Source organism: Anastrepha obliqua, chromosome 4 (genome assembly GCF_027943255.1).
Source record: "Anastrepha obliqua isolate idAnaObli1 chromosome 4, idAnaObli1_1.0, whole genome shotgun sequence".
Taxonomy (NCBI): domain Eukaryota; kingdom Metazoa; phylum Arthropoda; class Insecta; order Diptera; family Tephritidae; genus Anastrepha; species Anastrepha obliqua.
Window position 1 is genome coordinate 56,400,414 of NC_072895.1, and position 144,179 is coordinate 56,544,592.

Here is a 144,179-nt window from a genome sequence, read left to right on the forward strand (position 1 = left end):
ACTTGGGATGTGTTTAAGAAAATTTAGCTTGTGTTACTGATACACGATAAAAATCAACACAGCCGGTGCTCATATCGATGGATACATATTATACGGTGAATACAAATACTTCAGTAGTAACACACTCACACTTAGTCACATTTGGCTCTTGCACAAGGAGCTCTTGCGTGTAATTCAGATATATCTGTAAAATGGTGCTCGAATGCTCCTGCGTGGCTAACAAATTGTGAAAAGTTTTGTGTTTTTAAACTCACTCAAGAGCTAAATGTAAGTGTGTTACTATCAATTTTATTTAACAAAAACTTACTTTAAATAAAGTGCAATAAAATTACTCACTTTCGCACATGTTTGTTCACCATATTCGTAAATAAACCGTTGCCATGGTATGAGCATTGGATGTTTTAATTTTTATCGTATATCAGTAACCCAACTTAAATTTTCTTTAACATATCCCAAGTGACGTAACATACAAAGTTCCCCTCAACAATTTTTTTCCACCATAGCTATCATGCAAATCTTGAAATCTATCGTCTTTGGTTTATATAGATTAATTTTATCATGTTTACAAGCATAGTTTCATTTCACTTTGAACATTAAAGAATTTTTATCAACTTTTTTGAGAAAATAATGAAAAGCCTTTAAAAATATTGTATGTAACATAGTTACATACATGTCGGACTCGAGAAAGTGCTCGTGGCGTCCTCTGCCGGTAATGAAATGAATACAATCTGTCTGGAATATCCAGCATTCCAGTCGCTGTTTCCAAATACTCCGTTGGCCAAGACATTAGTTTTGACATTAATTTTTTTACAGTAAAGGTGACAAGTGGTAAGTTTGTAAAGGAATTTTTCTTTGAGTTAAATAATAAAGATGATCATAAAAATTTGTGGGTATTTCACAGCGTTAATAGTAGAAGTTTAGGCAAAGTCTATTTTAAATTAAATATTTGTTATTTGCTTGTGAAATATCACATATCTGAGATTTGAAATATATCACTTCTAATAGTTATTAATTAACATTTTATTCTTATTATCTTCCAGTTCGATTCCTGATACTTTTTCAAGTGATTGAATTTCTATAAAACAAAGACAAAATGTTTGTAGTAAGTCGTAGCGCTGCGCGTCTTTATCCCAGTGGAATGCAGTAAGTATCCTACAATCATGCATAATATGAGGTACAAAAGCCGGCATATTTCAGATTTTTGTGCATTGTAAAACGCGGCGCAATAAACCACTTTTACTTTTTTTCCTATTTGGTTCAGATTGAGATAAGCAAAACGCCTTAAAAGCGCAGACTTAATTGGTTTGACAAAAAAAGAATTAAATATTCGACGAAATTCTTAATTTTTCGTTAGCGATTATGTAATATCTACATTTGCATTTTCGGCCATAATCGATGCCCGTTTTATCATGGAATTTTTGTTGTTTGGTTGCTCACCTGTTTATTATTTAACTGAATGTGCTTGGTTATTTAAATTTGTTTTTGTTTTTAACTTCAGATTAGTAAAGATGAGCAACAGTCAACTTGGTGATCTAGGTAGTGGCGCTGGTAAGGGTGGCGGCGGCGGGGGTTCGATCCGCGAAGCTGGCGGTGCCTTTGGAAAAATGGAGGCAGCTCGTGAAGAAGAGTATTTCTACAAAAAGGTACATCAATGTATAAATATATATGTACATGTATATGTAGGGTGACTAATACGTGGAGAACAAGGGGCTCGTCGTTTTTATTTGATCACAGCTGACTGTGACGAAATCTATTTGTTCCCAACTTATTTTTATACATTCTAGTGTGCTATAAATCACATTACGTACAACATTTCGGAAACTTTCTGGGAATGCTTTCTTTTCTTTGTATCATATACCCAAATAGAATGAATCAATAGTTTAATTTTTTTTATAGGAATCTTAAAATATTTGTGAACTTCTAAAAGTGTGCTAATTTATATATATTTTTTTTTTTCAGCAAAAGGAACAGCTCGATCGTTTGAAGAACGATCAAATCCACCAAGCCGAATTCCATGCTCAACAAATCAAAGAGCACGAAGAAGCCATCCAACGTCATAAGGCATTCCTTGAAAATATTAAAAAGTAAAGCCAACAATTAGAAGATATATAAGCGTGGGACTCACAGTCTAACACCGTAGCTAAAACAAATGCTTTCAAGGCGCCTTCAAAAAATTATGTTCTAAACATAAAAAATCCTATAATGTTTTTCATTTTTACATATTACTTGATAATGTTTGTTTATTTCGTTACATTTATATAACGCAGTGTGGAAGTTTCGACTCCGTGTGCAAATAAAATGCAATAAAAATGATGATTACGTAAAATGGAGATCTGTAAAATAAAATTTCGTCTTGCTTATTTGATTTGCAGACATGTACTGTAATTTACTTCCAGATGTATTTCATGGCAATTGCTAGAAAATGTTCATTTAACTCAACTCGATGAAAAAACAACCAACTATTTTTTCTATTTGTGTATTTTTTTTTTTTTTTAATTTTATGCAACTACAAATTTAAAAGATTTTATGTTATTATTAAGCGTACATCGTTTTCGGTTTGCCTGTTCTTATTGGTGCATCGTAAATAATTGGTCGTTCTCTCCTCGGTGGTGGTGCATTGATGCTTGGGCGTACTGGGCGTGCGTCGCGTGAAGCTGTAGCGCCGTTAAAAACGGCTGCAATTATCAGCAAAATTCCAAATAACGCGAAAACTTTCATTTTGCTTAAGTATTTATTTCTTTTTCCTTAGATTTTATAATAAGCTTGTCTTCTACTTTGAGGGCGAACTTGTCTATTGTGTTTAATTGCGATTTTCACAGGCTTTTATACTACGCCGAGCATCTCTATGATGGCTGCATTTGTGGTGGGAATCACCAATGGGCCATAAAATATATTTGTTCATTGGCAAAAAAAAAAAAAATTACTTTAGAACTGATAAGGCAAAATCGCGTCAGTCTTGGAAATCACCAGCTTAAAGTGAAAGGGAAGTAAATTCAAATAATTATGAGATGTTTCTTTATTTATTCTTTTTTTAAAGTAACTTTGGTGCTTTACACACAAATTTACACATACATTTTAATATTTTAAAATTTATTCAATATCTCTGGGAACTCTTTTGATCACTTCAAATGTTTTCAAGTTTTCTTTATCAAGCTAAAAACAAATAATACAAAAATTCATTGTAAACCTTAAACAATTTTTTATTTATAACCCATTTCTGGTATTACTATTAATTTCGGCAATATTTGAGAACGCACAAAATCTCAATGAACTATGCTTTATGTACATTGTGGTCGAATTCTGAAAGCAAGGAACAGAATGGTCATATTGAAAACCATCCAGTAAGTCCCATAATTCGTATTAACATCTCTGAATTCATTGCGGGTATATATGTATATGCATTGAACTTTCAGACGTCTATCAAATTTTTGGGATAAAGGCAAAGCCGAGGAAAACGTCTTCTACTTGAAGCAGGTACAAAAAAAGCAACGATGCAAAACTCTTCATATACTGATGTAAATGTATATAATTCAGTATCTATTTATATATTTTGGTTTTTTATTACAGGAAAAAGAAAAGCTTAAAGCGTTGCGTAAAAAAATGGAGGAAATGGAAGCATCACTCGACACAAGTATCAAAGCAATTGAAAAAGTAGTTAACATCACAAATGGTTATAAGAAAGATATCGAATCGCAGAAGAAGAAAGATACTAAAAGTGATTAAGTTATACTCTGCTTCGATTTTAATCAAGGCGAATCTATTAATGAGTGCGTAGTGAAGAGCTCGCTTACAGTGAAAAAAAAAACCGTAATCAATCCTAAAAATGCAAATTCCTTGTGTTTTGTGTAAAAAAAATTGTATAGCATTTTGATAATAAATTAGATAATTTAAAGGAAAATTGTATTTCAAATATATTACGTCAACGTCAAATATTAGAACGTCAACTATATAAAATATATGTATGAGTTTTGGTGTACTGAAAACAACGAGCAATCATAATTTTTAAATAGTATTGTGAGAAATTAAAATCATCCATAGGTGAGCTTCTGCCGAAAAAATTTATTATATCTATTAAGTAAATTAGACAAACGCAATTTGACTTCAAAATTGAGATGTTAGTAACTCTTAAATATATGAAAAGTTATTACTAATAGGCGATTCTTTGGCCGCTAAAAAGTAAAAAAAAAGTGCGTGTAGCGTAGTACACATAACAGAAGTGAAACTTTCAAGGCAGATAAAGAAAGAGGGAAAGACCCGAGAGAGAATGAGAGGGAGAGAGAAAGAATATATATCTAAATAAACTCACAACATATGCAGAGAATACAAATAGACAAAATTTACAAAAAACGGAGAAGGGTCGACCGGTGTAGATAAACGCCGGACACAAGCCGTGGCAACAACGCGCACAACTCCGAGCGTTTATCACCCGCACAATCGCAGTGATATCAGGACCGCAGCGACGGCACAAATTAGCGCAACGCAATACGAATAAATCCGACGCCGGAATGGATAGCACTTTATAGTACGCACAAGCACTAGCCAAGAAACGGAAATAAGTGCCAAAAAGTAGGCACCAAAAAAACGCCAATAAAAATTGGCACCAAAAAACGCCCCAAACAGTAGGCACCAAGGAAATATAACGCCAAAAAGTAGGCAACAAAAATATATTTCCTAGAAGTTTGCACCAACAAACAAGCGCCAAAACGTAGGCAGCGTTATTTCTCACTAGAAATTAGTAAACACAAGAAAAAACTCAGGAAAAATAGCCTAAAATATATATATGGTATAGCTCTCTCTCCTTTTCCTCTACGTTATATCTTTTTTCTCTCTCGCGGAACGAAAATGCCCAAAACGTTGCATGGCCTTGAAATTTTGAATGGGGGGTTCTCGCGCGTCCATCGACGCCTAAGAAGTTTCACTTCAAAAATTGCGTTTTTGGAATATGCATTTATATAGGTTTTTAACTTCAAATTAAAGTTTTTATATTTCAAATTAAATTTTTTTAAATTCAAATTAAAGATTTTTAATTCCAAATTGAAGTTTATTAATGTAATATTGAATATTTACAATAAAAAATGAATACTAACAAGAATACGAATCAAAAACAGTTAAATAAAGCAATTTGGATAAAGCATTTAATGCAACGGTTGTTCTGCTACAGCCAGCTATAGTTTCCTAGACATGTCAACGTAATAATTGTTGCAATCAGTCGAACTAACAGTGGGCATTGATTCTTCAATAATCTGCACCAAATTTTGATTATTTTGTGGATCGGCCAGCAAATTTCGTGCAGACAATTTTATTTTTGAAAATATCTTTTCTATAGGATTTAACATGGGGGAATATGGTGATAGAAAAAGTAGCGTATGATTAGACTCACTAATCTTTTCGCGTACTTCCCGAATTTTATAGATTCTGACATTGTCCAGAACCAACCATGCTTCTACGATGCTACTTTCAGCAAGTTTATTAACACGTTCACGCCGGCGCGTACCACCGGTGGCTCGCACAAGTCTGCTTCATGGGGCGGCGCGTACCACCAATGGTACTTTATTAAACGGTACCTACGAGATGAAATGCCATAAACGACTACCCTTATGAAAAAATTTCGTTTTATGACCTGCAATCGCTTCCGATAGAGCGAAAAGACTTAAACATTGCCGTCTGTGGGCGAAGACCATGAATAACAGCGCCGGCGGGAACGTGTTAAATAATCCATCAAGAAATGTAATAAAAATATTTGAATTTACTGTTTAGTTAGAAATTACTTGAGAATGTATAATAAAATTTAAATTCATGGCTAAAATTAATGAAACATGTCTTCCTCTTATTGTTGGAACTATTACATGGGCTGAAGTATTTATCCTCGATCGAGCTTTATACGAGGTGTGTTCAAAATGTATCGCGAATTTTGTGTATTTTCAAAAAATATTTTTTTATTCATTAATATCTATTTATATTATCCATATTATATTTATATCCATCGATGTGTGAGCAGGGGCGTTATCGTGTTGCAAGAGCCAATTTTTGTTCTTCCACAAATCCGGGCGTTTCTGGCGGATTGCTTCGCGCAAATTGCGCACAACTTGCAGCTAATATTCCTTATTGACCGCTTTACCCTGTGGCAAGAACTCATGATGCACAACGCCCCTGCAATCGAAGAAAACGGTAAGCAAAACTTTAACATTCGACCGAACTTGGCGCGCTTTTTTCGGTCTTATAACTCCTGGTGACGCTCAAGCATGCATGTCCATCATGTGTGTGCGTGTCGGGTGCATGACGCTAATATCTAAAATTTTCGATTTTCCTCATGCAAAAGCCGACAACAAGAATGTGTGACACGAAGCAAGTACGTGTGTCAACCGACACGCACACATATATGTAAGCTGTTGGACATGCATGCTTGAGCGTCTCCAGGAGCTATTAGTTCGTGCGGCAGATTCCATTGAGATGATTGAGCTTTGATTTTCACGTCATAGCCATAAACCCACGATTCGTCACCAGTTATGACCCTCTGGAGCAAATTTGGGTCGTCGCGGACAGAGTTCAACATCTCATTAGAAATGTTCATGCGATGCTGCTTTTGGTCGAAATTGAGCCCAAATCATTGAAAAAAATCGAATGGCACGAGCCAATCTATATGTCTAGGTCCGCAGCAATTTCTCTAACGGTGCTTCGACGATTGGCCAATATCATTTTCTTCACTTCATCAATTTTTTCGTCTGTTGTTGAAGTGCTCGGACGGTCGGCACGCTTTTCATCGTTCACATCTTCTCGGCCTTCTGAGAACATTTTGTACCACCCGTTGCTTTGGTTAAAAGTAGCTTCTCCGTATGACACAGTCAACGTTCGGAATGCATCCGCGCACTTAATTTCGTTTTTCACACAAAATTTGATACAGGTTCTTTTATCCATCTTTTTGAATAGGTAAAAATCGAAGACGAGCCGAAACACGTGCAAGTAAAGCAGCTGTCAACAATTACTGAACATTCAAAATGGCCGAACTCGTCGGTCGAAACTCGAATATACGTAATCTGCGAAATTTCAAAATTCGCGATACTTTTTGAGCACACCTCGTATCTGCGAAGATGATAGTTGAAACCGGATTCATCAATAAAAATTATTTTCTCATGACCTGTTCGAATGCCCCCGAGCGTTCTCAGTTTATCCTTGGGGAGGCTTACGAGTTTTTAAAACTCTTTTGGTTGTAGCCTCCCATTCGTTCCGACGTTCTCTGGATAAACTTTTGAGTTCTGATTTTTAACAAAGTTTTGAGCCGTATTTCCAGTTTCAATCAAATTAATTTCTATACATTAATATTCAGTTTTGGCGCTTCACAGCTATTGTACTATGTCTATTTGGCGCTGCATTTTTCATATGAAAAAAAAAATCCACTTCACTGGCGATATTTGTTGTTGTTGTAGCAGCATAAACATTCCCCATACATATATGGGCGATATATGTGTTTTAGACCGATGTACAGTGTTCGGTCTTCATAAAACGGTGGACAAAAAATAGAAAATATATATGTATTAGTAAGCAAATGAAAGTTTGGCCGAACGTTCTTAGATTATGAACAGACTGCTTTAGCTGTTAATCTCAACTAATGTGGATAAAGAGCACATTTATCGTATACCAGCAGGTCATGTTACCACTTTTTAAATAAATAAAAATAGTTTAGGTTGAAGAAGTGAATGTGAGACATCCCATAGAGACCTAGATGAAATAGGGATAATAATATATTATATTTGTACTATGAGTTCTATGTCCAAACTTGATCAAAAAATATGTACCTTTCATATTTTCACGCATACTGTGCGGCGCCCAAGGTTGATTTCACTTTCATTATAAACGCATAATTTACACTACTGACGCTTAGTTACGCTTTGAAAAAAAAGAATATAAAGTGGGGCCCCTCCATCCCATATATCTTCATACTAAAACTGAAAACCGAAAACTTATAGTTTTTAGTAAAAGGGTTAGTGTTGTCAGACACCTCAAAACAGAACGAAGGCCATATGGAGGTAGAATTTTACAGAGGCGCTAAAGAGCTGCTTGTAAGTTTGTAGAATTTTCGCGTAGGCCTCCTTTCCATGTAGCAAACAGACCACCTGCTAAGAACAGACCACTCAGTATTGAAGTGGTTACTCCAGCTCAAACATCCAGAAGGAAAAATCGCATGGTAGATCGAAATGCTGCAAAATTTCGGCTTCAATATCGAGCATCGTAAAGCGGAACAACATAGAAGTGCTGATGCACTGTCTTGGCGACTTTGTTCTACACATTGTATCCATTACTTAGGAACAGTAGAGGGATCCGAAGAAATAGTCGACATTGATGCAACACGTTGATGAGTGGCAGCTCGATGCAATAAGAAGTAAATTGAATGATGCTGAGCTGAAAAAAATCTTGGAAGTGAAAGAGGTTGAAGGAAGACCATCAAAAAACTGAAACGCAATGAGTCAAGCGGAGGTCTTCTAGGTACCACTAAAATGTTGGAGTAGTTAAAAAGCAGTTTTACTGCGTAAATTGCAGAGAGTCAGTTGACGACTTCATTCAAAATTGCACAAAGTGTTTGGCAGCGAAAGGTCCAAAGAAGAAAAGTCGTGGAAAACTACTGCAATATAACGCCGGCTCACCATTTGAGCGAGTGAACTCGGATGTGGCAGATCCATTTCTAACTAGTGATTCCGGCAACAAGTGTAGACTCTTCCAAACGAAAAAGACAAAACCATTGGTGAAATTTTTGTGCAGAACTGGGTGACTAAGATGTATTCAAGTGTCTTCAGTATTGGGAAAGGAGAGTTATCGGGCGATAGTACTCCCTTTGGTTGGCGAAATTTCCAGGTTTCAATAGTTAGGCTACTCTCACTGCTTTCCACTTGTCAGAAATTATGCGAGCGTTTGTGAGATATCCTCCTTCAAATAGACCCAGGTTTTTCATCATCAACAGGTTAATTCTGTCGGGCCAATGACTTTTGAAGCTTTCGTTTTGTTAATGATTACCTGCACCTCATCTCTGGAGAAAGCAAGTGGCGCACTGTTGTTTGATAGTTTGTGCAACAGTCTGGTGGCACGATGCTTGGACCTATCGACCGGCGGATGTAATGAGTAATGTTGCTCGGGTGAACTCTGACAAATCGAAAGGCTTATATTTGTGGTGTTGGATGGTTGGACCAAAGCATTGCTTGAGGGGGGCTAGGGGTGCCGGGTAGCGGGAGCACCATGGGACCAAAAATCGTGGGGACCACTACCTTTGCGTCTCTAGGCCTGAGCAGATCTTAAGGTTGCACCACCCATGGTACGGGTTGTATCAAACCGATGTGGAGTTTGGGTTTAGCCGACTTTGGCAAACACAGCGGAAGTAGACTTCGAGTATAGTATTGGCTCAATTCCAACCCTAAGGAGAAGTATTGGCAGCAGTCTTGCTGGATGGAGCTGCTCCAGCAACGATAAACGAAGGGCGAGGATCAGCGCGCTAGACAGAGCTAGCTTGAAGTAGCCCCTGATCGGGGAAAACCCGAGTTATTCCGGTACGTAGAAATGGCTGCCATGGGTCATTCTCTTAGATCCCCTTATCATCTGCTTTGGGCAAAAAGTCATTGGTTTATTCCGGCGAGGGTCAGAACTGTGTAATAGCCGTAGTGATGTGAAGGAGAAAGATGCATACGTATATTCCTCGATGTACAAAATGCAAAGGAGGCGCTATTCTCGTACCGCTATTGCGTCTTCAGTGAATTTGACAGAATAGCTGTGTGTGCGACGTCAAACTTCATGCATATAGAGAAACTTTTGCCGCCACAATTTTGCGAATTCTCTTTTGGTGTTGTCCATATGTTGCTTACAATTGTTTTAGTTTGTGGTCTACAGTCAATAACGACATTGAGACACAAACACGAAACGATTGTTCGAGCCCCTCTTCTATAAGTTACGAGTTGCTTCAACAAAGTTGCTCTCTATGAACGTGATATTACGCAATTACACCAGTGAGACGGAACACCTCTTTCCCACTAAAGTCTGTTCAGCGTTACCGGAACGATCCGGATTTATATACTGTCACTCCAGCAGCTTTCCCTGTACATGCATGGGGAACAACAACAAAAACGTTATGATGGACGCAATATTTTATTCTATCTTTCTTGCACATTATTCAATATATCCGCGTAAATTTTATATACTACAAATATCCGCTCATCGGGAACCACTTAAGTTAAATAGAAACAAAATTTTCTGGGCATATAGTGGACATTTGTGGTTTAAGGTTGAATTCCTTATAAAATAATCTAAAGAAGCAGTTGGATACTGAAATTTGTTGTGGATTTTAATTTCAAAATAATAAAATTTGATTTTATTTGTGATATATGTATACTTGTATATATTATATATATATATAAGTAGTATAGTTGCATAACAAGCTTTTATTCAAAAGTATTTAAACTTACATCTGTATTAATCTTACAATACAATGCCATCAATTATGTAGTTCTATTGAATGCAATTACCAAATACTCTCAGCTTTTACTGTAGTTTTCTCTTATAAATGTACAGTACTTATTAAAAGTATATATAATATTATTGTAACAAGTTCTGATTTAATTATATGTATGTAGGTATACATTTATTTACAGTCTACTGTACTCTATGAAATGATATTGTTTTAACAAATATTATTTTTAAGTATCTCAATTAAATTTGTTTAGGTGAATTTTTCGAATCCCTTTAAACTAGAGCTGGCCATTGCATAGGCACACGTACCTATTTATTCTCTTCTGATTTCACACGTACACGACAAAAGCAGCGCTGCTTTCACAAATACATTAGCGTAATCTATGAAGTAGTGTTGCCGGCGCTTATTATCTTGCTGTGATCGCTCTCAATGACCGTGTTCATACAAGGAAACTTTTGTTGCTTCCACTTTACGAATTCTCTTATTTAGTGTTGTCTCTAACTTTCCTACAAGGCAACTCCGTTGCTGTAATTGTGTTGAAAAGAATGAGAACATTGAAAAGAACGAGAACACAAAGCATGTAAACGAAGCATGAGCAACTCGGTGCGTCTCTCCTTTCTTCGTATTCCCCTCTTCCAAAAGTTACTAGTTGAAGCAACAAACGTTGTCATGTCCGAACCCGGTCAATCGATACACAAATTTTAAGCAACAAAGCCGTAACAGCAGTCTAACGGTCGCACAATAACAAGATCCCTTAGAAATTACTAGATATGAACATGAACTTAGTATTGAAGTATTATTTAATAATTCGAAAATGTATACATTTCATTTCCATTATTTAGTTTTATTACCAATATTACGTTAATAAAATACGTACATACATAAATAAAAAAGATATATGTAACTACCTTAAAAATGAATTCTTTAATATTATTCCAAGCTTTTATATTTACACACTTAAAAATCAATTTTCATTGAATTCAAAATTAGAATATTTATACATTTAATTTAACAAATTTTACATTTTAATTTAATTCTACACAAAATTTTAATTAGAAATCTAACCAAGAAGTTTAAGTGAAATAACCTGTGTATATTAAAAGGTTAGTTGTTCAATGTAATCTCTGCCTTTCACATTATTTACATAATAAAAAAATTTCCTTCCTACAATTAGCAACTCAAATGCGTTAATAACAGACGCGTGAGCGAATCGCTCTCTTCATTCTCTCATCGTTTATCAAAATTTACATATGTGGTTGTGTGAGTCATGGCCAGCACTGTTCTAAACGATTAATGATCTATCGAAAGAAATTTGTATTTGTTTCTATGGCAAAACGAATTTCATTAACATATATTTATAAATAATTAATATTACATATTTTGACGCAAATGAAAACATAAATTAACAAAATACAATTTTTCAATAAAAAAAAGAAAATATTTTCATAGAATATACAATAAAATAAGTAAATGTTTTTTCTATGGTTTTTTTAATTTATGTATATTTCAAATAAGGATGACAAAACTAATAACCGAAGCAAGTGCGAAACAAGAAGCATGCGCTTAATATTGTAGACAAATTATTAGTATGAGAGAATTTGCGCTGCGACCTGAAAGATCTATGGTGCATTTGGTTATTGGGTTTTATTTCCTCCTCTGCTAACATACATATGTTTAATAATAGAATAATACAAAATAAAAGTTTTGTAGCAGCATAATCATAATTCATTATTCTACTTAAATATTAAAAAAAATATATAATATATATTTTTTTGTACTTAGCTCTGCCATAAGTTCTGTTACAAGTTAAGTCCGTTATAGATATGAAATTATAATATTTTTTAATAAAGCTAATTTAATTTTCATTCGAAAGGGTAAACATTTACTTTTACAGAAGCCTTCCAACGATTCTTCTTCTTCTTAATTGTCGCGATAACCGCTTACGCGATTTAGGTCGAGTTTAACAAAGCGCTCCATTCGTTTCTTTCTCGCGCTAACCGGCGCCAGGTGGACACACCAAGTGAAGCCAAGTTCTTCTCCACCTGATTTTTCCAACGCAGAGCAGGTCTTTGTTGTTGTTGTTGTAACAGTAATACAAGCCCTGTCAGTGGAGTGTATATTACCGGTCGTCTTCGCCTAACTCATCTGAAGGTAGGCCCAGGAAACATGCTGTTCCGATGGGTTAGGTCCAGAGGGAGAGGAGTGTTAGATGAGTGGGTTTTGAGGGGCATATGAAAAGGTGGTTAGTGTCGTGCGAAGTTCCTTCACATGCAGGACATATGTTTAGTATGTCGGGGTCAATTCTGGATAAGTAGGAATTTAACCTGCTACAATATCCAGAACGTAATTGTGCCAGTGTTATGCGGGGCACACGCTGCAGGGGATGGTTGGACTCCGATCACGGTATTCGGTGGTCGGAAGCTTAAGAAGGTGGTGACGGTTTCCCGATGAATGTCGATTATTGTCTGTCTGGTCCAGTAGATGTCTGTTAGTTTTGTCCTGTATCTCGTCGGCGTAATTGAGAAGGTGTCTCCTGACGTACCTAGGAGGTGGCTCTGGCTCAAGCAGGTGTTTGCAAGGGGGAAATCTGCAGTAGCACCCAAGTGCAAACTGTTTGCTGAGTAGATAACTGTGACTCGTTGTGAAGGTGTTGAAGAGGGTGTTTGGCGAGTTTGGAGCTTTATCCACTGCGTGACACTAGTTCCAGGCGACCAGACAGGCGCAACATAGTTTAAAACCGGCCGGCCAATTGCCTTAAACGTCGCTAGCAACAGTTCTTTGTCTTTGCACCGAGTGCTGCCGGCAAGCGATTTGAGAACCTTGTTGCGATTTTGGACTTTAGTAGCACTTGCTCTTGTGTGCACAGAGAAGGCGAGCAACTGTCAAGGAGGCCTTCTTCTTACTCTGATACCACCAGCTGGTACCGCATCGAATACTTTCAGAGCCGGAGCGGTTGTATCCATTCGAACGACATGGCCTAGCCAACAAAGCCGCTGGATCTTTATTAGCTGCGCTATGCCTATGTCGACGTAAAGTTCATAGCCTGCGATATTCGCCGTCGCCAATGTCCAAAAATCTTCCTCAGCATTTTTCTCTCAAACACTCCAAGGGACGTTTCATCGGACATTGTCATCGTCCACGCTTTTGCGCCATACGTTAGGACGGGCATGATGAGAGCCTTGAAGAGTTAGTTAGTTAATTTTGTTCGTCCATAGAGGACTTTACTACTCAATTGCCTACTTATTCCAAAGTAGCACTTGTTGGCAAGAGAGATTCTTCATTGTTATAGACCTTTAGTTATTGATCGATTAGGCCTTTCAGTTACTGCAGCACGCACGGTTTCCATGGATATTGATGTCGCTGCTCGAACCAAAGATTCTTTGAGACTCTCCAAATTTCTGCGAGGCCTTCGACATGCCATATTCTCCAAATCTGCCCACAAACTGTAGTTCAACGGATTCAGATCTGGACTTCTTCTGTGGCTATGAACCCAGAAATATTGTGCTTAAGCCACTGCTGGGTGGTTTTTCCTTATGGGCTGGAGTGGAATCTTGCTGGAAGAACCAACGCTTTCCATTCAAGAGAGAACTGCTCAACTATTCACTACGCCTCATCATTTCGTCATTTGTGAAAAAATATTTTCATGGAAAAACGATCGATCGTGCGGTAAACCAATATTTTCGAAATATTAAGTTTTTTTCAGCAATTCGTAAATCTCACTTGTGGTTTTATCACACTTTTGCAATGCAATCACTACAATGCGATTTTCCTTAGCTCCTCACTCCATTGTTAACAAGTGAAATTTGGCACGAAACTGAGTATAATTTATGAGTAGGCAATGCATACGAACAAAAGCAGAAATAATGGAATTTTTTTCTGTTTGTCACAGAATTTATGGCAAGACTAAGTGTTTTAATATTTTTTTAAAAGTGTGCCATTAAGTCAGCATTAATTAATAAAACTTAGAACTAAAAAGAAAAAATACTACAATACTCAATTCAATACTTTGCGCCTTTTTAGTGCTTATTTGTTTTAAATATTTGCTTATTATAAAATTAAGTATTTAATCCACGTTTTTGCATTATATAGCATATTTTATAATTTCTGCTTATTTTTTGAGATTTTTTATTTTGTGTTTTGTAACAATTGTATAAAACAGTTTTATATTTCACTATCTGCGTTTAATTTTTTTTACATTTTTTTACTTTTTAATTTTTTTGATTGTTTTTTTTTTGTTTCTTAATTTTTTTTTTTACTTTTTTAATTTGTATTACTTCTAATTGATTTTATTGTATAGTTTAACCTTATCATTGATTTCTCTAAACTACTAATTTTATAGACTACTCAAATGTTATAAGTACAAAAATATCTTTATTTATTTATTTGTTTTATGTGTTGCATTTTTCTTTTTCCTCTTAATTTCTGCGATATGCAGCTGCTTCATAACACTCTGCTGCTTTCTGTACAGTTATCTTGAACGGAGCAAAAGTTAAGTGTTATTTTTATTCTACGCCGCTTTCTTATAAGAAAACATTTATTATTTTTATTTTCTTTCAATGTTTAAATTGTGTTTTGTATTTGGCACGTTTGTGTATTCGTAAGAATCTGTTTTTTTTTTACAACAGCCCTTAAAAGTGGGCTTAATTTTGGAACTTCTTCGTGCTTTTGTTATAATTTACAATCAACGGCTTTTAGGCGCGTTAAATGGCCAAACTTATTGAGGCGCAGCTATTTACCTTCTCTAAAGCCTACTCATTTACTACTACATTATCTGTGGTTCTTAAATTAAATGATCATTAAACTAATCAATGCTTAGTCGGAAAAATGGAGATTAATTCATTAGGCGCCCAAAAATATGCAACATCTACAGCATGTTTTCTAAGCATTCCAAGTGTATTTCATTTATTTCTTTTAGTCCAATAATCATTTATCTGACCTTTTTTTATAGTTTTAGAGTTCTTTATCGACTTTTTATAAGTTGTTTTTGTTTTTTTTTTTTGCTTTATTGTTTTGTGACCACTGAGCTAGGGCTATTACGTTGACTATTCTTTAAAGATTTCTTACCAGATTTTTTTATAAAACTTCTCTGTGTTCTACTCTTTTATAAATACTGTTGTGGCAAAAATTATTTCAAAAATTAAGTAAAAATTTTTTTTCAATTATTTTTCTATATTTCTTTTCTTCCTTTAAAATTTGTGACATCAAACACAATAACAATTAAAAAATATACTATTTCTAATAACAATAAAGTAGGTTTTGTGTTCAACTGACGCTAACAGGAATGTTGTTTCTATACAAAAAGAGCGCACTAAACTAATATAATTTTTTAAATGATTGGTAAAACAAAAATTAAAATGTAGTTAGGCAACCAAAATACGAGCAGCTTCAAGTACGCGCGAACACATCTTACAACGCGGCGCCGCTGCCTTTTTTTCGCTTACTCGCCGGCCCACCTTCGTAAAGCACGCCTGTCCTTTTTTGCAAGCAATTCCCATAAATACTTCTGCCGAATATTCTTTTACTTTTATTTTTTTGCTTTAATTTTTCAGCTATTTCGCCTACACCGCTCACCAAACTTAGCTTGTCAATCGCTTGCTAGCCAATTCCTGCAACTTCTGCAATGCCAATGTCTTATTGATCTCGACAAGATCACGATTATATTTGGCCGCCTGCAGTTGCACCTCGAGTATTTTCATACGCAGCAAATGCTCTTTGCTCTGCATCTCCATGAAAGATCGCATTTCGGGCGTACTGCTGGTCGAAACTCCCCCAACGCTCATGCCAACGCCACTGCCAGCGAGTTGTGCGGTTGCTGGATTGCTTACTGATACTGCAGCGGCAGCGGCGGCAGCGCCGTTCATCGACAAATCATGCAGCACCTCTTCGCCATTGGCGCTGCCGCTCGAACTGCGCGGACGCTTTGTCAGTGGTTGCTCACTGCTTGATTGTGACATTTGTTGTTGCTGTTGATTGTGTTGTTGTTGCGCGGCGGCGGCAGCAAAATTATTTTGTAAGGCAGCAGCAGCAGCAGCGGCTGCGGGGGGGAATTGTGCGGCACGTAACGCATTTAACGCTTCCAGTGTGGCGGAGATATTGCTCATGTTGAAAGCGGGCTGAAAGGCGCCCATGTCACCGGCCGCTGCGCCGCCACTAGCGCCATTTTGGGTAAGAAAGCTGGAGGTGGCGAGATCGCTAGTCGTCGCCAAATTGCCGGCTGGGCTGTGTAGGCTGGCGCGTTCAAGGTCGTGTGCGCTCAGGCGGCTGACATTCGGCGAGGAGGAGAGCCGACGTTCACCAATCGCCAGCGATTCATTGTGGTTGATGGTGTCGTTGAAGGTCTCATTAGTCTCCTCTTTGATGTCGACATCACAGAGTTCCTGTGGTGGAGTGCGACTGCTGTAAAAGGAGCGTAAAACGAAATATTTTATATGTATAAAGTAGAACTGTGAAAATTGTTAGGGGTCTTCACACCAAGAGCTCATTGCTTCGTCATTTGGCAGTTTTACGTATAATTTGATTTTATAAATCCAACGAAAGAGCATTACCGAATTAACAGAAATAAGACAAAAAGGAATGTTCATAGCAAAAGACATTTGCCTAATTGTCGAAAAACTAACCGTGAATGTAACGAAATTGGCGTGAGTACCCCTATTGTTTGAAATTTTTGAAATTGCATTTCTACTAACTCATCCATGTCGTGATCATCTTCGCCATTCTGTTCATCCTCGCGATACTCGTAATCCTCCTCCAGCGCTAATGGTATCTTTGAGTAGTCGATTCCATCCAAAGCTTCTGATTTGCATGCTTTCTTCGCCTCCTGCATGAATTCCCACACTTCGAAGGTGAACGGCGATGGCTTCTTGCGATCGGCAACCTCTGCACCAAATCTGGCCAATCGATTGTTGTAATCCAAAATTTCATTACGCGTGCAAGCTAGAAACCAAAAAAGTTGTAAATGAAATAACCCATTTAAATAAATAAGTAAAGTAAACGATAATGCGATTTCTTTTAAAGCTTCAGGCAAATTAAACTATGCGAAAAATCCAAAAGCGAGATATACATATTTTAAAAATAAATTTTCTAAATCCACTATGCTTTTAACAACCATGTAATTTATATTTCTTAATTTCAGTGGATTTATTTGTTCACTTTTTAATTTTTAAATGGCAATTAATTTGTATACTACACTCATCTACCTTTCATGCGCCGCCATTGCTCCTTTAAGCGGTTACAGGTACGATCTGTTCCAAACTGACTTGAGAATTTTTGGTGAATTATCTTCCAAGCTTTATTCTTTACCGCTGTCAGGCCCGCATCGAGCCGTTTGTTTTCAATAATACGCATATCTTTGCGGCACAAATCGAGCAAGAACTTCTTCTCCTGATGATTCCAATTCTGTGTGCGTTCACGCTTTTTGTACATGTTCATTGCTGGACTGTTCATGTATTGCTGTATTTCTATAAAATAGTTGTGGAAGTGGGAATTAAATATGAGGTAAATAATGTAATAAAATTAAATAATGTTTTCGCGGCTACATCACTTATTACATAACGAGGAATTCACATATAGGGCGCGAATTATGGCTTAAAGACTTAAACCTTCTTAGTGCTACTGGTATTGGTTTCAACTATCAGTACAAAACATAGTTGAACCTTTATGACTAAAACTGGCTAATTTTGAAAAGTTTCTTCAAAGTTTCTTGGGCATCCAATTTCATTGGTTAAATACATTTTATGCCTTTTAGATATTATAGTCCGATTGAGAGTTGCAGGTGAATAAAATTAGGAGACTATGTGGACACGAAGGCTGTGTAGGTCACACTACATACTACTGTCATTGCTCTCGATATGCGCATCATGACTTTCGACTCGCCATGAAATGTTCTTCATTTGTGAACAAATTTTTAAGTACACTTTGATGGCTAACAAAAGCTTACTTTAAGCTGTTACGAAAAAAAGCAGTTTGTGGTAATTTCAATTTTTTTTTTCGAAATTAAATGGAATTTATTTTATAATGCATGCATCAGCTTCTATGCAAAATATGGTCCGATGAAAGCATGCCTGCCGATTGGAATTTAAGTGTGCTCTGCCCAATCCATAAAAAGGGCGATCCTGCAATCTGTGCCAATTACCGCGGGATTAGTTTTCTAAATATCGCCTATAAGGTTCTAGCGAGCGTATTGTGTGAAAGGCTGAAGCTCACCGTCAACCAACTGATTGGACCTTATCAGTGTCGCTTTAGACCTGGAAAGTCTACTATCGACCAAAAATACCCATGAATATCGAAAATACCCATGAGAGGAGAATCGACACACACCATCTCTTCGTCGATTTCAAAGCTGCATTCGACAGTACCGAAAGGAGATACTTGTATGCCGCGATGTCTAAATTTGGTATCCCCACAAAACTAATACGGCTATGCAAGATGACGTTGCTCAACACCAGCAGCGCCGTCAGAATTGGGGAAGACCTCTCCGAGCCGTTTGATACCAAACGAGGTTTCAGACAGGGTGACTCGCTGTCGTGTGACTTCTTTAACCTGATGTAGGAGAGCATCGTAAGAGCCGCAGAACTTAATCGCTTAGGCAAAATTTTTTATAAGAGCGTACAATTGTTGTACTCTTAAGGCAAACGTTAAAAAATCATCAATAAATCTGCTGGTTTTTCCGTAGTGGTCATAAATTAATTCTTACCTCCTTTCATGTCGACACCTTCCAGCAAATTGTGATTATTCGTTTGCCAATTGACTGCGATTTTCATAAAAGCCTCCAAATCGGTGGCTGAATATTGTTTATTAACCTGTAAAGAAAGAAGACAAAATGTTAGTGCCTTGCTTGTATTTGAGTTCGGTAGAAGATTCAGTAGATTAGTCATTTTGAGGGAAGTCAATTTGGGCTTGTTTATTGAAATCGTAAAATTCTTTAATAGATCTTTATGAATAAATTTACACACTGGCTCCATTTTCTTTTGTTTGAATATCCAGTGGAATCGTTATTAAAAATATAATTAAAGCGTGCGGACGTGTTTTTCGCTCTTGATTTTTCTTGTTTTGTTAACAGCCAACAGTTCATACTTTTATAGTGATTAATACTTGTGAGATAGCGATTCCACATTAGTTTCATAACAATATACTATATACATATTTTACCACAAAGCCCTATGTATGTGGGCAAAAAGTTGAGCGATCGCATCCTAAAGTGCAGTGTACTAGGTGCAATGATTTCTTTTCATTTGGAATGCGATAACGGGTTGGTGTCGAAATTCTGTATGTATAAAATTCTAAAAACAAAATTCTGCTTTTTAAAATTCTGCTTTTAAAATTCTGCTTTTTTAAAATTCTGCTTTTTTAAAATTCTGCTTTCTAAAATTCTGCTTTCAAAATTCTGTATTACAAAATTCTGTATTAAAATATAATGTTAGAGGGGGAATGTAATTATTTAATTTATCGAGCCATAACCGCCGAAAAAATGTATCCCACAAACTCGAAATTTTACAGGGGAAGGTTTTTTTTAAATTAAATCAGTTTGAATAAAGCCATTATTTTAAAATTTATAATGTAAATATTTTTGTGTGTAATACATTTAATTTTAATAATTTTAAATAGATATTTGCGTCATAAGGGTTGTTTTTGTGGGATACATTTTTTTTGCTTTCCTTCTGGCAACCTATTATTAAAAAAGTGTGTGGGTTACACAAACATTTATTTTAAGGAAGTGACTTCCCGTTTTTTTTTTATTTAATTTTTTTACTTAGTCCTTAAAATTAAATTACATTTGATTTAAAAAAAATATAAATGTATACATTTCTTAGTATATTCGATAAAACAAAAATAAAGTAATGTAATTCATATATTTAAAGTAATGTTATTCATATTAAAATCTTGTAAACTTGAATAACGATAGATAAAAATATATAAAGAACGCTAAATACTATCTTCCTGGTCGGTTTCAGGTAGCAAATCTTTAACAGATCCATCCCATTTTAAATTTAAATACTCGTGTTGGAATTTTACGGGTAAAGTTTTTCTATCGCAAAGAGTTTTCAAATCCTTATATTTAGCAGAAGAAATGTTTAATATATCATCATATAATTGAGTAGGTCCCTCACAAACTATTTCGGAGTTTCGTCTGGATCGTGGAATTGAATCTAGATCATAATTTATGGTTTCAGATTCATCAAAGTAGCCATATTTAAGAGTAATTTTTTTTTCTTAACTTTTTGCAGCCTTTTAGGTATTCTCTTTTGCTTTCTGTAGCCCCTTTTCCCAACACACGTTTCCTCCTCGACTTCTTTTAAACTTTCCAAACCATTTAAATCAACGAAAGATTCATCTGAATCGCTATACGGTACCAGGGGAGAGCTGTAAAAATATCCAATAATTGAAAACAAAAACATATTTTGCAAAAAAAACAAATTCATACCTTCGACATATTGCTAAAGCTTTATCTTTATTTAAAGTCTCAAAAAATTGTGTTTTTTTTTTATTTTTTTCCCTTGTGTTTCATTTTTTTTAAAAGAGAATTTAATTGTATCCCACACAAGCGTTCAAAGAAAATGTAAACAAGTCACCATATGCATTTACATTAAAATTGTTTTTGTTATAAAATCATAACGGTTTAATCTACAACCATGAAATTTTGGCAGATGATGCAAATGATGTTGAACTATCGATTTCGATAACAAAACAAAAATCGATTATGGTGTGGGATACATTATTTTGGCGGTAATGGCTCGTTATTATTATTATTATTTTTTATTATTATTCGAGATATTAAATAAAAAATAATAATAATAATAATAATAATATTTTCTTCAGTTTCGATAGAATCCACAGTATTTTTGCGTATAACTTCTTTTCGCGTTGGCGGCCTTCGGCCGCGCTTCAAAAAAATAACCCTCATCAGTCCAACTCCGGCTACGCAATCCACCGTATTTTTGCGTAGAACTCTTCTAAAAAAACGAATAGCTGCGAAGAATTATTAAGAAAAGAAATGAATTAAGTCACACTACATATTTAAAAAGAATTCCACAAAATATTGTAATTGGCTAAACTAAAATATTGTTATCGCTTAAACATATACATATGTATATATATTTATGTAATAAATGTTTATTTTGTTACTTCTTGTATGACGAAAATCACAAAACTTGAATAAAGCAGAATTTTTCGCATTAAACATGCAGAATTTTGAAAAAGCAGAATTTTAGAAAGCAGAATTTTAAAAAGCAGAATTTTAAAAAAGCAGAATTTTAAAAAGCAGCATTTTTTTGCAATTTACAGAATTTTTTCAGCCAGAATTTTGTAATACAGAATAATGACACGCTCCCTCCTTCAATTGTATTACATTAGAGTGTGAACCAGGATTTTACTTATATATGTATATATATATAAGAGCCCTTATACATACCAACATATGTATGTGCATATGTGCATAAATATTTTGAAGTCGCATTCACTTATTTATGCGAAGCCTGTCAGACCATAAAATCTGATTAATTATTTGGGGACATTTTCGAATCAATGAACTCGATTTTTAAACAAAGTAAATATAAAAATATACAGAGATGATGAGTTTTTTGAAAAGAATAAGTGAATATGGTAAAGACCAGTATATAAAAAAAAATGTGTGGCGTTAGGATTTTTGCCGCTTCATTCAGCTGCAAGATTTGTTATCTGAATAAAGTTGCGAAAGGCATGACGCCTAAAATGTGTGATATCCTAGTTCTAGCATTAATGCAAACAAATAGATATTCATCTGAATCATATATTATACACATACATACATATGTCCATGTGTACACTTCTTCTATCTTAAAAAATCAGTTATGTACATATATAACTTTGTTGATTTTATATTATAGATATATACATATGTACGTACTATACACACTTGATAGCCAATTAAATACCACCAATCGTACAACAGCAACCGCACAAAAATCTCATTAATAAAACAGCAACCAGACCAGTTCGTTAGAATCATTCTAAGTGCTTTTAAAAGAGACTCGACGCTGATTGGTTAGTTTGTTTAGTCGATTGAATTTATTTACGCGTATTTATTATTAGTAACTACACACAAACATACATACACATATACAAATACTTGAATCTGTTTAAAAGTATGACCAGAAAGCAGCCATTTTGTTTATAACAACGAATAGAAACGTATTTAATACGTACACACATAAATAAATGCTGATTGACCATTTTTAACAGCTTCCATTAAAAGGAGGCTTTCAGACAAATTTTCATAACAGCTCGATGTATGCAGTACTAAAACAGCAAAAAATAGAAAAAAATCATAGTGAAAGCACATCAGAATAACCACTTCGCAATCGCTGATGTACATACGTGATATATGTATGTTTGTACCTAATTGTGTGTGGACTTAAAAAATAGAACACTTGAAAGTAATAAAATAATTCAAAACAAATAATGCATGTCATTATAAACCATACACAAGTACATAAACACATGCATTTATAATAAATATTGTACATACATATGTATGTATGCATGTGTGGGTACGTCAATTTTTTGGGGTACAATGGCACTCAATTATTTGAAAAAACAAAACACATAAATTCTCGCATTCAATAATTTTGATTCTTTTCATCTTTTATCCATTAAGCGGCGAATAAGGCCGATGGACTTAGCTGGCTGCGCTGGTTGGCTGACTGACAGGCGCGCCGCCGCAGCCACCAGACGCATGAGGCAAGCTTAAGTAAGCAGTTGAATGACTTTTGATGTTAATAGTTTTTTTTGTTGCTTGCGCTTCAAGTTAGTGGGTGTAAGTGGGTTGCAGCACTTTGTAAAGGCAGAAAATTAAATTATTCTTAACTTCCGAAAAGTATGCTAAGATAAGTTGAGATATTATAATTTCGTTTCAACTCCTAAAAGTATGATACAAATTTGAATATTTCTTCATTTGAAATATTGAGAAAAAAATGTCAGCCTTAAGGCGAAAGCGAAAATTTTAAGGGATTTCCAAAGGAAGGATCTAAGAAGAATGCTTGATCAAATACGAATCGAACACGGAATGCCATGATTAGTTTTGAGTTGAAGTAGAGCTGAATAGCATCCTGCTAGCAACTGCTGGAAGAGGAAGCATGGAAAACGGTAGAGTTCCAAATACCAACGATTGAGGCAAATTGCATATCAAACGATCAAAAAGACGGGACAAACATTTTGAGAGAGTTGAAGATTGAAATATAATCGACCTATGGTTATAATAATTTAAATATTTGTGCTACAAATATATTATATTAAGAGGATCACTACTTATGTTGTGAGCGTTGGAAAGCCTAAAAAAATATTGAATGATCCATTAGTTCTGAAAAAGTTGTATTCTAGTTTGAAAGCGCATAAAAAATTATTTATAACTTTGCCACATAAGAATGCTAGGCCGGAACATTCGTGCAGGAGATGATGGACCACGCTCTCGCTATCGTCTAGCTGATAGCTGCCGCAGATTTATTGTTATTATAAAAGGGTATCCCTATTCTTGTAACTTGCCTAGCTTATAGTCAATGTTTCGTGATAGTAGTTGCTAAAATTCGAAATATGTATGTCTTTGGTATGTTTGACAGCCCCAAGCCAATTTATAATTTTGCATATTTGCTTGTCTGACCACCTCATTCTCGGTATACCAAGAAGATGCAATCGAATTATATAGCAATTGGATTAGATTAAAAATTAAAATATTCCTCATAAAAGCCACTAGATAAGTAGTTTACGGTAAGCAATAGTTAAGCCAAAGTATTTTAGTTTTAATTTCCACAGATTTGTGTCCAATGGGCGGGAGATGAAACATGCGAAAGATTAAAATTGTTTTAAAAATTAAAACCTTTAAAAAGTTAGCCGCTTATGGCGCTTCTAATTCGCCTTTACATATAAAAAGATAGATATAGATATAGATTAGATATAAAAAGATGTGAGTGTTGGAAAAAATTTAGGAAATTAGAACTTTTACTCAAAAACGCCTATCGATCTCTCACATTGTACAATCCTATAAGTAACATAACTTCTGCCGAAGGCCATATTAGCCAGCGCTTGTATTTAGTTGATTAATTATTTATAATTAGTTCTCATGTAAGTAATAATAATAAAAATGAAAAAAAAAACATATTTTCTCTATCTCTTTCTGCTTCTATTTATATTATCCAATTTTAGCGGGAGATAGGACGTCAACGCTGGCTATCCTACGACCTTAGAATGACAGAATTGTATGATATTTCGAATGGCAATGGAATGAAAGACTTCGGCAAAACTGTATATGCCCCAAAAAGGAGGGTTCCAAATTAGCTGATCTCAGCTGTCGAAAATTTTGATAATCAACTTATACTTTCATACATACATATATTCCTTGTGATCTCCCACAATCAAATGTTCAAATGAGAAAAATGTTTAATCCCAACACCTCCATCGCGCACACACTCCAAATTTTCTTACACCACATCCGTAACGATTTTATATACTTTTTGTATTATTCATGTAATTTGATTTGATAGGCTTTTTGGCTAATATTTTTTTTTCACTACTTTAGGTGATTAATAATTTTACTAATGTTTTGGTTTTGTTTTTGTGGCTTTGCGCTGGAAGACATATTTAATATGGCGTTGATGACTGCTTTATTTAAGGCAGCTGCTGCTCTCGCGATTTATCCACCAAATACTACATAGGCGCATACAGTGCTCTTGGATCTCCCTAATGCCTGCTTACCTCTTTCGTGCTCCTCTTATTCGCCATCTTTTTTAATGATTTAAAATTCTCTTAGTGCTTCAGTCATTATGGTTAGCCAGCCAAGCATTCCAGCACAACCGCTCATTCGATTGGGTGATTTGTGTACTGACAGTTAAGCTTTTAAAAACCCTTTACACCCTCGCCGAAACACATTCATACATTCCTACATAGGCATCCATACAAATATAGATACATATCCACATACATACTTACATAGATATATGTATGAGTATAATACTTTACTTCTTCCCTTGGTTTGTTTGCTTTTTCAAAATGCCACATTTTGCATACGGAATGGCGCATTATTGATTGTGAGATTAATAAAATCGAAAATAATTTAAAAAATAAGTGAATTCAAAAGGATATAAATACGTACATAAGTACATATGTGTATATGTATGCACATTAAACTTAAAGTGAGTAGCTGTGAAATTTTCGTGCACCGAACGTATAAATTATAAAACAATCTTAAAACACCCAAGCAATTTTTAATTGCCTTTCCACTGACGGCTCCATTGACGAACGCATTGTACTTTTGCCCGTCTGTTAATATTTGGTATATTGCTGTTGCTTTTTTGTTGCAGTCATTTGGGCCGCGTTGATTGGTCGGCAGCCGTTATGAACATCTGTTTTCGATATTAAAATTTTCCCATTTTTTTTTTTTTACTTCGGCAGCTATACCGACTAACATACAATTCAATTAAATTAATACAATAAATTAGCGTGCGATTTGGTTTGAAATGGTCGATTTTTTTTAAATACACGTATACGTATGTATGTGTGCATGTACTTTATACGCAATGTGGAAAAAATGTGTGCATGATTGAAGCCATTTTACGAAATGTTGGCAGCCTTACTTCAAAGGAAGTGAGTAATCTGAAGCAATTATTGAATACGCATTATAAGTGCTAAGATATGTGAAAGAAAATCATCAAAATAAAAAGACGTAAATGTGTACTAATTTATGGCAATAAATAATATTAATGAATAAAATTAATAAATAATGAAATAAATAAATAAAACAAAAAAAAAAAATTGGCATATTATATAAAAGTGGCTGTTGTAAAGGTATGCAGTTTGGAACTTAAGTAATTTCTAAATTAATAGTGTAACTCAATGTGGTTCAGAAAATAATGATTTGCTAAGTCCGGTTACGTTGCAGGCCGTTTTCAAATCTGTCAGATGAAGCGCCATAAATTTTCACCCAAAGAAGAAAGGGCGCGAGGACACATAAAGTATAAAATCGTATATTGTATTTATTAATTTAACTTTTTACAAATTTATAAACCCAACTTTAGAGGAAAGTAAAACGACAGCCACCACTAGTAGCACAAGAACCGTCGCGCCTATCTGAGGATATAAATATTATTTGGAAACAGTAATCGGCATAACAGGTAGAAAAGGCGCTCATGAACCTTACTTATCTTGAAGAAATACCTCAATTAATAAAGAAAAAAACCATATTTCCGAATATTTTTTTATCATTAGTTTTTCTCAGCTAACCTCTAACTTTACAGGTTACCTTATCGGTAAACGCATTTTCGTTTTCTCAAGCGCCAGTTCATATTACCTTTAAAATAATGACTACCACTGATAAGTCAATTTAAGTTTGAACTCCAATTTTCAAATCAATTTATCGAGCGTTGCCGTAGTCTCGTAATTGATTGTGTTTTGCTTAGCAGGGAAAAAGAAATTGAAAATAATCATAAATGCTTATTTAATAAAAATTCAATAGAACTTTCTAAGATTTTCGCAGGCGTCCCTAAAGGCACTGAGAAACAGTCGAAACTCATCAATTATTCAGATATGCTTGAATTCAAATGGGTATTTTAACAATGGGGCATTTCCAGTAAGGCTTATCAACTGGCGAACTGTGGAGCTGTGGCTTGTAAAGAAACCGTGAGGTTCATCCCTGACCTTGTTTTCAAAAGGCACAAGGACCGTTGGATGATGCAGTCTCGCCACTTTCAAATTAATTGAAGGCATCATGAAAAATCCGAATAGGGTGATAGTTCCTAGGGATGTACGATTTTCTTTTTTGGCCCCATTTTCATACAAAACACTCAAATTATCATAAAATAATTTTACGTTAACGAGCAGAAAAAAAATTGAAATACCACTTATAAAATGGTTAACCAAACGCAATAAAAGTAAAAAAAATAAAATCATTTTTCATCTCCTACAATTCTGGCACAAATCTGAAAAATCTACACCTACAGATTGCCTTAAAAAAGTTAAGTGACAGAAATGTGGTGTAGATGTGCGGTTAACAAATTTTTTTAATTAAAAATTTACATTTAAATGTTTGTGAAACTATGTACAATTTGTTGATTCCATGCATCCGAAGTATCGAAAACTAATCGATGTTCGGTGCATCGATGCATATCGGTCATCCCTAGTAGTTCTCTTACCACGTCAAGCTGAAAAAAAGGAGCTACGAACATGGGCCACAATCCAGGAGTGCAACATATAGCACGAGAGACAATGGGGCTAACAGATAAATACAAATATTTGATGCTTATTGTAGCCGAGTGATCGTAGCTCTTCTTCATTACAAAGAAATATCTTTGTGCCATTAATTGCTATACTGAAAATATCCATTTTTAGGTTAGAAATATTCAGTTATATAAATTTCAGTTGCATTTTTTGTCACTCAACAGATTTCTAAGAATTACTAAAGAGTCAGGGAAGTTTTGGGAGGAGTAAACCTCGTAATATCCTTCTTCTTTCACCATTTTTCCATCTATCCAAATTGTTTTGGGTTTCGCGTGTAATTGGTATCTTTGCCTGAAACCTGGGGTGTTCAAGTATAATACCCCGGCCTATTCAAAATGATTCAGCCATATACACATGTATGTATAGTTGTTCTTATTGAAAAACCCATTTACATACACAAATGCTTTTCGGTAATGGGTAAATACAGTGTTTCGACAAGGTAATATTAATAATATTAGACCGTATATCAATATGATTTCTAGTCGAAAATCCGGTGAGATGTATCGATCTTTGAAATGGCGCACTATCGCGCATTAAACCACAACTTTTTTTTTTGTGGTATTCTGATCAAATATGCGATGCATTGAACGCTCTTGAATCAACATTAGGTCATCGTATCATAACTCGTGGCCTATACATTAATAAATAAGTGATTTTATTTGGCTAAAACTTCGTTTAAGTCTTTCCGATTACCACTTGATACTACTTTAGCTACACGCCTGAAAGCAGTATTAAAATACTATACGTGCACAAGCTTTACAATACGAAATGAGATATTAGCTTAGCCTATAGTTGATCAAGGTCGTAAGTGTCCACGCAATATTTCCGCACGCTCTGGAGCTAAAAAATTAGTCGAAGAGAATTTTACAAAGTATTCCAATAAATCGTTCAAGCCTTAAACTAAATAAAAGTCCTTACTTAACTTAAAATTTTCAACTCGAATTTTTAGAATTTTCCAAGGTATGAAGAATTTTCCATTGAATAGCACAAGGTGTAAATTTAAAGAGACTACAAAATTCCGTTGATTTTTGACAATTTCTTTTCGCTGAGGTATTACGCCCTTTTTTCCATGTAAAATAGGTGCTGGAATTGTTTTTATATGGAAGAAGAAAGTTTGAAAAAATTTGGAAATTTTTTTTACAAAGTTTACACTGTATGTTAATGGCATTTGTAGTAGCACGGACCAAATTTTTAAATAAAAAAAATTGTGGTATGTTGATAATTTTGAAACGAGATGTAGAGGAGGGCTACGAATTAATAGTGGTTAGGGCAAGAACATTTTTGCAACCACATTTTTACGCAGTTGGTTTTAAAATACTGTATTGGTACATAACTAGTCCCTTGTCTTTCTGACTTTCACTGCAGTCATAAGCGTTTTAGGACAGATATTAGTGCGAACAATTTTTGTGTTATTGCGACACCATACAAATTATTGTATTTTTAATATCTACACAATTTAAAAATTTTTAATTTATTTGCCCCAATTCAAAAAAGCAACAAAAACAAAAAACAAAAAAAAATATTTACAAAATGTAGTTAGTTAAGCACAACGACACTTGACCTCACAATTATCAACGCCAAAGTACTTGAATGTACACCAACACAGTAAACCAAAACAGCAAGCTTACATGTGTGTATGTATGTGTGCATGTGTGTAAAAGCCAAGTTTCAAAATACGAGAGGCAGTCACAAGTCAACAGTTAACAGTCAACAGCCAACAGTAGGCAGCACTGCAGAGAGACGCACGCCCACACCTTGGCAGGCGAACAGAAGTTTTCAGGAGCCCAATTGTATGTGATTTGTATAATATGTATTTGGGAGCACAAACATATGACTCTTTTGGGTAAATTCAGTGAAATTCGTAATTATAAACTACTGGATATGGCAAATACCGTAGCATTTAATGCACATACATATGTACATAATTATAGCATGCCATGTGTAGTACAAGCCTATGTGCATAAGTATGCATGTATGTGCGTTAATGTGTGGGCAATAGATAAATTGTAAAGTTGTCACTTAAAAATGTTTTAAAAGTGCTGTAGCCCAAAATAAATTATAAATACTTACAAACAAATTTGTCAGCCAACTGTACCCTAAACTTAATGTAAGTAATTACCAAACAACAAAAAAAAACAATAAAGACAACGGTGTTAGAAGCACATAGCGGCTTAGCGAAAGATAATATGTACATATATGTGTGTAAATACATACATACATACATTCGTAAATGCGTTAAATGTTAGAGGTTCACAGTAAGAAAAAACGCAGTTTAAGCATGTGCCGCTTGTTTAAGTTCAAATAATTTTTTTAATATTTTTTTCTTTTCAATTTTTTTTCCTCAACAATTTGCGTGTTTAGTTCCTTTTACTGTTCTTGTCGTCAGGGTCGCGACACTAGCGTACTTGTGGTAAATTTATTATAATAATTACAAGTAAAAGAACTAAAAAAAACAAAAATTCAAATAAAAATAAGATAAATAAACAAGTTCGTATCTATATCTAAAAACAAATGTCATCGAACTGTCGTAAGTGTGGCGGCATTAACCACAACAAGACAAACGCCTCAAATACTAAAGTTCAAATACCAGTACATTTTTTAGTATTTCAACCGCTGATAGGCAAATTTCGTGCGTTTCTGAACAGTGTGGCAAAGTGCGACACAGAGTTAATAAAAATAAAATGTAAGAATAATAAATTCTTTTAGAAGTAATAATAAAGTAATTGTTTGCAATGAAAGGTGATTAGTGAAATTACGTGCACGAAGCTGTATACGAGCGGCCTGCCGTTAGTGTAGTGAGCGTTGGCCAGCGTTGTAGGAAAACCGCGGTGCGCCACGCTATAAAATTAGCTTACACCCTTTGTTGGGGTGTTTTGGCCAAGCTACTCCTCCTATTTGCGGTATGCGCCTCGATGTTTCCCCATAAATTAAGGGGTCTACAGTTTTATGTCGCCTACGAACGGCAGATGGTTTTTTATGAGCAGCTTTTTTCAAGGCAGAAATACACACGGAAGTTTGCGGATATACCCGGAAATGGGCTACCGCTAATATAAAAAAACGTTTTCTCATACTCGACGTTTCGAGCTCAAGCACTACTGGCCCAAATTATTAATCTCTATAATTTTCTATTTTTCAATAAAAGGTGAAATTTAACGAATAATAAAATCCACAATAAAAATGTTGTCAAACCAAATAAATATTAAATCAATTTTTTTAGACAGTTTTCTTCATCTTTTTCCTGTCCTCTCTCCCTTTTTTCCGGTGCAATGGCATCACAAGGGACGAATTTGATTGTTCAACCAAATGGGCCCTCACAAAGCCAGCCATTTGAAATAAACTAATCTCGACAAAATTTTGCCATTTTCGTTTTATAAAAAAACAATACAATAAACTATATATATTAAAAAACTTCATATATTGTCTCTAATTTTTAATAAAACCTGTCTGACATCTTCGGGTTTTCTAAATTCACTTCCACGCTCTCAAATTCACACTCCCTGAATTTCATCGATTCCCGTCTATTTCGGAATATCTCCTATAAGACTGTTATTTCTCAAAGAATATTGTAATCAACTGAAAGAATTTTTTTTTTTCGTAGTTATTCTGTATTAAAACACTTCAAAAATGTCTTTTAAAGCTTTTATCCTTAAATAACCTTAGCGATTTTCATCCAAATCCTTTAACAAAACTTAATTATATGAATTATTATACGCACTAACACCAAGGCCAACCCAAATTTAGTCCCCTATCGTTACTGCTTCTGATTAAGGTCTACTACTGAAAAAAATCAGCTGGAATATATATTTTTATGCGACTGTATGGCAATTTAATCTGGTAAAACTTCACTTTTAATTACAGTGGATAAAAATTCCACAATTTCTCCTCATATTTCCCCCGTAGCAAAATTAAAGGGTGTTTTTTTTAGAGGTTAGGTTTTCAAGTTGGCACTACTTTTTTCGTAGATGGTCTTTTTGACAGCTGTCACTTGATTTATGCTCAGTTTGGTTTGCCATTTCATAATGAATAGACTTACACCTGAACAACGTTTGCAAATCGTGCAAATTTGGGCCCAAAACGAGATGGCCACCGATCCCGATTTTCACAAGAAAATTTTGTTCAGCGATGAAGCTCACTTTTGGTTGAATGGGTATGTCAATAAGCAAAATTGTCGCATTTGGAGTGAACATAATCCACAAGCCATTGCTGAGACGCCGTTACATCCTCAAAAAGTCACTGTTTGGTGTGCTCTATGGGCAGAGGGAATCATTGGTCCATATTTCTTTAAAAATGAAGCCGGCCATAATGTTACAGTCAATGGAGAGCGCTATAGAGCCATGATTAATGACTTTTTCGTGCCTGAATTGGACGATGTTGATGTGGACGACCTTTGGTTCCAACAAGACGGCGCTACATGCCATACAGCCAACGCAACAATCGATTTATTGAAGGAAAATTTGGTGAGCGCATTATCTCGCGCCGTGGACCTGTGGCGTGGCCTCCAAGATCGTGCGATATAACACCGCTGGACTATTTCTTGTGGGGCTATGTGAAGTCGCTTGTCTACGCAGATAAGCCCGAGACGATTGACGTCTTGGAAGAGAATATTCGGCGCGTTATTGCTGACATACGGCCCCAATTGCTGCAAAAAGTGGTCGAAAATTGGGCCTCTCGGCTGGATTTTTTTCGAGCCAGCCGCGGCGGCCACTTGCCCGAAATCATTTTTAAAACATAATGGCAAACCCTTATCTTTATAATAAAGCTAAATTCTTGGCCATAACATTAATTTATATACGTTTTATTTCATCTTGAAAACCTAACCTCTAAAAAAAACACCCGTTATAAACACACCACAATTTTTTTTATAAAAATATGGTTCATACTATACCATAACAAAAACCTTTTAATGGAAGTTTAGAACTTTGCACGAATATTTTCAAAATTTAATCAGAACTTTATATTTTTAAATAAGAGCATCTAGAATTTTTCTGGGTATGCAGTTTTATAGCCCATTGAATTTTAATATAACAAAGTGTACATTTCAAGTGACTAAAAAATACCGTGGGTAAATATACCTTCAGCAAAGGGAATACTATTATTTGACGAAATTACCACAAGAACATTGATAACGGATTTCAAAGTAATCACCAATTGTGAACAAAATTAAGTTCACCGCAATATGAAAATTTACCGCATGACAAAGAAAAAGTAATGTTTGTGCTGAAAAGATTACAGCGTAGTACTACTGAACGTAAATTTATTAGACAATTCGGGTTAGGCATGAAGTATATGTCAGTGGTTACTTTTGAAAAAAGATAAGCTACATACATATATTTCTTTGAAAGTAAAAGAAGCTGGCTGAGTTAGATAAATACTAGTTGCAATAACTTTTAAATTTGCTGAGAACTTCTAAACACTGATTACTGCAACCGAATATTATAAGTATATTAGTAATAAGAATGTCTCTCTGGGAGTACTCTAAAAGTAAGTGTATTTTTAGAAATTTTTTTTCAGCGGGACAACGAACATGCCATGAACTGCAAAAATAATTAATTTCTTCCAATTAAAATAAAATAAAATAGCGGCTGGCTGCACAGCTTTTCTTCGACGACGTGTTGTGGTAAGAGCATGACTGCAATTACTAGTTAACGGTAAAAGACTATACATGTGCTTATCTACGGAAATACGTAAAAAAAGTTCAAATTTAAAAAAAAGGCAGTTTTTTTATAAAAAGCACTGATTCATTTTGAAAATCCATGCAAAATGTACAGTTACAATTTCAAAGTAACCGGCCAAAATGTATAGTTTGAATCCGACCGAATCGAAAGGGTATTTTCGATCAAAACGCGTGTCAAGTTCGGGACGGTACATATCGGACTAAAAGGGGTTGGACAAAATAATAGACAAAAAATAGAAGAATTGAAACATTTCCTCCCCTAATCCTTTGATTAGATTTTAAGATTCGGTAGTGTCCAAGCATGAAACACCAAATGATAGAAAGTGTTTTTCGAATAGCGGTCGCCTCTCGTTACAAGCAATGGCAAACCTCCGAGTGTATTTCGGCATTGAAAAAGGTGCTCGTAAAAAACCATCTGCCGCTCGGAAGCGGCATGAAACTCTAGGCCCCTTCATTTTCAGAAAAACATCAAGACAAACGCCATAGATAGAAAGAGGAGCTCGGCCAAACACTTAACAGAAGTATTAACTTGAGTATTGGCGGCTATCAACCTAGTTTTTGTTACCAAATTTTTCAGTCCATTGCATAACAAAAAACTTTAAATCACCAAAGTTCCAAACTTTGTACTAAATCACAAAAATTCAAAAAAATTGTAATCAAAAATTTTCAACTTTTTAATCAGAATATTTAGAAAACTTCTAGGTATACAGTTTTAGTGACCATAAAATTTCAATATAATAAAGTGTAAGTGTGAGGTCCGACAATTTTTTTTACACACGATGTTGAAAAATTTCTCCTATGTACAGAGTGACCTGCAAAAGATCGATGTACTAAATGTACAATTTGTAAGATTTGGCAATTTCCGACTAAAAATGTCATTTGCTTATTGAAAAATATTAAAACGCAATATTATTACAATTATATATAAATATATGTACCTATATACACATATATGGTATATGATCCATATGAATAAGTATATGTATGTATGTATATGAAAATTCAACTAAGAACATATTACGCAATTGCTATGTCGAAATATATTAAGAAATGTAATAATAAAACCAAACCAGTAGATTTTAATTAATAAACAAATACAAAAATAACATTTTTCATCTTTTATTTACTTGGACGAGCAAAATTTTGTAATCAAGAAATTCTAAGTAATTTATGAAATTCAAGTGTTCTAAGCCATTTCAAGTGCTTGGCTGGCAAAATATAATAAAAGAGGGCGAATGTCAAGCTTTTGAGAGGGAATCCGTCTCTTCAAATTGAGCTCCGAAGTGTACATATATTTAAATAAATATAAACAAACGAAAATATAAATTAAGTAAACAAAAATATTAGGAAAACTAAAGTGTCAGCTTTACAGCGAAATATAGCAGAAGTAAATGGACTTTGAATTGACCAATTAGCAAAATTATTGACTAATCCAGTTGGGTTTATGTGGGAACTTGAGATGGGAATAAAATCATAAGCACATTTACCGCATTACATTTCTTTTCAGTACAAACAGCATACAGCTTAAATAAGCAGATCTAATTTTTTATATGTTTTTTTTTAGAATTCTGAACAGGAATTTAATACATTTTACATATCCGTGAAATGCGATTGCGAGCTAAACGAATGCTCTAATCCAAGGATTAGCTATAATTCAAGTTTTCCTAACGCAATCCCGATTCATATATTTACGTCTCATACTTTGCTCAATAACACTGCCCGCCCAATAGCGGTTACACAACACGAACAAACGCTAATAATTATAAAAGAGGATTTCAACCAGACCAACTTTACCGAAAACATTAGATACTCGTCCAGACGGACGGATTTATTTTCAATGGGGGTTACATTTTTAAGATTTTGACCGAAAGTCAATTAAGTTGTCGAAAATATTATGCATGAGGGTTGTCTTCTACTATACATTCGCGCCCAATAATGAAAGCACAGTAAAATAATAATAAAAATGGCTTTATTGTTTTTGAAAATATTCTTCTGGAAGTCAATATACTTCTGCATTCGCTTGAACCAATTTTCAAAGCACTTTTGCCACCCAGAAGTGGATACGTTCAAAACCAGCTGTTTAAAGGCTTCAAGCTGCTTCATACGTTTAAAAACGTTAATCTCGCATTTTATTTTAGTTGCTTGGGAATAAAAAGAAACAATTGGGTGCCAACTCAGGGCTGAAGATAGATGATCCATTAATTTCATCTTTCGAGTGCTCAAAAACTCTCTTGGGTGAGTCGATAGTCCACGTCGCAAATCGTAATAAATCATCGCCCCAAAACTGCCACGAATTCAACTTACTTGAAAAAGAGCAAATAAAGCTCATAAGTGAAAACATTATATGGTAGTTCGAACTTTCTGAATATGTTCCGTGAAGTTTTTGATCAAGTTGGTATGTTGGTTTATGCTAAAAAATCAAAACTTTTCGACAAAAATATCGAATTGCAACTCATCATAGTTAGTGTTGTAAAGACAACCCTGGTAAAAGGTAACCCTTGTACTCGTATAAAACGACTTCAAATAAAATTTCTGCCCTCAGATTTCTATAGTAGAATTTAACGATTGTTTTTTTTTTCAATAGATTTTAACCCCCTTAGTTCTATTAAAATAGGAATTTTTAGTCAATTTACAAAAAAGCTACTAACGGGTGATTTTTTAGCTATTATCTTTTTAAACAGTTGGTTTAAACAGCTGACACACGTTTCGTGTTTTGTTTCACTGTCAAACATCTTTAGTTTGGTCTATAATTTAACCATGAATTTAACTTACAAACGAACAACGCTTGCAAATCATTGAATTTTATTATAAAAATGCGTGTTCTGTTAAGAAAGTTTAAAGTCGAAAAATTGTGTTCAGCGACGAAGCTCATTTTTTGATCAATGGGTACGTAAATAAGCGGAATTGTCGATTTTGGAGTGAAGATCAGCCAGAAGAATTGCAAAAGGTCACAGTTTGGTGCGGTTTATGGGCTAGAGGTATCACTGGACCGTACTTCTTCAAAGATGCTGCGAATCGTAACGTAACTGTGAATGGTGAGCGCTACCGTGAAATGATATCCAACTTTTTTTGCCCAAAATGCAAGAGCTTGACTTGCATGACATGTGGCTTCAGCAAGACGGTGCCACATGCCGCACAGCACGCACGTTCGGGATCTGTCAAATTGGCCACCCAGATCGTGCGATATAACGAATTTAGATTATTTTTTGTGGGGCTATGTTAAATCTCACGTCTATTCAGACAAGCCTGCTCCAATTAACGCACTGGAAGACAACATTAAAGCATTTTTATGTGAGATACCGGCCGAAACATTGGAAAGAGTATGCCAAAATTGGACTAAGCGGATGGACCATTTGAAGCGCAGTCGTGGTCAACAGTTGCATGAAATAATATCAAACATTAAATTATATGGACTGTACTATCGATTTAAACAAAAATTGCATGCATTTTTCTGAATTTTACGTGTGTTTTTTTGAAAAATTTGTAGCAGACAATTTTACGGGGCTCGCTTACTCTAAAGGGTTTTTCGGCACAATATTTTAGTTAGGTTAGTTTAGGCTGCACTGGCTGTACAACATTGACCTTACAGGGACCAGAATTGGTCCCTAGTATAGGCAACAGATTGTTTAGGGGAGTAAGCTATATCACGAGTACGATTGCACTGCTTCACTGGTTTGAGGAAATCCTAATCGTCTTATCTATAAAACCTCTCTTTGATGCGAAGAATGGGGACCTGAAGCAGTTAAGTCACAATCTGCAATATTCTGTGAAATCACATAGTACAAACTCCAGGGTACCTTTAGAATAGTCTTTATTCTGTGTTGTTGAAATTTTTACCAGCTTAGCTCTGCTAGTTCCTAAGTATTTTATACTACAAATACCCTTGGGAGCGTTAAAAGATAGTTGCTGGTTTTTGCGGTGTATGAGTGAATCAGGAGTTTAGCAGTTCTGCAAGATTCAAATAGCGCTTTCGTTATCAACGATATGATACAGCACTAAGACAACTGAAAGAGGGGTAGTTGTGTGCTACGTTGGCGAGTAATTTATTAGTTAATTGAATAAATCAACTTTTTATGATATCCAGGTTTCGAGATCAAAATACAACCAGTATTTGTAAGTCATAGCACTGCTAATTTTCGAGTTACAAATTTGAAATTCAATGAGAAGAGGAAATTCAATTTGCTTCGGGAAATTTTTGGTTTCTGAAATAAATTAGAATAGGATTATAAAAATACTTTGGAATGAAATTGAAGTTTTTCCTAATTTTTTTAATTGTTCTGTTTTTTTTTTACTTTTGATCTGATATTTTTACTACAACTTTCTCGGCTCATTCGCATCATTTGTAGTACGTATGTACGCTTATGCTTCCTTTCAGTTCACTGACATTTCTGTCAATTGCAAAAGAAAACACTACACTCATACATGCATGCATGCATGCATACATACATCCTATTTATGTATTTAAATAAAGTGAAAAGTAAGGCTAATAGAGGCGAAAAATGGCAAAAATAAATAAAGTGGCAGTAAATAAATACGAAAAATGCGTAGACCCAGTGAGGCGAGCCGGCTGGCCGAAATGGGTGATGAATGAGTAAGCGAAGGCGCGCATGCGCGTAGGAACAGCGATTACACGAGGAAGTACGTACATACATACATATGTACCAATATGAATGAATCTAGATATGTAGGTAGGTACATACATACATACGAACAGCTGTATGCTGACAATCGGGCGTGTACTAATCGTACGTGCGCCAAATTAGAGTAGGTACACAATGGGCCAGCTAAACAAGAGTAGCGTAACAACAACAACTAGAGTGAGATGCTTGTGGGCAGCCAAAAAAGTAGAAACGAACATGCTAACATACATACATACACACAACCATATGCTGGTATGTATGCAGTGTATACTTACATATGTATGAGCCAAATTGCAATTTAGGCTAAAATCTGCGTTTGCTTTTAGCTGCTCACGGCTAAACGCAGTTGCGTGTACTACAACAGAAAGGTGTGCGGCGCGTGTTAGTATGGGTGGCTGAATGTATGTGTGTGTCTATTTTTGTTGTTGTTGTTGTTTTTTAGTGCAACTGACAGTTGTGACCGCAGCTGTGAAATTTAAGCTGGCAGGCACAAATCTGTGACAACTACAACAACGCCAACAACAATCACAAAGCACCCAAAGGTGACATGTAAGCAACAACAAGTCTAGGTCTAGGAAGGAAAAAAACATAGTTGGAAGGCATAAAGGAAACCTGGGCTGTTAAAATAGGAGCAAATATAAAATCACTAAGCGACAGCCGCCTTTGTCAAGCTATAACAACCAAACAAACCAAAAAATTATTGCCATTATTGCTTGCGATAACAATACATAGCAAAAAATGACAACGGTTAGAGTAAATGCAATAATAACAACAACAATAGCCACAGAAGGTGGCAAATAGTATTACTATAATATAATATAAGCCATAAAATAGCAACAGCTGCTCGTAACAATAACACAACTGTAAAAGAATGTTGTCTTGCTAGTCGCTCACAGTTAGTCAGTCAGTCAGCCAGTCTGACATAGGTACACATTTGTTGAAGGAGTTTTTTGTTCTATTTTTTCTTGCAAGCTTGTGTGTGTGTACATGTGGTCGCTTTCCATTTTACGCATGCAGATTGGCAACAGGCAGCTGTCGAATTCCACGAGCGATTTATAATCTTTTCTCAATAATTGTAACGCTATTCAAATATTCGTTATTTATTTATTATGTGTTTTTTTTTTAATTCTCAACATTCTTATCATTTTTACAATGCACTCATTACGATTTAAGAAAAGTGTTGTACAGGCTAATGGGGGAATAAAAATCATTTCCGTTAAACTTTAGAGGGTTACAACTACCACTGAACCAACCGACAATGAAGAGCGTTGTTGAAATGAAAAATTTTCTGATTTTCGCGAATCATAAAAATAACGTTTAAAACTATACATTCGGACCATTGTAATTAAATCCCACCTTCCCACTCATCTCGTCAGTACGCATGAGGACAGGCATGCTCCATACGACAAAGTTGATGCCGTTGAAGGAGGGGGATTTTTTGTTTTGTAATTTTTATAGGAGTAGATGCGGTTGTCGTAGCCGAATTCGTTGGAGCGTGACTACCATACGGCATTAAGAGAGAACGTCCTTCTATTTGTGGTGTGCGTCTTAATGTTGTTCTACAAATGGATGGACCTACAGATCTAAGTCGAGTCCGAAGGGCAAATGGTTTTTTTATGAGAAGCTATTCCGTGGCAAAAATACACTCGGCGGTTTGCAATTGTCTGCCGAGGCGAGATCGCTATTAGAAAAAAAAAAATTTCAATCATTTTGCTGTTTCATGCGCGGAAATTCGAACCTACCCACATCCGAATGGTAGTCACGCACCAACCCATTCGGCTACGGCAGTCTGGATAAATCGATAACATTTTATGTTGGATTAATTAATACCGTTGAGTATAGTAAAGGAATATACAGTGGCTCACAGCTTATTTCATGCAGTTTCAGTTTATGAATTTAAATTATTGCAGAATGAAAAATTTTCGCAATTAAAAAAAAAAATTTAATGTAAATATCTAGTTAAATGATTTGCTAACATAATGAGTAGAGCAGAATTCGTGGAAATACAGTCCCACTCACACTACGGGATGAAATGCAGCCATTATGCGGCTATCGGCTCCAAAACTGCTAAACGAAATTCTGCAAGAATTGGGCAAATCTGTTGCGTCGAAACAGTGTGACGGGTACTACGTGAAAAGGACTTTAATGGTCGAGTAGCACGAAAGAAGCCATTTATAAATTAAAAAAATCAATTGAGCCGAGTTGCCTTCGCCAGAGAGCTCGAAATTAAAGATTTTGATTTCTAGAAACCGGTAGTATTTTCTAACGAGTCCAAATACAACCTAATCGGCTCAAATGGAATATCTTACGTCTGGCGGAAACCTAATACAGAGCTCTACAAAAGCAACATAAAACCGACTGTGAAACATGGTGGTGGCAGTGTAATGGTATGGACATGTATGTCAGAAGCTGGAGTAGGAAATTTAGTATTTGTCGAGGGTATTATGGTACGGCGGCCGCCGTAGCCGAATGGGTTGGTGCGTGATCACCATTCGGAATTCACTGAGAGGTCGTTGGTTCGAATCTCGGTGAAAGCAAAATTAATAAAAAAAAAAAACATTTTTCTAATAGCGGTCGCCCCTCGGCAGGCAATGGCAAACCTCCGAGTGTATTTCTGCCATGAAAAAGCTCCTCATAAAAATATCTGCCGTTCGGAGTCGGCTTGAAGCTGTAGGTCCCTCCATTTGTGGAACAACATCAAGACGCACACCACAAATAGGAGGAGGAGCTCGGCCAAACACCTAACAGAAGTGTACGCGCCAATTATTTATTTTTTTTTTTATTATGGACAAAACAACGTTCCTCAATATTCTAAAAGATAATCTACTCTAAAGTGCTGTGTAACTTGGAATACCTCAAGATTTCCGTTTCTACCAGGACAATGACTCTAAACATAAGGCGACAATCGTGCAAACATGGCTCATATGGAACTGTCCACATTTAATGCAACCACCGGCTCAATCGCCTAACATGAACATCATCAAGAATTTATGGTCATTACTCGAAACAAAAATCCGCACACATCATATAAGCAATAGATCAGATAAAAATCGTAATTTTGGAGGAGTGGAACAAAATCGGACCGGAAGTAACGAAAAAGCTAGTGAAGTCAATGCCAGAAAGGTTAAGGAGCTGTTAACAAAACCAAAGGATACCACACAAAGTACTGAATCATTTTATATCATTGGTTTAACTTAAATTTAAGAAAAAATGAATATTGCATGAAATAAGCTGTGACATAAAATTTTGAACTTTTCTGTGTTTTTGTTTTTAATATTTTTTATTTAAAGCTTAAAAAAATATATGAAGTACCTTTTTTATACTGCAATTGCGTATACATTGTTTGATATTTAAATTTTTTCAAAAAAAGTTTTAGCAAGCATTCGATGTTTTAGTAGTTCGCCTGCATCAAATATCTGTGAGCCACCGTATTTGGAATAAGCAAGAGTTTAGTTATAATTTCCTTTAGATACACTTATTTAATTTTTTTTTTACTTTTCGATAAGCTACTACTTTCCTCCTCCAATTTGTGGATGTTGTTGTACACGTAAAGATACCTAAAGCTTAATGCCGCCTCCAAATGGCAGATGGACTTTTATGAGGAGCTTTTTTACGGTCTGCATGGAGAACCGATAATAAACACAGTTAATAAAAATAAATCGTTACAAATATGTAATCGATAAAAAGGGATTTTTTGGTAAAGTTTAATTACATTTTAAATATGTAAAAATTGTAGTTACAATCCGATAAAAATGTCTTCTTAATCGGCGTATCCATGCTGAATGTTCAGAATTACATACAAACATTATTTTGGCCTTGCCAATGCGGGTTAAAGGTCATAAATATTATTAACGATGCCATTAAATTTGTGTATGTTTCTCGCTGCCTCTCTTAGTTCGCCTCTTTTAGTTGTGTTGAGACCTGTCCTCTCTTTCATGCTGTCAAGCCAAGGCATTTATTTTATGCCAATCCCTCTTTGACCTTCATTTTTTCTTTATATCAACAGATACAAATACATAAATATTTTTTGAAAATATTTAAATTTTATAATTTCCACCGTAATTAATACTGTATTATCGAATTACATTTAAAGGAAGGAAGGGAGGAAAAAATAGGGAGATTTTGGAAAAGTGGTCTCAAAAAGTCTGCACATTGCTTAAATTTCATTGATCGGTGATGCTGATGTAGTCTATTTGACCAATAGCCGATAAACACACTGACGGAATATGGGAGATGTGAAGAGATTTGGGAGGCTATTGAAACTAACACTCTTTAAATAATAGGCTTTTGGGGTTGACATAAAAGACACGGCAGAAGAAATCCGTTTAAGGGTTTGGTATATTTTATTTTTAGATTTAAGATGGCTATGGCCAAATTCTCGAATATAAAACATCAAAGATTAGGAAAAGTGTGTTTTTATAGCAGTCACGCTTCGGCAAGCAATATCTAACTATTGTAGATAGCATACCTTTTTTAATTTATATATTGTAAATTTTATAAAAAGCTTTTTGTTTTTGTTTCAGTTTTCCGCCTAATTTCTAACTAACTTGCTGAAACGGGGCGCGCTACATTAACGATTAATATTATGCTTTCTTCCATATTTGCTTGTTCTACAATTGAATTCCACTTCGAGTAGCTTGGCTTTGCCAGCAGATACGCTCCTACTCACAGCGGCCTAACTTTGAAGTTCTAAATTTTTTTTCGCCTATTTTAATAACTCGAAAACTACTCGAAAAGCAGCAAAACAGAAAAATGTATTATACCAAATGCGTCTGGCAGCAATCAATCTGAATTCGAGCAATTAATGCCGCTAGTGATTATGAGCATTTCAACGAGTCGATAATTTTTTTTTCTTACTCTTGCTTCGATACATATACAAACACTTAAAATGAATAATAAGAAGGAAATTATGGAGAAATTTTTCAGATGGCGTATTTGTTTGCGCCTTTTTCGGTTATTGCCGTGGAGTTGGTTGTTGGTTGTTCGTTGTTGGTTGTTGGTTGATTGGTAGTCGTTGTGGCTATTTGCCTTTTATAGTCACAATTTTATTGTTGTTGTTGTTGTCGTTATTTTGTATATTTGGCAGCTTAGTTGCTGCTCCATCACTGCCAGATAAATCAAATGAAATTTAATAACAAACAACAAAGCTATGGAATAAAAATACATACACACATACAGACATAGAAAATTCAAAACTTAAGTAAAGTACTTAAACGAATGTATGTAAGTAAGTTGAAGCGAATAAGAAGGGATGGCAGAAAAAATCCAACAAATCATTGTGCGATGTGATTAAAAACCAAAAATACATTAATGTAAAAAAATTACATACCTACAAAAAGTACATACCTATATACAGGTTAAAGAATCAGTCAAACTCGGCTAAGTGAAAGAAGCCTCTACTCAAGCATTTGAAGTATTTTGAATGAATCAAAGTCAAAAGGATGTAGCTACGAGAATTTGAGTATATGGTAAATACTTGCATGTAAGTATGTATGTATGTATATTTATGTACGAATATGTGTGGGTAATTTGGGCAGAAAGATCAACGAAATGTTTAAATAGAAATTAAACAATAATCAAGCGAGTACGCGCACGCATATTTGCTTGTATTTACATGTATGTATGTATGTATGTATGTAAGTAATTATGAACACAATATAAATATGTACAACAACAAGAGCATTATTCATGATCTACGTCTATTCAAACCATCAAAGAGTCGATAAACTGTGGTGCATTTACTTTTGCGGTTATTTAAAAACACATAACTACCTACAAATATGTATGCATACATATGTATGCATGTTTGTATGCTGCTAATGCGAGTAACTTTGCGATACGCATTCATTTGCTTTAAATGGCAACACATTTAAAATACTGGCAAGTAAGTTTACGTATGCTACATAGCGAGCGCCGCACCAAGCTTCTTACTTACCTACACCCATAGTTGCTATGTACGCACCCACCACTAATGCGTTTGGTGAAAGACAAAAAGGCTTAATTTTTTTGGGGTTTCGATATTTTGTTGCCGCGCAAATGACTTAAAAAGCCGCAAAAGCAACTGAAAGCAGCAATGACTAATGAAATTTCACAGTGAAAGAAGTTTAAGTGAGCCAGCCAACGTTCAAGTGAAAAAAGGAGGAAACAAAACAAATAGTAACCCACATCAAATAACTCTTTTTTATTAATTTTAGTTTTTTTCTCCAATTTTAAGACAAGCATTTCTTAATTTTTTGTTTGTTATTTTTTTATTTTTATTTTTTTTTTTTTTGACTGCGTTATTTTTTTGTTGTTGTTCTGCTCACAATCGAGTAGTGAAAAATTATCCGTGTTTTGCTCCGCCTTACATTTATTGCATTAGCAATAATTGTTCAAACTGGCGTGTAGTGATGTTACGATGAATCGTTGTTGTTGCCTTCCTTCTTGTTACTAGTTATTTAGTAGTGACAGATATTAATTCGTTTGTTTGATGTTGGTGTCAACGCTTTTATTGAAAGTAAATATACATTTTTTTACTGAAATCAAAATCAGTTCAACATTTGCTCGCGTTTCTCATCGTTTCAAACGTTCCAGGGCTCTTTAGGTAAAAATCAGCTTGGCTACTAGTGCCTTTCATAATTTAATATAATTATTCGTAATTATATTCTTAATAAATAAATAAATAGAATAAATAGCTGAGCTGAGTTAGGGACAATGTGCTGAGCTAGGTGGCAATGGAAACTTGTTCGAGGCCAAAGTTTTTTCTTTTAAGATTTTTTAAAACAATTTCTTATTGCACATTTAGGTTGTTGTTATTTTTATTGATGATTGTGCTTCATGAACTAGAATCAATTGTTAAAAGACTATTACTACGTTTTCTCTGGGGTAGTTTTTTGGAGCCCATAATTTTTCTTTTTTTTTTAAGTTCCCTTAATTGAGACGTGTTCTGGAGATGGCTGTTTTGCTTTTGTACCTTTAGTATATAGACGTATACTGTCTGTAAAAAACTAAAAAGAACATACGTAAATACGGCACTAAAAATATTTTTTTAAAAGTTTTCTGGTTTATTCCACATATTTTTTTCTGTATCCCAAAAGCCAGCAAAGGATAAGCCATCTATAAATAGACTTCCAACTATTTACTTATAGTTACATTAACCGTGACTGATTTTAAAACTGTCATCAAACAAACAGCCGGTGCACTTGCGTATCGGCACCCACGCCACTGTTGACAGTTATGATTTAGAGGTTGTAAAAGATTTTGTTTATCTAGGAAACAGCAATAACACGGATAACAATATCAACATAGAAATCCAACGGAGAATGAATCTCTCTTGGCAACAAGTGCTACTTTAGACTAAGTAGGCAAATGAGAAACGACTTTACTACTTTCTCGACGAGCAAAACTAACACTTTATAAGACTCTCATCATGCGGTACCAGCTGGTGGTGTGGTGAAGGAAGGCGAAGGTCTCCTCTGTGTTGGAAAAATCAGGTGGAGAAAGACGGTTATCGTGCCAATCAAGAAGAAGGTATTAAACCTACTTTATATTTGTAAAATTAAGTATAAAACTAAGTAGTCGGCTAGTGAACGATGGTGTTTCCTCTCAAACTTGGAGTTCTTGAATGAGTGAAGAATTTCCCCGAAATTGTAAATATGAAAATTTAGGTGTGACTAATCGGTACTTAGAAATAAAAACGGTCAAGAATTTTGATTTTAAGTTGCTTAGCGGAAACTATTTCTGAATCTGATATTTTGTATGATGTGGCCACCAGGAGGCAGCACCCTGCACAGGTAATGGTTTGGGTCGCTGTAACCGCAGATGTGTGCTCTCCAATCGTTTTCATGGAGCCTGGCGTCAAGGTAAATGCGAAATATTATCGGGAAAGTATTCTGGACAATGCTTTGAAGACGTGGAGAGACAATCATTTTCGGTGGCCATGTACGTTACAACAGGACTCGACACAGTCTCACGAAGCTCGAGTGAACCAAGAATGGCTAAAAACAACGTTCCAAACTTTATAATATCCACACAATGCCTCTCAAATTCGCCAGACACGAATCCGATGGATTATTCTCTTTGGACCATTTTGGAGGGCAAGGTCCGAACTAAAAGATTCACCAGACTCGAAACGCTGAAAAAAGCCATTGTTCGGGAATGGGCCAAAATACCTGCAAGTCACATTCGGGCAGATTGCGATTCATTTCTGGACCGCCTCAAAGCCTTGGTCAAGGCAAAAAGTGGTCATATCGAGCTAAAGTAAATTGATTCTTAATTTTGAATTATTTTACACATTGTTAATTTTGTATAGAATAAAAGAAATTTTCAAAACTAAATTTATGGCCTTTTTAATTGGTTAAACTCCGAGTGCTGGACCCTGTATGAACGCTATATAACTTAGTGCAACCATCACCGTAGCTCACTACTAATGTATTTGAGCCAATCATTGCGAGAAAAAGGCGTCCAAATTGAGGAAAGGTATGGCAAAGTGATTTTCCAGCATGAGTAGACTCATGCTGCTAGCATCACATGCCGCCAAGGTCGTTAAAACCTAGCTGATAACATTAACATTGTAGTGCGAAATGTTACTCTACTAACCTTATCAAGTACCTTCCGATGCTTACCTGATTCGGTCAATTAAGTCAAGGCTGAGCAGCACAGCAATTCTTTGAAAATAAAGGAGATCGATTTGATGATCGGCTCAAAAGGTGACGAGTTGTGAAGATGTGAAGTTTTTGAAAGATGGACACAAGTTGTATGTAGTTGTATTTTCAAGAAGATTTGAAAAAATTTGTCACTTCATACGAAGCTTCGAGAAAATACAGCGTTTTTCTATTTGTACTTCCAATATAGTCTGTACAAATTTCGAAATATTTTTTAATATTTTCGAAATATTTTCACTGTAATTTATATAATGCGTTAAAACTAACTATAGACAGAGACTTATTGATGATTGACTACTTTCGACAATTTAATGTTTATTTATTAGGCGGACGCCTTAGACGAATGGCTTGGTGCGTGCCTACCATTCGGTATTCAGATAGAACCTAGGTTCGAAGCTCGGTGAAAGACCAAAATGAAGAACAAATTTTTTCTAATAACAGTGGCGAATCTCGGAGTGTGTTTCTGCCATGAAAAAGCTCCTCATAAAAAATATCTGCTGTTCGGAGTCGTCTTGAAACTGTAGGTCCCTCCATTTGTGGAACAACGTCAGGACGCACACCACAAAAAGGAGGAGGAGCTCAGTCAAAACCCCAAAAAAAAAACGCGCCAAATATATATATATGATACTTATATACATATATATATTATATTTAATGAAATATCATCAAAATATAGTTCATTCTCCTACAAAAATCAAGTGTCAAACCAAAAAAAAGTTCAAAAAATTTTCATCAAAATTTCAACGTTTTTAATCAAAATTTTTAGAAAAAAATTCGAGTTTGATGTTTTCTTCCATACATACATATCAAAAAGATTCGAGTAATATCGTTACATCGAGAAAAAAATGCACAGCAAAAATAAATTGCCAAACATCAACACGATTTTGGAGTCAATTCAAGCTTGTACTTTATTATACCAAAATTCAATGGGCTGCATAAAGAAAATTTTCAAAAAATTCTGATTTGAAAGTTTGAAGCTTTTACGGAAATTTGTAAATTTTTTTTTAAATTTAATTTGCACGAAGTTTGAATTTTGGATTCATATGAGTTTCTTATTTTTATAAAAAAAATTCGAAATTATTTATGAAACATAAAAAGTTTCAAAACTTGTCAAAAGGTCCCTGTGCTATGGCTATTTAACGCGCTATGCATACTTACCTACATAAGTATGTATGCTATAAAATAATTTTGAAAAGTATGTATATGTGTGTGCACAATTACACCCACCCAGAGTATTTTGCAAGAACTTCACCAAAAATTACAAGAAAACCTAAGTGTTCACATAGTAACACATCTATACACACACCAGGAACAGGCACTCATTTGGCAAAATGCGTATGTATGTATGTATATATTATTACAATAAAGCAAAATTAGAACGAACACCACAATAATAGCGAATTTGTACCAGAAAAGTTAAGAAATATGTTTGTGCTTTGAAATTATTTGTAGCCAAAGTGAAATGCGGCGAAGGTGGCGGCGGTAGTGATGGTGGTGTGGCGTTTGCTGATAAATGTTCGCTCTGTGATGAATGTGTTTTTGTTGTTGTTACTCTTGAAGTCATTCACATATACTCATACAAGTAATTTAGTGAAGTTAAAGTTGCGGTTTTCTAAAGTTGTCGGCTAAGTGCGGGGGTGTGTATGTACGCACGCACTAAAACATTTATATCTACATGCAAACATGCATACATATGTACTGATATATTCATATATGCAAGTATGTAGCGCGTGCTTGTGTTTTTATTCATACCCACTCACGCTCATTCAGGCTGGAGGCGAATGAACTTGCCTGGAGCACAAAATTTAAGGAGTGTACTCATACTTAAGTTCATAAGAAAGTTTTTCTATACAATTTCGAAATTTATCTAATTTCAACATATATTAACACGCAGCTGAAAACAAAAAGGAAAAAATTAAAAACAACACAACAGCAAAAGAAAAGCATTCAAATACTAAGTAAAGAGTTAAAAAAAGGTTGGAGGTGCTGACAGATGATCTTTGGAGATAAAATATATATCATGTGGATATGTTTACGAGTAGATACGAAATCGTGTGGAAAAAATATAGAAATTCATATGCATGCCAAGTAGTGTTGGAGATTTTGTTCTCCGTAACAAAGCAGAATTATTCAGTTTTTTGAAAAGTAATAATAAATAGTAGCTCTATTTACCATATCGGTTTAATTTATTCGTTGAAAGTACCAGTAATTTGTATATTTATACAATAGTTCATGTTCATCATACTTTTGTGGGAAAAAATGTTTAGTCCTTTGCTTTTTGTTATCAATCGCTTTGTGCTACTGATCTAAGCGCAAATCTTCTTGTCTATATACTCCATAGCTTCATAGCAGTTCTCCATAGAGCTCCGATTATTATGTACGAGGTGCAACCTTTGGAGACAGGGCATGGCAAACATGTTTACATATGGCTCGAAGTTGGACGGAAGAGTTGGTAGGAAGGTTTAATGCGAGGAGCTCCCCATCCACCTCAAATTTAGGCTTCCGGACCACAGTAGTCTTTTTCAAGCAGAGGTAGCCGGATTTAAGGAATCAGTAAATTTGTTGCTTACTTCTGTAATTACTGTAAATGACGTAAATATTTACTCTGACAGCCAAGTGGCAATTAGAGCCTTGGGTTTGTTGTTTGTGCGTTCGAGATTAGCAGGGGAATACCTGATTTCTCTCTTTCCCTTTCAGCGGCATAAAAGGAAATTGCTGGGCTGATGAGCTGGCTGGACAGGGGACAAAGGAGACGATTTCATTGCAAAACGAGAAGATTGGACTTTTCTTGAAAATCTGTGGTCTACTCTTGGAACAATGGGCCTCGCGTAAACTCAGCGAGTGCTGGGCTAGTACGCAAACATTCAAAGTAGCTATATCCTTCTGGCCACAAGGAGATGTGTGGATGCTCGAGCGAAACTCTAAGGCTAACAATGCCACAGCTCACGAATTTGGTAGGTATCCTTACCAGACATTGTCCATTAAGCCACCATGCGGTAAGACTTGGGATTGCTTCAAGTCATTTCTGCAGAAGATGTCTGGAGGATGAGATGGAATCATCTCATCTGCGGATATTGCCAGTTTAAATATTACACATCTGTTGAAATTCAACAGTAGCTTGGAACGGTTACACGAACGAAATTATTCACAGTTTGTCGTCAACCTCTAACCCAAAGCCTCTACTTCCTTTTTCCACCTGTTTGGTTAGTTTCCTTGTGTTAAAAAATAAATTTGCATATGGACCACCCTTTATATTGATTTCTGCGCATTCTCCAATTTGATTAGTAGTTTATTTTGGTTTTTATAACTGTTTTTATGTGTCCATATTTTGCATGTTTTTTTCGATATGGTCTAATGTTATCAAAACTGCGCTTCAGTGCTACTTGAGGAATGCCAGACTGGCACTTCAACCATTTCCCCATGGTGTTATGTATATAACGAGACTGGAACTAACGGATTATCAGTCAAGATACTCTCAAGGTACCAAAAATTGCATTTACTACTGTGTCCAAAAAATAAGGTGACATTTGATTTTAAACTGCGCGCTTTGAAGGATTAGGAGAATTCTTTTTTTTTTTAGGTTGGTAGTACTGTGAGTGACATCTATGTCAAATTTCATGTGAAATATTCATTTACTGTTTGAGATACGCGTCGTTTTGTGAGCTGCTAAAAGTGAGTTTCTCGTTTTTTGCAATGTCGAAATTTGTTGAGCAAAGAATTTGCATTAAATTTTGTTTGCGGAATCAATTTTCGGATACGTTGAGGATGGTGCAGAAAGCCTTTGGTGATGAGGCTATGTCTAAAAAAAATGTTTACAAGTGGTATAGTGAGTTCCAAGCCGGTCGTGAACGTGTCGAAGACGAAGAGCGTCCTGGGCGACCATCAACCTCAACTGACGAAGCTCACGTCCAACAAATCAAAGATTTGGTGTTGAAAAACCGTCGATTAACGATTAGAGACCTTGCTGATGATGTTGGCATATCGAAAGGCTCAGTCAATACCATTTTGAAGGATGTTTTGGGCCTCAAGCGCGTCAAATCTCGACTGGTACCGAAAACATTGAATTTTTTGGACTCGTAATTCGTGATCATTTCATCAAAAACTCAAACCATATCGTTCCGCAACCACCGTATTCACCTGATCTGGCACCGTGCGACTTCTGGCTGTTCAGCAGGCTCAAAAGACCGCTCCGGGGACACCGTTTTGACACGATAGAGGAGATTCAAGCCGCAACGAAGACGGAACTGAAGGCCATCCCGGAAAGTGACTACAACCAGTGTTTCGAAAATTGGAAAAAACGTTGGCATAAGTGCATTGTGTCGGGAGGGGATTACTTTGAAGGGGATGAAATTGATTTGGAAGAATAAATAAAGAATTTTCAAAATAAATACAATGTCACCTTATTTTTTGGACACAGTAGTATAGCTGTACGAAAGTGCACGGCAAGTGTACGATAAGGTTTAATGTGACCCCTGTCGTACGCTTTCGTGTGACGGACTTCACTCCAGGAAGTATTGGGTGTCGTAGAAAGTGTGTGAAATGTCTCTCAATGTGTTAAAATGTTGAAACATTTCGTTAATCCTTTTTAGTTCGAGCATAATACATTAACTAACATAACTATTGATAAGTAATAGTAAATAAATAACTCCTATCAGAATTACAGACAAATGATGTAATCGAATACAAAGTAAATTCAAAATATGGTCCCTTTAATGTATGATAGTTGCTTTGAGTACCCATACCATTAAGGTCATTATTTTGAGCTGATTTGTTCTTAGTCGATTGAAAATTATACTTAAGTACATACACACCTACAAATGCAACTAACACAAATAATGTTTGTTTTTCAACTGAAGCAGGAAATCATTAAATAACATTACAACGCAATGAACATTAGTTACAGCCGAAGTGGAATGCCTTGAGTTAATCCTAATTCATGTGCTAAGTACTAAAACGAAATTTTCCATAGAATAAACACACGCGCATGCCTATTACGTAGAACATGACCTTGATTTAAATGGCGGCAGCACAATCCTGTTTTAGGAATATCTGTTATGAAAACAAATAACTTGAACTATACTTCTTCGATCTGTTTCTGTACTATGTGGAATACATTTCGATGTGTATGTGTAAGTGTAAATACTTAGACCTGCTTCATTTGAAGGCATTGTATTCGAAGCGACAATAAGTACTTGTATTTGAAACCAGTCCACTAACTACATAATTTGCAAGAAAAACATTAAAGCGCGGGAATGTTTTAAAGTCATATTTTTAAATACTTCATAGGTATGTACGTATGTGCTTATAAAACACGTTCATACATACACATACAGTGGCTCACAGCTTATTTCAACCAGCACCCTGAAAAAAGTTTGTCTTCCTATAAAATCTAAACTAAAAGCGATATCAAAAAAATTTAAATGCAAGTAGTTAATATAATGTTTCAAAATAAAAAATATGAATTCATTTATTTTTTTAAATGTATTTATTACGTTTTTAGAACTTAAAAACTAAAAAATCAACCAAAAAGAATGCCACAGCTTATTTCAACCACATACTTTGGCAGCTGAGCAATGATACGTTATTTTACTTTGCAACGGTAGTTTGTTTTTCTACGCTTTAGTCGCTCTATTCTTAGAATTTTAGAATATATTTCTAATGAATTTTGAGAGTAGATCTTGCACAAAAATTCATTACGCAAAATGGGACCACGCACAACCATCGAGCAGCGAGAGCTTGTCCTCAGCCACTATAAATCTGGTCATTCCCGCAGGAAAATTGGGGAGATGGTTGGACTTAGTGATTCCACAGTCCAAAGCATCATTTACCGATTTGTTCGCGAAAATAGAACCCATGACAAGGGTAGAAGTGCTCCCAACAAAATTTTTAATTCATCAGACGAGCGCTATATTGTTCGCAAAATCAAGGCAAACCCAAGATTATCGGCTCCAAAAGTGGCCAATGAAGTTGAGGAAGAGCTGGGCAAGTCATGCCACCCAGAAACGATTCGCCGGGTGCTTCGGGAGCATGACTTCAATGGCAGAGTAGCGCGCAAGAAACCATTTATAAGTGACAAAAATAGGAAGTGTCGCCTGAAGTTTGCCCAGGACAATTTGCACAAGGACAATGCCTATTGGAATACAGTGTTATTCTGTGATGAGTCGAAATTTAATATTTTCGGATCAGATGGAGCTTCTTATGTGTGGCGTAAGCCCAATACTGAACTGCAAGCTAAAAATTTAAAGGCCACAGTAAAGCATGGCGGTGGCAGCGTTATGGTATGGGCCTGTATGTCGGCAGCCGGCGTCGGAAACCTCCAATTTATTGAAACGACTATGGATAAAACTGCTTATCTCGAGATATTGAAGGCCAATTTGCTTCAAAGCGCAGAAAAACTTGGTATTGCGGACGTCTTTAGGTTCTACCAAGATAATGACCCGAAGCATAAGGCGGGCATTGTGCAGACGTGGCTCATCTGGAACTGTCCTCATGTTGTCCATCCACCAGCCCAGTCACCAGACATGAATGTTATTGAAAATTTGTGGGCCATTTTGGATACAAACATCCGAAAAAGGAAAATTTCGAATAAATCGGACCTTAAAACGGCATTAACCGAGGAATGGGAGAAGATAACGCCACAAGTGACCCAAAAGTTGGTCGAATCGATGCCAAAAAGGCTCAAAATGGTAGTTGACCAAAAAGGTGGTCACACCAAATATTAATATTTAAAAATTTTTTCATATATTAGTTTAAATAGTGTAATTTTCTAGCTGGTTGAAATAAGCTGTGACCTTCTTTTTGGTTGATTTTTTAGTTTTTAAGTTCTGAAAATGTTATAAATACATTTAAAAAATAAATGAATTCATATTTTTTATTTTGAAACATTACATTAACTACTTGCATTTAAATTTTTTCTATATCGCTTTTAGTTTAGATTTTATAGGAAGACAAACTTTTTTCAGGGTGCTGGTTGAAATAAGCTGTGAGCCACTGTATGTATGTACATGCATGCATATAGGTGTATATTAATCAATTTTGTAAGCCACGCTTATTTTTTATTGGTTACTATTGTTGATTATGGTGTTCGTATGTATGTTTGTGTACAATATATAATAATTCGCCATGAAATTTAATGCATACAAAAACAAACGTGATAATAAATATACGATCTATATAAATATTTATAATTCAAAAGTAAAAAAACACAAATATAAGATACAAATCTTTAGGTACCATAGATTTTATTAATTTTTTATGGAACAGTAATCACTGTCAAGCTTATGTCATTGTCTTATGTCCCAGCATACCAATCGCTAACTTAACACACACGCACTTGCATATGTATGTATTTACTTAAGCTTGCGCTTGCCCTGCTGGTGGTGGGCAGTTAAGTTGTTGCCCGCTGGCATTCATACCGCCTCAAAGTGGCTACTGAACGTGAAATTGCGCAGCCGCGCCGCCACACAAATTCAACTGCTGGGCAACTGCTAACTAACAAACCATAATACCATTACGAATAATCATTTGTCAATTTCTACAATTTCTATATGATTATTATTTCAACACCGAGAATAGTGTGGCGCGCGTTAAACAGCAATAACAAAAGTGTGCGTATGTATACGTACATACATTGAGTGCCATTGAAAATCGTACGGCTATTTTTTTTTCAAACTATTTACTACTTTTGACCGTCATAGCCGAGCAATTTTGAGCGTTAAAAAAGATCGTTGGCTTAGGTTCGAAACCTACTATGGGCGTTTTTTTTATAATAGCGGTTGACACTTGACAACTAATGGTAAATCTCCGAGTGCATTTCTGCCATAAAAAAGAAAAACTTTTTATAAAAAAAATCGTCTCTTCGGCGGCTTCAAAAAGTGGTAAATCTTTCTAGTAAATTGTGTTTCGAACTACTTGTAGGGTTAACTTCGAAGTTGCTTGTCTAAGACAAGAAACTCGGTGGCCCTAAGGCTGATTGTGGTACCGACATTTGATTTCCATCCTCTAACTAAGTTCCTTAAACCACTTAGATCTTTTAAGCAGTGAGAAATTTTGCAAACTTCCCAGATCTTCAAGGAAATAATCGCCAAGATATTTAGCACGGCTTTTTTGAAGTGTATTACATTCACAGAGAAGATGATGACCGACTCAGTTTCTTCTTCATCTTCACAACTCCTGCAGAAACCATTGTGAGGAGTGCCAATAGTGCAGTGACCCGTTATAACACCTGTGAGGATACTGGTAGTTAATCTGTTGAATTCAAGCAGACATCTTGTCCTTTTAAGATTCAGTTTTGACTAGAACGCTTTGGAGACCCTGCAGTAGTCATAGATCACCCTCTATTGCTTTCCGCGATTACGCTCAAGTCAATAGCATTGTACAGTTCGTTTAGAGCAATTCTTACCCTATGATCAAAAAGTGCCGGGGATATTTAATTTAAACGAACCGCGCACGTTTGAACCGGTCCATATTTTTTTTTCTTATTTTGGTAGGACTGTAAGACACACATCTGTCACTATTTATCCGTTTTGAAGCGTTTGAGAGAAGCTGTACGTCGTAAACCGGCTGAAATGTGGGTAAACAATTCTTGGATTTTACAGGATGATAACGCGCCATCGCACCGGATACAAATTGTGTTAGATTATCTGACCAAACACCAAGTAAATACCATCGTGCAAGCACCGTATTTACCTGATATGGCCCCGTGCGACTTCTTTTTTTGTTTCCCAAGTTTAAGTTACATACCACTTCGTGGAAGGAGATTTCAGTCGATAGAGGAGTTTAAAGAGAATGCGACGAAGGAGCTGAAGGCCATCCCTTCGTCGGCCTACCAGGGGTGAATGGAGGACTGGGTTAAACGTTGTCACATGTGTGTTGCTTCAGACTGGTACAATTTTGAATGAAAAATAAAATGAATTTGCCTGAAATTTAACTCTGTTTTGTCTAATACCATTCGCTGAAAGTCAAGCTCAGAACCATTCCTTGCACACTCAACCGCTCTTTCATTTATTTCCACTCTAGAGTAGCTGGGGACCCAACCAGGTGTGTAACACATCTTGAATTGATGCGCGCTGAGGCCAGTGCCTTGATCGCTGCTTGAACAACACAAAAAAAAATGGTAAGATTTGCCGGAGGTAAGTCCGCCGTAGCCGAATGGGTTGGTGCGTGGTTACCATTCGGAATTCACAGAGAGGTCGTTGGTTCGAATCTCGGTGAAAGCAAAATTAATAAAAACATTTTTCTAATAGCGGTCGCCCCTCGGCAGGCAATGGCAAACCTCCGAGTATATTTCTGCCATGAAAAAGCTCCTCATAAAAATATCTGCCGTTCGGAATCGGCTTGAAACTGTAGGTCCCTCCATTTGTGGAACAACATCAAGACGCACACCACAAATAGGAGGAGGAGCTCGGCCAAACACCTAACAGAAGTGTACGCGCCAATTATTCATTTTTTTTTTTTTTTTATTTAAGTCCATTAGTCTTATCGTTTTGCTGCCTTGCCTATAGCGTAGATCTCAGCTTGGAGAAATTAAGGATGAGAAAGGAGAAATTTAAGGATGATTGTCCTGAGTCCACTCCCAAGCCAGTGTTATTGTTCATCTTTGAGCCGTCAATATAAATATGGTGACCACTATCATCTGATTTGACTCTAGTCTGCCAATCCTTTGTGTCGGGTATTCGTATTTTATAGTCTTTGGTAATTCCTAAACTGTTCTTAATAATCACTTGAAAATTGAACTTTTTCTATAAAATTTAATGAGCTGAAAACGGCGTATCCGAAAAAATCCTGAAAAATTTCTTACACATTTTTGAAATGTTCATGAAATTTTGTCGATATTTGGTTTGCTTTTTTGAGGTTTAAAATTAACAAAGAATAAAGTTAACTTTGAAAAAATGGCTAATATTGCAAACAAAAATAATTGTGCAATTTTCAGTGGCGCTCACTGTATATATATTTGTATTGTAACCGCGTTCCGCCCGCGCTGTGGTAATAGCCATACGGGTTGATCGCCAGCTCTGCGCTGCTAAGTAGCAGCAACAGCTCACATGAAACTCAAGTACTTGCGCGATACTTGTGCTCGTATTTTTGTTTAGTAAATGAATTTTATTGTTAACGGTTAGTGACCCGAATTGCTACAGCCACAGCAACAGTAACAGCCAACGTAGCCAAAGAACTAACTAACTTATATACATCCATACATACATACATATGCACACATAATATTGCCAATTGCCACTTTTGGTGTGAGAAGCACTGATAGTTATTCACTCGCCTCAGACAGGCTAGAAGCAAGCTTGTAAGCGAATAAGTCGCAAGTCGTCTACATTATTATTACTTAGAGACGTGAAACTTCAATGGAACTCGATCGACATTAATTGCGACAGTAGAACGAAAAGTCAGCAAAAAAAGCATAAACACAAAGGATTGAGGGGCAAACGCAAACGAAGGCCTACAAACGCCCGATACAGCTTTTAAAATAAGCAAACGCTTAGTATTTTAGCAGTGAAGAATAGAACAAAGAGACAGATAGAAAGTTGGGCGCACGGATGTATATATGTACATACAAAGTATGTGAATACATCTGGATATGTACTTAAGTCTACGCATAGATGCATAGCTAGATATGCGGCATATAAAAAAAGATAGATCGATAGACAGTTAGCTCCGTTTGGGGCAAATGTACGCATGAATAGCGTGCTATGGAGGAGTACTTCACTACATTTACACACATATATAGGCACGTATGTGTGAATATAAAGCATGCATACATACATAAATATGTTTGAAAGCACTCACTTATTGGCGCATAATGAAATGGTACTAGAATTAATATCTTTGTACGCGATCTTAATGTGTTTTCTAAAATAGCGATAAAGAAAAAACTACAAAAACAAAACAAACGAGAAGAGTTGCTCCATTGGATCAATGCTGCGCACTTCATGCCTGCAATCTAAACGAAGCGCCAAGCTAGTACGCGTATGTATATATGTAATACGCCCTCGTAAAAACAAAACTAAAAACATGCCACCGCCATCACCCTCAGCTTGCCACATCACAAGCGACTCCATGTGCACTCCAGCGACGTTTGTCTATAGCTGGCCATTGTAAACTAGGTTAAATGACAAATTATCGCGCAGATAAATGAGAATCGCATAGCTTTAGAGTGAAATAAAAAAGTAGAATTAGAAAATGATGAAATTCATAATTCTAATTGGCGTCAGCAAGCCGAAGAAGACGAACTAACGCGTACTTTGTTCAACTCGTCCAAAATCGTTTAAGTACGAATATTGTCTAATCAAGAATAGGAAATAGTTCTTACTGTTGTTTCAAAATGATACTTGGCAGGCAATTTGTCGATATTCACCAACTGAGCGCCATGCAACATACTTACATAGGTATATGTGTATGGTATGTACGCGTATATCTTTATTTTGCAATAGCATCCCAGACACTTTTTAATGCTTTATCTCATTGAAAAGCTTTTCCATGGATTTCCCAATTTTTAATTGCAAAATTAATTGTACCACATTTACAATGCACGCCCTCCACCAATCTATTATGAACTTCTAAAATTTTTTTGAATGACTTCTTCTCCCAACTCAAACTGGAGACCTCTCAATCCGAGACCAAATTTTCTGCCAGTTTGTGGCTAAGGGTCACATCAAGATCTTCCTGTCGATTTCTGGTAACCAATGCCGGGGTGCATGACATTGTGTGTATATGAATCGTTACTAATAATAAATTCTAATAGAAACTCACCCCACTTGTTGGAGTTAGTGCTTCTCCACTCCGTGCTGTGCGATTGGCATCGCATCCTATGACGAGTGAGTGACTTTCTTTTTTTTTTGCACAGAAAAGAATTCTGTAACGTGAAAGTAGATAATTTTGATATTAAAGTGGTGTAGGGACACTGTAGGTGGACGGTGTAGGTGGATCTGGGACACTGTCACGGGGAGTGGCATCTTTACCGCATCCGCTCATCGGCCTCTGATAACCCCAACTCACTCTCACTCATCTTGTCGGGTTCGAGTTTTCTCAAATCTACTCCATTTGATAGTTTCCGAGTCGTGGGGATGTATACCGTCCCGGTGACATGCCTAGGAAGCTGCTGGCCCAGTGACTGCATGTGTTCATATGACCTTTTTTCTATAAATTTCATATTATTTTTAAAATTTAACTTAAAATATGACATCATATCGTTCAGTGTCGATCATGAATCTTATAGGGAAGGGATCTTTTAGATTTTTTCTGATCAAACTTATCCATATTTAAAGCCAACAACAGTTGTGTTCGATAACAAAATTAGCTATCACCAGCCATCAATCTTAATGAAGAGCGTACGCGGAAATTCTCTCCCAAGGAGAGGGAAAACATAGAAGCTAACGAATGGAAAATCACTTGTAAAAACCGGTAGAAGAAGACATACGAGTACCAGCTGAGTTTATTTACAAATTTTTGTTTTGACCAAAACAATTACCATAAATATATTTTATATACTCACATTTTTTGTGGTTAAATTTGCCATTTTATCGTTATTCTAATTGTAAACTGCAAATTGCCAACCGGCGCAAGTCAAAGAGCATGCAGAAGCGAACAAAAGCCATATTCCGAAAAAATAAAGATCATAGTTTTCGTGATGGATTATTTTTGCTAGCTAAAATTTCCCCAGCACAAAATGAGCGACCCTCTTGCATCGGAGTGTAATTTTGCTCCCTCAATTTTTTAGTGATAAGTAATTTTTTGGCATTAAAGAAAGCCTACTTGCAAAAATGAGGAACAACTATTGCAAATTTTTGTGTTATCGCATACGGCTAATAATAAAAATGTGGCCGTGTTTGGTCTCGACCTCCATTGTAGACATTAAATATCGGAAGTTAACGTAAGATAGCGGTAGTTACCGCACATAACAAATTGGAGAAGAGACTTGGCCTAAACACCTCTCAAGGATGTACTTGCCGTAACCACATTAACTCGTACCCTTCTATGATTTCTTCGCATATACACGCCGTTGTAAAATTATAAACACACCACTATTTTTTTTTTTATAAATATGTAGTTCATACTCCAAAAAAACCATATAACGCGAATTTTCAAACTTTGTACGAAAGTTTTCAAATTTGATCAGAACTTTTTAACTAAAATGTTTAGAATTTTCTAGGTTATGCTGTACTTTTTATGAAAAAAAGACTAAAGTCATCTAAGCTTGACACAGCTTGAGTTTGTATGTAAATATGGGGAATGTTTATGCTGCTACAACAACAACACCAGCTTGAGTTTGTCTCTATTCACAATTTCTGTACTATGAGGGGTAGAGCGTAAGGCTGCATCATGTTGTTCTTGTAGCAGCATAAACATTCCCCATACTTACATACGAGGAATGCTGCTGAAGTGACAGTCCTTGGCCGGATATAAATCCGGGTCGTTCCGGTTACGTAGAACCGACTGTCGTGGCAACGGCCTGCATCGTGTTCTGCCTTTAGTTAGTGTGAGTTCACTATAACAAGTGATTTCAATTTTTTTTTGCGATTTGCTGGTTCGAATACCACAATGCCCTGCTTCTTTGTTGCTGCCTTATTTTTATGTTCATATTTTCATAGAAATTTTGACATTCGCTTTTTGTGAACACCATCACGTTTCAACTTGAAGAACCACATGCAGCCAAACCTCTCCCATTTATGGTTAAGAAACTTTAATAAAAGTTCAGGAAAGAGTCGCGGGACTCTAGCATCAAAATCTCCTTGATAGTCTGGATTATTGTAGCACATAGGGAGATAGCCGAGTAGCCGAAATTCCAACCACAGTGTGATATAAACCTCTTACACATTTCCTTAGCTACCCTTCGTAGATTTCTTATGTCTGGAACTCAAATTTACTTTATAAAGGTACGCATCCCTCACGTTTCCGTTTTAAATTAATATTTTCGTAAGAAATCATATACAAAATGTTGGTTTTGAATAACTTTTTTACTGAAATAAAATGATTTTGAGTGATGAACATATTTATTTTGACCTTTACGCGACCCATTACTTATCTGTTTGTGTACTGCAGCTGTCTATTTCACAAGTGACAAATATGATTGGCGTACGAAGCCGAATTTACCAAAATTATAAATCATTCGATAGGATGATTAATTTTGCGCCACCTTATAGTTGCTAACAATTTGAGCAGTTGCCGTCTTAGGACACATATCTACTCTTTAAAAGGTACATTTCGAGGCAACCCAGCAAACGTTAAGTGAGTTATTCTGTTTACAAGAAAAATTATCCGATGGGAAATCATGATGTTAGAAGTGGTTTGAAAGATGACGAGGTGAAAGCGTTTTAACATTTTCGTTTCTACTTCATTAGCTCGCATTGAGATGTTTTGGGGTATGAGTATTTAATTTTAAGCGAAATTTTAAACTTTTTTCTACTTACACAAGCCATTTTCGATGCAGATTTAACAGCAGCAGCACGAAAATGTTAGTTTTTTCTGCTTACCTGTAAGTAAATGAGAAAGAAATTGTATTAATGTTAAAGAGTTTTAGAACATAAATTAAATAAAAGATAGAAATACGATTTTTGCACAAAAAAAATATCTTTAAAAAAATATTTAAAAATAATAAATAAAATAAAATAAAGAGAATATTTTGTGATTTCTATTAATTTTGAAAAAAGTTATAATAACCTATTACCACCGAGTTTTAATTGCAATTAATGCTTAACTACAGTTAAACCCGAATACCCATTGAATTGTTGTTCCGCTGAAGAAGCACGTAAACTCGTTTTCAGACCGGAGTTAACGCACCTTTGTTGACCTACCATACAATTTCATATTATCACTGTCAATTACAAGTGTAAACATTCTTTACAAGATATTATACTTTCAGGCGCTGCTGGAGTCGTAACAAAAAATACAGGAATAATTAAAAAAGTTTTGTGTGGTGCAGATTTCATACAGGAAATTATTTTTCCCTTATTTTTAGCATATGCAAATATGTATAATACATATTTTCTGTCACAATACTTCGAAGGCAGTACGAAAATAGCAAACCGTTAACATTCAATTCTCAGATGACCCTCTTTATATATATAAAAATCCAGGTTGCTCTGGTGGCCGTCTGTTGTCAGCGAAATTGCTAAATTCCAAATGAGGTGGAAATGCTTGATATTTCTGAAACTTCACATAGCTCTTAATGGTTGTTAAGTTTTGGTGAAAATTTGCTATAAGGATGCAAAGCGTGGTATGTAAACGTATCACAAATAAAAACCGGCAGAAACACACACAAATGAAATAACTATGTTATTAATAAGTTATTGCTTTCATTTCTTTTTTTATTATTTTATTTGTTTTCCATGTCATTTTTTATGACACAAATTGTGGTTATTTCGATGATGACGTAGAGAAAATGAACAATAAAGAGAATAAGGGGGCAAATGCATACAAATAAATCTGTGCACATACTTAAATATTTATGTTTATTTAAAGGGAATGTTGGAAGCATAGCAGCACCACTTGTACCATAACCAGAATGTATTCATGCACCATTGCTCCCACATCGCATATTGGGATTTTAGTCAGTCACGCACTCGTACGAGTTGTATTCCTGTGACTTGAAGTGCTTTGATATTTTAATTTCTTTCATTTTATTTTTTCTTTGTTTACTAAACACTTATGTAAATCAATTTTAGTTTCGAAATTTTTGTATAATATTACCCAACTGCACTTTTAGATTCAGCTGCAGAAGTCATCTATTACACCAACTTCTGTTCGAAAAGTAACCGGAACATCGTTTTTAAACGAACCGCGTTGTTAAAATCATTTCGTTTTCTAGACTAGTGCGTCTGTTAGTTGTAAATATGCCACTTTTCGATGATTTGCCTTATTCTGGACGTATATCCCCATGTGTGGCAGACGAAAGCATCAATCAATTTAAGAAAATTTTATTCGAAAATAGTCGTGTGAGTAACGGAGAGATAGCAAGCAAATATTGGATCGCCGATATTAAATCGTTGCGAAGCGTTAAAACGAGTTGAATGAAGCGTGACTAGTGACGAGAGTTTTTTTGTCCTCAAAGTCATCAATTTCTGGGCCCATGAATATGGCATCGTAACACACCAAGCATCATCAGAATGCTGAGTGTCGTAGTTTTGTGTTCTCTGAATTCTTTCTATCACACCAAATACTAAATTAAAAGTATTATAAGAGTATACTGAAGCTTTTGTTGAAGAATGAGCATCACAAGAGATTGAAATTGTAGAGAAAGAGCTCGGGATTTTTTCACCACGTCAATGCATCGTCTCGAAACATCTCATCTTGTAAGCGATACCAGATTAATAGTAGCCGTAAGCATACGGCTAGCTTTTGTTGACAAGTTGCAAAAGAACATTCCAAATCGGTTAACTCAGTCGTTGCAGTGCTGATATAAACTGTCATCGATTCGCAAAACTAAACAACATGATGATTGAGTAAAAAACAATGCAAGCTCCTTCTTGATCGATCACAGTAGTGCCATAATTGAACTGACACCAAGCTTTATATGAGTCGCATTCTACTGGGTTAGTATATACGAGTTGTGTTGTTGATTTGTATGTACCAAAAATCGTCATTTAAATGAGTATCTTTTTCAACGGGTGTACAAAAGTAAAGGGTTTTCCAATAAGACGTGCTATTTTGATATTTAAAGAAAAATGCTGTTTCTTAATATAAATGATCGGATGTTTATTTCATTATAAAGAGGAAGGTATGCCCTTAATAGTGGAAAATAACGTCAGGTAAATGATGACCACGACCACGCTTACAGGACAATATCCTTTTCATGAAATTTTCCATAAAAGAATTGCAAAGTGGCTGCCCTATGTCCTTGATAGCCTCACGAATTCCATCTTTCAGGTCTTGAATCGACCCTGGGCTGTTGGCGTAGACCTTCTCTTTCACGCTCTTCGAGAGTTAACACGGTCCGGAAACTTTTCCCGTAAAAGATCAATGGTTTCGTTGCTTGTGTGGCACGTAGCGCCATCTTGTTGAAAATAAATGTTGTCCAGATCAATACCATCCAATTACGGTCATAAAAAATCGTTAATCATCTCTCGATAGCGGAATCCATTCATTCATAACACCTGCTATTGGAAAACTCTTTATTAATAGCCGCAATATCGCCATTTGCAAGCTCTATATTCAACTGGCATGACGCCGTGTGAGTTTTCATACGACAAAAATTACCACTTTGGGAAGAGCTTTTTGAGACCAGTGAGGTCATAAAAGAGAATTCGTGTACAGTGCCGGATGGTATTCCAAAATCTGCCTATGAAAAGTGATTTGAAGATTGGAAGAAGTATTGAACTATGTGCATTTTCATCACCATGGAGGCCACTTTGAAATGAATGAAATAAATATCAATGAATAACTCAGTTCTTTTCGTTTGTTTTTTTTTTTGACAAACTTAGAGTACTTTTTCAACAGAAGGTATATCCACAAATATTATATGGGAACATACATGTTTTAAAATTATCTCCCCCTTCTGCCACTTAAAACTAAGCGTTTTTCATATCTTCTATAGCCGCTCACTTAACTTCCTCTTCCTTTAATAATTTCTTTTAAGTGCCTCTTTCCATTTTATTCTAATTTAAACCAGTTCTTTTTTAAATGCATCTACTACACGGATTTATATTTCCATTTAATACTTTTGTTTTGAATTACATTTTTAAATCCATACTTGCTTCAATTTAAGTGGCTTGGCACATGTTTTCAAGAATAGTTGTCTTGGAAGCAAAATTCTTCTGCTTCTCAGCGTTCTTTCGCTTTTCCCTTCTCCAGAAGTATGTGCTTGGCGCATGCGTTCTGTGATTTGAATCATTTCACTAGTCAGTATTTCTGTATTTTCGTGAATTGTTTTCTTTTCTCTTTGTTTTTTTTTTTTTTGTTTTGTTTCATTTGATCGCCTGTATAGCACACATCATCGGTAATGTTCCAGTGTCGCTTAATGCCGTTGATATACGCCAAGATCACGTTCCTACCTATCATGAACGTTATTGTTGACGTTAATTTTATTTCTATATTTGTGTACTACACACACATATAATCCTACATCCATACATATGTAAGTAGTTGTGTTTGTTATTGCTATAAAAGTTGTGCGATTAAAAATTATAGTCGCGCAGACGAAGCAATGCTTCGCATAACTTAAGTGACTTAAACTAAACTAAGTAAAGAAAAAAATAATAAAAACGAAAAAATCATGCAAAGCTGAGATGAGACGTGAGGAACTGAAAAGAATATAGTTAAAAGTACTTGTATGTATGCATGTATATGAGTCTAAGCTAGGTAGCAGAGCAAAAAGGTAGCACACGGTCTTAGAAAATTGGATGGAATCCAGGAACAGGCTGAGGCACGTACGACACAAATGCTAAATGCTGAGCGCTCAACACTTCATACTCAGTATTCACTATTAGCTTCTCAAAAGAATAAGCAAAACAAAAACAGCAACAACAAAAGAAGGGGAAAAAATCCAATTGAAAAGAATTGGTTTGGAATGTCTGCATATCTCCATTTCATATCTCGCAAAGCATCTAAAGCATAAATTAGGGATATTTTTGAACTCATGAGTTTGCATTTAACTGCTGTGTGTGTGTGTGTATTTTATAACTTATTCTGCTCTTTCACTTAAGTATTCCACACCATACTTTTGCTTTAGTTTAAACGCAAATCACCAAATAAGATTCTAGAAAAAAAAGAAAAAAAAACACTAAAAAGAAGAAACATTTCCTCACAAGACTCACTTCAATTGGCATTAATACGATTGCCGATCGTTATTACACAGTTTCTTTTACAATTCTCAATTCTTTGGCGATCATAAAACCCCCCTTCTGCATCTTTCACTTTCAATGTGCGCGCATACGGCCGTATACTAAACATATATATGTATGTATGTGTGTGCTTATAAGTACATACTCGAAACGCATGTGCTTGCCTTAAGCGCACCCATTGCATGTTGTTATAAAATGTATCTTTTATCTTCATGCATCAATTAATATTTTTTTCCTAAATTTTTTGCTGAACAAACTTTAATTTCGGCACTTGACTGCAAATTGTTAATGAAATGGGAATATTTTGTGGGCAATGTAGATTTTCATGTGATTGGCGTATAAAGTCAGTTTAATAACCAGTACTGTTAAAAAAAGTACATTTTTCTTTGTAAATGTAGAAAGCCATTCGGACAATTTCGGTACAACCATCTACATATATTACATACTCATACATGTGTACATATATGGAAATCTATAAGAAAAATAATCATAATTTTTATATAAGAAAAACTCGGCATGATTTCGTAAACGCAAACGCCTCACGTAATGCAACAAGCCGTAGCGGTCTGCGAAGAAAATATTTACCAGCCTTCTGAAGAGTGACGTGGGAGTACAGGGCTCAACCTTAAGACATGAGGCGATTCTAGTTTAAATTAGTTCTCAGATTTTAAATCTTCTTGTTAGGCTATATACATAGACATATGTAGATAGATTTGAGGTTTGCACTTCGACCTCATAGTATTCTGTGCCCTCTACTCACCACAGTACCTCATCCAGACTCAGTGCCCTTATTAAACTCAATATAGAGCTGGATGGGAATGAGCGTATGCGTTTTTCTTCTCCACGCTATAACGTTACATTCAAGAAGAAAGTACATTGGAATCTCCTGGTATTGTTCGCAGAAACGACTAAACGACTTTAAAACGCGGATTCAATAAATAAATAAATTTTGTCAAACCAAAAAAAAAAATCTGGAAAAAACTCGGGTCCAAAAAAGACTTATAGCCTTATCTGTAGTAGGTCACAATAGATCGAAATTAGGCACTATTTACTAAAATACCAGTTTCCTCATCTACCTATCGAATAGCAATTTGCGCAATTAACGGTATCATTACGTTTTTCTAGTTTGTGGCTCACAATAAAATCACGGCTATATCTTTCAATACCTCTGACTCAAAACTATAACTTCACAGCTACATATAAATTTCATACAATTCTAGTGCGGAATATATGCACTTCATTTACTAAGGGGATTCCACTTCATTCACTGAGGGAAAATCCAAAGTTTTGCTTCATTTAATTAGTGTGCATATTTCTATTAAAAAATACCAGCTAATATTTCGTTCTCTTACTTTCAGTTAAGAAACTACAATAAGTAAATCACCTTTTAAGATTTTAGTACAGCAGCTGTAAATTTTTCCATGAAAATTAATTTCACAAGTGGAAAGGTGTGCAAAATAAGTAATAATTAAGGGGATTTTTAGTATTGGCGCACTTCTTTAGTATTAAATTTTGTTTTCAATACTCAAAGATAATGGCATTTCAAAAGCATTAGTGCACTCCTTCTTTTAAAAGATCCAACAGGTGATAACGTTGCCAATATTTACAAATTCTTGAAGGACACCGATTCCGACGCAGCTAAAACAACCCTTTAAGCAGCCAACTTAAAGTCTCTGTAGCGCTGCGTTTCTTATAGTTTATGTAATATTTTCTTTTATTATGTAAGCTCCGATAAAATAAATTTAAAAATAAAAATAATTTGCACAATCAAACACTAATCTACTCTATCTAATAATTACGCCTTAGTGGAAATTTGTCTCACTTTCACATAATTATAATTAAGTAGATACATTTATACAGCCCGCGACAATACGATATCACTTCAACATTTTGAGCAGTTTTTTCTGTTATTTTTTCCTCCATAAAACAAATACTTTTTACATGCAAAGTTTATAACACCGTCAGCTCAAAAATCAACGCGAATGAAATATTTTCAAAATATCTCCTATTCGCGGATTGTACAATAGATGGAGAGTTCGGACGACATACGAAGTTAGCAGAATGTTATGACCCACCTACAATCACCATAACAAGTCAACACTGATAAACATGAAACGAAGGGATGGATGTCTGCAGACTCACGGCACTCTGCAGATAACTGGCTTCTGGTCCATAGGAGAACAAAGAGCAAGAGGAGACAGCAAACACTGTATATACTGCCATAGTTGTAATCAACCGGAGAAAAAGGAAACTATTTTCCACTTCCTCTATGAATGCCCGGCCCTATGAAAGACGAGAATGTTAACTCTTGGTAAACCGCTTTTTGAAAACTTCGAAGAGCTGGCTGGTATGGACGTAAAGAACCTTATAATATATGGTTTCTCAATCGCATAGACTGGTGAAAGAATCACGGTATAACTTGTTGGTAGCGAGGATGTGGCAACAAAATGGATTCTTGGAAAATCACCACTTGAATCAGCTTCAAACTCGCACTTCATTATACTAAAAAACAGGATACCAAAAGTTTTTCTTGAAATTATAATTAAATACCATGGAAATGTGTTGAAAAGTTTGTGGACTTTTTCTAATTTTTTTAAACTAAGATTTATAAACTTTTTATTTCATAATATATTTAAAAAAATACAATATACTTTTACAAATAATTAATATTCAAAAATTAAAAAAATAAAGAACCAAGCGAAAAATAGTAAACCTGGTCAAAATGTTGAGACGCTATCGTTTGTCGCCCTTCGTATATTTTTTGTTAAACTTTTTTGTTCCATTTTCTTTGTTAAGTATCGGACCTTATAGCTTCTAAACCCAATAAAATTTAAATATTTATTTTCTCGATGCAATACTTGTAATAGGACGCTGATTCCAATTACGAACTTGTACGATCAAAGTGCAATCAATATACTCGTATGTGCCTAAGAATGTAAGCATATTCAGTGAATCAAAGCACTTATGTTTAAAATGTGTCGAAATAACTGTTGTTGAAATGTATCATATTCAAAGTTTTTATGACAATTTTATTGCAAGCGTAGCAAGAGCTGACATATTTCGGAACCCCCCAGAAAATGCTTACACACGTGCATACATACAAGAGTGCATACGAGAAGACAAATACAAATATCTGTGCATATCTGTATGTGTACTTGTTTATTCTATAAGTGGGCCCATTGCGCTCTCAACCCTTACAACTCAATCCAGCTGTGAATTCTTTTTAAAATGTCGTCAATATTTCTTGAATCGACAAAAAAAAAGTTTTTTTTCTTCTTGAACAACCTAACAAAAAATAAAACAAAGTCAAATCAATAATATATATGTAACTACAAATGCATAAGCAACGTTGTACAATTGAACATTGTGTGCAGCAAGGCGAAAATTAATTTTTTACCAAACAATTTTTTTATTAAACAAAAGGAAAGAGGTTAAGAAAAACATGAGTTGCGAAAAATAATAAAATTTATAGTGAAAAAAATTATGAAAATTTGCAAAACAAAAATCCAGCAATTTTGTATGAATCATGCACGTTGCAGCGGCTACGGCAAACTGCGACAAAAACAACAACAACAAGAACAATAAAAGTAATAACAAAAGCGCAACAGAAAACAATAACAACAACGCGCTTATTGCCAATTCAAAGTTGGTATTACATTTTTCTGCCACCGCCGCCTCTGCTAGAAGAGCCACAAAATAAAGTGCAAAAGTGTAACGAAATAATAAAATTGTAAGTCAAACGCAAGCAGACGGACAAACAGACAGACAGACGGAGAACCAAACCAAAGTCGCTGTCAAAGCCGGCAGGGGGGCAAAGTCAAGCAGCAGGCAAACAAACAAATCGGCCGTCGGACAGGCGACCAGCCAAAGAAGTAAACATTTATGCTTTTCGTTGTTGGCGTTGCCGGCTGTGGCCCATATTGCACGTGGAACTGCGCGCGACGGCCGGTCGGCCTTATGACGCAGTGCGCATGTGTGTCAATATTGCAACAACAATGCTTCCGCGCGCGCTCATCTATCAACTATCACCCCAGTCACCATTCTTCCAACCGCTACAGCCATTTCCTCATTCCTTCACACGTGTAAAGTCTCTTTTGCAGGCTGGCTATACGCGTGCTGCCGACTGCGCATTTTACTTTTGTATGGGAGTAAGTCCATACATACATACATACGTAAATATGTATGTATTTACGGAACTATGATTCCTGCTTCGGATAAGTCCAGGTGTTCGCACACAAGGCACTCAGTTAGTCGAGCGGAGCCCAGTCAACCGCCTTGTGTGCTCCACATACTTCAGCCGACTGTTGATTTGTGCTGCTTGCTGCAATAAATTGTCGCCCAGAAAATTATGTGTTAACATTCTAGTTTATTTACTCATGCCACAAGCTCGCGCCAAAGCTGGAGCAATGGAGCGCTGGAGCTCAAGGCGAATGCTCCCCTTTTTTCCGAAACTCTATTCATTTATTCGTCGATTATTTCCATGTGTATGCAAATATTGTCGTATGCTTTGTTGCAATATTTTCAAATTAATAGATATGTATGTACGTAGGTGAACACACACATAAATATGTATGTATGTAAGTAGTTATACGTAATACCTTTTGCTAGCAAAATTGAGATGAGTCAGCGTACAAGACGTCGTCATACCCAATATCACGGGGCATGCAAAAACACATGCAGACATACATACATACATACATATGTACACAGACTCATACCCGGGCTCGGCGCCTGTGAAGACTCAGCTTATGGCTTATTCAGCGCGCTTAGTTTGTTTTTTTCTTTTTAACTTTTTGGTGTCGTTTTTCTCTATTTAAGTACTCACCGATTTAGACGCTTCATTTCATTTTGATTCATTTTATTTCGCTATGATTAATTTTATTGTATTATATTTTATTTGTCTGCATTGCCATAAATGGCGATTGGGTGGCGTCGGGTGTGGAATATAAATTAGTTCGAATCAATGCTTGTTTAAAAAACTACAAAACAAGCAAATAAAGTTTCGACTTAAAAGTTGATACGAGTCTACACATATGTAAGTAGCGAAGAAAAGTTAATCAGTAAGTCATCGACCAACCGCAAGCTGCATTTCGTAGAATTTCTTCTTCCTTAAATTTTGGGTGTTTTTTTGCAAAAGTTCCCCGAGCTGTGATGTTATGTATTGAAGCCATTATTGTCCACACATATGAAATCACCAATCAGTGATGGTAATACTACTATAATTTTACTTCGAGAGAAGTAATTAGGTATTATATTGGCATTATGTAATATATTATATTTGAATGGTGTGGAATTGTGGATGGTCGGTATATTTTCCCAAGCACTCAGGCAATCTTGCCTATTACACTTAAGGCAGTAAACTTTTCAGATTTGTTTTAAGACTTAAGCAGTTTGTTAGGAGAACGTCCATTTTTGGTATGGCCGACTATCTAAGACTTGAGAAATTCGGACCGCAGCAGAGAAAATGTACCATTCTCATTATCCAAACAAGATGTACCTAGTTATCATCGATGATAGCACCTTAGCTATACCATACATCGTAACCATGCATTGCGCCCCGTAATTAGTCCCAACAGGGTCTCGTAGCTCACTCCTCCTCTGTCTGAGTAGAAATTTTGCTATCACCCTGTCGAGCATTTTCAGGAAACACTTGATTGTTTTGCAAGTGTCAGTACTGCACTAACAATACTCATAAGGCTTATTAGTGACAGCCTTCCAGTATCCGACTGTTCCCGCTATGCTTAGTCCACAGTGTCCCGCAAGAAACTTATGCCACACATGAGTTGAGATAAGATGAATAAGAAAATACCAATCCTCTATATAAATTTGAGCCTTTAATGCTTTTTAATAAACAAATATTTGGTTTAATATCGAAGCAAAACTGCGTTGGACAAAGGCATGTTCAATAACAATGATTCCGGCTAAGATCCTTTACTTCAGTAGAAGTCTCCTAACATTTATAGGCAGCCTCCAATTTTCACAGGTGACCCTGTCTAGAGTAACTAAAGATGACAATTATTTAGAATAGGACGACACTACGGAGAAAGAACAAAAAATTTGGAAATTGTATTAAATGGGAGAACCTTAATGGTATCATACATCATCATCTTTTTCCCGCCTACCGTCTCCAAATGGCAGTTGGTTCTTATGAGAAGCCTCTTATGTCAGAAATGCAGTCGGAAGTTTGCATTTCTTGACGAGGGCGACCGCATTTTGAAGCACCGGAAACACACACAAACATATACGGCTATGCAGGTCGTAATGATTTGAATAATACCGTTTTTCCTGATATGAACTGTACATTGTTGTTGTATGGAGCCTTAAAGTGAGTTTTTGTAGAAACCTGTACTTTATTGTATAACTTGGAAAATTTTGCTAGTAAGCCCAATTAACCTTCAAAGTCACATGTTCATTTTATATACTCGTGCAGTGATCAACCTATGTAAGTAAGTCAACCAACCAACACAAGTCAACTTGAATGACGAATGGTAATAAATATGAATTAAGTATGAATTTTATAAAAAAAAATTACTCAACATCAAACTTATAGGCACAAATTGACGAAAAGTTCACCTAAACCCTATCGACTTATCATATAAATTATTGGTTTTTTTCTTCTATCAAAACTTTTTCCAACAATTAACTGCCACCAGCCAAAGCCAACAAAAGTACCATGAAATGCCATGCATGTACCTATTTGTTTTGACGACACAACAACAAAATATTCGTAGTTAATAAAAGGAATTATTTACCAATTAAATGTGCTTACATATAAGTGACGAAGTAAACAAATTATGTAGTTGAGTGATTTGAAAAAAAAAGAAAAAAAATGCAAAAATACCTATTTTTATATTTATGAACAAGAAAAAATCAACTACATAAACTGTGTGACGATAAAATAAATCAAACTCATGACTTTAATTAGAATTTAATACAATAAATACTATATTTGCCAACATCAACTAAATGGGTGGAGGTATTATTATCTAATTAAGGCTGAAAAACTTGAAGGTAGTTCATCAAGTCGGTTAAATGTGTGTTGAGTAAACATATGTGACTTGATGGATTTTTATTTTAATTATTTTCTTTGGTCAAATATTTAACTAATTGCTGTAGTTGGTAATCAATCTAGTTTGGTACTGCATATTGGTGTATATTAGGAGGGTATTAGTGATGTGGCGCTGATGTGGTTTATGTATGTGTGAAATGTAGTAAAGACTACAGGAAGAACATTACTCGTATTGTCGAAATCACGTAAAAGCTCTTTATTATTTGCGTAAAATGTATGGCATGATCAGTTGACTAATGATCAGGTAGTTCTTATACTTATATACATTTTTTTAAATATTCTGTATTCGGTGTAGGTTTTAAAGGTCCGTAGTATTGAAGATGCATGGAATATGTTTTGAAAATTAATTGGGGGAAGGATTATGAATGGCGGGGAAGGCCTTCAGGTTTTCAGAGTTTTGGCAGACAAATTGAGGCCGGGCACGTGGTGCTGGTACACTTTGTGAAGAAATTTCCATAAAGCTGATCGCTGATCATCAAAAACTAAATATGAAATAGTCACATAGCACTTACATACGTCGTAGTCGCTGCTTAAATTCTAAGGGTCTGAGATATTCAGAATTACTTCTGTTATTTCGCAACAATTGGACATGTCGCCACGACGCTGGAGTGTTAGAACAACAACAACAACATGTTTAGAGTTAGCTCGATTGTAGTCGAAAAAGTTCTTCAAAATTGATGAAGAAGAAGTGTATTGATCGGCATGGGCAACGTTTTGAAAAGCAACAAATTTTCGGGAATTAAAATGTATTTTTACATGCCTGTACTAAAACATGAGAATGAACCCTCGTGTTGTGGCGGTGGTATTTGGAAAAACAAAATTAACAATTTTTGTAGTTTTGATCATACGCATTTTTATCGCTATTAACAACTCACAATCCCTATGCAATATGTATCTATGTATGTATATGGCTAAGAATCGATGTGAACTTAGGGAAATTATATTATAATTTTAAATCCGTTTCTAAAAATTTTAATATACGAATGAAAAATGCTTTTTAAATTGATCCTTTTCGTATATCACCAACACAATTTCAGTTTTTTCATAACAAATCGCTGCCGTGACCCGATTACGTCAGAAAATCAGCTGATTCCTTCAAAATCCCTGAGAATCGATTAACGGCCTGATGTTGATCATACGGAAGCTGCTGCAGTTTGTTGACTCGACGAGCTAATTTAAGATGGAGTAAGGTTCGAATGTTCAAAGCTGGTGGCCGTCATAGCCGAATGGGTTGACGCATGAGTGCAATTGGCTTGTGTTCAGCTTCGAAGTCCGCTTTGGTCACGGAACACCAATGAAAAGCTCCTCATAAAAACAATCTACCATCTATCATTCGGTGACGGCGAAACACTGTAGTTCGCTCTATTTGTGGAACAACATCAAGACGCACATCGCAAATTGGAGGAGGAGTTCGGCCAAATACCTATCAAAGGATGTGCGTGCCAATTATACATACACATATATTCGTACACTCGTATGTAAGTACATACATACATATACGGTTTTGAAGTCGCGTGGTATCAGATGCGATATTTTACAAAGAAAACTTTTTATTTTGTATAATCTTAGTTAGTTTAAAGTTTTGTAGAGTTGCTTTACGTACTTTTGAATATTTGGATGTTAAATAAGTTTTCTATCCGTTTAATTGTCCAAATAGTACATTGAATATACATATATATATGTATATAATATACAGGGTTGGCCATATTAAATTGACCCATTGAGTAATAACTTTTTACTGTAATTTGAAATCTAAGGTTTACGTCAACAAGCCAAAGACACTAGGCGCACTTAAGGCCAATATCCGACGGGAAATAGCCGCCATATCGGCCGAGACGCTGGCCAAAACTATGGAAAACGCCGAAAAACGGGCACATTACGCTATACGAGCTAAGGGCGACCACTTGCGCGATATCATATTCAAAAAGTGATGTAAACGAATCTCCTTGAACTAAATTAAATGTTTTTCACAATGAAACACAAAAAAATGTTTCTTTTTCCATATTTTTTTAATAATCACATGGGTCAGTTTAATATGGCCAACCCTGTATATATATATATATATATATATGTATATATTATATAATTGGCGCGTATACCCTTTTTGGGTGTTTGGCCGAGCTCCTCTTCCTATTTGTGGCGTGAGGCTTGATGTTGTTCCACAAATGGAGGGACCTACAGTTTCAAGCCGACTCTGAATGGCAGATATTTTTATGAGAAGCTTTTTCATGGCAGAAATACACTCGGACGTTTGCCATTACCTGCCGAGAAGCGACCGCTATTAGAAAAAACTTTTCCTGCATTTTGGTCTTTCACCGAGATTCGAACCTACGTTATCTCTGTGAATTCCGAATGGCAGTCACGCACCAACCCATTCGGCTACGGCGGCCGCCATTGAACATTGAATGTTTATATTATACAAAAATTGAGGAAAATTTATGAATTTCATAATTGATATAATTAGCCAGAAATGTGAAAAACCTACGAGATCTGAGAAAAGTTGGATAACAATTTGGATACTCTTAGGCTTTCTAGACTATTCGAAATGTGGCTGCATCGCAATTTTCATATAATAGCACTAATTTATCTTTTAATGCGTAAGCGTCGCCCCCAAAGCGTCAACAATTGGAAGACGAGTTTTAGCTTTAAGTATTCCAAAGATGTTTGAACGGAACACAAGCTATTCACCACTGTCGTAGTGCTACATACACTCTGTTTTATGTGAGCTCATTACCGTCAAAATTTCAACTGCTCCCATCTAGCACTACTTTAGCCACATTGATCGTTCTGATGACTAATGATGAAAGGGGGTTTCAAGTAGATTTGTTTTAGCGTTTGCTTAAGCTTAAATTCTATTGTTATATATATGTACATATATTTTTGGAGCTTCAATGGTATTTCGACCTTTTTAGTAACGAGCAGTCCAGAAGAATCTAAAGAAAGGCAAGTGGTTTGCAATGGACATCATTCATTGATGATCACTTATTAAATAGTTTGCGCATTTTTACCTTATGCTCACTTAGGTATCTATGTATTTCTAACAATTATTCTATTTGAAATTAATTTGTATGCGAATCGCTTACAAAATATTCACCATTCTATTCTAAAACGTGCGTGTAAAAATACTTATAATAATTGCGCTATAGAAATAGGTAGTACAGTCTCACTGATCGTGAAGATCGCAAGTGGCGCGTGCATTGGCCGGCAGCTGGCGTTGAATACAAAGCTTTTAGTTTTTACAAGTATCTACGCGCCTAAGTTAGCTTTGAGTTGTTGTAATTATTAGGCATATTTAGTAATGTAAAATTTAAATTTTGAACACGCTTTGAAAGAATTTTTATAAAGTAATTTAAATACAAACGTAGGTACATAGTAGGTGCGATACGTAATTAAAAATGGCAAACATTTCACAGCACTCAGAACTCAGCAATGATTATCATCGAACTACTAAAGTTTTTAAATAAACATAATAGATACTCGAGAAGTGCGCCCAAAAATTTCCATTGTCAAACTATAAAACAAATTGAGGATGGGTTTGAGTTTAAAGAATTATACCTTGAGTTCCTTTTAATTTCCAAAACAAACAAAAAATAATTTTTTGCTGCATACTTAGTAGACGCCTGTCATATGTCTTAGTCGTCAATCTAATTTGGGTGTGCTTGCTTTTATATGCCTCCCAACCCTAGTATGTATTTATTATTGTAGTTGCCAGCTTTGCTGTAGATATGTATGTATGTATGTCAGTGCATGCATAATATACCCTACCCCACCTTAACCGTAAAAGAACAAATAAGTCGTTCATTCTTTAACTATGCATACATACATACATAAATGTGTATTATCTATCTATCTAGCGTTTGCAACATATGTATGTATGTATATGCGCATATATGTTGGAGTGGATGATTATTTTATAATATTTTCTCCCATAAGTTGTTATTGGTTATATGACTTTTCTATCATTTTATTTTTCTTTACCACGCATTGTTCGAATCGTACCCATCCATTGTAAATTTGTTTACTACGTACATAAGCACATATGTATGTATAGTATTGTATATTTGTATATTTATGGGTATATTAAAAATTAGTTTATCATATGCAAACTTATAGCTTCTTAAATAAGAATTTAGGTTTCTTATAAATATTAAAAGTGGTTATGTGTATGAGTGAATTGCAGGGGAAAATATAATACATCCATATGTACGAATTTGTAACAATAGCAGCGGCTCATTGTCGTTGTTGGCTGCTTAAAGCAGCTGCTCATTTACCTCACGAGTGGAAGGCGCTGAAATGAGCCTCGTTGGTAGTCAGTTTATTTTATGTTCGTCGATGTAGACGTAATTACACCCATCCCTAATTCGTTGAAAGCAGGCTTACAAAAAAGCTTCCATCTATAAGCACCTACCCTGTTGGAAATCTTGTATGGTACAAAAATAATGTCTTTACATATCGCGCGTTTGCTGAAACAACGTCATATTAAAAAAAATCTAACTATCGAGTAAACCGAGTAATTCGAGTAATTTTTCCTGTGAAGTGTGACCAAACATTGCGAAGTCGAACTTCGGCTATTCAGTGTAACCACACTCCTGCAACCAGTACCTCAATTACGGCAAATACGTAATAATCAAAGGGATTGCAGTCCAAGTTTGAAGGTGGCCATAAATTTGGCGGGCAGTTGTAGGAGTGTACATCAAGGGAGGAACTTCAGATGCATCGTGACTGATCATTGACAAAGTTGTAAAGTTGTATTTTTTATAGCAAAACCACTCAATTAGGGCATTTTTCGACGAAAAGCAATGTCAGTATCCAAGTTGTCCTCTGTTCTCGACACATCGTTGCAATAACACATATTACTGATTATATTGTGCTGTTAAACAGGGGAACACTAAAATGTATGTATATTTTATCACTAGTTTTGAGCCTATAGTCACTGCTTCATACTTCGCTGAATGTTTTCCGAAATTACTTCACCGGCCATATAATATTTTCCTAGCCGTTCAATTGCAAGAAAATCAGGTGTGATGAGAAATTTCTATAGACAGTTAATCACATATGATGGGCAGAGTGAACTTTATTGGGACTAACCATCCACCATTGGCATGCCCTCTTTAAATTGCTTATATAGTACATATATCAAAAAGATGACAAATTTCATATGAAATGTCTGCCACTTCTTATACTTAAGGTTTAGTGGTACAGCGATACAAATATTTAGGTTTTTCAATAAGAGCAAAACATAACTCTTGGAAAGCTCAATCGGAAAAAATTGAGTGCAAAAGATCAAGAGTCTTCACTTCTTGAGCTAATTTGTTCTTTTGGGGGTGAGGAGCAATTTCTCGATGCGAAATCCCCTGCAATGTGGGCCTGGAAATTACAAATATGTATTATTTATTTATTTAATAATCCTGAAAATATTACAATTCATACAGATTATGCCGAAAATATGAATACATATAAAGTGATAACAAGTTGAGTTCCCTAAAAGTTCTAAATACAGCAACATTAGTTGCATAATTTGTTCATTTGTTCATTCTCCAAGGAGAATGTGACTGGCTTTTATCTCATTTTGACCGGAACAGAATCAGGAATATTTCAACACATATTTACTCAAAGCAGTGTTGCCAACGCCAATAAATCTGAGTCGCTTGGCCCAATATCAAAAGTCGCTAGAAAGTCGCTAACTCCATCAGGGGCGGATCCTAAATTTCATTCTGAGAGGTGCACAAGAGGCCAGCTGCGGACTTAAAATTTTTAGATGAATAATAATTAAACCAGTAATACCAACTCTACTGAAATTTGAGATCAACGGAACTTAGTTTCAATCTCCTGAAATACTGGGTTTTTTTATTATGATACGATAAATCTATTAAATTTTCTAACGCTTTGTTAATTTGTGTCTGAAAAACATATGCCTCTTTAAAATATCATTGGAAAGCATGAGTGATTCAAGAAATGTTGAAAAAGTTATTTACGAAGTTGATCCAGTAACTATTACGCTTTTATAATAAAACCAGGCAAATCATACAACAACGCTTTAAGGGGGAACACCACTGTGACAGCCAAAGAAATAAGTGATTTTTTTAGGGGTAAAATGAAGGAATTTGTGGATCGGATTTTTTTTTTATTTTATTAAGTGTCCATTAAAGACTGTCATCCTAAATTTTTATGGAAAAATATTAATTCATAAATTTAAATTTTCAATTTCAATTTCAATAATTTATCGACGATAACACACCAATAGGCAGTGCGTTATTTTATCTATAGTCAGTAAATTGTTACTCTAGAGTATGGCAGGTAAAGGGCATTCACGGGTAATCAACTTGACAGAAAAGTATCTATTGTCTAAAACGGTTTTGATTTGCTCCCCAAAAGTCGCCAGATAAGTCGCTAAATCATTTTTGTCGTCAAAACTTTTTTTTGTCTCCAAGACTCAAGCAAAAGTCGTCAATTCTAGCGACAAAGTCGCTAAATTGGCAACATTGACTCAAAAGTGTGAATTGACTGTCTGCATATCTACATCATCACAATTCAGAGTATTTACCTTACATAAAGCCTAAGGAAAACAACTCCCAGCAGGGTATGTGCCGCAGTGCATGCGCATGTGTGCGTTCTAAAAGGAAGCTTTGCATTTTTATTTAAGCAGCGTTTATTTTAATTATTATCAGCCATTATTATTGCTAAGTATTGCTACCAGCTAGCAAAATGCTTCTGCCTAGTGTTTTTGTTGTCATTGTTGCTTTTTATAAGAACTGCTCATTGCTTACTAGCGTTCATACATTTTTTGCTGGCTCTCGCCTTCTTTTGGTTAATCGGAAATTAATATTTATTTAGGCGCGTTGTATATTATTGTTTCTTGAATTATAAAAGATTCACTGTGTAAATGAAATTATGAAAAAAATGGTGTATGCATAATTTTATGTGTACGCGCGTCGTTAATAATACTAACAAATGGGGAAATTGTGAAAAATGTACATATACGAGTATACATACATATCTATGTATGTATTCGAATACTCCTACAATGACAATCGCAATTAGAGCGATAAAGACGCTGTTGGGGTATGGCTAATTGTTTGTTTTAAGAAACCAGCAAAAAGATATACTAATAAAGTTAAATAAATAAATTCGAAGACTTTTTCGAAGTCATCGGCGGTGCTGCCATAGCCACACCACAAAAGCGGTTACTATGATAAATTTAATAAGCAGTAATAATGTATGTACGTCTATATGTACATATGTATGTGTACTTAGCAATAAATTGCTGCTTAGTTAATTAGACTACGGAAGGTTTAAAATTTAATTAAAATGTTGTTATTGGATACTTCGAAAAGTAAATTTACTTAGACTTCATGTAAGCTATTTACAAACATACGTATACAGAAGCATGTATGAAGAAATTTGCATCTTTACACCAACAACAGAATGCAAAGGCAAACCAAAGCTCCCTTTGTTCGGTTATGGGCTTTTCATTAATGTAAATCTTTATTTACATATGGATATTGTCCAACAATCGGTGCAATTGTGCAGAGCTGAACTATAAAAAATTTATCACACATAGGCAGGGAGAGATGGTATTTGGCATAAGCCCACCCTTGGACAATCGCGTTTAATTAACCAAATTCAAAGATCAGGTAAACGATTGGAGTGCAAGAATTTTTATATTAATTTATTTTTAATTCAACCCTCGACGATTTATTCATCATATAAACATACGCTTACACCTTTTTTAGGTGTTTTACTGAGCTCATCCTCCTATTAGCGGTGTGCGACTCTATGTTTTTCCACAAATGGAGAGATCTACAGTTTTACGCCGCCTCCAAATGGCAGATGGTTTTTATGAGGAGCTTTTTCATGAAAAAAATATACTCGGAGGTTTGCCACTGTCCGCCGACCACTTTTACGTATTTCATATCCACAATGGGCTTCAAACCCAGGCACCAGGTGCTCCTCCTACTATTTGTGGCGTTCCACAAAAGGTATTTTTAATAGTATTTAGACAGATTTAATATTTAATAGTAGTCCAACAAGTAGAGTTAAATCAACTTTTGCACTCGTCTTTTAATTATATTTTTAATTTTAATTTAGAAAATAAATTTGAGCTTGAAGCACCTTGTATAAGTGTCACAGCTAACGTCCAAACGTACTCAATTAACTACTTTAATAACAGTAAAGGCAGCAATCGAAGGTCTAACTGATGAAAGCAGTTCGCATTCGCCTACGTTTTTAATCCAAGATTAATGGAAAATCTCACGAAATCACTAATGCTTGCCACGGACATGCACTCCAGTTTTTTAAATTTAATTTTATTGTTGCTTTCTTTTTTGAATTCACTGAAATGTGATCGCTTTTAGGCAGCGGAAGAGAAACGAAGACGCAAAAAATGATCAATCGTTACAGATTAATCGACTCCCAAACCCAAATCAAATGTCAAAAATCAATACAGAAATTAGAATTAGGGTGTGTAGCTTCGTAGAAAGAAGCTGAAATCGTTTTAATACGAGCACATAATAAAGTAAATGAAGCTGCAGCTGGAAGCAATGATGAATATGAAGGCGAAGATGACGATGGCGATGGCGATGACGATGACAAATACAAACAAAGCTAGTTATAAAAAATTAAAAAACAAAAAATAATAAATATTGTCGATGACAAATACAAGCAATCAAAACGCGAGTAAGTCAAAATCGAGCGACACTTTAGCAGGAAAAGATTTTTCGAGTAAAAATAAATATTTTTTTTTCCTGAAACAACACCAATGGCATTTATTTAATCCTAAAGTCGGGACTAAAAGTAGCTAGCGCAGCGAGTTTTTGTGAGAAAATATCAAAATTAGGTGATTATAAAGATAAAGCGCAGTTATACGAAAATGAATTAAAACAGTGCATGAATTGAGGGCGAAGAAGTTGCGCTTTTTAAGTGGAAAATAAAGTCATGCAAAGAGCTGAGACCAAAAGCAGATTGCTAGCTAGCTGTAGAGACTTGTACACGTACTTAATGTGCATACGTATGTATGTATGTGTATGAATATTTTAGATTCAAATTCCCCCAAGCAGATGTTTGAATGATTAGCCTCAAGAGTTGTCGTTTTTTGTTAAAATATTTTTTTTTCACTACGACTATATTGGATGCTTTCCTATGCATGAATTTGGTGCTGACTTGCAGATGTGATTGAAATATTAATAGGGTAGCGTCTCAAAACTGATCGAGATTAGTCTACACATTTACCTACATACATACATATGTATGTAAGAAGTTGGCGCGCACAAGCAAGCTCGTGTGACACTTGAAAAAAAGGGGTGGAGTACTATGTTTTTTCTTTGTTTTATGGATATTCATATGTGCACGTAAGCGCTTTTATTATTATTATTAGCAATAAATAAGAAACTCGATTTGTGCGCTGGTGAAAATTAAAAGCAACATATTTTTATTATTAGTGTTTAGATTATGTTGTATGACGGGGGAAATTAAAGAAATAAACATAGAAGAATACACAGGCCGCGGAAAAACTATAGTGCTACCACATTTTAACCAGTTTTGGCTACTTTTTTTATTTCATTCATCAATTCATTTTTTTTATAAATATGTACATACATATATAAAACAAATATCTATCATATTTGTAAACTAAAGTATCAAACTTTGCACAAGATTTGCAAAAATATAACTTTGCAGTTTTGTAGCCCTTTAAATCTTGGTATCATAAACTTTAAGTTTGAAGTGGCTCAAGATTTTCGTTGCGCCTTTTCTCCACCACCAATGAACCACCGTTTTTGAGTACTAACCGAGCGCCTCCTGCTATTTGTGGTGTGCCTCTTGAAGTTTTCCACAAATGGATTCAGATTTACACTGCCTCCAAACGGTAGATGGTTTCTTATGAGAAGCTTTTTCATGACAGAATACACTCGGCTGATTGCATTGTCCGCTGAGGGGCGACCGCTAGTAAAAAAAAACGTTTCAATCAATCGTTGTTTCGTGCCCGGGGTTTCGACCCTGTGCACTTCCGAATGGTAGTCATGCCCCAACCCGTTCGGTTACATCGGCTTCCTTAATGAGCCATAGACCATGGATAAAGAGACCTATTGACGTTTTCCCATTGGAAAAGTTTTAAGTAAATAATAGTTCAATATTTAAAACAATTTTTTGAATTATAAAAAATAGTAAAATTTTCTAACTCTGAAAGTCAATCGAATTGAGTTGGCCTACCGACCGGATGAATATCAAATAAAAGTTTATTTTTTTTTTCTAATTATTTTAGATATTTATTGCATTCGCTCACGAGTCATTACTTTTTTTATTTTCATATACACATAATTTAACAATATGAATATCATACGAGCATTTGTTTTTTAGCAATTTATTAAAATACACATTCGCAAATCATTAATTTTTAATCCTTCGCGAACGGAGAAGTCTTCAACTCTTAGTTCGCACGTGTTTTGTTTTCCTTTGATAATTTCAAAAATTAAAAATCCTCTGAAAATATTCGCTATAGGGAAGGTATTCGCGGAAAGCGGTTGAAGAAGAACAATCACAATTTTTACAACCCAATCGCATCTTCGCCATAAGGATTTCGAATAACAATTAATTTAGTATCTGAAATAAACTGAAGCGTCTGAAGTGGCTATGAAATTAAAAGCATGTTGCTGCATTTTGAGAAAAGATTAAAATCGTTTAAAGAACAGCTTTTTTTGTTTTTTGTTTCTTGCTGCTATCGTTTAATGCAAGGCGGAGTTTGAATATTTACATAATTATGTATGTACGAGCAGCTACATACACATATGTACATATATTTGTATGCATACTCATATACATACATACATATATAATTCAGAATCAAATAACACACCCAAAAATTCATTTAGAAATTTCTCATGAAGGCTACGACAATACGCAAATTGATGCACACTATACTTATTACACATACATACATCCATATGCATATGCGCAAAGAATACTCGAATAAATGCATGCTCTTGCGTGCAGCTCTTGGGTGTCATATACAATCCATACATACACACATACATATTTATGTACAACGATATGCAATCATCATTCAATTTGAAAGAAGCAGTGCTGTAGCAAAGGGTTTGGCGGTTCATCAACTGAGAACTGTGTGAGGCTGTATGGCAAAGGAATGTGCCAGGCGACAATTCGTCATCATCAAAAGCACCAAAGGAGCACAATAATAACAACAACAACAAGAATGACAGAAGCATGTAAACATATTAAAGAATACGTAGTGTTGAAGAAACAACAACACAACACTATCAATAACAAAAACAATCAGCAACAAACATTGTATTATATGTATGTATGTGTGTACGTGACTTTGTGTGTACGTGCGTAGTATTTGCCACCAACAAATGGTGTGATGTATGAGTTAATGGTTGCCGTCGTAGAAATTCCCCTTTCTTTTTGTGGAATATTTACATTTGTTCCATTAGAATAACGATAAAAATTTGAATAGGAAAATTATTCGATGAAAAGGAATTCTCCGAAATGGAGAATGACAAATTTTTCAGGCAACTAATTGTAGATCAGTTAATCTGTTGGTCAAATTGTATATGGCTGAGTGGTATTTCTTGCACGTGTTGCTTGTGCAGCTCCGGCAAGAAATTTTACTAAAACTATAATGGATATGTGAGAAAAATTTTAATTAATTAATTAAAGTTAAACTAATTTTTGGCACTTCCCTACCAGGACGGTGTAAACACTGGTCGTTATCGTCTATTTCATCTAATATGCTGTTTCGATGTGTTGGGTCCTGCGAGAGAGACTTGTTAGGTGAGTGGGTGTAAGAGGCCATGTAAATAGGTGGGTAGTATTGTGCGGGGTAGACGTATGGTGTGTTGAATATGTCGGGGTTGATTCTGGATAGGTAGGAGTTTAACTTACTCACTTACTTACAATATTCTGAAAGTAATTGTGCCAAATTAACGCAGGCCTCACGAAGCAGCTGAAACTCTTTGTCTGCGATGGGTCGTGGTTGGACTCCGATGATAGTTGGCATTCGGGGTCGGGCTTTTAGGAAGGTGGTGCTGTTTCATAATGCCTATAAATTGGTTCAGTAGTTGTTGTTCTTTTTCCCCATACATATACAGGGAATGCTGCTGGAGTGACAGTCCTTGGCAGGATATAAATCCGTGTCGCTCCGATTACATAGAACCGACTGTCGTGGGAATCAGCTGTCCAGTAGTTATTGTTGTATTCAGTTCTGGATCTCGTCACATAGTTGAAGAGAAACTGCCCTAGAAACTGAAGCAAGTCCTGTCTAGTGAGCTCAACCTCAACGTTAAAACTAAAGAAATCGAAACCATATTTTAAACTTCACGCAGTATAATGGCATGAGTGACAAACGAAAGAAGAAAGTCGTGGCAATTGAATAAAAGTCCTATATTAACATTTTAAAGTTTATACTTGAATATCCTTGAAAAAGGACCAAATATTTCCGCAAACATGGCAGAAAAACGCACGGAGGTTTGCCATTACCTGTCAAGGAACAATCGTTATTAGAAAAAACCCCTCCTATCATTTGATTTTTCATGTTTCAAAACAACCCGGTTACGGCGACCGCTGAACGAAACAAAATATTTTTATTTTATATTCAGATACTCTAAAGATAGCTTATTTTTATTTACCCAAGGCCTAGCACCCATTAAAAGTTACTGTTTGGTGCGGATGCTCGCGTCATGGGCGCGTACTTCTTCGGAAACATCTTTGATGAGACAATCACTCCTAACGGCGTGTACTACAGGACGATGGGAACCAATTTTTTTTCAAACAGAACTCCGCTACGTGCTACACAGTGAACGCCACCATAGAGGTATTCTGCATGAGCGTTAAGAATTTATGGTTATTGCTGGTTAGTATTGTTCCGATTCCGCCTGTAACAAGTCCTTTAAGGGGGGACCCTCATTTATCGGGTCAAAAAAATCGATTTTTTGGAAATAATTTTAATCTATTCTACAACTATTTAAGAATATACTTTCAAAATTTCAAGTCGATATCTGTATTTTTGAAGGAGTGACAAAATTTTTAACAGGACGCGACGGGTGGCCTGATCGCCTGTATCCAAAACTTTAAACGCGTTTTTCTCGAAACATCATTTTTCGATTTTGTGTACACAATTGAGAACGCTGTATTGAACCAATCAGGCTTTACAATAGCTCATTTTAAAGATAATTAAATTGTTGTCAATGTGACATTAAGTGTTTTTTTAAAAAAAAAGATTTTCATATTTTTTTGTAATTTTAAAGTCAATTTCTATGCATGAAAAATCACTTTTAACATAAAACTGGGTAAAAAATATCAATTTCGACATTTTTTTTTTAAATCAAAATGTCACATCGAAGGTATTATCCTAAAGTTTTAAAAAAAATTTGGTTTTTTTATTTCAGAAAAAAATTCAGAGCGCTAGAATGTACACAGATAGAATGAGGTGCCATGGACGAGGTGTATATTTCCATACTTAAAATGTTTTTTTTCTTCTCCGAAAATTTTTGTAGACAGTCAAGACATTTATTAAAGTACTTTATGAATTACAAAACGTTTGAAGTTATTTTACCTGAGAAAAAAATTCCCAAAAATGATGCATTTTTCGACCGTCTAAATGAGGGTCCCCCTTTAAGTGAAGTGAATTAAAGCGAATACATTTGAGTCTAGGGTAAAATGTTGTCCTAAGAAATCTACTTGGACGAATCGTTTTTTAGCTACAATGAAAAAAAAATACAAGTAAATACTTTAACCGCGTATTCGATACTCAACTGAGTGAGTGCATGCATGAAAAACTCGAGTACTAAAAGTACTCAGTATTTTAACAAAGTATCAAGTATTTACTCGTAGTTGACGCATCAAAACTATCTGACGTGAGTTGGCAGCCAAGATAGTGCGATTCGGTAACGCAGAATTTTTCTTGTGAAATCAGAACACTTAAAAATGTAAATAACTTCTGAAAGATAACTAAGATTCGGAAAATTTTCACTTGGCAGAAAGGATATTTATTATGCTTTATAGTTCCTTAAAAAAATTCGTGTGCATGTTTGTCAATTGAATTTAAATAAGCCCTTGCATAGCATTATTCGTTATTTGTTCCAAGTAAGCAGCATTGCAACAGCTTTTGTTGTTGTTGTAGCAGCATAAACCCGGGTCGTTTCGGTAACGTAGAACTGACTGTCGAGGAAATGTGCAACAGCTTTTCTTCAACTTCACTTTCACAACGCCCAAAATTTCTATATGGGGCTGAGCTGGAGACAATTAAGTCGATTCAAATGTTTAGGGATCACATTCACTTAATTGTCTATGTTGGTGTGGAATAATGTCAACTCGATAGTTCAGACCAAAATGTTACAGGTAATTTGTGATATTGAATGAAAGGCTGCAACCGTTGCTGGAGACACTCCATAGAGGCGTTACTACGACACTCGATTCTACATTACCGGAACGGCCCGGATATACATACATCCGGTCAAGGACTGTCACTCCAGCAGCATTTTCCGTGCATGTATGGGGAATGCATATGCTGCTACAACAAGAACAACAAGACTTCATAAAGAATTTTCTTAAATTCAAAACGCTTTGACCTTGTTTAAGGATAGAAAGTGATCTCAGAAGAGTTTGTTTGTTTTTGGTTTGAAATTTGTTTTTGGTGATTTAATTTTTTTTGTAATATAATATAATTGGAAATAGCTTAATAGTTCGCTTATGTTCAAAGTATGTATTTCGCCACGATTGACGGATATGACTAACTTTTTCAACTGAGAGGTGGCAGTTCGCCTGTGACCAACTTAGAGCGTGCCCCCGATACTCGTACAATCGGCTAAACGTTACCAGAATAACCCGTATATTCTCTATATTCGACCAAGGACTGTCACTCCAGCATCATTCCCCGTGCATGTATAGGGAATGTAAATGCTGCTACAACAACAGCAACAACAACACTCTATAGAGCGTTCTCATGACAGTCGGTTCTGCGTTACCGGAACGACTTGGATTTATTTTGGCTAATGATCGTTAATCTAGCAGCATGCTTTTAAAGTGTATGCTTTTACAACAACAACAACAACATACACTCTTTAGAGTGAAATAAAATTGTGATGTCGTATTGCTGGTCAGATCATAACCAGCATCAGAGCCCTTAAATATTAGATCTCTTGGATTCGTGACCTTATGCGAATCCACATTGTACATTTTTACGCTGTCATATTCTATTCATAAAGTCATGGTCCTTTCAAATAAAAGAGGAAATGAATAAAAAAAATCAAATTCGTTAATACCTCACACACAGCTTGCTTTATTCTATTTCAATATTCACTCGCCCTTATTGGCAACCCCATGTATGCCTGTATGCGCCAGTCTAATATTTAGTAAACGTAGTGGCAGTAGCTACATACCTAATATATCCTTTTATGAATTTTAGTTCAGAATTTTTATATATTTTTTAGTTGGGCTACAACTCGCAACATGAAACGATCTAGCTACATACATACATACATGTGTACAGACATACATACGCACATACGTAAGTGATCGCTCAACCCTTTTATGCGTTTCCCATGCTGTTTTTCATTTTTAAGCATCAACGCTAACTTTTAAGCGCCTATTAATTACAATTATACTGCGAAAATATAAAAACAAAAAAAGTATCTAACCAGTTTTTAATCCTACTCGTTTAGCCTCCTTGCAAATTCTTATTGTTCTTTTCAATTCGGTAGCATTTTTTTCACTGCTTTTTCTCGCATTGCATTCTTATAACTTTTTTTGCGCTACAAATTCTTAAAATTTCAGCAAACACACAAAAAATAAAAAAAAACTCAAATTTTGGTGGCCTCATTCTGGCCAAGTGTGCGCCAGCTAGAATTGTTTTATTCTTTTATTTTCTAGTTTTTTTTTATTTATGTATGCATGCATGTTAGCTTTATTTCATTTTATTAGCATTTTTTCTCTTTTTTAAATCTTACCTGTGCAATATCATGAAATTTTTAACGCGAATATTTATTTTATTTATTTTTTTGCGTTGCTGTTCTTGGTTAATACAAATGTTTTTGTTTTTTCAAATTCTGTCAAGTATTGCGCATTCAGTTTTGTTTTATTTTCTTCTTGGACTTTTGTTTGTTTATATGTAGGTACCTATGTCATTTTAAATTTACCTTTTGAACTGGTTTACATTAAATTCTCATGATTAATAACAACTGCTATACGAAATTCTGATTTGTCAACTCGTTTTTTGGTATTTTATAATTTTTCTTTCTTTTTCCTTTTTCGTCAAAGTGTTTGTGTCAATTTAATTTGGTTTGAAGTTATTTGCCAGTTGTTATTTGCTTCTTTGTTTCATTTGCATTGTTGCTGCCTAGGGGGCGTTTACAAAAATGTGCGCCGGCAGGATTTTTGTTACTTAAAGACATGTTGTGTCTTGACACACACGCACATGCGATGTTATGGGTGTGTTCAATAGAAATTTCACGCTTATTTGTAAGTGGGAGCACGGCGAAACCAAAATCCGTTAATATAATATACCTGCATACCTGCTAAGTACGCTTTTTAGTTACAAAAGAAAACTATGTACTTATATACTAAGTCGAAGGTAATACTAATGATAATGAGTATATTAATAGCAATAGTATAACTAGGGTATGTGAATAGAGTAATAATGCTGTTTTTAACTTTTCACGGCTGTGGTTATGATCATAAAGGGAATTTCAAAAAGATGTCAGTAATGCATAATTCCTAGACGGAATCTTTTTTATGTCATCCTTGATATTTGTCAAGCAGACAGATGTACAATTTTACACGATAGAACAATGCATTAAAATTACTGAAACTTACTATGAAAATGGTCGACCTCTAAGAACAGCCTATCGCAAAATTCGTGCTCATGGTGGACATTTAAATGATGTCATTTTTCACATATAATTGCTAAGAGCCGTATTTTGTATATAAATAGTGAAACCTGAAAGAATCTAAATTTCACAACTTTTATTTTAAAACAACACCTAGGCGCGTCCTTTGAAAGACCCTTTACAAGTAGTATTAAAAATGGGATATAGAGAGCATAGCAATGCTAATGGTATTGGTATTGTTAAAGAGATATGTACCGGTATAGATAATAAAAAATAATTGACCCAAAACACGCAAATTTTATGTTACATACAAATATAGAAATATTAGCTACTCTCTTCGAATCCAAACGCCTGGATTTTAGCAGCTTTCTCGTCACTAAGCTTTTAAACAAACATGTTACATACAAAAACAAATGCGGACACTAACCGAAAATAGGAAATTAATAGAATTTTAAATTAATTTATTACTTGGCTCAACCCATTAAACATTGTTAACTACAACAAAAATAGGAAACGCAGTACATCAATTCAGAGAAATTTAGAGTGGTATTTTGTAGCAATTAACTTGCGCCCATCTATCTATTATTTACAGTAGATACCCAGTTACGTCATCCATGTGGATGTTCGTGTGTATGTTTGTATTATGTAGATATACCCCGCGACAAAATGATAGTACATTAATATTGACAAATTTTTCCTTTTTTTTAATTTTTGAATACTCATTATTTCTGTATTAAAGTATAGCTGATTGTCTACAAGGTGAAGTCCAAAATAAACAAGACTGAGCTAAAAAAGAAACGACAGGAACTTTGTTGTGATAACTTCGAGTTTAATTATTCAAAATAGTCACCTCTGGCTTCGATACACTGTTTTACGCGATCTTTAAGGTTTTCGAAAAAGTGTTTCAGGTCATTGACTGGAATGTACTTCAGGATGTTGGTACAATCCTTTTGGATGTTCTCTACGGACTCAAAACGTTTTCATTTAATGGCCAAATACAATTTTCCGAATAGGTAGAAGTCACAGGGAGCCATATCAGCCAAATACGGTGAGTGCTTGATGGTTAAAATGCGATGTCTAGTCAAAAAATCAGTTACAAGAGTGGATCGATGAGATGGTGCATTATCATGCAATAAGCGCCAGCTTCCTCCATCGCGGTATTCAGGGCGAATTTGGCGAATGCGTTGCAATAAACGCTTCAAAACGCCCAAGATAGAAAATGCATTGGCGGCTTGGCCCGTTGACACGAATTCCGTGTGGAGAACTCCCTTGGAATCGTAAAAACAAATGAGCATCGACTGGACTTTTGACTTCTCCAAGCGCGATTGTTTGGGTGGTGGCTCGTCTGGGGCCTTCTATTCGGCACTTTGTCGCCTAGTTTCAGGTTCATGTTGAAAACACCACGTTTCATCACCAGTTACAATGTTGCAAAGGAAGTTCTCGACTTTTCTCGCCTCTTTAATGAGGTCTTTAGAATGTTTAATTCTGAGCAATTTTGGGTCCTCAGTTAACTTGTGCGGAATGAAATGTTCACAGACCTTTCGTAAGCCTAAATGAATGACGTGTAAACTACTCGTTCCCACGACAGTCGGTTCTACGTTACCGGAACGACCCGGATTTATATCCGGCCAAGGACTGTCACTTCAGTAGCATTCCCCATATATGTATGTATGGGTAATGTTTATGCTGCTAGAACAACAACAACAACGTGTAAACTACTCATGAGCTCTGGCACGAGATAGACAATCATCGCCATACACTTTTCTCATCAATTCAAATGTTTCGGTAAACGTTTTACCGATTTTAAAACAAAATTTGATGTTAGCTCTTTGATCGAAACTCATTTTTGTACCGATGACACATACATACTGACACTTTAGACGCAATAACTTCGCTTCCACTGAACCGATTGTCAAACTCAAGCTTCAAATTTTATGCAAAAATTCCACATATTTTCCATCCCTATTTCATTTCTAGAAACAATTTTAGTATGCAGTTTTATAGCTTAATAAGGTTTAGTAGTATTAGGGCCCTATAATGAGGTCCTATGTTGCATTCGGGACAAAAGGAATTGACGACGATGATGATGATGATGAAATTGCAAGTTTGAAGTTGCTAAAAAAATCTTCTTGTTACAAAAAATGCTGTGCATTCGTTATATGGAAAAATTTAGAAGGAAAGAAAACAAGAAATAGATTTACATAAATTTTTTTACATTTTGTTACATTTGTAACATTAAAAAAAGGAAAAATAACAAAAAAAGAGAAAAAACACAAATTGGTCAAAATGTTAATGCTCCATTATTTGGTCGCGCGGTGTATACAAATACATATACATACATATAGGTATATAGTACTTAACTTTACAAATAATACATATAATGGGAATTTATGTGTATTTAATATTGTGTTTGTGGTAGTGCACGTGCCACAAATTTACAAAAATTTCTCATCTAATTCCCAACATTTGTACTATCTACTATACTCATATCTAAATATACATATGCGTGTGTGTATAAAGTATTTTAAAGTATATTTTAAGGGGTCACCCATAGCATACGTACATATACATACCTTGATATATATGTATGTGTGCAGCTAAAGATGTACATGCGACTAGTGTGAAGCTAACGGCGTCACAACAAACGACTAATTGCGTTCGATTAATAAAATTTTCAAACAAAAGGCATGTAAATGGACAAAATACTAAATAAAGGGGGAGTTGACGAGTGAATAAATATAAATGTGGACAGATGATAGAGATGTGCTGTGTATGGTTGGACTTAGTAACACATTCAAAGCATAGCAACCCTCTGCCACTGTATATGCAAAGCATACGTATGAATGTGTGTGCCTATGCGCATGTAAACGGTTTCCCAACTATATTCGTATTAATCTTAATTGCTTTTGTGCATGTGTGCCTAAAATGTAACTAATAAAAATTTAACAAATGGTGTGTAAATTGCAATTAAATAATTGAAATCTTTCCTTTTTGTACACATTTATATATGTATGTATGTATTTAAATGTAACTCGCTTAACCCTAAATTTCCTCGACTATTTACTTGAAGCAGCTAAATGTGAAAAGAAACGAAATTCTAATTCATTTATTGCCTGCATGCGGGCGCTAAACTGCATATAAATGCACGCGTGGCATATAGTAGGTATATGAATGAATGTATGTATGTATGTATGTATATTCATACTTCTTTCACCCAACATGTCGACGGTTCAGCCGCTTCGGGCACAGTTGCGCACAGTAGCCGCGCGCGGCCAGCTCGCGTCTGATGGCCGCTGGCAAAGTGGCTTACTGGTTGACTGATTGTTGCTGTTGCCTGCTGCTTTCGGGAAAGGCGCGTGTGCACGACATATGCGAGCATATCGTGATCACAACAACAAAACCAATAACAACAGCATTAAAAATGCAAAAAAGAGAAAAACCAATCAAATAAGATGGAAAATTCTTTGAATATGAAGAAATGTGTTAACTTAGCAAAGCGGTGGCAGGCAAAGTACTCGCGCGCACACACACGCGTACGAGCATCCAACTAGCAATCCCAGTAAACAGTTCGGTTTGATATTCAAATCGTATGTACCTTCTACTCAAATATGAACGAGACGGTATCAATAAAACGGTCCGCGGATGACATATGGCAAAAATAAATTGTTTGTTTTTTGGTAAGACTGTTATAAGCTTACATGGCAAATTTCTGCGTGATATGTCACATAGTTTGTTTTCTGTGCTACTGTAAACAAGTCAAGCTCGAGTGTGTTCTTCGAATTTAACGATGGAAATTCAAGTTGAACAAAGAATTTGTTTGAAATTTTGTTACTCCAACAAAATTTCGGCTTCAGACTTTACTAAAAACCAGAATCTGTACCTCTATCCTGCACTTCTTCTCACTTAACTTTTCCATTGACACTATCAGTTCGGCAAAGTAATAACGTCGTTACTCTCACCCGTTGTGTTTCTGCAAGAAAATAAATCGATTTGCAGCAAAAGTAAGCAGCTGATGATATTCACTCTGTTTCAATAAGAATATTATTCTGAATATGAATGAAGCTAAAAATACGTACGACAATACCGGAAAAAGGTAATCTGGTTTGATATGTCAAATTCACTAGATATCTGAAGTTCAAACCATGTTCTTGCCAGACTACAACTTACATCCATGCCCAACTTACACTTTTGGTAAGGTCTCCGAATCGGACATAGCCAAGTGTGTCATGGTAAGGAAATTCATAGAAAAAGAAGCCATTATGATTTGTGAACCACTAGAAACAATGGGGACAACCGAAGAAGAAATGGATTGTGTGCTGAGGAAACTAACCCGATTACGTCATCACCTTAGGAGCTAATTACACATACATATGTATATGTTTTTGTAGTTGTTATATAGAGCGATTTCCAATAAGAGGTGTTATTTTGATATTCAAAGAAAAATTCCATTTTTTAATATAAATGATCGGATATTTATCTTTATACTTTATGTATTATATGTATATAAAAATGAATGTTTGTCTGTATGTCCTTGATGAACTAAAAAACTACTGGACCGATTATTATAAAAATTGGTATATATATGTATATATATTTTTCCACGGAGAATGTTTGTAGAATATGATCATTGCTGCCACTCGCCACCAGGTGGCGCTGCAAAGTTCAACTGTTCAACCGATTTTTCCGAAATAAAAAAAATCAATAAAATGGTTTAGAATTAATTGAATATTTGTGTACTGATTTTTCTTTAAAGTTATTTTTCTTAAATTTATTTTAGTTGTTGGCGTAGCAACGCGCGCCGGGTACAGCTAGTTTCATTATAAACTCAGTATGCCGTTAATAGTGGAAAATAACCACCTCGACCACGTTTACAGGACAATATCCTTTTCATGAAATTTTCCATAACTGAATTGCAAAGTAGCTGCTCTATAGGACATAGCCTCACGAATTCCATCTTTGAGGTCTTGAATCGACCCTGGGCTGTTGGCGTAGACCTTCTCTTTCAGGTGGCCCCAAAGAAAAAATTCACAAGGTGTTAAATCACAAGATCTCGATGGCCAATTGTGATCACCTCTTCGAGAGATAACACGGTCCGGAAACTTGTGTGGCACGTCTTGTTGAAAATAAACGTTGTTCAGGTCAATACCATCCAATTTCGGCCATAAAAAATTGTTAATCATCTCTCGATAACGCAATCCATTCACCAATAACACCTGTTATTGGAAAACCCTTTATATGTTAATATGCATTAATTCGAAACGACGAAATGTTACTTGAAAACCGATGTAAACTCACTTGGTTAGTGATGCTTAATTGTATGTATGCATTTCCTTATTTATTTAGGCTAATTGAATTATAATTTTGATAAAATAACTTTGCTTTTAATTAAAAGAAAAAAAGTTCTTGCTACACTAAGCTAAAGAATTATTTGCGGAAGAAAGAGAAGTTTCTAGCCGAGTACAGCGTACCAGAATAATTCCATCCGCTTTACTCGCCAGATCATATGCCCAGCAATTTGTATCTATAGTACTTCCAATGCTGCAATTTGAATTAAAATAAAAAAATTTAATGCATTTCATGAAAAATTAAGAGAGCTGACATTTTACGTCTTGACATGTCATTTTTTTTCCGTGTTTTTGCATAAATATAGTTCATTTGATTCATAGTTCACAAGAAAACCCATATAATGCAAAATTTTGAACTCTGTGCAAAATATTTCAAAGTTTCATAAAAACTTTCAACTTTTCAACCACAACGTTTACGATTTTATGCAGTTTTATAGCTCACTGAATTTTAGTGCAAATTTCGAGCGATTTTGGTACTTTTTTTTTGTCTTTCATATAAAATTTCGAGCATGTAAGGAAAAAGGCAATCTGGTTTGTGCAAACTTATATTATAACATACATAGATGCCATACTTTTTTTTAAATATAAAGTTTTTAATTTTTCGAAGATCTAACCTTTTTGGAGGCTAACTTTGAAAAATGGAGAAACCATTGTTTTACTTAAAAAAGGATAGTTTGGGCCATAACTCAGCCGAGTGCTGTACAGTACACTTATTGATTTAATTTTGAATTAATTTATTTCGCTTAATTTATTTAAAAATTTCTTATTTTGAGATCAAAAACAATGAAAGCTAATTCTGAAATGTAAGTGCCCATATATTTGAGGCCACGTTGAAAAACACAATTTTTATTGAGAAAGCTCTGATTGTCAAATCTTCCAAATTTATTTGAGAAATATCTTGGTTCCACCCTAAACGTTTATTGGGTGGGTATGTATGCTTGCGCGCTATATACCATACACATCCACATATATGTATATGTTGGCGCTGCCATTAATTTATTTGTCTGCAACATGCAAACCAATTGACAGCCAATCGCAATTAGTCACAATTTATTTATGTAAACAGTAATAGCAGCAAGAAAACACAAATCTTATTGTTATGCCACATTTGCCTTCATCAAGCGAACGCGCTTGCCTACATTGTGGCTTTTCTTTTTCCCCTCCTTTGCTTTGGCGCTTTCAACGCTTCTACACTGTTTTCCTATGAAGAACATGGATTCTCGCATAAATTCTTTTGCTGGAGAAATTTGTGCTCATTAGAGACTGTAACACTTTCCTTCAAATTTTATTTCGTTTTGTTTTGATCGTGAGTTAAGGGTTAAAATTACTTAGAATTGTGTTATTGGTGGTTGCAAAAACATGCCAGTCGATTTTTTTTTTTTGCTGAGAATATACATATAATATTATTATGAGTTAAGCAATGTTTTCTGAGTTAAGATGCCATTACTATCAACTATTTGCTTCTAGTACAATTGAAAATTAAAAACTAAGTTATGATTAATAGTGTGAGAACCAAAGTATTATTATCATTACTTAGATACTGGTAGGAACCAGCATTTAATACAGAAATAAATTAGTGGAGTCGCACTCAAAAGAATCGAACATATTTAAGGGTGGATAAACTTAGCATTGGACGCGAGTGCGGACGAATTTCTGCGTATATACATATGTATATGTATAATATGTCGATCAAAACGTTATTCTGTAAGTTTTCCATCTACGCCGTGTTCTCCTATAGCGCAGAGAAGTGGACGATGTCAAGCGAAGATGAGGATCTGCTAGTAATGATGTGAATCAATAGAAGGGCCAATATTTTGACTTAATTGGATAGAAAATATGGAAATTTAGTGTTTTTTCACAAATAGCTACTCCGACTGAACCTTACGACATGACGGCCACTTGACGGTCGGCATCTTTATTTCACTAATAACGCGCCGAATTTTGACCTTATGAATTGCAAATCGTAGCTATTCTTAAGGGGTTACATGGGTTTCGTGGGTTCATAAAATCGATTTTTTGTTTTTTGGCTTATTAATTTGTACAACATCTCAAGAATATTATCCTAAGATTTCAAGTCGATCCGAATAATAGTTTCGGAGATACAGCCTTTGGAAGGTGTGCGCTCCAAGCCACTTTTATTGTTACTCAAAACTTGAAACGCGTTTTTCTCGGAACCGTGTTTTCAAAGTCGGTTCTCATATGTTCTCGAAAACTACTCAACCGATCTTGATAAAATTTTACACAGGTGTTCGAGAGACAATTTACTCGTGTTTGGACGAAGGATTTTTTTCAATTACAACTATTTAAAAAAAACAAACTGTCAAGCAAATTTGACCGAAATTTTCATTTTTTTGGAAAAATGTATGCCAAAATTCAAATTTTTACTTTTTTCTTTCCTTCGTTAAAGCACGAGTTTATGGTCTTAACTAAAACGTTTATTTTTGTTTTTTCATTTTTAATGATCCTGTCAGAAGTTATGCTGACAACGCGGACGCACCTTTTTTTCGAGGGGTCACCGGAAATGGCGTCACAATGGAGGAGTTTTAATTTTTTTGTTTTTGTAAATTTCAAAAATTATTCTTTAAATATGTATCTATAAGACAGAAAAAAGTTTGAATTAAATAAATAATTTTTTACACAGGAAGAAAAATATTGAAAATAGGCCTTTTTTTACCCGACGAAGCCCATGCAACCTCTTAAGCCCAGACCAGCGACTTGACGTATGCCTAAAAAGTAGTCTAAAGGATTCAAATTACATGACAAGAAAGTGATAATGTTGTTGTAGCAGCATAAACATTCCCCATACTTATAGTATATACGCGGAATTCTGCTGGAGTGAGAGTCCTTGGCCGGATATAAATCCTGGTCGTTTCGGTAGAGCCGACTGTCGTGGAAACGACATGAACGTGATAGTTTACCCCGGTGTATGGTAAAGTGTGTGGACTTGTTGAAACATTTTACTACTACTACTTACCCTGAAACAAAATTTTTTGTTTTTAATTTTAATAATTTTAAAAATGGCGCTGAAGTTGACCCTGCCGAAAAATTGGACCTGGACGGTATTGTCCATTTTGGCTCTTCTATTTATCTGAAACACAAAAACCAAAAAAATTATTAGTCAGTATGACTGTAGCTATGTCCCGTACTAGAATAAAAAAAAAAATTGACAAAATGGCGCGGTTTTGAATTTGACACTCTAAAAATCGGGGTTTTTTAATAAAAAAAATACGAAATAATTGAAATAATAATATTATTCTAGTACGGGCGATAGCCAACATATTAAAAAATGTCAGTCTATTCGGTTGAATTTTTTTTTTTTTGGCAACACCAGGCCGAAAAAAGTAGTTTTGAGACAATTGAGTTTAAAATGTTGACCATTTAAATGCGACCATCGATGCCGTCGCGTGACGAATCTCACTCTACCTGCTAAAACGGCCTGTAGAATCAAAAATACTGGGAATATCCCTCCAAAAATTTAGCTATATATTCTTAAAAGCCTGTATCAAAATATCAAAAAAAGTCGATTTTTTGAAAATTCTAGACCCCCTTAAGACGATTAATATTAACATGGGGAACCGAAATTTGGCGAATCATTCAGGCAAATCATGTATGTACTTTACCTAATATGTACATACATATCTAGTATCTATATACATGTTTACGTTTATATTTATGTATGTACTTTTACATTTTTGATCTAAAGTTCTGTTTTCTCGAGAAAAAGAATCTCATTGTGAATGTATGTGAGTAGTAGTATATAAAATAAGTTCCGTTTAGGAAAACATAATAGTGGTAGACTTTCAAACTTAAAAAACTGCAAATATTCGACAATAGCTTTTCCAGTTACTGAAATGAGGGAAAAAATTAAAAATTGTCTTTTTGCTTTTACTTGTTTTATTAAAGCTTTTCATAGTATATTCAAACGCACCATATTGAGGATTGTGGAAGCGTAGAGTTCATGTACCTATGCTTGCAATGAAGGCAAGGCTAAAGATAATATGGAGCATCTACCGTGGCACTGCCCGATATTTTATCGATCGCGACATAGCTGGCTAGAAACGCATTGCAGAACAAAGCATAAGCAATTGGAGAACCTCGCAAAACAGCACAGAAATTAAAACCTATGCCTCCATACAATCTTTTGGCAACACAATAAACTACTTCTGGTCTATGTGACCCCTCTGTTGATCAATCCAGTAAAGCCAACCATTTCTTTTACTTGTCGAGATCATTCGCTTCTTACTCTCGAAATTTAAATGTTAGTACCTGTAGGTTAGATATTTTAACATTCAAATATTTTCCAAATAATATAATCCTTTACCAATTTACATACATATCTACATTGCTATAAAAAGATGTAAGGAAAGTTATTTCTAAGAATCAAATTTAATTGATAGACAACCATAGCAAACGCAACAAGTTTACAAGAATTTTTAAGCGTATGTATGTATGTATATAGGCACGCATGCAGTCACATAAATGTTCAATATTCACATGAATGTGCAATATTAAACCGAAAGTACATACGACCACCCATATCTCAATAGGCCGATTGCAGTGCCAACATACGTACATACATATATACACGTAGTGGGATTTTATACGCGCCGCTTTGGTGGAAGACAGCTGGCAGCTGTAGTCACAAATGTGCATAACTATTTTTCGGCACTTCAGTTCTTGATGGAATGTTTATTTACAACACTTTGATTTCAATTCATTCCATTTTAAATTAAATTTAAATTGTAGACAAATACATACACATCGTATTATAAATGTATGGAAAAGGCGCTGCAACATGTGCGGAACTAACGCAATGCATCCCTGCATTACAAAGCCAAAGTACTCAATATGAGTTGGCATTTGATGGAAAAAGTCGTACTAGTTCGAAAGTAACTAGAATGTAACCAGTTGCAAAGTGATCATTTAGAGGTGTACGCATGCAAAATGAATATTATTCAATTACTATACAAATAGATATAAAAATGCTTCAAACGTGAACTTTTATTTACTTCAAATATTGGCCGGACAATCAATCGAAAGATAAACAGAATATTTAAATAGCAGACCAACAAAATTCAATTGAATAGTAAAATTAAAGGGAAATTTCATGAAATATATGTTGAGGTAATTACTTTTAACGAGCATAATTCTGCAGCCCAATCCCTAATTGCGCGGCAGTTAAAGTTTCTCTTACAATTTCGCTTCGGATAATCAAGCGTCGTAAACTAACATCCTTGAGTGATAAGGAATGAATTTTAAGTGACGAATGTAAAGTAAAGAATGTTAATCCTGAAATGATTCAAAATTTGCTTTGTTAGCGGCAGAGGGAACTTTGAGGCGATATAACATTGAATCCATTATAATACAGAGTATAGACACTCCGTAGCTGCCGTAGCCGAATGAGTTGGTGCGTGACTACCATTCGGAATTCAGAGAGAACGTAGGTTCGAATCTCGGTGAAGAAAAAGTTCTTTGTAATAGCGGTCGCCCCTCAGCAGGCAATGGCAAACCCCCGAATGTATTTCTGCCATGAAAAAGTTCCTCGTAAGAAATATCTGCCGTTCGGAGTCGGCTTAAAATTGTGGAACATTTGTGGAACAACATCAAGACGCACACCCGGAAAGGATGTACGCGCCAATTATATATATATATATATATATATATATATACATAGACGCTCCAACCGTTGTATTAACATAGGTTGGTCCAACGGTTGCATAAAATTTAAATATTTCACTTCTTGGTGGGCGTAGCTAACGGAAGTTAATGAGTTGGAAGGTATAGCAGATTGTACAACCAACTTTTTAATATTTTTCGTGTCTGTTTTTTATACAGAAAAAAAATATAAATACATATATATAAAATAAAGTTTAATTTAGAAAAAAAATAAATCATTTGAAGTCGGAAAATAAATTTAAAAAGGTTAGCAACGATTTTGTGTAATATTTTAATTCATAATATATTTTTGAAATTTACTTTTCGAACTGGTCCGAAACTGGTGATTTTCGGCCCTAATTGGTCAAGACTTGTTTGTTTTTTATGAACTAGTTCATTTACGGGTATAAGGCTGATGCAGAGGCTGACTAGTTGCCTAAATATAATATTATGATGCTGATGCAGAGGTGGGCAATTGACATTTCGTAGGACAACGCCATATTAGCCGTATCAGTTGCTGGCACTGAAAAAATATATAAATCGAACTAATTCAGCAGCTAAGCAAACTGGCAGTAAACTACATAGTTCACAACGACATATTAAGTTTGGCTGCAAGGGGGTTGGTATGAACATATGTGTACATGCATGTATGTGTGTGTATATGGATATTTAACTTAAAAGTGACATGATTTGTCAAACTTCGTTAGACTTTGCCTAAAATCACAACAGTAAACACACAAAAGCATTTCCAGGGTACGTACATACATATACATTTACATGCATTCAATCATGTGCGGTTAGCATGGCACAAAGGTATTCTCAATGCATGCATCGATTTTTTTATCGTTTTCTTTTTGTTTTGTGGTGTGACGCGATGATTGATTGTCAGCTTTAATATCTTTTGATTTTTTTTTTTTTGTTTCACACAAAACAATCCTTTTATTATCTATTTTTTCTTCCTACTTTGATATCAGCATTCGGCAGTTCTGACAATAGTCTGTCTAATCTACAAATACTTTTTAGGTTTGACGTTTCTACATTTTCATTTTTTTCTTAACAATTCTTTCCTCTAAGGATTTTTCTTAGCCGGTTTTTTTCAGCTCTCTCCATCACTTCAATTAACTACGTTACTCGTCTCTATTGAGTGTTAATTTCTTTACACATCAAAGTCACTAAAATGCAGCTGCGCATACTTATGTGCACACATACAACTATTTCAAATACTGCCTCACCTCTACGCTACTCTTCTAACTTTTTATACTCTGTCTAACTCTGATCAACTTTTATTGTTCAATTACTGCATTTTTTCCACATAAACCTTTTTTTCAAGCCGCACGTCTTTAATGCGTGTTTGAGTGATGGAACGAATTTGCATTAAATCCACTGCGATTGTTGTTTATTGTGCATACAAATGTGCACACACATGAGTGTCTTAAGATTTTTGCTGTGCGATTGTATGTGTTAGTACGGGCTTATATGAAGAAGTTGATGTTTTGATTGAAGGCACCGAATTGAGCGTATAAATTCATTTATCTGCTGAAAAGGTTTTTTTTTTGGTTTCTTTTTTTCTGAAGCATAATTGTGGGTGTGCAGGGAAATGTTGAGGGAAGCAGTTATTTTATAAGAGAAATGGAAAAGAATACTAAAACTCACCTATGACTCAATAAAGCTTTGCGTAGTAAAGTTTTGTGTCCCTTTTTTAGGTGCACAATGCATTGTGCCCACACGGTTATATACAGGGTTGTTTGTTACGGACCTCTAATACTTAAATGCTACCCTCTGCGCATTATTCGACCGGGAAAGTAGCTTAGTAGTTGGTCGCTTACGTATGGTAACCATTTTTATTTTTAATTTACTTAAGTAGTTCAGCCACTGTAGCGGTGAAGGAAATACGCATAATTTGCAATTCATTTTTTTAAGAGACAATGAAGATAAAACGAAATTCTAAAAAGGTTCCTTATTGCGGATACTATGCAGTGCACAACTTTATTTTACATTTTCAAAGTACTATAAAGGAAAATGGCGCCTGCACAATTCTTCACCAACGAAGTCCTTTCCTTAAATAATGTGCGCCAGCCAGACCAACTGCGCTGAATTTTGTTTTCCTTGCACATTTTTTGTTTTTATATGGAAAGAGTGAGCAGCACCGATAGGGAAAAATTATAAAAAATTGGCGAGATAATTTGCACCTTCAGGCTTGGACTTTATTACAAATTTAATAAACTGTAAAACTACCAAAAATTTTTTTTAAAATTTTAATTAAAAGTCGTCGAATTAAGATGAAAAGTTTACATATTTTTTCTATATTAATTTTTGTTTAAAATTTTAAAATTGCTTTTATGTATATGATTTTTGTTAGACAATGAGGTATACTAATATATTATAAAAAAATGTAAATAATATTTAAAAAAATAAAAAAAAATAGTCAAAACTGGTCGAAAGATTGGTGTGCTATCATTTGTAGCGAGCTATAAATATGTCTGTGAAACCACAAACGTCGGATATGCACTTAATTCACACACATGCGCACAAATGAATAATCATTTGCATATGGATTTGTGATGCACCTACCCGTCCATTTGCGTGCGGCTGTGGCATCTGTACGCGCGTGATTTTCCTATTGATTGCCAAACGATTTAAGCAAAACTAACGTACTAGAACCCAATAAATTGTACTCAACAAATTATTCAATAGTTATTATTACAATTCATTTTTATAACCATCCATTTAATCTTTACTATGCACTTTTTTCTTTTTGAATCATCGCCTAAGGAATGCTATAAAAAATGCAACACAACCATAACTAGCGATTTATAATACGTCAATAGGTGCATACAAACGTAGACGCTAACTTGATACGTATATTTGAGTAATGCATATGTGTATGTATGTATGAAACGACACCCAAATGGGCAGGAAAGTGGTTAAATAACATAGCCACCCAATCGCTAAGCCACCCAGCCACCCAACAGCGACTACCTAAGCGGTGCTTCAGCCACCCCACCACAATAAGTATATATGTATATATATACATATGTATGTATGAATGTATGTATGTGTGTATGGGTATGTTCCCAGCCCATTTGCGCCCAGCTGCTGTAGATCGTTTGAGTGCTCTTCTAAAGAAATCACACATCTGTGTTTGTGTATGCGTATAAACACATACATACGCACATACAAACACACTTATAAGCGCCCTGTATGAATTTGAGTAGTTCCGCTGCAGTAGGCAATACAATAACAAATTTATACTATACGAGTATTGTATAAAAAAAAACCAAAATAAGATATACATATATATATATATACATATTTGTATGTGTATATATGTATATAAAAAACAAGGAATAATAATCAATTAATTTATTTATTGCCACAACGAATTGCTATGCTTTTCATTAGTTCGACGTTTTTGTAGTAGTCATTATTGCTATTGATATTATTGCTACTGCTATTGTAGTTGTGCTTTATACAAACACACATACATACATAGAGTATAGCTAAATAAATTCGTTATAAAATAAATATTTCTTTGTAGTTCCACTGGGCATTGTGGGCTATTTTGCCTATATTGCCAATTTATGCCTGTTTTGCTTTATTAGAAAGATTGTTGTTTTTTTCGCAATCTTGTCTTTTTAGTTTAGTATGAAATTGCAGTGAATGCATTTGTTTTTGGTTTTAAATGCGCGTCTCAAATAGCGTCAGCCAGATTTGTTGCCTACACGTACATGAATATATGTACATATATTATTTGTAGTATGTTTGCATGCATGCATGTATGTATGTACGTATGTGTGTATATGTGAATAATAGCTGGAAATTGCACATGCTGTGTATGTATGTATGCTATTCTTGTGTGTATGTAAGTCAAATGGCATATCCATTGGGTGACGTGTTGCAAGTAGCAGTGACTTATTTGCATTGAATTACAAGGAGAAATTGCTTACACAGAACTTTTGACGAATGCAATAACTTGCTTACATACATACACGAGTATATGTGTATATGTACATACATATGTATGTGTTGTATCTTATAAGAAGTTAGAATGTATTAAGTTGAAAATAAACTTGAAATGCATGCATTCTGAGTTTCAATATGATAAACAATTGTAGGCACATACATACATACATACGTACTCCATATTAGCTGTGCCTCGACTTGCCATACGCTCTCTACTATATTTCAGCAGTTATGAAGCGTACAATATCTACTCATCCCTCCCAGGTACTTCTATTGCGCATAAAAAAAGTAAATAATACGCCCGGAAGGAAAATTTTTAGAAAAAAAAAAACAGAAATTACTCTACCTGATTAATTTAATTTAATTTATTTAATTTATTTAGTTTCAGAAATCAATAAACAATTGTTGATATACGGCTCACTAGACAGAGCTAGTTTACTGGGGCGGCAGCCCTTGGTCGGGAAAAAGCAAAGTTATTCCAGTAACGTAGTCCGGCTGCCATGGGAATGAATAAACAATTGTGCTTACTGACTACTTACTAAAAAAGTAAATTTACCAAAAACAAAAGAATATTAAGTTAAATTAAAATTTACACTCACTAAATACTACAAAAATGTCGTTATTAAAAAATTAAATTACAATAGACAGTTTAATTGAGCATAAAAACATAGTTTAAATAATGTAAAATGGTATTCAATAGAATTCGAGATCTCATTCATGGCATTTATGATATCCAGGATATATCCGCCGCGGCTACAATTACTCAATCCTTTCGAACAGTCCAATTTTTGACAACTTTTTCCAATAAATCTGGCATTATGGCGTCAATGGTGGCTTGAACACTGCAATAAATCGATTGTTAAGAGCGTTGTGTGGCAAGTTACGCTGTCTTGTTGGAATCAAATATCGTCGATATTTAGCTGACTAATTTGCGGAAACAAAAGTTCAGTCAGCATGGCGTGATAGTGTTCGCTATACACCATAACGGCAGCTCCTTCCTCATTACGAAGAAAATAAGCGCCGATGATGCCGCCAACGCTCTATGAACTTCGCGAACATATTCGTTTTTTTTTTCAAAGTAAATTTTTACAAGCGTCGATCTGGCATTAAACGCCAACACAGTTTGCTATTCTCAGCTATCAAACCATAGTTCGCATGCAGCTAAAAAAACAAATCGGTATTGTTTTTCCATTGAAATTCCAAAATATATTTTATTTTAAGACTTCCGCCAAAATATTTAGGAAGAATATTAAGATGTGTGTAAAAAATCTCCAAAAATGTAGTATTTTGTTAAGAAAATTAGTTTTTAAAATTATATTTTTTTCTATTCAGGGGATAGAACCGTCTAAGCCTTATAACTTTTCCCAAAATTATTTCAAAAGTGTAGGGAGAGAAAATACATACCTTTCCAGTGATACACTAGAAGTCTAAATCGGTCAAAATTTGGCTGAGTTATACCAGTGTTCCTTAAACCTATCTTCTAAAACAAGGCAAAAATACTATGAAAAATCCGATAAATTTATTAAGCTTACATTCTTCTATTACCTGAAGTGATTTTTTGAAATTTTTTTTTAATTGATTTCATTAAAAAAAATCGATTTTTACAGGTATTTCACTCATATTTTTTAATATTTTTACAAATTAGGCTGAAAACCCCGCATATTTTTTGGTATGGTACCCTAATGCAAATTTATGAGAAAGTGTTCGGCTCATCCTAGAATTTCATACCGCTATTTTCCAACGGAAAGTTCACCAGCGCGCTGGCACTCTGTCTCCCAGAAAGAGTGAGTTCGATCCTAAAATATGTGTTATAAGATATTTTATAAAAATATTCACAGATTCATATAAACTTTTCTAAGGACTAACTTTTTTTAAGTTAAACTTTCAGATAATGATAACTTCGTAGTTCCTGGAAGACACAGCTGCTACAATAGCTGCAACTACTCTTCATGTAGTAGACAATTTGGCTCCCTCGACAATTCTTACTTTAAGTTAGGGAAACATAGTAAATTGGAAAGTTTAAAACAGTTTTTCGAATTTTGAAATTTTTTTTTAATCTTAATTTTCTTCCAGTAAATGACGTTCTTCCAGGCTATATGTATGTATGTATTAAATACTCAGAATAAACCATTTAAGAAAGTAACTAAGCTCCATTTTTTTATTTTTGTAGTTTTACTATTATTTAATCGAGAACCGACAAACAAAAATTGCTAAGCGCAGGCGAACATGTGAAATGCGTTGTATTATATAAAAGGTTTCAACGGAGAAATGAGTTTCGAAAAATCTATTTATGTTATATATTTACATTTAATTTCTTAATTTATAAAAAATTCTAAGATTTTAGCCCTCAAAAGTCCTCTCTCTGGACTTTTCTCAACAAGAGGGTCTAATTAACCCGTCAAATGAATATTAAAAATTTACAATTTTTGTAAATATCATTGCTTAATTTTTTTATTTAGTAAAACAGTTAATCAAAATCAAAATTCGATGATTAATTTTGAATAAAACTTTTCATGACCAAAATTTATTAGCTTTGACCCACTGTAAAAAAAAATTAGTTATGCTGATCTATAAAAATGGTCTTATCATGATATATGTATGTATGTATGGTTGTTCCAATAAAAAAATTTTTGATTTGTTACAGTATGTAACCATACTCTGCAAAAAAGTATCCTTTGGAAAGGTAACTAAATAATCGTTCACAAAGCATAATTTTACTTTCGATTTCATACACCTATATGTGTATGTATGTGTTCTTATCTGCATGCATATGCACATATGAACATATATTTTACCAAACTAATACACATGCATGTTCATATGTTTGTATGTATGCCACTCAAAGTGTTGCAACATCATCACACATTAACTATCAACAGGAAATCGAAGTGTACCACCACCACCAACAGTAAACGCAGAAGCGTAACAGCAAAATACAACAGCTGTTGTTGGCCGCTGACCTGTGCTGTTGCGTATGCCAACAACTAGCAGCAAAAACAACAAACACACACATTTGTATATGTATTAAAGCGAATCCCATCTCCTCAAACTTCCGCAAAATGCCACCATTTGGATATTACCACAATGTAACTACTTCTTGGATAGCCTACCTAGGCGTATATGCGTATAAATGTTTGTACACATGTATGTGTATATGTATGTAATTCCTTTAATTCCCTCACCATAATCCAGCCATTACGATTTCGATTTCATTTGCACATCACTTTTGAATGTGTTTTGCATCTTTGGGAGTCTGCTTAAGTATTGTTTTTTTTTTTTATTTGCTAATACGAAATGGCTCTTCCGTTGAGTTATTTTTATATTCACAGAAATTCTATGATTTAATTTTTTTTTTTTTTCATACTGCTCGCTTAGATGAAAAACATTTGATTTTTGCCTTTAGCGTACCTGGCTGACGGTCTATCTATAACTTAAAATGCATTCGCACATCATAAGTGTATGTGCATACATACGTAAGTATATGCGTGTATAAATATTTACGAGTCCATAGGTATGTACGAATAAATTTATAGGGCTATGTGACTGTGTGTGTGTTGGAATTATTAAAAATAGCGTGGTGGCAAAATCATAACTGCAAATAAGTATGTATGTATGTAAATACACACTTATGTATGTATGTTTGCTTATGCGAAGTGCCAAATGAACGGGGCTACTAAATACTCCTGCAGTTCCAACGAGCACCCCTTGGCCGTCTCTTCGCACATTGTGATTTTAAATCATATCTGCGTATTCATACATTGCTCACATAAAGGCTTACATATGTATGGGCGTGCATGTAGTGTATGTAGATACGTATATATGTACGCATATATGCACTTCTCAGATACTCCTCCTGTCCACTTAACCACTATTCTGTAGCGACATCAGCATCTTCTTCTTCACTCGCTTTGTGGCCAATTGTAAATAATTATGAATTGCTTTCGGTTCTTCCACAGCTCACCACTCTTTCCCCCTTGTTGTTTTTGTACTCATTTTATACATTTAATATCTGCTACGCTAATGATTCTTCGCTCCTTTAGTATGCATCGCCAATTTAATTTTTATTTTCGCTTTTTTTTAAGAATTGCCTTTCATTTATTTTCCTCTACACATTCACAACCACAAACTAACTAAAATTTGCTGCTGCAGCTGTGTCACTGCTTCTTCTGCATTTGTTTTTTCATATTTAATATCTTGCGCTGTATGATTTATCATTCGATCGACTTTAGCACAATTTTGTTTAGCGTGGCTGAGTGTTTATGGGCTTCTAAGAAATGTACGAGTATGTATGTGTGTAGATTAGTGCATATGTTTGCTCATACATATTTTTTGTATACTTATACATTCTTGTATAGTATCCTATAATAGCAGATATTAATTTATGAATGTGTTATTGAACAATTTTATTTATAATTCATAACTAAGCGGAATTGGGCACATGATGCGAAACATACATGTGCACATATGTATATGTTACAGGTATGCGAGTATGGCATTTTGACCAATTGTGCACACACAAACAAATAAAATAAAACAATTTGTTAAAAATGAAATAATGTTAGTAAAGACCATTAAAAGTAATGATCAGCCCTACCACTGAATCTATTGCAATTCCTTAAAAACTGCAAATATGGTATCATTGGTTTCGAACTCCAGCGAACGTAAGTTCGAAAGTCGTGGAGTGCTGTCATTGAACAGACCTCTTCTATTCGTCATTTCACCGCTCGCTATCTCCTCTATGCTCAATTCACTCAACGAAAAATTTGCATGCGAAAGCAACAACAAAGTTATCGAGCAAGATTCGCCGCTAGCGAGCATGGTTGTACCTCATTGGACTGGTATAACTCACTGCCTTACACACGCATGTAATTTAAAGCAGCTCTATTCCCGCGTTGTCAATATACTCGTATATATGTTCATTTATACCAGTTGCTTCATCTATTCGCCACTTGCTAATGCTTGGCGAAAAGAAGAGGCCTAATCTATTCGGAATTTCAAATGGCAAGAATTCTCGTACAGACAACTCAAGTGCAGGGTGGTCCAAGGCGAATTCATAGAAGATGTCTTCGCTAGAACAACAACATTGACTTACATTTTGTTTCTATAATTTTTGTAGTAGCAATCTCAGAGACATAAGACACGTGCTCTTAAACAAATACCCCTAGCGGGGAAAAATCTCAGCGTAACGGAAAAGGCTAAATATCTAGACCTTTTGCTGGTTAGAAAGCAACACCCCAGTTGCAGATAAGGAATGCTTCTATTACTCTTAAAACAACAACAACAATAAAGAATGCAAAGCAAAGACAACGATGTACTCCTGCAGTAAGTCGTTTGCGAAAAATAGGGAATGGAACCCAGGATAAATTCACGAATGGCAACACACTGTTTATTGTGAATTAGTACGTTTAAGTTTTGGCTTTCAAGAAAACAACAAAAACGCTAGCTTCTCTGCCAGTACTGCGGCAAGGAGACGTATTAGGAACGATTCTGCGACATCAGCTCGGCGCACGAAACGTGGCAAACAGAACACTGATTAAAGCCAAAACCGAATGAGTATCATATTTCCGCAAAATTAGACAGCAGTAGCTTTACCAAAATGGTAGCCATACATCAAAGTTCGAGCGATCTTAATGAGAAACACAAAAAGGAGCTACCCGAAAAAAATATATTAAATTGGATTTGGCGTAAATAAATGCAAAATTTTTTGACATATAAGTTTCTTAATAAGCCTTTGCTTCAATTCAGTAAAATGTAAAAAAGAATAATAAGATCAACTAAGCCTTATGCACATTTTTTATGCTATTTTTGACTTTTTTTGGAGGATAGGTTTAGGGAAAACTTTAATGGTAATGAAAATGAACAATTTTGGAAACGTATATATAGGTATTACCCACCCTCTTTTTATTTCTCAATCTCTTCCGAAATTTTTTTCGCAAATATGATTATGAATATGTAAAGTCGCATGCCGACAGTGATCAAAAAAATATTGGCACACTCGGAAAATCAAATGAAAGTATAAAAAAATAGAAAACAGTATTTTCTAAATGTATTTATTTATTATGCGGCATCTGGTGTCGAAAAGCTCGTGTTCATAGATGAGACAATCGATAAGCATGTGTATAGCGACATTCTTAAAGAAAATTAAAGTCCAAGTGTCGAAAAACTGGGCCTTAATGGGACACCATGACAATTTCAACAAGATAATAGCCCCAAACATTCGATATTCAGTCTAAAGGAAGACCCACAAAGTATTAGCGCGTTACAGCTGAAATGGAACAAGCTAATTAGGTTACCTGTGCCAATACTTTTTTCATGTGATTTTGTGCCTTATTTTACTTTTCAAGGTTGGGCTCGTAAACATAAGTCGAAAAAATTTTTTTTGTTCAGAAATAAATACATTTAGAAAATACCGTTTTCTATTTTTTTATACTTTCATTAGAAGAAAAGTTATAGCACTGATAACTTTGATTTTTCGAGTGTGCCAATACTTTTTTGACTCACTGTACATCGATAAAGCAGAAATAATTGTCCAAATTATGCTACGTACTGAAGGGCTAGTAGCGGATGTGGCCTCAAAACCATATTGCAACATAACTGCCAAAAAATTATCCATCAAAAAAGTCAATTTAATAGATATCAAAAACAATTTTCCCGATGCAATTCCCCTTATGCAATCTCTATCGCATTTACGAAATACCCTGTATCTCCTACATACTTATGTATTATTTTCTTCTACTATAAATAGCGAAATATGTGCGTGTTTTCTTCTTCTTCCGCTTTAACTTGAACCTTGTTGTTTCCTTTTCTTTTCTCGATAAAAAATTTCTTTTTCTCACTAACTTTTATGACACTCAGTGATTTCCATATGCATCTTAAATATTTCTAGTACTTCAATTAAGCAAATAATAAACGCAGGAATGACTCAAAATCGAGAGCATTTACTTTACCGTTGCGGGAGCATTTGCATACACACACAAACAAACATTTATACTTAAAAAAACAAAATAGCTACTACCGGTTGTCTTACCCTCTTAATTCTGCTCCTATTTATCAGTTCGATGCCATTGTTTTTAGTAAGTAATCAAATTAGTCACCCATTAGTAAGCGTAGTGTCTTTGTTTTACAATATTTGTATGTATAAATATTCATGATATGTGCTGTATAGCTTATTACTCGTATTCGTGGGTGTGAACTTTGCGCTTAGTAAGTGCTTTTAATGAATGACTATGGAAGCTAATAATTTCCGCTTAGTGGCTTATATTTGCATGTGTACATACAGATGCATATACCTACGTGTATAGGTATATTTGGAGAAATTGGTTTTTACAACTGCTTCAGCCGACGGTATCGCGGTGAAGATAAAATTAATGAAGATTATATTAGAGACAAACTTTTTTGCACGTACGTAACTAAATTAGTTCCCCAAAAAGGTAAATGCAATAAAGGGGATTTCATAGCGATACTTTAGGAAGCTAAAAAATTTAATAAAAAGTAATGAAGAACTTATTTTATTGTATTTGAAAACTTGATTTATTGTAGAAATGTAACTTGGGAAAACTATTTTTGTTGTTATGTCTAAGATATTCAGAGCAGAGTCGAGGCAAATTTTCACTTTAATATAACGTAACTATATTAAGTTAATATCTCAGTGAGTAATGTGAATAGTTAATAAAAAATTCAATAATAATCTTGAAATTGATTTCAAATTGATTACAATTAAAAATATTTAATTCTGTTCATCTTTAGACCAAAAAAACTTCGAATAAGACTAGGACTCCGAATAAGACTAGGACTTCGACTAAGATGTTGATCAGCGACAACGAGTAGTCTGTAAGAACAACAACAACCCCAACAACAACAACCCCAACAACAATAACCCAACACTAAAACTAACAACAACAACCCCAAAACAGAAACTAACAACAATAACCCAACACTAAAACTAACAATAAAGGCAACACGTTCAACTTAGATGAAAATGGTTCTCTAATGAAACTCATCTCGACTCAAGGCTTTTTGCGATAGCGCAAAGAGAAAATATTGCTGATTCCCGAAAACCACTTGAGAATAAATCCTGTGCCTGATAACAACAAGATCATCAAGCCAGTACTGGACAGTGGAAACTGGAAGATATGCCAGCAGAGGAGGTGTTTTAGTGGCAGAGAAGGTGTTATATGACCTCTTCATCTTGCATATACTTCGTTTTGTTTACTGACCTAATAACCGCCTGATCATAAGTGCAAATGCATAAGTGCACAGATATCAGCAAGATCCGTAACTCAACGCACCAGTGATGCGGCTTTGAAAATAACTATCGACAGAGCTTGCAAAGGAGATGCGAATACAGATGCGCTTTGCTAAATTTTTACCATCCCCTTTTATTTAATGATTGTCACAAGTAGATAATTCTTTTTTGATTCTACCCCTAAATTGATTTTTTGGCCAAAAAATATGAGGCATATTTATAAATTTGTATTTATATTTTCTAGAGCCCGCCAACGGACATTTGTGAGGGAAAATTAAATAATATCGATCTGTAAACAATTGTATACCAAAATTACGAAAAAGTGCATTTTCCGAATGGGAGTTCAATGGTAATTTTTCACTCCGAATCTCCTCTCTGTCCCTGCGAGTGGTGAATTTGTTAATTGCAACTCAGAGCAAGAGATGACAGATTACCAGGTTTAGCCAATAACTATGGTGAAAAACAAAATTGTGAGGGGAACATCGACTGCCACGTCACGGAAGTATTCGCTAGCTGAAATTTGCACGATAATCAGTCGTTGTTCAGATAGCAACGACGCAATGAGTATTTTTTTTCATAGGCACACGCACATTTCACACACTCGTCAAATTTGTTGTTGTTCAGATGGCAACGAAGTGACATTGCGTTAATTTTTTTGTTATATCAGTAACATATTCTTAGTTTTTTCGCAAACAAACCAAATTCAGTCAAATTTGCTGAGAGCCGGCTAACGGTCTGATATTGGCCACACCATTAAATCTTTTCACGATGAGTTAGAGCAGATGTTTCGTCAAATTTGGAACTGTAATTTTTCCTTTGAATATTATATAGCATATACATATTTATGTGTCTAGATAACCATACATATGAATGTACATATATTTTTAGTACTCTGAACTAAATGAGATACTTCTCCTTTGAGAATATAGCCCATTCAGTTCAGGATTACTAAATAATCAACACACCTGAACCTGAGAGAGAAGTTAAATGTCATGGTAAGTACATATTGACCTTTGTGCAAACGAGCAACAAAATCTTAGTCTACCTTCAACTTATTAGACCCTGCCGTTTGCGCACCTAAACTCTAAAGTAAAGAGATGCTAGCAGTTTTAAATGTTATAAAGTGTGTGTGGCCATAAAAGAATTGAAATGAGTGCCTACTTTCATAGGAAAATAGCATTATGTGGTTAACAAATATTTAAAAATTTTAACTTCGAATAACTCTAAAACGAAAAACTTCAAAAGTCGTTTGTCAAAATCGGGTGTCCTCATTTCGAAGTTTCCCCTTTATCATGCCGAAAAAGGCAGCTTAAAGCTTTATCGAGTAATTCAGAAAACAAAGAGAGTTTAATTGCATTTTATAGTTAGAAAGAGGTAAGAGAGCCCATTAATATCAAATCCACTTTATCTTTTCGATGAGAAAATTAAAAAAGGCATAAACACTTTCAACGCATGGGCTGAAAAGTCCCGGGCCTAACAAACGAAACACGTTTTTTTATTCAAAATTAACTTTATTCATCAACGTAATTTCAATCAAGAACAACGCAATCATTCCAGCGTCGCTCTTAAATTCAATCCCACATTTGCGGAAGACTTAACTTTTGCCTCCAAATAGGCTTCAGTTTCAACGATAACATCTTCATTCGAGCGAAATTTCTACCGGCGAACATTTCTTTTAAGTCTGTGAACAGCCAGTAGTCCCTTGATATTTTATTTCCCATCAAGAAGCAGTGTAAAATTAAAACACGAAATTCTGTTTGATCCATTGCTTTGAAAATAACAGAACTAGCGTCACTCTTAGCACAATAACTCACGAACTAATGAATAGAATATCGTGAAATTTGAACAGCTGCCTTTTTAAGGTTAGTACAAATTGAAAAAGGGGTGAATGGAATAAAACTAGTGTCATCTATGTGTAAGGTCCGCGACTTTTCAACCCATGTGTTACTTCCATGTCCAAAACAGCCATGGAACATCGCTTCATATTCTAGTTTCAAGCGCACAAATCGTAATTTTCATAAATTATATAAAGAAGTTTTCGAAACAAAAAATATTCGCACTTGCGCTCACTTCAGTTATCTATATATATATTGTATCATATAATAAAGTATTGCTCCAAAAAATGTATTAAATCATAGAAAGCTATGTTTTAGTTTTTCAAATTAAAAGTAATTTTCCACTTTTTTTAATGTTCGAATTTTGTGAATATTTTCATTTTTATTTTTTGCCTTTGTCTTCGTATTTTTATATTTGTCTAAGCATGGCTGTGTGTTAATGAATGTTAAACAATAATAATACGTCCAATTAGGATTTAGCTTATCGTGCAAATGAATAAGATTTATTTTTTTTTAAATACACAGTAGTTAGTCACACGGGCATTCGACTAAGTGTCGATATTAAACTTTAAAAGAATTAGTTGTTTTTGTTGCATATTTACCATTTTTGCCGTGATGTCTTCCACTTTTAATCCGTTTTTGTGCGTGTTGCGTATAAAATGTTAGACGAGGATGTTTATCTTTAAAGCTCAAGACCACAATCTGTGACAAACGTTGAGTAGTGAAGTTCAGAAAGTTTCTCAAATGTCGAAACAGAGATTTGATATTGTAGTTGCACAATTTTTAAACACCGACACGCACTTTTATATGTTTTTTATTAATTAACAAATCGGAGACAAATATTTTTGTTCGTTTATTCCGCACAAAATTCACAGCATGTCTAGTTAATTTCTATTGAATTTTAAGTTTTGTTTTGGATTTTAAAGTTTTTTACTTGTAAAGATGTTTACAAAGTTGTAAGTGTTTTTTTTTTTCTAATTCATTTTATATTTGTGACAAGTAGTAAAACTACAAGCATTATTGTTGTTGTAGTAGTATATCAAGTCCTGCCGGGCACGGCAAAGTCACCGGTCGTCGTCGTCAACCTCACCTAACGGTAGGTCCAACTCGGCGGGGTCGGTCTGCAGTGAGAGCGGTGTTAGATGAAGGGATTTAACGGGGTACGTGTATAGTGTCGTGCTTAGGAGTGTAGCCTGCTACAATATCCGGAACGCAACTGAACCCCAAGAGCTTGATTGTATGGATGATAGTGAATGTATTATTTTTCTCTACCGGCATTAGGCTTCGCAAAGAGAAGCGCAAGAGAACGAAAAAGTTGTATGCAGTTGCACTAGTTAAGAATTTAATTAATTACTTTTGCATTTAATATTCATTCACTTGATATCTTTGCAAGTAAATGTTCACACGTAAGTTTTGTCCTTATATGTTTTGAAGAACGAGCCGAAATAAATTTTATGGCGCTGGTTTATTACACTTTCTTATTAAAATTGTTTAAACATTTATTTTGCTTTGCAAATATCATTCAATTTTAATTAAAACTGTTAATTATTTTTGTGTACACAAGTTTTTTAAAAAATTAAAAAATGTTATTAATTTTTTTATTAAGTCCTCTTCACTTAACTCAATTGATTGTTAAAAGAAACAAAAATATTTTGTTTATTCAATCCTGGTAAGCATTTTTATGCACTTATAAGAAAGTATTTTTGTTAAAAATTGTTTACCGATGATTTTTGGCTCGGTTCCGAAACGTGAATTCAATCAAAATTTTTAATTCTAGTATATATGTTTTAATTCAGTAGATTTTCTATAGCATTCGTTTTACAGTGTATTTCTTTGAAAATTCATTTACTATCTTTTAATAACCAAATTTCGTGAATTTGCTTCTTAATTTCATTTTTGTAATCGTTTAGTTTTTGTCATTAATACATGTACGTACTTTTATTCTTTCCAAATTTTTTTAATCAATTCACATTAACTTATTATCATGCCAATTTCCTGCACTTTCTCACTTTATTATTAAAGCATCATTTCCAACCGATTCCATTCATTAAATCAAACTTCAAAAACCTTGTGGGTGGCGCCAACAAAACTGATAGCACCCGAAGACCGTTTATGAGTGTATTCGAAGATAGCACTTCACTTTAGTAATTCCAATGAAACCGCAAGCACGAAACACAACAAAAAATTAACACAAATAAAACTCATGGAGTTCAAGCGTAAAGCAAACAATAAAAAACAAAACGTCTAACCAATTCAGAAAATCAAATGCAAATGCTAATGTTTTAACACCAACATATTCGTATTATCTCGCTCTGCACAAATGCCGCAACTGTCAGTTCGCCACTAATGCCACACTGCTAAACACTGTTCTTGCCACTATTTTCGTTTTGTTGTTAATTGTATGGTACTAGAGTAGAGTGGAGTATTGCCGCTTAGCCGCTGATTGCGCTGTTGCTTGACGCTTGTACGTTTAGTCAATGACTAGGGGCGCGCAATTCAAAAATTTTTTAAATTCAACACAACTCAACAAAAAACCAAAAACTAATAAAATCAATTTCACAGATACACACAAACACATACAGCGTCACTTACCCTAAAACGCACATGGACACTCATACACTCACGTGTATTGCCTTCCGCTCAGCAGTAGCAGTGCTGGCATGGCAAATTGTAGCTGTAGAGCGAGCAGTTGACTGAGCGCTTCACAATAGCGTCGCACTAAAAGAGAGCACCAAGCGGCAAGCAACAAAATGAGTGAGAAAACTGTAACGACGTTGCAGCAGCAGTCAGCGTAGAAGCTGTAGAACATATGAGCAGCGTATGTAAGACATATTAACGGCAGCAACAAAAACAATAATAATGCTAAGAAATTGTTTATAACAGCAAGCAATTGCTGGCGATGTACAGTAGTGTGTTGAAGGCAAATAAATGGCAATAATGTTACTTTAAGGTTCTGGGAACAAAAGGCTGCTGGCGGAAATAAAAAACGTATCAGAAGAAAAACGTTGAAAATCGTGGCCTCGTTTATATGGACTAAAATGCAAGTAAGATAAAATTAATGTAGTGAAACCTCTATATAACGAGCCTCGATAAAATGAAAAAAATCTGTGTTACAACATTTTTGTTGAGTTTCCTAAAATATCTCGTTGTTGCCAAAATTAAGATATAATAAAAAATCTATGAATTGTAAATGTAAAAAAGTCATATATTTCTTTATTATTTGATCAGGAAATAAAAACTAAAAACGAGACGATACTTATAATGAATTTGTTAAAAAATTTTGCATTCTCTTTGGACCCGTAGCTCAAGGTCTACAAAAAGGCCTGACAGGAACTGTTTTCAACTATTTATTTAATTATTTTTGTACTACACCATTTCCAGTTGGATTTCAGAAGGCCTCAATTGGACTTAGAAATGGTCGATTGGATTTTAGAAAACGTCAAAATAGTTCATTAAGTCTTAGAAAGGGTAAATTGGATTTCAGAAGCGCCAATTGGGTTTTAGAGGCGTATTGGATTTTAGAAAATGCCAATTGGATTTTAGAGGAGTCAATTGATTATACATCGCTTAAAGAAATTCAGAATCTCTAAGTTCACATTATGGCATATTTTGCGTTGTTGTGATATTTTAAACCCTTGACACTTTTCCGATAGAACTTTGCAAAAGTTATGTTAAGTCCCAATTGGAATGCACTATAACTTAATCGTGTTCTTTAGTATATTTATTAGTTTTTTTTCTGTACTAAGATATAAAATAAAGCCTTTATTTTTTTAATATGTTAAGAATCAAGTAATTAAAATACTTATATCCATAAAAATAGTAGTTAAAATAAATAAATAATTGGCGCGTACACTTCTGTCAGGTGCTTAGCCGAGCTTCTCCTCTATTTGTGTTATGTGCCTTCTGTTGTTTCACAAATGCAGGGACCTACAGTTTCAAGCCCACTCCGAACGGCAAATGATTTTGTGAGGAGCTTTTCCATGGCAGAAATACACTCGAAGGTGTGTCATTGTCTACCGAGGGGCTACCGCCATTAGAAAAATTTTCTATTATTTAATGTTCATGCACGGAGATTCGAACCTACGTACTCCCGAAAGCTAGTCACTCACCAAGCCAGTAGTAATTAGCTTAACATAAACATATTTCCCTTCTCTTCCATAATACGTTTGGTAGATACAAGTCTAACTCGAATATGACCCACTGTTTAATGACAACGAAGGAGCATTCGCATTTTAATTTGACCGCATCTTCGGCTCATTCTTCGTTCATGGGTTGGTTCGTAATATCATTGTTCATATCTGTAATTCGTATACACATACATATTAGTTTGTGTTGATTTGTTTTATTACCAGGAATACTAATTCTAATTCGCTCACAATACGCACCAGCGAACGATTGCTCTCTGTTTTCACACACACTCGTGCAGTTACTCTCTGTAGCTCTCTTCCTTATGTTAAGTAAATCGAGTTCAACTAGTATAATTTGTGAAGTAAGATGTGGTGATTACAAAGGCAATGTCTGTCAAGCTAATATGACTATGCTTAAGGCAAACCAACCGTATGTATGTATATACCCACGTGCATATTTGTACGAGAGATACAATTGTAAATACAAAAAAAAAACATAGCGCCTGCTGCTGGCACCAAAAAGAATTTGTACTCCATAGTCAGTGCATCCCCTGATTTAACAGCGATTCTGACAGATGGGCATACTTACACATGCATACATAGTCAATAATACATTTGAACGGACTATTCATATTTATTTGAATGAATATATTTATTTGAAGTTGAACATTCTCACTCTGGCATGTACTCAATATTTTAAGATTTTATGCTGCCTTAACTATTTTTGCTAACGATATTCGCTCTATGCTAAGGTATTCACATAGAGAAACGTTAGAGTAGCGACAATGTCTACAGCAGCGACAGTTACGGGCAGCGCTATTCTGAAACAGAAGAAAAAGGATAGAATCCCGGTAATCACTTGGGTGTTTGGTGTTACGCTTCAAATGTGTGTGTGTGAAATTATCAAAAAGAAAAAGGTCAGTAGGGAAAGGTGCTGCAGTAGTTTAATATTACTATTTTTTAATGAATGAAGTATATTTTTGGGCGTATAGAAGTAACAAAAGTCACAAATGATAAATGTTTAATGAAATTCAGGAAAATAGTTGAGTCCAGTACTAGAATGTTTACCTTTTGTTTATACACTCATAAATGAATCTTTTTAAAGTTTGATTCGCAAATGAGGCATTGAAAATTGCGTCTTGAACATCATATACCTAGCTTTTTCATACTTGTTAGTGGTGACTAGTGTTGTAAAAACCGTCTTAATTTCGTTTAAGCGGAATAAACCCAGGAGGTATTGCATTATAGTTATATATATTACATCTTTTTATGGAAATATATTTAATTCTCATACAAACACTATTTACAAAGAATTTTCAAGATTTGTGTTAATAAAAAAAAATCAACAAATTTCGCTGGAAATTTAAAAATTTTAGTCAGTATTTTTAGAAAAATTTTGGGTATGCAGTTCTATAGCCTTTTCAAGTTTCAAGTTGTTCGAAAATCGCGTGCATTTTTGAAAGTTTTCTTGCTGGTGGTGTTGAGTGTTCCCTTCTATATAAAAAAATTTTGAGCATACATACTAAAGCTAAAAACTTGCAGAGGTAATGAAAAATAATTTCCGAGTATTTCACGGAAAGCCCCTTCCAGCCGCTGCCTAAAAACTTCGTATGTCGATAAAGATAAAAGTATTTATGGATATTAAATAGTTTAAAATTTATTTATTCCTTATGTCACTGAAAACAATTTGTGTATATGCACACATTTTTTGGTTTCATATTTTTTTACTCCTCATAATTCTTCAACCTAGACCCTATGATTTTTGTCGTATTGCATACGAAATTTTTTATCATTGATTATATTTCGTCGTCCTTTTCCCTCATATGTTTAATACAGTATATGGTATATTTCGTTGAAACCGCATTATTCTTACTTTGGTACACTTTCCTTTGAAGACATGCCCAACTCCAAGAAAGTAATATAGTTGTGACTTGAGTTCAAATTTCAAGCCAAATATTCAAGTTTTATGCAAGTTAGGAGTCCGGCCGACTTGGAAAGTATAGTTTCGAAAAAAAAAGTTTAAATTTTTCGATGCGCTAGGCAGCCGACTGAGACGGGCTTGACCAAAATTTAAAATGGAAGTATTTAGAAATTTTCTCCACATTAATACTTGTACGTGTGTAATTTAAGCTATTAAGGCATTTCTGAACAAAAGAAGAATTACAAGATTTTTTGACGTAAACTGTGAAAATTCTAAATATTACTATATTATTGTTGCGAAATATTTTCAAGCTATGGTTTATTTATATTTGACAGAATATTTGGCAAGCGTAAATTTCAATTTCCTACTGGAATGCTTGCTCGATTTGCACTGGAGAATGCATTTGGAATTCTTTGAGCAAATATTCTGCAATTAATCAGCAAAAGAAATATCCGACATGTACATACCTATATACATATGTACTTACATATACATATGTATATGTGTAGGATCGACGTATGTATATCCATTTGTGTACTCAATTGAGCCCCAGAAAAGGTAAAAAATATTATAACAACGCAACAACAAATGTATGGATTCCAAGGAGGTATTATAATAAGAAGTCTCAAGTAAAACAGGAAAATAAAGTCTTCTCTGTTATGTATATATGTATGTAGGTACACAGCCATACTGCCAGTTAAAAAGGGTTAAAAAGGACAATCTTAAAGGAAACTCAAACAAAACTGCAGATAATCATTCAAATATGCACAACCAAAACAAACACTTACACATACCTATTACAAATGCATACATACATATGTACCTACGTATCAACGCAAGAGAAATGGAGAGAAAAATATTGCAGTTCGCACACATTTTGAGAGAAGGCAAAATCCGTTAAGAGGAAATATTGAATGAATTACAAATTTGAGTAAAATTCCAAGAAGAAGATTGTGGCAAGGAAGTGGATGTGGCATGGCTGATGATGAGTAGCAAGAGATACTTGACGTATTTACCTTTGCACTGTATACATTTGCAAGAGTATGTACATAGATACATGCAAAGCTATAAAGTGCGTACGCAAGCATATCTGCAATTTTATTATTGTACTATGTACATTTAATTTTAGTGCTACGTTTGTGTGTGCATACGAAAGTGAAGATAACAACAAAACAAAAAAATGCACGACTAAAAAAACGAACCTGAAGCAATAGCAAAAAGAGGAAAATGATGAAAAATAAAAATGAGAAAAAGGAAAAATAACAAACCGTAAAACCGGCGAATTAAGGTGCGGTATTGTTGCTGACAGCAGCGATGTGCAGCAGCAGAAACAACAACAAGGGCTACTGTAGCAAGTAGCAGCAGCAACAGCACGAACAATTGTAACAACGCCAACAACATTAAGCGCATAGTAAATAAATGAGTAATAATTTCAATGGAATAGGAATTGGAAATGATTTAGAAAGCGAACGAATTTTGGTAGTTGAGTATTAGAAAAGAATATCAGTGTGTGGTTAGGAGAAATGCTGAACTTAGGGAGACGTGGTGGTCTATATTAGAAATTTCAAAAAATCGATTTTTTGTTTTTTCGATATTTCGAAAGTATGGTATCTTAGAAATATAATGTGAAATTTTCATACGGAAATCCAAATATTACAGCTTCTACAGCCCATAAACTAGGCAGCGAGCAGTTTGCGTGCTTCTGTACATCAAACTTTAAGGCCATTTATCTCGAAACGACTTTTTTCGGCCTGGTGGTTAAAAAAAAAAAAGACAATGCAACCGAATCGTTTGAAATTTTAATATGTTGTTCACAACATCAATGGCTATCGCCCGTACTAGAATCATATTATTATTTCAATTATTTCATATTTTTGTAATTAAAAAACTGCAAAAAACCTGAATTTTAGAGTGTCGAACTCAAAACCGCGCCATTTAGGCTTTTTTTCCTACATAGTAGTGGGAAATAGCTACAGTCATACTGCTTAATAATTTTTTTGGTTTTTGGGTTTCAGATAAATAGAAGAGCCAAAATGGACCACACCGTCCAGGTCCTATTTTTCTGGAGGGTCAACTTCAGTGCCATTTTAAAAATTTTTGTTTTTCATTTTTGTATGTAAAAGAAGTTATAATAAATAAAAGGCCTAAAAAATTTAAATCGGTTTTCACTTTTTTCGAGCTCTAGATCACCGTCACCTCTTAATACAATTATTGCAATAGCTGTGTACCATATAAACCCTACTATTTTTTTACACGGACGATAAGTTCTTTAGAAAATCGTGAAAGATGAAAAAACTCTAAATATTTTCCCAAAAATCCATGCCACATAAGGGTTTAAAAACAAAAACAATTCATTTTTATTACAAAAAAATACTAAATCCACGGCGACTCTCTTTACCATCTGGACAAAGGAGGTAAAACTACAACAAAGGTCAAAGTCGATGGCACACCAAAATCAGCAATAAACAACCCCCAAGGTTTAGGAATCATCTTAGATAGTTTGCTCCCCTTTTCTGCCCCATACTTACATACGGGGAATGCTGCTGAAGTGACAGTCCTCCGAGTGTATTTCTGCCATGAAAAAGCTCCTCATAAAAAAAAATATATGCCGTTCGGAGTCGGCTTGAAACTGTAGGTCCCTCCATTTGTGGAACAACATCAAGACGTACCCCACAAATAGGAGGAGGAGCTCTACCAAACACCCAAAAAGGGTGTACGCGCCAATTATATATACCTTCTACTCAAATATGAACGAGACGGTATCAATAAAACGGTCCGTGGATGACATATGGCAAAAATAAATTTTTTGTTTTTTGGTAGGACTGTTATAAGCTTACATGGTAAATTTCAGCGTGATATGTCACATAGTTTGTTTTCTGTGCTACTGTAAACAAGTCAAGCTCGAGTGTGTTCTTCGAATTTAACGATGGAAATTCAAAGAATTTGTTTGAAATTTTGTCGCTAGTAGGCCTAATACCGTTTTGGTCCATGGGCTGCATTAGACCTGTATAGTTTGGAGGAAAGCATATTACCGATATTTGGCCAACGTAGTTCATTAACTTGCCTTTTTTGGGATGACACGGAGCATTATCAATAAAAAGAAGTGCTGTTTCCGGAATATTTTGCGCCCGAAGGAACTCTTTTACCTATTTATTTAAGAAATTTTTGATTAAAACAGAATATTTTTTTTTTGCAAAAAATGAACCTCTGGAACAAATACTCTGCGAAACTATACTTGAAATAAAGCTAAGGTAATCCAAGGAGGGAACGTAAGTCCGAATCTCGGTGAAACACCGAAATTAAGAAAAACATTTTTCTAATAGCGGTCGTCCCTCGGCAGATAATGACAAATCTCCGAGGGTATTTCTGCCCTGAAAAAGCTCCTCATAAAAATATATGCCGTTCGGAGTCGGCTTGAAACTGTAGGTCCTTCCACATGTGAAACAATATCAAGACGCACGCCAGAAATAGGAGGAGGAGCTCGGCCAAACATCAAAAAAGGGTAGAAGCGCCAATAATATGTATATATATAATCCAAGGACTACAAGGAACGCCAGTCTCTCCTTATTGATCTTACGCCCCGGGCACGAGGCTTCTTTTGAGCGTACAAGAGTTTTATCGGGTGAGAGCTTCCAATATAAACCAGACTCATCGGCAATGTGTAAGTATATCTGGTCTTTTGTCAAACTTAAAACAATAATCTTTTTGTTAAATTTGTCTAATAATGTCATTCTTATTTGATAATTTTTCTTCACTAATTTTTAGTCTTCGTATTCGGTGCCTCTTTTTAGAGTTTGCAACCCAACCATTGCTAGCGTGGAAGCCCCCAAGCATTTCCAGAATTTTGGCATGTAATAACTTGGCTTTCTCTTTTAGCATATCACTTGTAATTGGGAAGTATTTAGGCCTTCGATCCGCAAAAACGCTTTTCCCATTTCTAGAAACTCAAAAATTTTGAGAGTTTTCCTTTTACCTGGACCAGATTCAGATCGCCTAACAAACCTCTTTATGGACAGTTCATTTTTTTTAATACGAGTTATTGTTGCTCTATACCCGTGAACATTTTTAGCTAATGCAGTAATGGAAACTCCCGCAATTCATTTATTCAGAGTGTGAGCTTTTTCTTTTATTGTAAGCAGCGTAAAATTTCTCTTTACCACTATGAGAGCACACCATGCAAATTAACGCAAATTAACGCAACTGTCATTTCGTCAGCATATCAATTAGACGGTACCTCCCCTAAATTCATTCAGCTGATTCATTAAAAAAAATTACATTGCCAGAGTGACATCGATAGTTCTTCCCCTAACTTTATTCTCAAAAATACAATGTAAAAAGACTAAAGATAAAGACAAAAAAAAATGTTGCAACTATCGACGTAAAAATGTTCTAATGCCCCCAATACTGGGTACGCAATGAGAAAAAATTGTGTCGCAAGTAACGGGGTGTGCAAGAATCGAGTTTCTACTATCAGTATTTTGGAATAATAATACTCTCTACTCGTCTACATTAAAAAATAGGGGAACTTAACTACAGTGGAGGTCAAATCATATGCAACTATTGCCCTTTTATATATACATAGAATATTCACACTTTTTTAGTTAAATTTCGTAGAATATTGATACAAAGTAAAACTATTTTTCATGCCTTCAGTCATGATTTAGCGCCAAAAATGTCAATAAAATGGACAAATGGACAAATAAATGACAACCAAATTATCGGGATTCGAGCCTTTCCTGAGAATTTTCCGGAGCTGGTTAATAGGCGTACAGATAAAAGTAGCGTAAGCAAAGAGGAGATCTCTTCAATAGACTTGGCCAACAAAACAAAAAAAAACGATGGATTTGCTACAAAAACTTAAGTTGAACAAGATTTTAATTTTGTTTTGAAAACAGAATACGTTTTTAAAAAAATTGAATTATTTGCTCTTGTAAGCATGGGGTTTGTTTAATTCGAAAATATTTAATGAAAGTGCGCATACAAAACTAAAACAATCTCACTTCCAATCAGCGCTCTACAAAATTTAACTAAAAAAATGCCATTATTCTATGATAAGGCAATAGTTGCATATGATTCGCCCAACACTGAAAATGCAAGGGCGTAGCATGTGGAATTAAAAGTTAACAATACTAGGATCATTAAATAAGTTCTTAGAAAAATCATCGTTGCGTCGAGAAAGATCAGTGTTTAGTAAGCACCATTACACTATGGTACAAAGATGGTTCCAAAACGCTCCAAGGAGTAGGAGCAGGAATAGTGGAGCCTAGAGCACTTTCCATGCGGTGCTCTTCGCCATAATGGAAACAGTGGAAATCATATCCAAAAGAGAGTTCGAGAAAGTAAAAATTAAGATCCTTTCGAACAGCCAATCGGTTCTCAAAGCTTTGAATAGCTTCACATTCAACTCAAAAAGTCGTAATAAAGTGTAACCATGCACTCAACAAACTGGCCACTCTTAATCAGGTCTCACTGATTTAAGTACCAGGAAATGAGGGACACGTAGAAAATGAGAAGCTTGACTTTTATGCCAAAAAAGGGGCAGAAGGGCTATTTATTGGATCAACCCCATTTTTCGGCTTTACAAAAATAATATAAAACAGGAAACCAAAAAATGGATCCAAACTAAAATCAGGGAACACTGGAATGGCACAAGCGGCCTTAATCACTCCAAAAAGTTTTTGAACTTCAATGCCAACAGAGCAAAATCTGCTCTAACCCTAGATAAAAAGGTCCTCAGATTACTCTGTGGAACACTTACAGGTAACCTTGCCTGTAATAAACTCTTTAACACAATAGGGTTGCCTAGTACAAGATTATGCAGGTTCTGTTGTGATAAGGAGGAGTCTATGGAACACTTAATTACCAACTGTGAGGAATTAGGTCACAGAAAACACAGAACCCGGGGTTCGTACCTACTAGAGGAGGAAGACCTACAATTGTTCCCTCCTAAGAAGCTGGTTCGATTCCTCGGTATACTAAATAATTATAATTAAGTAATTAGGGGCGCACAATAGATCAATCTGGTCGCAGTGCATAAAGGCCTTAGCTCTACTCGTACAACCATTACCATTACCAAGCAGCATTACTCACTGGACAGCTGTGAAAGTTTTAGTTATATCCCCCACATGGTTTTATTTGTATTGCCGATTGAACAAAAATACTTTGGAACAATGGAATGAAGTGAGTTTCAAGTGCTGATTAAATACACCCGTGCAGTTTCAACGGCCAAAGTCATGAAATTAAAGTTTAAATTATCACAACATCCACCACATTCAGCGGTGTTAGTGGCTTTTTATTATTACCAAATTAGCAAAAGGTCTGAGTGAAGAACGGCTCACATCAAAGAAGGAGTCGTATGAATATCGCCCAAGATTGAGGATCTTACTTTTGGAACGGCCTAAAAAGGTCTGGGCAGCGCTTGAAAAAGTGTAAAGAGTTAAAATAAGGTTATTTTGAAAAATATCTACAATTATTGTATATTTTTTCTATCTTTTTCTAACGACTTATTGAACCACACTCGTATTAAAAATATAACGCCGCGCCATTTTAAAAAAGTGTTTATCCCAAACTTGTCCTACAATTCCTGGTGCGCATCATGGCGTTGTTCCACAAATGGGCAACCTGATGGTTTTTGTGAAAAGTTATTTCAGTTTGCCAATCTCTGCTGAAAGGCTATTGCTTTTGGAAAAAAAATTCAAACAGGATTTACTCATAAATCCTCGTGATTACGACGGCTGTTAACAGCGAAGTTATATTATATAACACAAGAGAGAAATTTAGTACTAAATTTCAGATTTTCTAAGGTGTTTATTTAATGAAAATAAAAAATAGGGGTTGAAATAATGTTGCAGCTTATTTCGAAAACGTTGTTTAATTCCACCATTTTCGTAACTTTTGTTAAGCCTTTTGCGAGCTGTCATAGTACACCAAAAATTATGTAGATACTATCCCTGAATAAACGCATGTATGTGTGTGTGTATAAGTGTACAATTATTGTATCCGCATCAGTTGGATACGTTTGTAATATTACAACTTTTGTTTACGCACATGTGTGCGTATTTAAAATTAAGCAGAGCCCTTTGCACCCAAGCAGCAACAACTACTAATCAAAGATTTATTGAAATTCAATGCCTATTGCCTATTCACAGGCGCATTAATCAAAGCACCAAAAAGTACATACAAGAGTGTACTTATGTATGTGCTTATACACACCAAATGAAAGTCGCATACACGTGCACTTAGATTTAGTTTTTACGCAGTTATGTACATCCATACGCATAAATACTTATGTACCTATATATATGGTGTATACTCGCATTTCCTACAAACAAACGGGTATCCTTTAGTCAAGGGTGTAAAATCCAATTTGTTTTCATTCGGCTGTACTTTTGCATAAACGCACTTGTCTGATGCGTTCTTCTAGGTACCGTGGCATTAGGCCATAGAAGAAGGTAAGAAGTATAACCCTCCACTTTTTCGTAGAACATTGTTTTTCTAGCCATACACTACGCAGTTAAAATTTTTTTCCTCGAAGAACAATGCACATAATCAAATGGGCAGCTCTGTAAGTGGCTGAAAGCTGCCACACACACTTAAGCATATGCGATTTTTCGCCAGTACGCAGCAGCATAATACCATAAACGGGAAATTGCAGAAAGAGTGGTGAGTTGCGTAAGGTGAGGACAGCCGCGAAGCAAATAATCTCACAGTGCCACATAATTATCCGCAATCTTGTTTACTTCGGCAGCAACGTTGCGCGGTGTATATTTTGATATTAATTTTATTTTTTTTTTTCATTGGTATGAAATTGTGACAACAAAAGCTGAATAGAGTAAGTCCACACGCATTAGTTCCATGAAAATTGAAATGCCATGCGTTATTAAAAATCAAGGCGTTGAAGGATATGCAAGCTGATTATTTCACACCCTTGCATGTTAACTCCTTTTTAGTAATATGTATTTAAGACAATCAGAACTTATCTTTCAAGTTATTTTTGATAGCTTTGGAAAAAATATTCTTCATATAAAGGACTAACGTGGTCTCAGAAAACATATTTTTGCGAATTTGTTTCAGTGAGACAATAAAATAAATAAAAAAAAGTAATGTATTGTATATACAAAAATTAATCATCCAATTTTGTTTTTGAATCACTTTTTCACTAATCAAAAAATAATAAATTAGAGTGATGAAATCCTGCATTCAGACCTTTACTGTTTGAATACCTGGTCTGTTTGAATACTGCAGCTTTCTATTTCTCAAATGTCAAATATGTCAGGTGTACGACGCTATTTGCAAAATCGCAAAAATTACAAATCTTCCGATAGGGTGATTAATTTTGTGCCAACTTGTGCGTGTCATAAACTGTATAAATATATTAAATTTTTCCAAAATAATATAAAATAAAATGGTAGCTGCACAGCTTCGAAAGGGAAACTTCGTTTTTGTTTTAGGGAGCCCGAAGGCGAACCTACGACACCTACAATTTTTAATTTATTGTACACAAAACTTTTTTTGTTTTCGATTATACTTTGATTTATAAAGGGTGGTTAAATTTCAAGGGCCGATGTTGAGTGTGAACCACACCTAAACGTCAACGACACCGTTGGACTTCTTTCTTTGGGGTTATTTGAAAGAAAAGGTGTACGTCGATAAGGCAGCAACAATTCAAGAGCTAAAGGATGAGATAATTCGGCACATTAACGGCATAGAACCTCAATTATGCCTGAACGTCATCGAAAATTTGGACCATCGGATGGAGGTGGGCCGCCGAGGCCGCGGCGGCTATTTGGCCGATATTTTGTTCCATACGTAATTGATTCATACCAATATTATCATAATAAAGAGAAATGATAATAATTTTTTCAAATATTTTATTTTATTCAAAATCAACACCGGCCCTTGAAACTTAACCACCCTTTATAATTGATGATATAAACTAGGCTATGTAATTCTGTTACCTCGGTGGCCAAAGATGGTGACACACTATCTGATGTGGCAGGACCATAAGGCACAATACCAGCGTAAAATCGTTCCTTCTGTATGGATCTGAGACCTGGCTCATCTCTGGACACATAAGCAGACTCCTCCAAACGTTTATCAACAAATGCCTTCGAATTACTTATGCATGCCGCATTTTTTGCCCAAAAACAGTCTCCAATACTGACCTTCTTTCGCTCACTGATGCTGCCTAACCTATTTTGAAATTAAAAGACGAAAATTGCTGCCCTGAAAGTTGTTTTGCTCTTACTTCCCATCGACTTTTACGGTACTTCCATCGCAGCTCAAAGTGCAATCAGGTTAAAGGAGGTTGGTCTCTGGAGGTAATCTCTCAAGGGACATGGTAGCATTTTCGGGTAGTCCTTCACACGTAGTCACACACTCTTTCAAACAAGTGTTTGTTCAGACAGCAACAAATTAGCTTAAGCATTGGCAACGTTGATTTTTTCTTATATCACCAACATAATCTTAGGTGTTTTTATAAATAAACCGCCGTGATGGCACTAGACCAACAACCAAGGACGATAGATTACTAGGTCTGGCCAATAACTATGGTGAAAAACAAAATTGTGAGGGGAACTTCGGCTGCACGTCACGAGAGTATTCGGCCCACGGCAACGAAGTGGCATTGTATGGACCTTTTTTCGTATATCACTAACACAATCTTAGTTTTTTCATATACAAACCGATTCATAACTCCTGCTACGTCAGCCCATCCGGTGATTCTGTTAAATTTGTTGTAAGCCAGAATCTTTTCATCATGCCAACCAAAAAAACTACAAAAGAAAATAAAAGGACGTATTATGTTGCACAACCGCCATGAAGTTGGAGCTAGAAGCATACAACGATAGTGTGAATGGAAAGTCATTTCATTTTATACTTACATTTAGATGGACACAGCGAAAGAAAAAAAAAAACAAATCAGCTGATTTACCACCATTAATAGATTCGCCTTGGTCATTACCCATTTGAGCCAACAGCTGATTCTTTCAGAAGCCTTCATGTAAATAAATTGTATAGGCCTGTCGGCTAACAAAAACATAGAAACAAAGACGTAAAATACTTTGTACGGACGAAACTAAAATTAAAATGAATGGTCCTGATGGAAAAACTTTAGCTTATCTTTGAAAAAAAACCAAGAGTTCAATTCCCAGTGCACAAAAAAGTTCTTAAAGCACGGTGGGGGTAACTTGAGTGTTTGGGCATACTTTTCTTAGAATAGAGTTAGCCCAATAGTGAGAATAAATTGCAATATGCATAGATTTGCTTATTTTTACATTCTCAAAAATACGACGGAACTATATCCTTTCGAACCCATGACCCTAAACTGGTTATTCATACATGATAACGAGCCCGAGCGTAGACCAAAAGTGGTAAAAAATTGGATCCCCAAAGAGAAAATTGCAGTTTTGGATTGACCAGCTCAAATCCGCGACCTTAATTGTTATAAATAGTTAAGCCCCTTAGTACACAGATAATTTAATTTTTATTCATTTCCGCCATGTGCCGTCTGGAATTAAGCAATTCGAAATAATTGCTTTATTATATATATATATATATAATGGGCGCGTACACCCGTTTTGGGTGTTCGGCCGAGCTCCTCCTCGTATTTGTGGTGTGCGTCTTGCTGTTGTTCCACAAATGGAGGGACCTACAGTTTCACGCCGACTCCGAAGGGCAGATATTTTTGTGAGGAGCTTTTTCATGGCAGAAATACACTTGGAGGTTTTTCATTGCCTGCCGAGGGGCGATCGCTATTAGAAAAATGTTTTTCTTAATTTTGGTGTTTTCGCCGAGATGCGAGCTGACGTTCTCTCTGTGCTTTATTGCTTTATTAAAGGTGCAATAATGCAACTTATATTTTTATTTAACATAAATTCACCTTTTTGCCGAATTTGTATAATATTTCCGGCACTTGCCAAATAAACGGTAAACAACTCCAAAGAATTAATCACTGTGCTAATATGCAACATAGACAAAATTTAAACAATAAATAATAATGTAGCATAAATTTTAAGTCAGTCATTTGTCAGTCTTTGTGTAACGCAGTATCATAGTTAGTTGTTAAGTTGTTTTAAATAAATATAAATATATTTTTTTCTTAAAATACAATATATAGACTTTAACTTTTAATTCCATCGAAAGTTTACCGCGTGGGTGTGAAGCAGTTTTCAAAAATAATGGAACAAAATACTAATCAGGTAAGAAATAAATATATAAATTTACCCAATCAGAAAAACTAATTTCTGTTTTTCTAGCAGATTAGTAAAAGTGCGTTATTTCTGTGTCCAGTTCAAAATGTGATAAATTCCGATTTTTCGAGCTCCTTATAATTGTAGATATTGAATTGCTACTATTATTATTATTATTATTATTATTTTTTTTTTTTGATAATACTGAAATAGATTTGTACAAAAGGTCATCAAGTAAAAATAATCATCATTTTATGTTATTGTGGCGAAGTGCGCGATTTCTCTGCCCATAGCTGTGTAAGGTTTTGCGTAAAACTCGCTTTGTCGAATCTAATTTAGTTTATAACAAACGGGCATTCAGAATTACAAAAACAAATTTTCAAAGGTATAATTTAAGATGGATGTAATTTAGATTTTGAGTTATAAAACTTCATCCCTCTTTCTAATATTATTCAGCTTTTCATGTTTCTTATGAATTTGCCAACCCACTGCGCTACCCCAGCGAAGAAAGCAAACAAATATTAATACATATACACATACATATATATATATACATACACATATATATATAATACTATAAAGGACTTATATTTAGTTAATGTACTTTTGCAACTTGCCCGGCTTCTTGCGCATCGCTTCAAAATTTTTCAATACCCAAATGAAAATAAACAGATTTATACACTAACACAACTGCAGATTTACAGACACACATAAATATATGAAAACAAATAAAATAGTAGTAGCTGCATTCAACGACCCTATCCTGCGTATCAGAAAGAGCAGCAGCAGTAACAGCAGATACTTATCGAACTGTACTACCGTTGTATTAAGTTGAGCACACGGATACATCCCCTTTTTTGACAATTGCTACTAAAATACAAAGTTTAATACTCGTATTACAATGTGACTCAGAAGCAGCTGCGTATTCCTGTGCTTGTTTGTGTGTAATTGTGTACGTATTTGTGTGAGAAATGAATCCATTCATCGTATGCTGCGAGCTTTCAATACTTATGTATGTATGTATATGTATGTGTGTAGAATCAAACGCGTGTCCATTTACCCGTAGGCTGATTGTGTTCGATGGGCGCGCAACGCTTTTGACGACTAGTCTACCTTTCGACTTCCTTTCGGCTATTCCGCATTTCCATTCATTTCGATTGCTGTCGCCATCATTAACAACTGTTACATTGCTACTATTTAGACTAAATCTGTTCCGCCCAGTTGTTCATGCTCTACATGCGTAATTATAATGAGTAGTAGTAGTCAAAAATTGTAGCTCTGGCAAGAATGACTCTCATACTCACCCTCACAATAAGTATCACCAACTTCACAACAGCTTCCGGCTGCCGTTCGGTCGTGCGCTGAGTCGTTCTAAGCAATTTCTAGTCACAACCACCCAATCGAGCATTCAAAAATCTATTCTATCCTACGTACTTTCATCAAGTCAACCGGCCGTCCATTAGTCCCTTTTCTTTTGTCCGTTCTCGTTAGTTCGCACTCTCCAACCATTCAACTGTTCAGTTGTTCAGTTGTTCACCAGTTCATTTATTTTCTTCGCTTACTCGTTCGTTATTAATTTGCAGCCAAAAATAAAAATAAATGTAATAAAAGGAGTTGAAATGAAATGAAATCAAAATTCGGTATTATTATTAGAATGCCAATAGCTACTGATAATTCGCTCTACCATCCTCGGCCTATCTTACCATTTCATGCTCGTCCGCCTCTCAGCCAGCTACATATGTACATACATACATACGTACGTCTCTCACAAGTTACCGAAACTGTAGATTTTCGTTTCAAGTACAGTGTTTTCCTAACCAAAGGATGGTATACAAATAAATTATAATTTTAATGAGAATTTCAATGTAATATTCATACACTCATACATATAAACATATGTACATTAGACCGTACCACCCTAGAGGGCAAAAGCAGATATAGCGACCACCCTCTAAAGTATCCCTCTAAAACAGTCTGAAGTATAACATTTTTGCGGCGACCGCCGTAGCCGAATGGATTGGTGCATGACTACCTCACCAGAAATAGGAGGAGCTCGCGCCAGTTATTTATCTTTTTGTTTATAATATTTATTTATTTATTTTGTTATAATATTTTTGCAAGGCAATTGCGAAAAAACAAAAATTCTTTTGCTCAAAGGTAGGAGTTGTCTTTTTTATTTTTCGTCATATTTTCGATATTCCATACTATACCTCTACACTCAACAATTAAATTAGTTTTTTAAATATTTCTAATAGTATAATCGAAATTTTTGGCGAGCTTTAATTGACTGGTATTAGGGTGGTACGTTATAGTGTTAGGAACTGAAAGGTGGTGGATAAATACTAGAACGGGGTACTTGAATAAACTTTGAATCCGTCTATAAATGCCGAAGATATGGCAAAAAATGTAAAAGGGCAAAAAAAATAATTTTTCGAAATTACCTTGCAAAAATTCTACAGACCTGGGGTGTACGGCGAACTTTTTTTCGGTACGAAGGAAATTGCTTAGAACTTTTTGCATCGCCTAAATTATAAATTATTGTAACTCAGGCTTTATTCTTATTTATTGGGGGCTTTACGCCACTACGAAGTATGGTCAAAAAAGGAAACTCAGTTCTTCACTAAATTACTGTGCTTGCTAGACTGCTATTCAAGCACGAATTAAGTTCAAAATAACTTCAAATTAGTTTGGTATCATTTTTAATTAATACAGATTATTACTCACCAGGTCTTAGTGGACACTTTGGTAATGAAACAGCAAATTAATTTACCACAAAAAGCTTCCTAAAGGCATCAGGTACCTTGTATAGCAGCAGGTGACCATTAGTAGAACGTGATCTCTTTGCCTAAGGTAGATTTTTGACCATTATAAAACCAATAATGTTGTCGCCGAACAAGCAAACTTTTATTAAGCAGTTAGAAATAATGCAATTGGCTGACCTTATTAAAATCAATGGTGCACTTCTGACCATCTCTACTCTAGCATTTAATGGTATTCCAAATGTGACACCTATATATGTACAATGCAGGTAGAACTTGCGCTGCAATCAGACTAAGAAGCGCAAACTATAGGTTTAGATTACCCACGGCCACGCCGAAATTGTTAGAAATTTCGAATTCGTCACCACCTTAACTGAGGATTGTACACTTACATTACCTGAAGGGAGAAATTGACGGGCTCCAACATCTGGAAACAACCTCCAGTAAACCTTTGGAGAGATGGTTCAAAGCTGGACAGAATACTTATTGGACGAATCCGCGTGATGGGAAGGACCTCACTAGAAGCTCACTTTTAGGCTTTCGTAGCACTGCAGTATTTTCCAAGTGGAATAAGTTGCTCACTAGTGCAATAATCTTTAAGGGGTTATTTAACATTTGTTTATATGCTGATAGTCAAGCGGCAATCATGGTTATTTGCTCTATGCGCTCTTGATCAGGTAATGCCTGACTTCTCTCCAAGTTCTAATGGCATGAGGTCCCCAAGGCATTTCAGCAAACTGCACGATTGATAAGTCGCTGAAGCAGGGAACCCGTACGTTGTTTTTCCCATGCAAATATAGTGCAATGGTTCTCTTGATTACCTATAGTCTGCTCTTGAATATAGGTATAGGCCCCGAACTAACTAAGCGAGCGTTGAACCAGAACATTGACTTTCAAGGTCGCGTGGTCCGTCTGATCACATATGGATCGGAGCAGCTTGAGGAAACTCCCAAGGCTAACAATGTCGTGAGACTCGATATTTGTGGTTGGCATCGATTATTTAATCTATGTAGGGAGACTAGCTACCGCAAAAATGCTAAGTTGGAGTCAACTTTGGCTCACCTTGGACTCCAACTCCATTTCATCCAAACTAGTCTTACAGTGTAGAGAGGAGCTGGAATTGCTCAGTCATTGGCTTGAAGTCACTCTGATATGGGTTCCCGGTCACAGGAACATACTGAGTTATGAGATAGCGGATGAGCTAGCAAGAAAAGACTCGACACTAGAAATAGCAGAGGTGGTGGCAGGCTCCACCCCACTCAACACATTAAAAGCATCCATTGCTTCACACTATCATGCTTTAGCCGAAAGAAGATGGAAGCAACTAACTACATGTATTACAACAAAAAACACATCGCCGTCATAGAAAATCCAAAGGACGAATGCTCCCGGCCAAACATCTCACACATCGCTGCAACCCTTACAGCCCATTGGAAAGTAGGGGATCATGCAGCTAGACTCAATCTACCCTTCAATCCTATCTGCAGGAGCTGTCAAGCGAAAGGTGCGAAGGAAAGTCTTTTCCACTACTTATGTGAATGTCCAGGGCTAGCTAGGGCACGACTCCGCTCCTTTGGTAAGCCTTTCCTGCAGCAAATTGATGAGATCTCAGACATCGAGATAAAGAATTTGCTGCTATACTTGGACCTCACTAAATGGATTTGACTTAGAACAACAAAAAAAAAGAAAAAACAACATCATTATACGAGGACGGTGGTAGTAAAACGGTGCTGATCACTAATTAGGATTATTTCAGTAGAAATACTCAACCACTTCAACAACAACAACAACATCTTTGCATCTACTACTCAGCTATTCTGTTTCCCTCGTGGAGCGGAGTAGTGTTAGTATTTGAAACCCGCCATATAAGCATATTTCTGAGGAATCGCCCTTCTATTAAACCCAAAGTAAGTAATGTCTTGCGAATCAATGGATTACCTACATATATTCTAGCTTATTTGATATTCAAATAAATTCATCGAAGGCATTAAGATTCCTTTAAGAAATGGATAGTTTGCAAAATGGAACACTGTGTCACGAAACAGATGGCACCAAATAATTCGCAAAATACCAAAAACAGACTCTAAAATTAAATTACGCTGTACCGTTATTAAAGTACATACGTATTTTACGGTTTTTTTTTTTTTTTTTGGTCAAACTTCGCGCAGCCATAAAATTGTGTTCTTTACAACATTTGGACAATTAGTGTACATACAAACATACTTACAGATACATACTAAGTAATTTGCAGTTGTCATATGCTCTACTCTCTTGCAAAAAATCTTTATTATTATTATTATGACGATACTTCTTCTACATGAATGAAGATTGAGGGTTTTCTACTCTTCTGTATGTGTATATGTATATGTGTGGGCTCCTTTACGCAGATGGTGTGCGTATTAAACATTTCTATAACATTATTTGCAAGTGAGATTCCTTATCTCATTCATGCCATCACCTTTCCTCATGGAAGCCATAGTCGTCAACACAACAAAAAGTTAAATGAAAATCTATGTACGTACGGTTGTTCGGATGTTGAATACATGAACGATATTCGTTGAGAGATTGAAGAATGAAGCGAAGGATAACAAGATGTGTGAGTTTGGTGGTGATTATTTAAGTATTATGAAGTTGAAGTGTAACCATGATTGCTGTACATATAGAATCTCTGTTGTTGAAATAATTATTAAGCAAGTTTTAGATATTTTTTTACTATACTTTATAGAACGTTCATGCTGAACTCTAAATGTGCGTTTAGCGAATTTAGCTCTTGATACAACTCACATAAAATCCATACAGAATTCTCTACCTAAATGCAACTAAAGCTAAATAGTTTTTGCATTGACAATCTGAATACTGAAAGCACCTCTGTCATATTCGAAACATTAGTTAATTCGAACAGTATTTTGAGCACTTTTTTAACAATACACGGTTTCCAAGATTCCTGCACCATAAATAAGAAAAACTTTATTTGACACTTTTCACACTGTTTTCATTTCTTCACATAAATTATGTGACAAGTTTTACAATGCATACGGCGAGAACGCATTCACAAAAAAAGTTTAATTATGTTTGTTTTTCTTCGTATGCATTGTCTACTCATAAATTATACTCAGTTTCGTGGCAAATATCGTTTGGGAGCTAAGGAAAATCGCATTGCAGTGATTGCATTGCAAAAGTGTGATAAAAGCACAAGTGTGGTTTACGAATTACTACAAAAACCTAATATTTCGAGAATGTTTGTTTACCACACGGATCAATCGTTTTCCCAAAACGTCAGGAGTGACAAGCAGAAAAAGAAGCGGTCGTCCTCGCGTGGTTCGAACCAGTGCAGCTATAAAAGCCGTTCGAGAAAGAATTCGCAGAAATCTCCTTAAAAAGCAGAAAATCATATCATTCATACACATTCATTTCTCATGTGCCCACCATATCCATGGCAAACTAATTAGAGATGATCTCCACATGAAAGCCTTCAGTGGCTCAACTGGTCATCATTTGACAACGCGCTTGAAGAAAGTTCGACTCGACAGTTGCAAGCAACTTCTTCGGTGGCACGCGTTCAACGGCCATGAAAATAATATTTTTACAGATAAGAAAATTTTCACTGTTGAAGAAGTTTTTAATAAGTAAAGCGACAAAATCTATGCTACTATAAAACTTCTAAAAACGCAAAAAATGTTTTTCGAATGGTTCAGGGTGGCCGCCATCCAGGTCCCAGGGCAAAAGTGGACCAGGAGGATGTCTTAGAAGGCGTGGTGAAACAATTGAGCAGCACTCTCTTCAATGCAGAGCGTTGGATCTTCCAGCAAGATTCCACTCCAGCCCATAAGGCAAAAACCACCCTGCAGTGGCAAATAACAATATTCCTGGCTTCCCGCAAGAGATTGGACGACCAGAAGTCTAGATCTGAATCTATTGGCCTAGAGTTTGTGGTGAGAATTGGAGAACACGGCCAGGTGAAGACCTCACAGAAATTTCGAGAGTCTCAAACAATCTTTAGGTCGAGCAGCGACGGCTTAATGGCCTAATCGTTTGAAGACTTGTGTAAAAGCAAATTGTGACCATTTCGAATGAAAATTTAAATTTTTTTTAAATATTCACATGATTAAATAAAACGAACTTCATTAAAAAAAGTATTATAATTTCATATCTATAACGATCTTAACTTGTAACAGAACTTATGGCAGGACTAAGTAGTCACACCTTAACAAAAAGACATAAGAAAAGCGTTGTGTTCGAGAGTGTTAAATGTGCATTTAACCTTCGGTAGGCACACTTATTTTTTTACGTAAATGTCAACGGACACTGGGAAAAGTTTACCCCAATTCATAAACTTTTTCCCCAAACAGAGCTAAAGCTATTATTGTATTTACACTTTTTTTGTAAGTATTTAGATAAAATTTATATAAAATTATTTATTCAAAGATATCAGATAATATAATAATATGATTGCATTTTGTTCACATAAAGAAATTTTTTATCCGAAATAGGTTTTGCGTTCTAAATGCATCGAAATGTATTTCTATAAAAGTTATTTTCTTGAAAAAAAAAAAATACTGGCAATGTAGTCGGCGTCTAAAATAATCTGAATTGTTAGACGAAATAATTGACTTTGATGACGAAGAGCATGACCTAGACTTGCTAATATATGGTCTACATTTTCTTTTGAAGTGACTGTAGGTATATGCAAAAATATGCGAACTAGACACTGGGGTAAATTTCAACCACTGAGGACTTACTCCTCATACTACTGAGGACTTACTGTATGAATTTGAAGAGTAAAATCGGCATTGCTAGAATACAGCTAACGTATATTTCCAGATGTTAGAAATAAACAATCCACAACCCATCAAATATTTTGTGGGGTGACCCCAGTGGGTCTACCGAAGGTTAAGGTTGATGCATGAACGGCGCATTACTTGAGTATTGCAACGGTATTTTTTCACATCGTTCTAAAAATTACGAGATTCCAATCTTCAGACGAATCAAAAGTAGACAGATGAACAATGTCAAGTTCCTTTTACTAGGAACTCTCATTGAGAGAAGCTGTCGGACCGCCGTATATATGTACTTATATTTAATTGCTGGGTAAATCCTTTGGGTGTTTGGCCAATCTCCTCCTCCTATTTGTGGCATACGTCTTGATATTGTTAAACAAATATAGGGAGTTACAGTTTTATGCCACCTCCGAACAGCATATGGTTCTTTGTGGCAGAAAAACACTCGAGGATTTGCAATTGCCTTCCACTAGGATGAAACATCTTTTCTATTATTTGGTGTTTTACGTCCACAGTGGGTTTCAAACGTGTACCCTACTGAATGGTAGTCCTTCGAAACTTCTTTTAAACAGCCACGCTGCGACTAGTGACTAAATCGACATGAGTTCAAAATGGTCGAAGATTCCTACAATCATTGCGATAGCACACCGTGAATCTGTTATAGATGGCTGGATATGGGTATGCTCAAAGAAGTGAGGAAATAGAGGAGGATGTAAAGCAAAAAGTGCAAGCTCTGCTGGGTTGCCTATTTTCGTAAGCTGAAGAGTCATCGGAGCCCGGCAGAGTAACACACTCACTTTGGCCTCCACGTGATGATTGAAGGACACAGAATAAACTGGAGCGCCTAAAAACGAAGGTACGGCCCCTTACGAGAATACCAATGGAACACTTGTCGCTTAGCCGTATCATCGCCCAATTGAGAACACCGCATAACAATTTCCGAAGGGATGAGAAAAACTTCTTACTGGGTAGTACAGTAGACTTCTGTGTGTCACCGAGTGAGTTATGTTTAAAAGCAACCCGTCTAGCCTAACTTAGTCTAATCTGAAACCAGTGGAGTAGGTGGAGTAGCCCAGACACATCAAATAGAATGAAATAGTAGAGCAACAGTTTCGATTTTCTCTATTTATTTTGGTGACTAAATTGGCAATTTTATTTAAATTACTCCTTCAATCTTTGATTATGATTATGACATTTTAGGGACAACAAAAAAAATTTTTTGTGATTCCTCTACTACTACTACCTTTTCAATGTGCCTTGAAATTAGCCAATATTGACGATCTCATGCCGATTCTTCTCATTCTAAAGCCATTTAAATGAAAAGAAAGCCTTCACATAAATACGAGTATATAGGTAAACCGGTTCATCTTTCAGTTTTCAACCCATTCATCAAACTATACTCAAACAATGGTCCAGTGACTTGAATTCCTACACCAGTTGAATTTTTTTAGTTTGTAGGCCTAGGTTTGTGCTGAAAATCTTCCACGCAGCGCTGTCGAATTGAGAAATTTGGGTCCACGACAACACTCAAATTTGCAGCACTGAGGGCTAATTCGGCACCCACAGTATGAGCTATTATCTGATGAATATTTTTCGCTTTATAAATTATAGGAAACGCAAACGTAAATCGATCTATCGTATAGACGTGCCGTAATATGAGTGAGAGGTTTTGTAAGTTTTGAGTATATATCATATTAAAAATTTGGAAATCTCAACAATTTTGAAAATAAACCCATTATTTTCTAGGTAGATGGCTGTAGTGATCGATATGTCGTAAGGTATCGATCAAACAATTTAAAGTTTATGCTCGTTTTCTTTTCACGCTTAACACATTCTCTTCCTATTTTTTGTTTATTCCACTCAGTTATGAGTTACAAGATGTTAATAATGGAAGTCAACAAAGAAAAAATGCGGTAAATTTTACAGGTTTTCTTTGATAAAGGCGAAAATGCAAGTCAATCCAGGCCGCTGAAATTGTGAATGGTGTTTATGGTGCCGTTACTGTAACAGCCAATTACGTGCAATGTTGCTTCCGTCGATTCCGCTCAGGCATTTTTGAAGTTAAAGAAAATATCGAACAAATATGGTATATCTCCAGCACCGGCTCCTTTTTGCTAGTTCTGAATAAAGATTCCCCTATGTATGTGCTTATACAAGGACCGGCACTCGAAGTATATCCGACTTCAGACAGCTCGCGCAGCTGAAGCACAGACATCTGCGGTCTGTTAGTTGGTTAAATGGCAGTCCAGAGTATTGTTTACAAGCGCGCGGAAGCATTTTGCCGAGAGTAAACACGAAAAAAGAAAATCAGTAAGGGATTTCAAACGTAATGGTGTGTTTGCATTATATTTGGTTGGATCACAATCAGCTCGAGCACCTTAAAGTAAATAAAGTTTTTGTTTATCGCACCATTACTCGTCATGGAGGGGGTCATCGGAAGACTGCAACGTTAGTTCAAAAGGTGAAGAAGCCAGTGAAGAGCGGCATCCCCGACGAAGTGTCAATCAAATGACAAAAGAATTGAAAATATCTGACCGTAGCATCCGCCGCATACTGAAAAATGATATCAAAATCAAGCCTTACACGATCCAAAAGGGGCATGATTCCACACCAAAGCAACAACAAGTCAGACTTGAGAGAGCGAAGGAGTTGCTTCGCTTGGACGAAAGCGGCCAAATTCCGAACATTGTGTTTTCTGACGAGAAAATTTCTCAAATCGAGCAATTTGTAAACTCCCAAAACGATAGGGTTTATTTGACCGACCGTTCATACGAGAATTTGAGTCAACGATTGGCCACCAAGAGGCAGCATCCGCCTCAGTTAATGGTTTGGACCGCTGTAAACGCAGATGGGCGCTCTCCAATCATTTTCATCGAGCCTGGCGTCAAGGTAAATGCAAAATATTATCGGGAAATTATTCTGGAGGTTACTTTGAAGTCGTGGGCAGACAAACATTTCAGTGACAGACCATGAACGTTTCAACAGGACTCGGCACCGTCTCACAAAGCTCGAGTGAACCAAGAACGTCTAAAAAACAAGGTTTTGAACTGCATAACGTCCACACAATGGCTCTCAAACTCACCAGTCGCGAATCCGAGGAATTTTCTCTTTGGGCCATTTTAGAAAGTAAGGTCCGAACTGAAAGATTCACCAGTCGCGAGGCGCTGAAAAAAGCCATTGTCCACAAGTGAGCCAACATACCAAGTCACATTCGGGCAGCTTGTGATCGTTTCTGGACTGTCTCAAGGCCACAGTCAAGGCCATAAGCCAAAGGTGGTAATATCGAACAAAAGTAAATTGATTCTTCAGTTTGTATTATTTTCACACATTTTTACTTTGAATTGAATAAAAGTAATTTTCCAAACTAAATTTATGGCCTTCTTCATTGGTTACACTTCGAGTACCGGACTCTGTGTGTGACTTCCTTCTCTATTTGGCTCTAATTCCAATAAATTTAACGAATCGGCAACTCTCAGATATAGATAGATTATGAATTTATTTGCAGTTAAAGTATGTAAATAAATGAGAATTGAGAACTATACTCTGTGAAAATCAAAGTATTTACCAACTTCCAATACCTATGCAAATAAATTTAAAATGTTTGAACCCTCGCATGACGAAATACGACCTTTCGTTGTGTTTGTGCCATATTTGGTTCGTGGACAGTAATTTGAGTGTTTCTAACATCAACAACATATTTTTTACTTCTGGCATATCTACAACAAAAGTGAGCGTTACGCAAACTTCCTGCATTAACTCCAGTAACTTCAAATGTTGTATTATTTTTCACATCTAGTTGATGAACCTACAATCTGAATGCCAGGGGTACCTGTTCTAACTAAAATAAACAAACTGCTAAAACTCGAGTTTAGGCTACCTGCTTCCTATATGTACATATGTATGTGTATGTTTGTTTAGCAGGTATTGGTAATGAACTGAGATAATTTATTTGAATGCGGCACACTATGCATGCGCAATGTGAGGCATGCAAAAAGTATACCGTAAAGCGGACTAAAGGACAAAAATCCTATTCAAGTAATTGATGGGAAGTGGTAAACTCAGTCGTGGTGGTAGAATTTTTCATATCTATTTTGTGTATATTCTATGTTGCAGGAGTCCTCTTCCGTTAAAATGCCTTTTTTCAATCGCCACATGATACAAGGAGATTGGGTAAGACCACAGATTTTTCTTTTATAAATAAAACACAACAAAATTTATAGTACATGGCATTTTTCGGTTAAATGCCCACCATGACTCCTCAAGCAACACAGGATGCGCCTATTAAAGTGTTCAATGACTTTCTGGCATAACTCGGGGTGTACATCATTTATAGGCGCATGATTTCGTTTTTCTTCTCTGAATTGCTTCGGGTTTATTGCCATAGACTATAATACATGGACTGAAAAGTCCCGGGTCTAACAAAGAAAACACTTTTTTTTATTCAAATTTAGCTTTATTCATCAACGTAATTTCCATGAATGACAACGCAATCATCCCAGCGTCGTTCTAACATTCCAATATCACTTTTGTAGAACGATGTATCCTTTGCCTCAAAATAGGTCTCAGTTTCAGCGATAACCTCTTCATTCGAATGAAATTTCTTACCGGGGGCTTTTTTGTTAGATCTGTGAACAACCAGTTGCCGCTGGGAGCCAAATCTGGCGAATAGGGTGAATGTGGGAACAATTTTAAGTTCGATTCCATTGCCATTGTTTTCCCATCATCAACACATTTTTGTTTTTGGTCAACAGTGAGCAAACGCGACACCCACTTTGAACAGGGTGGTCTCATAGTCAAATGATCATACAATGTAAAGCCAATACGTTCTCTTGAATGATCTAAGGCGCGCGAAGGTTCGTAAAAGAAATAACTAGCAGCCTATGAGCTAACCATCCACGTGATTAAATTCCTTTTTGAATAGTTCCGCGGCGATGGTAGGCAGTGGAATGGTGTTTAGTACGTAGGTGTAGCCGAAAAAAAAAACATTCCCTTGATATCTTTGCGATGTCGGCTAACTCCCGCAACTACACTT

At 35.3% G+C, this 144,179-nt stretch overlaps 3 protein-coding genes across 5 annotated transcripts; 2 read left to right on the plus strand and 1 right to left on the minus strand.

Moving 5' to 3' along the window:
* The first annotated feature begins 1,040 nt into the window (after positions 1-1,040).
* On the plus strand, positions 1,041-2,346 carry LOC129246330 (ATPase inhibitor mai-1, mitochondrial). The gene is made up of 3 exons (XM_054885053.1): positions 1,041-1,143; positions 1,499-1,643; positions 1,960-2,346. The coding sequence occupies exons 1-3, from the start codon at positions 1,094-1,096 to the stop codon at positions 2,086-2,088; spliced, it is 324 nt and encodes a 107-aa protein (XP_054741028.1). The 5' UTR covers positions 1,041-1,093; the 3' UTR covers positions 2,089-2,346.
* Positions 2,347-3,128: 782 nt separating this feature from the next.
* Positions 3,129-3,860, plus strand: LOC129246331 (uncharacterized). The gene is made up of 3 exons (XM_054885054.1): positions 3,129-3,341; positions 3,414-3,474; positions 3,568-3,860. The coding sequence occupies exons 1-3, from the start codon at positions 3,274-3,276 to the stop codon at positions 3,721-3,723; spliced, it is 285 nt and encodes a 94-aa protein (XP_054741029.1). The 5' UTR covers positions 3,129-3,273; the 3' UTR covers positions 3,724-3,860.
* A 10,882-nt stretch (positions 3,861-14,742) lies between these two features.
* On the minus strand, positions 14,743-115,843 carry LOC129244759 (uncharacterized). Of its 3 annotated transcripts, none has more exons than XM_054882583.1 (6): positions 114,976-115,843; positions 61,056-61,118; positions 19,140-19,245; positions 17,644-17,904; positions 17,134-17,380; positions 14,743-16,840 (listed from the first exon to the last, which is right to left on the minus strand). In XM_054882583.1, exons 2-6 carry the CDS (start codon positions 61,062-61,064, stop codon positions 16,024-16,026), a joined length of 1,440 nt encoding a protein of 479 aa, XP_054738558.1. In that variant the 5' UTR covers positions 61,065-61,118; positions 114,976-115,843; the 3' UTR covers positions 14,743-16,023. The 3 variants fall into 3 exon arrangements, with proteins under 3 accessions (XP_054738558.1, XP_054738557.1, XP_054738559.1); XM_054882582.1 differs by having other exon boundaries at positions 14,745-16,843; positions 114,976-115,841; XM_054882584.1 differs by lacking the exon at positions 61,056-61,118 and having other exon boundaries at positions 14,745-16,843; positions 114,976-115,841.
* Between the last annotated feature and the right edge of the window lie 28,336 nt (positions 115,844-144,179).

Bases quoted from the DNA above. Each gene is read 5' to 3' on its own strand.
- LOC129246331 (XM_054885054.1), top strand. From the start codon at position 3,274: ATGCTTTATGTACATTGTGGTCGAATTCTGAAAGCAAGGAACAGAATG. The intron at 3,342-3,413 runs GTAAGTCCCATA...TTGAACTTTCAG, and splicing joins GTCATATTGAAAACCATCCA to ACGTCTATCAAATTTTTGGG. The intron at 3,475-3,567 runs GTACAAAAAAAG...TTTTTATTACAG, and splicing joins ACGTCTTCTACTTGAAGCAG to GAAAAAGAAAAGCTTAAAGC.
- LOC129244759 (XM_054882582.1), bottom strand. The intron at 17,381-17,643 runs GTAGATGAGTGT...TTTGGTTTCTAG, and splicing joins GCAATGGCGGCGCATGAAAG to CTTGCACGCGTAATGAAATT. The intron at 16,844-17,133 runs GTTAGTAGAAAT...CTCCTTTTACAG, and splicing joins GATGATCACGACATGGATGA to CAGTCGCACTCCACCACAGG.
- LOC129246330 (XM_054885053.1), top strand. From the start codon at position 1,094: ATGTTTGTAGTAAGTCGTAGCGCTGCGCGTCTTTATCCCAGTGGAATG. The intron at 1,144-1,498 runs GTAAGTATCCTA...TTTTAACTTCAG, and splicing joins CTTTATCCCAGTGGAATGCA to ATTAGTAAAGATGAGCAACA. The intron at 1,644-1,959 runs GTACATCAATGT...TTTTTTTTTCAG, and splicing joins AAGAGTATTTCTACAAAAAG to CAAAAGGAACAGCTCGATCG.